The sequence below is a fragment of the Rhinopithecus roxellana genome, chromosome 13 (assembly GCF_007565055.1).
Source record: "Rhinopithecus roxellana isolate Shanxi Qingling chromosome 13, ASM756505v1, whole genome shotgun sequence".
NCBI classification, from domain to species: Eukaryota; Metazoa; Chordata; class Mammalia; order Primates; family Cercopithecidae; genus Rhinopithecus; species Rhinopithecus roxellana.
In genome coordinates, this window is record NC_044561.1 from 103,171,371 (window position 1) to 103,311,702 (window position 140,332).

At 48.8% G+C, this 140,332-nt stretch overlaps 4 protein-coding genes across 16 annotated transcripts; 1 reads left to right on the forward strand and 3 right to left on the reverse strand.

Annotated features, from left to right (window-relative positions):
- The first annotated feature begins 2,450 nt into the window (after window positions 1-2,450).
- TBC1D20 (TBC1 domain family member 20) lies at window positions 2,451-28,573 on the forward strand. Its single transcript, XM_010361286.2, has 8 exons — window positions 2,451-2,535; window positions 16,212-16,397; window positions 19,158-19,238; window positions 21,949-22,135; window positions 22,304-22,405; window positions 23,598-23,739; window positions 24,683-24,870; window positions 25,136-28,573. The coding sequence occupies exons 1-8, from the start codon at window positions 2,466-2,468 to the stop codon at window positions 25,389-25,391; spliced, it is 1,212 nt and encodes a 403-aa protein (XP_010359588.2). The 5' UTR covers window positions 2,451-2,465; the 3' UTR covers window positions 25,392-28,573.
- Window positions 28,574-32,967: 4,394 nt separating this feature from the next.
- On the reverse strand, window positions 32,968-53,513 carry RBCK1 (RANBP2-type and C3HC4-type zinc finger containing 1). 5 transcript variants are annotated; one of them, XM_030914111.1, is made up of 12 exons: window positions 53,079-53,513; window positions 51,832-52,028; window positions 43,925-44,018; window positions 43,618-43,816; window positions 42,391-42,512; window positions 42,114-42,287; window positions 40,768-40,928; window positions 39,557-39,668; window positions 36,499-36,678; window positions 35,412-35,510; window positions 34,907-35,050; window positions 32,968-33,645 (listed from the first exon to the last, which is right to left on the reverse strand). In XM_030914111.1, the coding sequence occupies exons 2-12, from the start codon at window positions 51,966-51,968 to the stop codon at window positions 33,565-33,567; spliced, it is 1,503 nt and encodes a 500-aa protein (XP_030769971.1). In that variant the 5' UTR covers window positions 51,969-52,028; window positions 53,079-53,513; the 3' UTR covers window positions 32,968-33,564. The 5 variants fall into 5 exon arrangements, with proteins under 5 accessions (XP_030769971.1, XP_010359586.1, XP_030769972.1 ...); XM_010361284.2 differs by having other exon boundaries at window positions 51,832-51,976; window positions 53,079-53,321; XM_030914112.1 differs by lacking the exon at window positions 51,832-52,028 and having other exon boundaries at window positions 53,079-53,321.
- Window positions 53,514-67,152: 13,639 nt separating this feature from the next.
- On the reverse strand, window positions 67,153-85,453 carry TRIB3 (tribbles pseudokinase 3). Of its 4 annotated transcripts, XM_010361283.2 has the most exons (5): window positions 85,177-85,453; window positions 80,508-80,632; window positions 78,583-78,873; window positions 73,809-74,101; window positions 67,153-68,513 (listed from the first exon to the last, which is right to left on the reverse strand). In XM_010361283.2, exons 3-5 carry the CDS (start codon window positions 78,871-78,873, stop codon window positions 68,021-68,023), a joined length of 1,077 nt encoding a protein of 358 aa, XP_010359585.1. In that variant the 5' UTR covers window positions 80,508-80,632; window positions 85,177-85,453; the 3' UTR covers window positions 67,153-68,020. The 4 variants fall into 4 exon arrangements, with proteins under 4 accessions (XP_010359585.1, XP_010359584.1, XP_030771441.1 ...); XM_010361282.2 differs by lacking the exon at window positions 80,508-80,632; XM_030915581.1 differs by lacking the exons at window positions 80,508-80,632; window positions 85,177-85,453 and adding an exon at window positions 83,575-83,670.
- A 25,886-nt stretch (window positions 85,454-111,339) lies between these two features.
- Window positions 111,340-119,362, reverse strand: NRSN2 (neurensin 2). 6 transcript variants are annotated; one of them, XM_030915114.1, is made up of 5 exons: window positions 119,335-119,356; window positions 118,959-119,037; window positions 117,097-117,211; window positions 116,627-116,843; window positions 111,340-113,008 (listed from the first exon to the last, which is right to left on the reverse strand). In XM_030915114.1, exons 4-5 carry the CDS (start codon window positions 116,813-116,815, stop codon window positions 112,583-112,585), a joined length of 615 nt encoding a protein of 204 aa, XP_030770974.1. In that variant the 5' UTR covers window positions 116,816-116,843; window positions 117,097-117,211; window positions 118,959-119,037; window positions 119,335-119,356; the 3' UTR covers window positions 111,340-112,582. The 6 variants fall into 6 exon arrangements, 5 of the variants coding, with proteins under 5 accessions (XP_030770974.1, XP_030770975.1, XP_030770973.1 ...); XM_030915115.1 differs by lacking the exon at window positions 118,959-119,037; XM_030915113.1 differs by lacking the exon at window positions 118,959-119,037 and having other exon boundaries at window positions 116,627-116,820; window positions 119,335-119,353.
- Window positions 119,363-140,332: the final 20,970 nt, after the last annotated feature.

Genomic DNA, 140,332 nt, shown 5'->3' on the forward strand with positions numbered 1-140,332 from the left:
GAAGAAAATGACTGTCATTTAGAGCTCCATGCTGATGGAGTGTAGTTAGGCAATGTGCTGCCCAGAAGGTAGAGTACCAGTCCAGAACAGGAGCTGAGTATCTCAACAGGCACACCTCTTCCTTCACCCTGCTGAGCACTTGACATTAGCTTGAGCATCTCTCCCTTTTCCCTGAGAACCAGCCACTTCCTTTCTTTTTAACACAGGGTGAGGGGGCCCAAGCTTCGCAATGACCACATAACTGTTTAGTCCTAGAGTTGTGGTGGTGGGAATGGGGTGGGGGTCACTGTTCAGTCACTACCAAAAACAAGAATCCAGCTGACTGGATGGCCAGCGTAGTAAACTGAGAAGGGAATAAATACCTCAAATTGCTTGAACAGGTTACTCTTAAATTGGAATCACTTAATTCTTCCTTCAATGGGCACTAAGTGTCTTTTAACCTCAATGATGATTTATTTCATTTCATTTCTTTTTTTTTTTTTTTTTGAGATGGAGTCTCACTCTGTCTCTTAGGCTGGAGTGCAGTGGCACAGTCTTGGCTCACTGAAACCTCTGCCTTCCAGGTTCAAGCAATTCTCCTTCCTCAGCCTCCCAGGTAGCTGGGATTACAGGCAAGCGCCACCATGCCCAGCTAATTTTTGTATTTTTAGTAGAGACGGGGTTTCACCATGTTGGCGAGGCTGGTCTTGAACTCCGGACCTCAAGTGATCTGTGGGCCTTGGCCTCCCAAAGTGCTGGGATTACAGGCATGAGCCATCGTGCCAGGTCTCAAAGATGACTTAGAACAAAGACTAGAAATGTTTTCAAACTTCTAGTGTTAATTTTGCATTAAGGCGTTTGTGTAAATGTGATACTTTAAATTCTTATAATGTTTAAGATAATTTCAAGAGCTTGGCACTGTGACTCATGCCTGTAATCCCAGAGCTTTGGGAGGCCAAGGCAGGAGGATCCCTTGAGGCCAGGAGTTTGAGACCAGCCTGGGCAACATAGCGAGATTCCCCACCCCCTCTATAAAAACTAAAAAAATTAGCCAGGCATGGTAGTCTTAGCTACTCAGGAGGCTGCAACAGGATGATAGCTTGAGCCCAGGAGCTTGAGGCTGCAGTGAGCTATGATCACTATTGCACTCCAGCCTGGGTGACAGAGTGAGACTCTCTCTCAAAAAAAAAAGAGATAATTTTGAGAATTCTAACAGATTATTCTTGTACTAATTACAAATATGTATTTGAATAATAGATTTAGACTTTTGATTTTAAGATGAAATCTCATTTGTATTGACACATTTAAAAGTACTCATGACTCAATATTCTTATAAATTTATTATATTTACAAAAATTACACAAGGACTTGAAAGGCTTTGCTAGACAGAAAACTGTGATACTTATAAAAGAAAAATGAATTAAATTTATAAATGCAGTTTCAAATGTTCAAAGATTTTAATTAGCTAAGTTTATTAATGGGACCAAATAAGTGATATAATTTACTAGATTTATGAATAAAACTGTAAAATTTGGCTGTGCGCGGTGGCTGCCTGTAATCCCAGCACTTTGGAAGGCTGAGGCGGGTGGATCACGAGGTCAGGAGTTTCATGGGTTGGAGGTCTCAGGATAATAAAGAACTGTTGTGGTTGGGGGTGGGAGGTGGAAGAGAGTCATCAAGCAACTGTAATTATGAGAACTTCAGCATAAACAGCTAGTACTAGAAATTCGGGAGTCCACAATCACTGTATCAGGGATATAAGTAAAGAAATGGATGTCCAACTGGAAAGAAAGGAATGTCACTGGAGACGAGAAGGAAATCAGACCTGGTAAGCCAGAGAGCTACTTTAGATGAGTGGCCACTATTTTGCACAACGTAAGCGGGGCACTGTTCACATGAACGTCTACGTGAATGGCGCTCCCAGGCCTTGTGCAGTGCATAACCTGCGGACCCGTATGAGATGAACCTGCTAGATCCCCAAGTACCCAAGAACTGATGACAGGAGTTCGTGTGGGGAGATGAGACAGGAGGTAAAAAAATAAAAATCCTTGGTAAGCAAAAATTGGTCATAATTGTGGAGTATTTACTATATGCTTGGTAATGTTCTAAACACTCTCAATAACCCTGTGAGTTCAATATTTTTATTATCATCTATACTATTTAACAGATAAAAGAAGCAAAGGAAATGACAGCTGGTCTTGAGTACACTCGCTTAAGAGCGCCACACTCTACACCGTAGAGCCTACAGCGCAGAGGAAACTAACTTCTCAGAGCGCTCACTGCGCTCCTTCCGCGGCCAGGCGTAGCGCAGGGTCACGTGCCGGCGCGGGGCGGGGCCAGCGGGGGGCCTTCGCGCCTGCGCGCCGCTGGCCGACCGAGCGGAGCCTGCCGATGCCGAGCGGGCGCTACGTCCCGCGGTCGGAGCCGCGTTTTCTCCCGGCTCCGCCACCAGCCGGGGCTCGGGTGGGGGCCCGGGCCCCCGGGGCATGGCCCTCCGGAGTGCGCAGGGCGACGGCCCCAACTCCAGCCACTGGGACGGCGGCGCGGAGAAGGCAGGTACGGAAGCCGACCAGGGCGCCGGGAGCGGCCTGCGAGGGCGGCCCAGGGGGCAGTGGCAGCTGGTGGCGGAGGCGGTGCCGGAGGGGCGCGGGCTGGCGACCCGGGGCTGCGGCGGGGTTCCGGGCGGCGGGAGAGGAAGAGGCGGAGGGCCCGGGGCACGTCTGATGGGGAGAGGGCCTGGAACTGGGGGGCTCGGGCGGGTGCCGAGCTGACCCGAGGGAGCCTGGCGGCAGAGTAGCGTCCCCAGGCAGTAGAGCGGGCGGGAGCTCCGAGCCCCGGCTTTCTTCCGTCTGGAGAGGACCGGGACTCCCCGAGCGTGGGCAGGCCCACCCTGTCCCAGGCTTCCGCCACGTCCGCAGACTCACGGAGCCGCCTCCCCGAGGGAAAGCAGCTCTCCCGAACTTCATTCACTGTCGCCGGCTTGATTGACGCGCTGTCCGCGTACCGCCGATTTAATTACCATACAATTCTCCCTTTAAGGTGCACAGTTCAGTGATTCTTAGCACAGTCACAAAGTTGTGCAGCCATCGCCGCTGTCTGATTCCGAAATGAAACCCTTACCCATTAGCAGGCACTCCCCATTCTCCAGTATTCACGAAGCCTGGCAACCACGAATCGACTTTCTGTCTTCTGCCACCTATTTTAATGTTGTTTAGTTGTGTAAAAGCGACCTGGCGCTACGGCTCGCGCCTGTAATCCCAGCGCTTTGAGAGGCCGTGGTTGGAGGATCGATTGAGGCCAGGATTTCGAGGTCAGGCTGGGAAACATAGCGAGGTCTCATCTCTACAAAAAGTTTTTTTTAAAAAGCCGGATGTGGAGGCTCGAGCCTGTGATCCCAACGACTCAGGAGGCTGAGGCGGGAGGATCGCTTGAACCCAGGACTTGGAGGCTACTCTATGATTTGCGCCACTGCACTCCAGCCTGGGTGACAGATGGAGACCCTATCTCAATAATGAGTAAATTATTGTATACAAAGCGATTCTATTTTTATACTCTTAGTTTGGACCATTTCTGTGAACTCATGTTTTTGTTGCACATTATGTTCTCAAATGTTTTTCAATAAATACATGACAGTTAAAATTATGAATGTACACCGTGAACCAAGTTAAATAATCTTTTTTCCTTGAGGAAGACTAAGGTGACTTTCCCCATTTCCAGTCCTCTGATGGATGGTACCCATAACAGAGCCAAACACGTTATTCAGCCCACGTATTTTGAGGAAGCTGCTGGTATTCATATTTTATTTTATATTTTATTTGGGCTCATTTTCTGTTTTTTCTCTTTTTCTCATGTTCTGATACTGAATGGAAGTGGAGCTCTGAACCCTTTGGCACCGTAACCCTTTCATTACTGGTGTTTGTGTGATGTCTGTCCTTATGGCATAATAGTCAATGCCCTAGGCAGCATGGGTCTCGTGACCTGTTGGCAGTGCAGCTGTGTGTCTGTTGCAAGACTTTACCGCCTCTAGTTTCCTTGATTTTGCTTCTCTGGATGAATGGGACAAATTTAAAAATGAGGTTTTTTGTTTTTGTTACTGTTTTGTTTTTTAATCATATCAGAGTATTGTTGGCAAAGTTCCTAGTGCTATCCGTCTTTTGTAGCATTTATGATCAGATTGGTTTACTCACTAGACTGTTTTTTTCCATTATAGGGGTGAAACATTCTTAAGTCTTTATAACCTGCTTTATGTTCCAGGTAGTTAACAGAATCTTTGCTAATTTGGATACTGTTTTGTAGAAACTACTAGTTAAGACCTCCAAAAACAGAGGCTACTTTGTTTTATTTTGTGTTTAATAGGACTCTTACCCAGACTGAAATAAGGTTTTCCTCTCCTGCTGTGGTCTTCTGGTAGAGACATGGAGTTAAAGCATTTTTTTTTTTTTTTTTTTTTTTTTTGAGAGATGGGATCTTGCTCTGTCACCTGGGCTGGAGTGCAGTGTCACAGTCAAAGCTCACTGTCACCTCCCAACTCCTGGACTTAAGCAATCCTCCCACCTCAGCCTCCTGAGTAGCTGGGACTACAGGCATGAATTTTTAAGTTAATTTCCAATGTCAATGTCAGGAGTTGTGGGTGGGTGTAGGGGGATGTCTGTCTCCCTCCCTCCACACAATACGTCCCCAACCCTCCATTGTTTTAAGACTATCCATTGCTTAATGTGAGCTTAACTTCAGTTTAAAGACTGTAAAGCTTTTATGATAATGCAAGCTTAAACCAAATAATCAGTATGGAATTTTGTACTCTCACACGAGATTCCATTATATAAATTAGTTGATCCAAGTTAATATTTGTTTTGGTGATATGAAAAAAATACATGAAAAAACTTGTAGAGGAGGCATGGATAGTGGTCATCTTTAGTTGTTATTTAGTGCTCTAATCCAGGTGACTTTGGACATGCCTGTTACTCTGAGGAGGCAGAAATCTTTACCTGGATTCTGTAGCCAGAGTTGGGAGAAATATAAGACAGTAGTGGGTTGTGTCATCTTTATCTGAACCATTAAGAACAACAGTTCAGGCCGGGCGCGGTGGCTCACGCCTGTAATCCCAGCACTTTGGGAGGCCGAGGCGGGCAGATCATGAGGTCAGGAGATCGAGACCATCCTCCTGGCTAACACGGTGAAACCTTGTCTCTACTAAAAATACAAGAAATTAGCCGGTGTGGTGTTGAGCGCCTGTAGTCCCAGCTACTCTGAGGCTGAGGCAGGAGAATGGTGTGAGCCCAGGAGGCGGAGCTTGCAGTGAGCCAGATCGTGCCACTGCACTCCAGCCTGGGAGGCAAAGCGAGACTCCGTCTCAAAAAAAAGAACAACAGTTCAGTTAAAGTGTCCCATTGTTAAAATTAGCATTTTAGGGAGTTGAGTCTGATCTCCCTCCCTGACTACAAGACCCTGTTGCAGTTATTTCTATACCTGTTGCTGTGGTACCCCTCAAATGAAGTCTGCTTTGCACTCTTTATCAATAAATAAATAAAAATAAGCATTCTAATGAAGAGTAGGCCAAAGTCATACCTATCTTCCTCTGTCGAATGAATTACTTTTCAGGCATCAGGGATTTATTTATAGCAGTCTTATATTTTGCAGCCAGCTGTAGGACAGTCATTTCGTTCCATCATGGTTATGATAGCCAAGACCTCTACTATAAAGGAATTTGGAAGGTTTCGGCTTTGGAATAATAGTGCAGTCTCTTGTAAATGGGGCAATAAAGAAATTGGAGAAGAAAGGATTGAGGGAGATTAGAATGGCATACATTCTACCTCTAGATGAAATGTGGGCTTTTATTCCAAGCCAGATATGGCATTCTCAAGTCCAGAAATGTGTGTCCTGCTCTAAATCTATAAAGTTTATCTTGAAATACAATACATAATAAGCATTTATTTTAATCTTTTCCTGAACATGCCAAGAATAGCTCTATGGTGTTTCTCTTTCGGAAATAAACAGGATGTCTGTGAATTTGTTTTTCAGTGGAGATGCTGCTAACCTCCCTCCTTGTGTCATCTAGCAGTTGATCTCACTCTGTAATTCATACATCTTTTGCTCACTTGAGTTTTCTGTTTCCTCTTCCCTTTTTATGTCACAATGAAAATCTATACATTTAGTTGGACTAAAGTATTTGTCAGAGTGGCACACGTGGGAGTGCTTTCTCCATTGGCCACTGACATTTAATCACTAGGGTGTGGGGTTGAGGAAGGTGGTGTTGGGGCCTGAAAAAAACAGCAGTCGAAATCCACACTGGGGCAGCATCCTACTCGGGAAACACCGGTAGTTTTACAAATAGGCCAAAGAGTCTGCAGATCTGTTTAGAGAGTTCTGCAGTGAGCATCATCTTAATAGTATGGGAAAAATAATGTCATTTACTGCAAGCCAGTTTTTTCCAGAGGAACAATAAACTAAATCACTTATTATATTCTGCATGTATTTGTTGCATTCCCACAGAGTGCCAAAAATTTTGAAATAGTAAGTAAATTTTGAAATGCAGTATTAAAAATAGAATTGGAGGCCAGGTATGGTGGCTCAACGCCTGTAATCCCAGCACTTTGGGAGATGGAGGTGGGTGGATCACTAGAATCCAGGAGTTCAAGATCAGCCTGGGCAACATTTTTTTTTCCTCTACCAAAAAAAAATACACACACACACACACACACACACACACACACACACACACACACAGTAGCTGGGCCAGATGGAGCCCGTCTGTGGTCCCAGCTACCTGGGAGGCTGAGGCAGGAGGATCACTTGAGCCCAGGAGGTCAAGGCTGCAGTGAGCCACGATCGTGTCACTGTACTCCAGCCTGGGTGACAGAGTAAGACCCTGCCTCAAAAAAAAAAAAAAAAAAAAAAAAAAAAAAAAAAAAAAAAATTGGAACAGAATCTTAAGAGAAATGAGTTATGGGAGGTATGATTTGAGGATTTGAGTTCAGAATTAAGTGACATTCTGGCAAATGGTTTGTCAAAACCTCATGGAAATTCAGTTGACTGCATAGTGTTTTTCCCCCCAAGATACAAGATTTCCTTTCCCCCAGTTTGCCAAATAACATTTAGAAAGAGAGGTGAGGTGGATGTATGTCTAAACAAACTGAAGAAAAATTATCATACTCTTAGCAAATAGGTTAACAAGATTTCTGAATGTCAGCTTCCCTCAAGCAGTATTCAGTATTGCCGCTCAAGTGCTGTCAATTTGTGATGTGTGGAAAGTGCAGGGGTACTCCCAAGTTAAAAAAAATTAAATATGTTAGATTTTTTTCTCTTTGTTGGAAATTAAATTCTTCTCAGGTTTTGCCTTCACCAATGTTATATAAAAAGTCTTCTCTGTTTCCTGCGTGTTTTTGACCCCTCTTGAAAACATATAGCCTGGTCTTCCAAAGGATGGCCCTCAGGCCCAAAGTAAAATCCCTCCCTGTGTTCCTCCTGAGTGCAGGATAAACCCAGACTCCTTTGCGGGATGAATCCAGCCCAGCCTCTTACTGCGGTGCTACCTGCTTCCGTTCTCTCCCTTTGCCTGGCACTTCAGCGTCTTAGAACTCTTTGTTTCCTGGACATGGTGTTTCTTTCATGTGACAAGGTCTTTGCATATAACTATTTTCTTCTGCCTGGGGTAGTTTTCCCTTAACACACTCTTCCCTTTGGCAAAATTTTCTTTAAGAAGGTACCAGAGCCCAGTGTGGTGGCTCACATCTGTAATCCTAGCACTTTGGGAGGTTGAGGCAGGAGGATTGCTTGAGCCTAGGAGTTCAAGATCAGTGAGACCCCACCTCTATAAAAAAATTTTTAAAATTAGGCATGGTGGCACAGAAGTCTGAGGTGGGAGGATCGCTCGAGCCCTAGAGGTTGAGGCTGCAATGAGCTGTGATTATGCCACTGTACTCCAGCCAGGGCAACAGAGTGAGACCCTGTCTAAATAAATAAATAAAAATTAAAAAGAAGGGCCAGATGCGGTGGCTCACACCTGTAATCCTAACACTTTGGGAGGTCGAGGTGGGTGGATTACCTGAGGTTGGGAGTTCGAGACCAACCTGACCAACATGGAGAAACCCCATCTCTACCAAAAATACAAAATTAGCCAGGTGTGGTGGCGCATGCCTGTAATCCCAGCTACTCGGGAGGCTGAGGCAGGAGAATCGCTTGAACCTGGGATGCGGAGGTTGCAGTGAGCCGAGATCACACCACTGCACTCCAGCCTGGGCAACAAGAGTGAAACTCCATCTCAAAAAAAAAAAAAAAGAAAAAATTGAAAAGAAGGATCCAGAATATGTTCTTGGTGAAGCCTTTCCTGACTGCTTTAGAAGTAGTCATTCTTGGCCGGGCACGGTAGCTCACTCCTGTAATCCCAGCACTTTGGGAGGCCGAGGCAGGCGGATCCCCTGAGGTCAGGATTTCGAGACCAGCCTGACCAACATGACAAAACCCCGTCTCTACTAAAAGTACAAAAAATTAGCCAGGCATGGTGGTGAATGCCTGTAATCCCAGCTACTCTGGAGGCCGAGGCAGGAAAATTGCTCGGACCCAGGAGGCGGAGGTTGCGGTGAACCGAGATTGTGCCACTGCACTCCAGCCTGGGCAACAAGAGCGTAACTCCATCTCAAAAAAAAAAAACAAAGAAATAGTCATTCTTTCCTCTGGATTTTCATAATCCCTCAGATTCTATTATATATAATAATTGTTTGTGTCCCTGCTGTAAGCCCTTCAAGGGCTGGGAGGGAGTAGTTCATCTTTTTTATACCCAGTACAGTGCTTACTTAGTACAAGTAGACACTCATTAAGTGACAGACTGAAGAATGCCTGGACAAATGGGCAGGCGGATGAATGGGTGGAAGGAGACACCTGAGTCAAGAGCTTGACACATCTCATGAACAATTGACTAGGTGCTATGCTGACAGAAGAAACTGGAGATTTTTGTTTGTTTTTGAGACAGAGCCTTACTCCGTCACCCAGGCTGGAGTGCAGTGGCACAATCATGCCTCACTACAACCCGCCTCTGCCTCTTAAGCAACTGGAATTACAGGTGCACGCTGTCACACCCAGCTATTTTTTGTAGAGACAAGGTTTTGCCATGTTGCGCAGGCTGGTTGCTCTCCAAATACTGGGGTCAAGCAATCCGACCACCTTGGCTTCCTAAAGTGCTGGGATTATAGGCATGAGCCCCGTCTCAACTAAAAACCATGCCGGCAGTGCTTTTTATTTTATTTTATTTTTATTTCTATTTTATTTATTTATTTTTTTGAGACAGAGTTTTGCTCTTGTTGCCGAGGCTGGAGTGCAATGGCACGATCTCAGCTCATTGTAACCTCCACCTCCTGGGTTCAAGCGATTCTCCTGCCTCAGCCTCCCAAGTAACTGGGATTACAGGCACCCGCCACTACACCTGGCTAATTTTGTATTTTTAGTAGAGACAGGGTTTTGCCATGTTGATCAGGCTCGTCTCGGAACACCTGACCTCAGGTGATCTGCCTGCCTCGACCTCCCAAAGTGCTAGGATTACAGGCATGAGCCACCAGCCTATTTTATTTTATTTTTTATTTATTTATTTTATGAGACAGAGTCTCACTCTGTTGCCCAGTCTGGAGTAGAGTGGCGCGATCGCGGCACACTGTAACCTCTGCCTCCTGGATTCAAGCGATTCTCCTGCCTCAGCCTCCTGAGTAGCTGGGACTATAAGCGTGCACCACCACACTTGGCTAATTTTTATATTTTTAGTAGAGACAGAGTTTCAACATGTTGGTCAGGCTGATCTGGATCTCCAGACCTCAGGTTATCTGCCCACCTCGGCCTCCCAAAGTACTGGGATTACAGGTGTGCCCAGAAGGGGTTTTATTTTTAATGATTTCTAGGTAGGGTAACCATTTAATTTGGCATCCAAACTGGGACATATTTGAAAGTACTGGGAGCAAAAAGGGTTTGCTGTGAACAATTTGCCAGTACTCTAGGTATAAACCAGGAAGATCTCAGACAAACGAGAACAAATGGTCACCCGACTAGGTTACCAGGAAACAGCAGTGAAGCCAGGAGGGCAGATTTACCGAGGTGAAAAGTCACTTGTATTATCTTTCTGTCTGCACCTCCAATTGCACATGACTCCAAACCAGTTAGTGCCTCTGTTTATGTGGTTTTTATGTTTCAGGTCTCATAGGTAGCTCACCTGTGACTTACTAGAACCAACTTTAATTTATGTTAATAATGGGCTGGATGTGATGGCTCATGCCTATAATCTCAGCACTTTGGGAGGCTGAGGCAGGCAGATCACTTGAGGTCAGGAGTTTAAGACCAGCCTGGCATGGTGAAACCCCATCTCTACTAAAACACAAAAAAATTAGCCAGGCGTGGTGGCAGCATGCGCCTACAATCCTGGCTACCTGGGAGGCTGAGGCCCGATAATCATTTGAACCCGAGAGACAGAGGTTCCAGTGAGCCAAGATTGCTCCACTGCACTCCAGCCTGGGATACAAAGCAAGACTCTGTTGCAAAAAAAATAAATTAATTAAAATAAAATAATAATAATAATGTACAGCTTTGTCATGGAAACAGTTTGTAGACTATAGTCTCAGACTAGAACATTGCTAGGGAAGCTGCTTAGTGTCCCTTCTAAAATCTAATGTACCTTCTGATGTTAGTCCTTTCTAAAATCTACCCTGCCTTCTGGTGATATCTTCCACTTCACATGAACTCTGGTGCCTTGCGTCTAATATATACTACATAAATGTTTTTGCATTAGTCTATTTACTGTCAAATGGAAGGGCCGTATCTCCTGGCCCTTCGTCTGTACCCTTCATCCCAGGCCCTGAATGTCCTTCCTTTCCTTTATGTGTATACATATTTAGTTTTATTGTACCAAGGCAACTCGTACTTTTTTTCCCCCCTTTTTTCTTATATAAGCAGGTGAATCCATGTTCTTTTTGCCTTTTTTTTTTTTTTTTTTTTTTTTTTTTGAGACAGAGTTTTGCTCTTGTCACCCATGCTGGAGTACAGTGGCATGATCTCGGCTCACTGCATTCCCCACCTCCCAGGTTTAAGCGATTCTCTTGCCTCAGCCTCCTGAGTAGCTGAGATTACAGGTGACTGCCACCATGCCCAGCTAATTTTTTTTTTTTGAGACAGAGTCTCGCTCTGTGCCCCAGGCTGGAGTGCAGTGGTGCAATCTTGGCTCACTGCAAGCTCCGCCTCCCAGGTTCACTCTGTTCTCCTGCCTCAGCCTCCCGAATAGCTGGGACTACAGGCGCCCGCCACCACGCCTGGCTAATTTTTTTGTATTTTTCTAGTAAAGATGAGGTTTCACCATGATAGCCAGGATGGTCTTGATCTCCTGACCTCATGATCCGCCCGCCTCGGCCTCCCAAAGTGCTGGGATTACAGGTGTGAGCCACTGCGCCTGGCCTAATTTTTGTATTTTTAATAGAGATGGTGTTTCACCATGTTGGCCAGGCTGGTCTCAAATCTCCTGACCTCAGTGATCCACCTGCCTCGGCCTCCTGAAGTGCTGGGATAGGCTGGGTGTGGTGGTTCACGCCTGTAATCCCAGTACTTTGGGAGGCTGAGACTTACAGGTCACCAAGTCAGAAGTTCGAGACTAGCCTGACCAACATGGTGAAACCCTGTCTCTACTAAAAATACAAAAAAGAAAAGAAAAAATTAGCCAGGCATGGTGGCGCACGCCTGTAATCCCAGCTACTCAGGAGGCTGAGGCAGGAGAATCACTTGAACCTGGGAGGTGGAGGTTGCAGTAAGCCGAGATTGTGTCTCTGCACTCCAGCCTGGGTGACAGGGCGAGACTCTGTCTCAAAAAAAAAAAAGGGGGGGGGGTAGGATTATAGGCATGAGCCACAGTCCCTGGCTGCTTTTGGTTTTTTTGTTTGTTTGTTTGAGACAGAATTTTGCTCTTGTTGCCTAGGCTAGAGTGCAGTGGCATATGTCATCGTCTGGGCTCACTGCAACCTCTGCCTCCCAGGTTCAAGCAATTCTCCTGTCTCAGCCTCCCGAGTAGCTGGGATTACAGGCATGTGCCACCATGCCCAGATAATTTTTTGTACTTCTAGTAGAGATGGGGTTTCTCCATGTTGTTCAGGCTGGCCTCCAACTGCCGACCTCAGGTGATCTGCCCGCCTCGGCCTCCCACGGTGCTGGGATTACAGGCGTGAGCCACTGCGCCTGGCCTGTTGTTGTTGTTGTTGTTTTGAAACGGAGTTTTGCTCTTGTTGCCCAGGCTGGAGTGCAATGGTGGGTTCTGCGATCTCAGCTCACTGCAACCTCTGTCCTCTGGGTTCAAGCAATTCTCCTACTTCAGCCTCCTGAGTAGCTGGGATTACCGGCCTGCGCCACCATGCCCGGCTAATTTTGTATTTTTAGTAGGGGTGGGGTCTCTCCGTGTTGGTCAGGCTGGTCTCGAACTCCTGATCTCAGGTGATCTGTCCGCCTCGGCCTCCCAAAGTGCTGGGATTACAGGCGTGAGCCACCGTGCCCGGCCTTGTTTTTGTTTTTAGAGACAGGTCACCAGGATACCTTCCTCCTTTTCCTGCCAAGCCCATTCTGCTGGAGTGGAAAAGTCCAGTGCCTTGATAATAGGGTCTTGCTCTGTCACCTAGGCTGAAGTGCAGCAGTGCTATCATAGCTCATTGCGGCCTTATGCTCCTGGGCTCAAGTGATCCTCTCGCCCCAGCCTCCTAAGTAGCTGGGACCACCATGCCTGGCTAACTTTTCGTACTTTTTGTAGAGACAGGGTCTCACTTTGTTGCCCAGGCTGTTCTCGATCTTGTGGGCTCAAGTGATTCTCACACTGCGGCCCTCCACAGCACTGGGATTACAGGCGTGAGCCATTGTACCTGGCTCCCTTAACTCATACACTTTTGTTTGTTTGTTTGTTTTTGAGATGGATCTCACTATGCTTCCCAGGCTGGAGCACAGTGGTGCGATCTTGGCTCACTCTAACCTCCGCCACTGGGGTTCAAGCAATTCTCCTGCCTCAGCCTCCTGAGTAGCTGGGATTACAGGCATGCGCCACCAGGCCAGGCTAATTTTTGTATTTTGATTAGAGATGGGGTTTTCACCATGTTGGTCAGGCTGGTCTCGAACGCCTGATTTCGTGATCCACCTGCCTCGGCCTCCCAAAGTGCTGGGATTACAGGTGTGAGCCACTGCACCTGGCCTTTTGCTCCTACACTTTTAACATGTAAAACTGAGCATCATCTTTCCAGTGAAACAAAAATAAAATTTAAAAATGAACAGGAACAAAATTACAATACAGAATTCAATTCCAAGTAAGATCCTACAGGTTATGCTGATTCTCCTAATCAAGTGGTGAGGCTTGAACCATCATTAAGAGAGAATTTATTGATTTACTGATTTATTTAAACTATATACATATGGTTGAGGCTGCAGTGAGCCATGATTGTGCCACTGCAGTCCATCTTGGGTGACTGAGCAAGATCCTGGTCTCAAGGCGTTGGACTTTTCCACTCCAGCAGAATAGGCTTTGCAGGAAAAGGAAGAAGGTATCCAGAAGCAATGGGAGACAAAAGTGAAGAAAAGGCAGATGTGATGGGTGCTGCTTTGGATTTAACTTAAGAGACCAAAGATAGGTGGGTCTGAAGCCGAGAGAATGTATTGATTGATTGATTGATTGAGACAAAGTCTTGCTCTGACGCTCAGGCTGAAGTGAAGTGACGCTATCTCGGCTCACTATAACCTCCACCTTGCGGGTTCAAGTGATTCTCCTGCCTCAGCCTCCGACTAGTTGGGACCACAGGCACCCGCCACCATGCCTGGCTATTTTTTTGTATTTTTAAAGTAGAGACAGGGTTTCACCATGTTGGCCAGGCTGGTCTCAAACTCCTGACCTCAGGCGATCTGCCTGCCTTGGCCCCGCAAAGTGCTGGGATTACAGACGTGAACCACTGTCCCCGGCCGAGAATTTATTTTAAAAAGGTTGTCTTGCACTGCAAGGATGTCCGTTAAACATCACAGTTAAGCATGTCAAGAGAGTTTTGCTCCCCTTCCTTTTTAAGGTACAGTTCTCAGGTTAGCTTGGCCCTGACCACTGTAGTGTCTGAGCTCTTGGTCATTATTGTCTGCATGCGCCTTTTTTGACAATTATAGTCTACTGCCTTGTGACATTTGGTGTTGTCTTGTGTAATGTTTCTTGTGTTTTTGACATATTTTCTCAATGGTACCGACAACCAGAAAGAACCGAAATACAGGCATCATCCGTTTAAACTTCAGCAAGTCGTCCCTAAAAGCAGACATTCTGTATGCAAACTCTCAGAGCCTTTTACTCCTTTATCCCCCCTGATCTTAGCCAAAAGGACAAAAAGCAATACTCTGTTATTTCACATAGAAAAATATGATAGAAATATGATAGAAAAAAATTGTGAAAACCACAAATTCCCAACCAATTTCCTTAAAAAGTTATTTGTTTATTTATTTATGTATTTATTTATTTATTTGAAGGCTAGTCAAGTAAAGCAGTGAGAGTGGAAAAGGAACAAAGAAATCTGATTGTGATGAATGAGTTGTAAACAGCACCACATGGGGGACCAGCCCTAAAAAGCAGTTTAAACATGGCAAAATGCCTATGAATAACAGACTATCGCATAAGGATGTAAGATGCTTAAAACATTACTTATTACGGTTTTTAAGAAACAGTTCCTTTGTATGCAGTGTCACAGCCTCTCACCCCACCAGCCACACTGGAAACCCAAGTACCCTTTGACACTTTGGTTTTGAAAACATCTCCGTGTTGGCCAGGCGTGGTGGCTCACGCCTGTAATCTCAGCACTTTGGGAGCCTGAGGCAGGTGGATCACTTGAGGTAAGGAGTTTGAGACCACCCTGGCCAACATGGTGAAACCCCGTCAAAAAAAAAAAAAAAAAAATTAGCTGAGCGTGGTGGTGCATGCCTGTAATCCCAGCTACTCGGGAGGCTGAGGCAGGAAAATCACTTGAACCTGGGACGGGGAGGTTGCAATGAGCTGAGATTGCACCACTACACTCCAGCCTGGGCGACAGAGTAAGACACCATCTCAAAAAAAAAAAATCTCTATGTGATTCTAATGTTTTTACCAGTTGTAGTAATGTGTAACAGGAGACCTTTTCATGTGGTTTTGTTTTCAATGTAATACTGAGTTTTGGTGACATGCATTTTTCCTATCTAAACAACAGGAAAAAATTGTTACAGTAAGAGATGTATATGCTCTGTGAAGTTTGGGAATTAAGAATGAACAGACATTATTTTATGAAAACATTGACACTAACTGCTAGATATGCCTGAGTTTACTGAACATTTACTGTAATTATAATTCCTTGCTTGTTACACAGTATATGTCCTTAGTGCTTTGCATATTACGTACTAATTAAATATCTGTAGGTTGATTTGTAAAATACGTGTTGTTTCAGAGTGAGGAGAGGAACTAAATTTTAGTAAGTGTCTACTGTGTACCATGGTAACTATCCTGACAAGAGGGTGTCAGTCCAGAGGCCCAGAGCAGGGAAGTCATCTGCCCAAGATTATGGATCAGATAAGTGGCAGACCCAGGATGTGAACCAAGATCTGTCTGATTTTAACACATCTTTTTTTTTTACTTATCTTTTTTTTTTTTTTTTTTTTTTGAGACAGAGTCTCACTCTGTCTCAGGCTGGAGTGGAATGGCACGATCTCGGCTCACTGCAACCTCCGCCTCCCAGGTTTAAGTGATTCTTCTGCCTTAGCCTCCTGAGCCACCACCATGCCCAGCTAATTTTTGTATTTTTAGTAGAGACGGGGGTTCACCATATTGACCAGGCTGGTCTCAAACTCCTGACCTTGTGATCCGCCTGCCTCGGCCTCCCAAAGTTCTGGGATTACAGGCGTGAGCCACCGCACCCAGCCGACACTGTCTCTTAAAAACAACAACTAATAATTATTTCCAGTCTGTGTCTATGATTTTTGGTTCAGACCTATAAAAAGAGACTCTCTTTTTAAAAATTGGCGATTTAAAATCTGTTTTATAATGGGCTCTCCAAGCCCTCCCCCATGAGGCCCAGTAGACTGGGCCTGAAATGATAGTGCATGTGGCTATGAGACTTTATGCCAGCAGGCAGTCTTAGAGCTCAGAGGAGATACTACCTGTACCTCGCATCAAAAAGGAGATTGAGTCCTAGGCAGAAAACGTGCACGTGCTGAATGGACGCCTAATTCTTCCCTATCCTTGTTTTCAGACTTTAACGCCAAAAGGAAAAAGAAAGTGGCAGAGATACACCAGGCTCTGAACAGTGATCCCACTGATGTGGCTGCCCTTAGACGCATGGCTATCAGTGAAGGAGGGCTCCTGACTGATGAGATCAGACGAAAAGTGTGGCCCAAGCTCCTCAATGTCAATGCCAATGACCCACCTCCTATATCAGGTAAGGGGAGTCGGGGAGGCTGTGAGGGGAGCGTATCTAGGAGACAGGGAGAAAAGAAGTCCAGGATCTTTAATTTTTATGGTCCTTTCAAACCAAGGGTATATGAATAAATCTAGAGTATTTTGGGAAATGCTTGGGCCCACTCTGAAAATAAGGCCAAACCGATAAGTAGAATTTAATTCAAAAGTGGGATGAGTTCTTTTTTTATTTGTTTTTATTTTACTTATTTATTTATTTTTAAGACGGAATCTCGCTCTGTTGCCCAGGCTGGAGTGCAATGGCACAATCTCAGCTTACTGCAACCTCTGCCCGCTGGGTTCAAGCAATTCTCCTGCCTCAGCCTTCCTAGTAGCTGGGATTACAGATGTGCGCTACCACCCCTGGCTAATTTTTGTATTTTAGGTAGAAACGGGGTTTTGCCATGTTGATCAGGCTCGAATTCCTGACCTCAAGTGATTCGCCTGCCTCGGCCTCCCAAAGTGCGGGGATTACAGGAGTGAGCTACCATGCCCAGCCAAGTTCTTTTTTTATTAGGGATTAAAATATTGCCTAGGCAAGTGAGTTTATTAAAAATGCGTATGCTTTATTCTACATACTTGCTTGGCAAGTGTCTTTTAAAAATGCATATTTTGGGCTGGGCGCCGTGGCTTATGCCTGTAATCCCAGCACTTTGGGAGGCCAAGGCGGGTGGATCTTGAGGTCAGAAGTTCAAGACCAGCCTGGTCAAGATGGTGAAACCCCGTCTCTACTGAAAAAAAAAAAAAAAAAAATTAGCCAGGTATGATGGTGGGTGCCTGTAATCCCAGCTACTCGGGAGGCTGAGCCAGAGAATTGCTTGAACCCAGGAGGTGGAGGTTGCAGCAAGCTAAGATTGCGCCACTGCCCTCCAGCCTGGGTGACAGAGCGAGACTCCGTCTCAAAAAAAAAAAAAAATGTGTATTTTGTGGCTGGGCAAGGTGGCTCACACCTGTAATTCCAGCACTGTTGGAGGCTGAGGCAGGAGGATCACTTGAGACTGGAAATTTGAAGCCAGCATGGGCAACATTGCAAAACCCTGTCTACAAAAAGTTAAAAGTTAGCCAGACATGGTGGTGTACCGCTGTAGTCTTAGTTGCTTGGGAGGCTGAGGCAGGATTATTTGAGCCCAGGAGTTTGAGGCCAGCCTGGGCAACATGGCAAGATCCCATCTCTAAAAGTAAAGTAAAATTAAACACAAAAACACCCTCTTTTGTCCAGGCACAGTGGCTCACGCCTGTAATTGTAGCATTTTGGGAGGCTGAGGCAAGTGAATCACTTGAGATTAGGAGTTTGAGACCAGCCTGGCCAACATGGTGAAACCCCATCTCTAGTAAAAATACAAAAATTAGCTGGGTGTGTTGGCGCATGCCTGTAATTCCAGCTGCTAGGGAAGCTGAGGCAGGCGAATCGCTTGAACCCGGGAGGTGGAAGTTGCAATGAGCCGAGATTGTGCCAGTGTACTCCAGCCTGGGCGACAGAGGGAGACACTCTCAAAAAAAAAGAAAACACCCTCTTTTTATTTGGAAATACTGAGATCCTTTGGAGTTGTATAATCCTGTAATTCTGTGAAAAGAGTTACCTAACTAATATGCAAGGCCTATGTAGTAAAAAGAGTTCCTTGGAATGCAGTTGAAAACAGTAAAGAAAAGTCCTGCAGAACAGTGAATCCACCCTGCTGGTCATTCACTCAGCTCACCTTGTAGCTTTCCTGCCATCATGGCAAAATGCCAAGTGCTGAGGATTCTTTCATTCAGTTGGCAAATATTAGTTGTGCTATGATTGTGTGCCAGGTACTGGAGATGATTGAAACAGGACTTCTGCCACCAAAAAGTTCACAGTGTCATGATGTCACCCAGTAGGTGTCGAGTTGCCACTTGTTACTATCCTTGGAATTGGCTGCTTCAGAGCAGTCAGCTTTTTGTTGGAAGGCTAAGGCAGTGCCATATTCACACCCTGAATCCTGAGATGATGTTCTTCTACCAGGTTCCAAACTTCCCTCATCTTCTTATACCATGAAGCCTGCATGTGAGGAAGTGTTGCCCAGCCTTACTAGCTTTTGATTTGGGTTGCGAGGGAAATGTACGCTTATTATACAGCACTTGGTTTGTTTGGGGAAAATGTACACTTGTTATATATATAACAGCTAGAGACTGCCTCCTTACTTTCACACTGTATTGGACTTACCAGCTGAACACAAGGACTGTCTCGTCTTTGCAACATCTTAGTTTTAGAATTGCTGGGTCAAGAGATGTTAGGTGGTTCTTTGTGTGAGTCTCAGTATACCTTTCTAAACAGCTTAGTGCTCCCACAATTTTATAGGTGTTAGGGTTTTTTTCAGTCATGTATTGTTCCCACATTCATGATTTTATTTGATCCTTGGAAGGGAATATCCTCATTTTGTAGCTGTGGACTTTGAAATTCAGAGCGGTTCCCAGTGATGCATAGTGGCCTTCTGCACAAGGCGCCTGTTCTCCTTACATCTTTGTTCTCCTTCTCACCCCATTGTATTACCTCCTGGGAAGTCTGTGCTCCCTTCTCTTAGGGTCATTGTGACTTGCAGGAAACATTATGTTTGGAACTAAACTAGGGATTCCCTGCCAAATGTTGTATCTTGAGTCATATCCTGCTCTTTGGGAGAAAGCTGACATGTGTCCTCTAGGCCTTTTGCGTCATCCTAGAATGTTTTGCTTCTGGTCTGGCTTCTCAGACATTCCTGCAGTAACGTTCCTTTTCCCTCAATAGGGAAGAACCTACGGCAGATGAGCAAGGACTACCAACAAGTGTTGCTGGACGTCCGGCGGTCGTTGCGGCGGTTTCCTCCTGGTGAGAAGCTCTCGCGGTCCTGCCACATTTGGAAAGACTGTATCTGTCCCAGGTCATACCATGTGACCTAGTATGCTGGACCCTGCCTCCTCAGGGACCTTCAGAACTCTCCTTTTGCTGAGTCATCCTTTTGTTGCCTGGTCACTTTCAGACCCCCACTGTGAAAGCCTGAACCAAAAATAATTTCTCCTGGCCTAGAGGTGGTGAATGAGAGAAGAGGTTTTGTTTTTCCTTGAAGCCACGAAAAGGAGTTAATAAGAATTGTTAGAGCTATCAGTCTGGTGTTTAAGAGCAGATTGGTGTGGAATTGGGCACCAACAAGAATGATTAATATCTTAATTAGGTTTAAAAATAATGGTATCTTGTGCATACATATGTAAGATTCCTTAGAGGGAAGAGAGGCCATTCCCTGTTTGTGTAAGAGTATATTCCTTAATTTGTTCAGCAGCGATAGATAAAAAATAAATAAACACAAAGAAAACAAAAAAAAGAATATATTCCTAAAATTACCTCTTCATTTCCGGAAGAAAGAAAAGAAGGACCATTGTCTCAGTTTTCACAGTGAAGGGAACTGGGCAACAAACGCCACATGGATGACCTATTTTTCTTCCTCTGGCATCTCCACCTTAGGTTGTGAAGAAAGAATTGCTAAAGGGAACAGAAGCCTCTGAGCTCACTGCCTCCCTCTTCTGGACTGTGCTGTGGCCTGGCTTTTGTTGTTGAAGTGGCTGCTTTCCTGCTGGCATTCCTGCTTCCTGGACAGACTTTTGCAATCCCCAGGTAGCAGTAGTCTGCCAGCGTGGTTTTGATAAAAGCACATGCCCACAGTCCATTCCCTTTTCGTAGCCTGCTGGTTTGGATGAGATCACACAGGACAGATGCCTCCCCCCCCCGCTTTTTTTTTTTTAAAGACAGAGTTTCACTCTTGTTGCCCTGGAGTGAAATGTGGCTGGAGTGCAGTGGCACTGTCTCAGCTCACTATAACCTCCGCCTCCCGGGTTCAAGCAGTTCTCCTGCATCAGCCTCCCAAGTAGCTGGGATAACAGGTGCCCACCACCTCGCCCAGCTAATTTTGTGTGTGTGTGTGTTTTTAATAGAGAGGGGGTTTCACCATGTTGGCCAGTCTGGTCTCGAACTCCTGACCTTAGGTGATCCACATACCTCGGCCTCCCACAGTGCTGGGATTAGAGGCGAGAGCCACTGTGCCTGGCCCCCATTTTTTCCTAGGTAGCCTGTTTTCCCTCTGAACCCTGTATTCCTCTTCCGTTGATGTAGTATCTATGATACTCTTTCTGTAGGCTGAACTTACCATGTGGCTTCATATTCTTTTTCCATTCATGGTCTTCTGGGCTTGACTCACTGCTCTTCTGCTGAAAATTCACACAGGGTTTAATTTTTACTCTCACTCCTTTCACTGCTTCACCTATCAGCAGCCCTGGGTTTGCTTCATTTCCTTATTTATCTTTTAGGGTATGCTTTCTATTTGAGAAGGGGTGGGGTAAATATAGGCAAGAGGTGAGCTTTGCTCTTACCTGCAATCCTTTGTCCAGTTTAGTTTGGGCCCTTACATTAGCTGCTTTCTCTGAGTATGTGTTTGTAACTAAAAGCTAATGGTGTAGGGAAGCTGTGCATGTGCCATTCTTCTAACGTGGCTCATGAGGCCAAGGCTTGGCATTTTTACTGCTGGCAGGACTAGCTCCGGACTCTGAAAGAACTCCCAAGACAGGCTTCCCTGTTTCCAGCTATAATACATCTTTGGATCAAGAGCATCGGTTTTTCCCATAACGTTTGCTTTGGTTTAAAGGGGAACATGCAACTTTAACATTTTTTTATTTTTATATAATTTCATACTTACTGAAAAGTTGTAAAAATAGGACAAAGAATTCCCCAGATACTTTTTACCCAGATTTTCTTTTGTTTTCACATTTTACTACATTTGCTTTTTTAGCTGCTTTCTCTCTTTCCTTCACTTTACACATAGACATACACTTTTTCTCTGAACTATTTAAGTTGCAAACATGACACCTTTTAACCCCTAAATGTTTCAGGATATATTTTCTAAATATAAGGCTCTCATATTCACAGTACACTGAGCAACATCAGTAACAACACTGAAAAATAGTTAACTAATCCACAGATTTTACTCACATTTCACCATTTCTTCGAGTCATGTGCTTCACTGGAAAAGGAAATAAAGATTTATGCGTTTCTCATGCTGTCATTATATCTCTTTAGCCATTTTTAATCTGGAACAGTTCCTTTGTACTGTATGAGAGGCCAGTTATTTTTGTGAAATTTCTCTTACTTTGGGTGTATTGGATATTTCTTCATCATGAGATGTAGGTCTGTGTGCTGTTGATAGGAATCCTGCAGACGTGATGCTGAGCTCTGTCAGTGCATCACATCGGGAGGCAGAGGCTTCTGCGGCTCCCATAGTTGAAATACTGCAGTTAAATACTGTGTCCCAGCAGTATGAACTGCAGCGACTTGGTTAAGGTGGTGTCTGCAGCTTCCCCCACTGGAGAGCTAGCGGCTGCCTTTTCCTGTATGCCAGGTGGTATCAACAGTGGATCCTGATATGCGTTGCCAAATTATTTGTAATTCATTTTCCTTTTTTCTCTGAAAATCCATTGCTGGCCTTCTTCGACCTCCTTGTTAACTAGGCTGCTTGGTATGTTCAAAGGCATCTCCTCTCTGTTCCTGTCCCCAGGCATGCCAGAAGAACAGAGAGAAGGGCTCCAGGAAGAACTGATTGACATCATCCTCCTCATCTTGGAGCGCAACCCTCAGCTGCACTACTACCAGGGCTACCATGACATTGTGGTCACATTTCTGCTGGTGGTAGGCGAGAGGCTGGCAACATCCCTGGTAGAAAAATTATCTACCCACCACCTCAGGTACCAGTACAGAAGAACATGAGAGGACAGGCATCACTCCTCAGCCGTCCTGGGGATAACTCATTGGCCCATTTTCTGGTCAACTTTTTTTAGGAGTTTGAGCCCTTGCCACCTCTAGCCCTGATCTAAGTGTTTGGTGACCAGGCTTATTGAATTGTCTCCTTCCAGGGATTTTATGGATCCAACAATGGACAACACCAAGCATATATTAAACTATCTGATGCCCATCATTGACCAGGTGAATCCAGAGCTCCATGACTTCATGCAGAGGTACATGTGTGTCCGCATTTGTGTGTGCATGCATACACACACCCACACCCTTCCTCACAAGCCGAGCGCAGGCTCCTCATTGTCTTGGGGGGATTTGTTAAGTTCTCCCAAGTTGTTCCAGTCACCAGCAATCTGGATAATTCTGTTCTTGGAGCAGTTTTTGGGGACTGTGCTCTTTGGGGGACATATCCCATCCCTTGAGTTTACATCTAGTGGGGAGAGGTGGATAAGGTATGTATGCCGAGGTAGATGTTGAGATGATTGCCACAAGAGAAACACGAAGTCCTGTGGGATCCAGCGGCGAGAAGGAGAAGGCCGACAATGGGTTGTTTTATTTCTCAAGTACCAAAGAGAAGAACTGGTTTTTTGCAAATCCCATGTGATGTTTTGTTTCTTCTCTGTTTAGTTGGAAATGTGTTCTTGGCCAATGCCTCTTTTTAAAAAAAATTTTAAAAGGTAATGGCTATGCCTTTTTTTCTTTGAGATGGAGTATTTGCTCGTTGCCCAGGCTGGAGTATAATGGCGTGATCTCAGTTCACCGCAACCTCTACCTTCCAGGTTCGAGCGATTCTCCTGCCCCAGTCTCCCAAGTAGCTGGGATTACAGGCATGTGCCACCACACCAGGCTAATTTTGTTTTTTTAATAGAGATGGGGTTTCTCCATGTTGGTCAGGCTGATCTCGAACTCCCAATCTCAGGTGATTTATCGCCCACCTCGGCCTCCCAAAATGCTGAGATTATAGGCGTGAGTCACCACGCCTGGCAGCTACATCTTAAGATATTTCATTTGTCTCATGTTGATTGAAAAATTAATGCGGTCATGTTTTCAGGCCTGGAAATATGTACCTGTGCCCCCCACAAGGGTAAGACTTACTCAGAAGGAGAATCATGGCGTAGTTCTCTGAAAACAACTGCTTCTCGTTCCTGTAGTTGACATTTGTTGGCCATTAGGAGAGCACCCAGTGAGATAAAGCAGCCAGGACCCTGTTGGGGTGTTAGTGTCATGGTACACCTTAAAGACTTTGTATTAAGTATTTTCTGAGGAGAAGATGCTGAATTCCTTGATAGCTGAATTTTCCAGAAATTCTATTCCTTAATGCTTCCTTCTCACCAGCACTGAGGACAAAGAAGGCCCAGAGAGAGGGAAGGGATGGCCCACAGGATCTGACACCTGGCTTTCCTTTGTTTTTAGTGCTGAGGTGGGGACCATCTTTGCCCTCAGCTGGCTCATCACCTGGTTTGGGCATGTCCTGTCTGACTTCAGGCACGTCGTGCGGTTATATGACTTCTTCCTGGCCTGCCACCCACTGATGCCCATTTACTTTGCAGCCGTGGTAGGTACAGGCCACGAGCCAGCAACTAGGTTCACCATCACCCATCCCACTGTGGTCATTTTCCCTGAAGGGAAACCTGGGGATTATGGAAAGATGCAAAAGACAGCACTTTTGAGGCTGGTGTGCCTGGACACCATTCTATGCAATATTAATGGGGGTGTCACAAAAAAAATAGTAAGTTGTGAAATGCTGGGTAAACAAAATCAGATTTTTTTGCTGCATGGCTCTTCTGAACCTTTAAAACGCTAATCTGCATTGTGAAGTGTCAGGGTTCCTATTGACATTGCCTGGAACATATATTCAGCTGATGAACACAATTGGGGAAGTAGTAGTACAAGCTGCCAACTCCAGATTTAAGAAAAGAAGAGATCTGCTGCCATGATAGACAAGGAAGTGGCTTGTGGTGGAGGGTGGGGGCTCCAGTTAGTAGAAGGGCCTGAGGGATGGGGTGGAGATGGGAGTTCAGGGAAGTCTTTCAGTGGCCACTGGTCCCTTGAGCATCTGGGTTTGTGGACCAAAAGTCAGAAGGAAGATGCTTAAAGGGAGCAAGACTGTTCTTTCTCCTGTTTTGAACCATGTCTTCTATGCTGGAGCTCCAGGAAACTCCCAGTAATTCTTCTCCTTTCTTCTAAAAGAATCTCCTTCATTTCTTTCAAGACTTAAAGGGACACCTGAGCAGCCCAGTGTGCCTGAAGGACTTAGATTGTAACTGGTCAGCCTTTCATGTCACGTGGTGGGAGTTCGGAGGAAGGGCCAGACAGTAGGAGTAGCACTGAGAGTATATATGTTATTACTTCCTTGATGGATACAAGAGTTTGCTGAACATTTGGGCTGAGTCCTGTCTGTAACCAGTTTAAATTCATCTCCAAGGATAATGGAATGCAGGCAGCCCAGGCCCCGTGTGTCTGGCCTCTGACCACAAGGCTTTACTACCTCCCCGCAGATTGTGTTGTATCGCGAGCAGGAAGTCCTGGACTGTGACTGTGACATGGCCTCGGTCCACCACCTGTTGTCCCAGATCCCTCAGGACTTGCCCTATGAGACACTGATCAGCAGAGCAGGGGACCTTTTTGTTCAGTTTCCCCCATCTGAACTTGCCCGGGAGGCCGCCGCCCAACAGCAAGCCGAGAGGTGAGCAAGGCTGGGACACTGGTTGAGTGGGGGTGGCTGTAAACGAGCAGAAGTGAGGGAAGGTTTGTGTCTGGTGGGACAGGATTGGGGCATGTTTCCAGAGATTGAGCTTAGGCCAGTGGAATCCCCACTGTAGACGTATGGGTCTTTATCAAGAAGAGCTTTCCCAGCCATGAAAGGCTCTGCCCGCAGCCTATGTGGTGTAGTTTTTCTTTTCTCCTCTTCTTTCATACCACTTCCTTCCTTCTGCCTCTTTCCCCTGCAGGACGGCAGCCTCTACCTTCAAAGACTTTGAGCTGGCATCAGCCCAGCAGAGGCCTGATATGGTGCTGCGGCAGCGGTTTCGGGGACTTCTGCGGCCTGAAGATCGAACAAAAGATGTCCTGACCAAACCAAGGACCAACCGCTTTGTGAAATTGGCAGTGATGGGGCTGACGGTGGCACTTGGAGCGGCCGCACTGGCTGTGGTGAAAAGTGCCCTGGAGTGGGCCCCTAAGTTTCAGCTGCAGCTGTTTCCTTGAAAGCCAGAGAAGACCTTCCTCTTACATCACATTAAGGTCTCACCCTTCCATGGAAGGATTGGGAGGGGTGGAATTTCCTTTATTAAAAGGGTTTCTGTCTAGAGTTTTCTATTCCTGCCACCCTGCCCTGCCTGTTCGTGTTTGCCTTTACTTCAGAGGCCAATAGGAGAGCCTACCTGACACAGAGGGCACTCGGGGGCCTGGCACAGAATCTTATGCCCCTCCCAGTGGGCCTTTGGATGGGCTCTCTGCCACCTCCCCTGGTGTTGGAGGAAGTGGGTTTCTGAAGCTTCCAGCTGCCTTTGCAACCTGCTGGGCCTGGGCTGCCCTAGTTACCCCGTAGAAAGTGAGCTGGAACCTGGGATGCCCTCTTCACTGCTCCTGGTCTGCCCGCATCCGATGAACACAGGAGGAGGGGGCTGCTGCTGAAGGAGTCAGGCTTGGGATTGAGAACAAGAGGCCAAAGGACTCGTCTGGGAGCATGATCGGCCCATCTTACTAGCAGCTCCATCAGCTGGTCAGAAATCAGAGACAGACGGGAACTAGGTTACTCGTTAAATCCTACCTATCTTCCGCCTAGAGATTGAATGGGCATTTCCAGTCAAGTGGGAAGGAATGCTCATTTTTAGGGCCTAGACCTAGACTAGTTTTGCCTGCCTTTTTTTTTTCTCCCTGTTTTCTTCTACAAGCCACAAAACATTGCTTATAAAAAGTACTTTTGTTACTATTTTTAGAATATATACACCCCATATGTAAATTACCCTCACTTTTAAAGTAATAATAGTTCCTTCACAGAAAAAAAAAATAGTTCTCTTCAGAAGGATGAGCTTCTAAGATCCTGAATTTTACTTTCTACTTGATTGTTTAACATTTCACTTTAGACAGAGTTGCTCTTTGCAAACAGCTTTCCACTTCCAAAGTGCCACTTTCTGACCAGTTTTTCTTCCTGTTTTCCTCAAATCATCCTACTCCCACATAGGCGCCCATTCACTACCTTGGCGTCGTTTTTTGGGTCTGATTTGTCTCATCAACTGGTCTCTCCCACCTGGTTGGAAATGTCATTGGAAACTTGCTGGCACCCAGAAAGGGACAAATGGAGCCTGAAGAGCTTGGCAGGAGCCTGGAACAGCCAACTTCCCTGCCCAAGCTTCTCCAAAGACTCTCCAGGCCTTAGGGAACAAGAGGCATCACTCAGTCCTTCCGGAACAGCTTCCCTCTAAGCAAAGCCAGGTTTGTTTTAGATTAACTCTGGCCTGAAAAAAAAAAGTGCCTTTTGCTGCTTTAAAGAATTGGGGTATATGGTATGAAGCAGCCATGTACTTGTATTTTCCTGGTCTTTCCTGGGCACTGATCTCTCTTGGCAGGTGTTTTCTTAAAGTGAACACACCAAAAGCACCGCACCCCACCATATCCAGACCCCCCGTCCTCCTTGCATGCCTATTGTGTGCAGGGTGGAGGGTGTCCCACATGCCAGGCAGCTGGGAGCCCTGTCCACTGAGTTACACTAAGCACTTTATTTTTATTTATTTTATTATTATTTTCTTTTTTCTGAGATGGAGTCTCTGTTGCCCAGGCTGTAGTGCAGTGGTGCAATCTCGGCTCACTGCACCCTCTGCCTCCCAGGTTCAAGCAGTTCTCCCTGCCTCAGCCTTCTGAGTAGCTGGGACTACAGGCACCTGCTACCATGCCTGGCTAATTTTTGTATTTTTAGTAGAGATGGGGGTTTCACCACATTGGCCAGGCTGGTCTCGAACTCCTGACCTCAGGTGATATACCCGTCTCGTTCTCCCAAAGTGCTGGGATTACAGGCGTGAGCCACCATGCCCGGCCACTACGCACTTTAAAACCAAAAAAAGCTCAAAGTGATGGATCATTGTCCATGGCAGGAGCCCCACCTTGGGGTGAGCCTAATGTAGATGGATTAATTTAGAAAGTGGTGTATTCATCAGAGCAAAGGAAATTATTCCAGAGGTGATGATGCGCCAGATATTCCCAGTGCTCTCCCACAGCAGGCTGGCCCTCTTGTCATCATTTCAGTGGGCGGCAGCAGCTGCCCCTCCTTCCACAAGCACTCAAACCTGTTTGTAAATACTGAAGGAATTGATGGGGTTGAGGAAAAGAGGTTCATGTGACCAGGGTCCCAAGGCCACAGCTTTTCAGATCCTAGGAAGCAAGTGGCATTTGCTTGAGTTGTGGCCTCGGAAGGAGAATGTTTATCTATTTCATAACTTTGCTGACACCAGGATTCTCCCTGTCATTGAGAAGAAAGCATTATCTAATTACCTTCAGGTGGTTTACTTATTCTGTAAAGAATATGTGTAAATATTTTGTACAGAGCCCTGTATCAAATAAACAGCCATATGTGGTTACTAATCACCTCTTCTGTCATTCTGTCCTTGCCCACCACTCACTGGGAATGGTCTCTGATCTGGATGCTCCCCACCTTCCATGTCAGGCCCAGAACTGTGTCGTGGCCTGTGGACTCGTGGTAGGCTTTGACTGGCTAGGAGACCTTGGGCAATACCTACAGTCCTGCTGTTTCTATTTCATCTGCAAGAAGTATGACCCACACACTCCAGCTGCTGCCCAAGGCACCGTGATATTTTATATGTGTGTGTGTGCGTAGATGTTTTTGTCCACAGTTCTGGTTCATCACTTCCATAGCCCTTTGTTGGGGCACTGCAGGCCTCAAAAACGGAATCTCTTTGTTTGTGACCTTATGCCCTCATTTCACTTGCTCAATGCCAGACTCTAATCTGACTGTAGCTCATAAGACCCTCATTCCAGAGAGGGTCCTGCCCCATACCCGGGAAGGAGGAATGCTGCACAGAGAGATCAAGAGCATCTAGACAGGACTTGCTGGCTTGAGACCTTATGCTTTTTGTCCAGTTTCTTCTCAACATGGTTGCCATGCTTCAGCCATGCCTATCCAATGATGTCTCCATAAAAGGCCCAGGAAGATAGGCTTTGGGGAGCTTCTGGAGAGCTGAACATGTGGAGGGAGGGAGGGGAATGAGAATTTGTCCATGTGCCTAGAGGATGGCACACCCCCACTCCATGAGGACAGAAGCTCCAGCATTTGCCCAGGACCCTTCCAGACCTCACCCAGTGTATATCTTCATCTGGCTGTTTACTTACTTGTATCCTTTCTAATAACATTTGTAATAAACCGGTAAACATAAGTTTCCCTGAGTTTTGTGAGCCACTCTGGCAAATCATCCCACCCAAAGAGGGTGGTCAGTCCGATGTGCAGAGGGGGCAGTCGCGTGGGACAGAGTCCTGAACCTGTGGATTCCATTTCCAGATACTAAAGGTACAGTCAGCACTGAATTGAATTGGAGGATACCCAGCTGGTGTAGGCTGCAGAATTGCTTGCTTGCTTGGTGTCGGGAGAAATCCCCAACACATTTGGCCACAGATGTCTCTTGGCGTTGAGAGAGCAGCGGAGGAAAACACAGTTTGAGTTCATGTTTTTTCCACTCTGGGTACTGTCACAGTTGACGCAACTGGTGCGGGTCTGGGGTGCTCTGGGCTACGTTTCACACCCTGGTCTGGGGATCCTAGGAGCTGGCATTTGTTTTTGGATCCTAACCAGAGCTTGATGTGCCGCTTCTCCTCCACATGGCCTTTCTGTCCACAGAGGAGCTGTTCAGCCTGCTCTTGCCAAGCTTTCCAACATCCTCCAGACACTGCCGGCGGCTGGGGAGCGCGAGCGAGCGCAGAGCAGTGCCCGGTACAGGGCCTCCACCCTGGGGACGGGGCCATCAGGGAGGCCCTGTTGTCTGTGTTGTTCGTTTTCCTTGGCCCAGAGGGGAGATGTGCAGGTTCCCAGGGCCAAGCCATGGCACTCGGCTCCTGCCACTGTGGGCCAGGGTCACGCTGCCCTTTGATCTGACAGTCGTGGGGTACACAGGGCTGCCCAGGGCACTGTGCTGCCTCTGCAAGCTCACACCAGAGCTGCACTCCAGGAACAATCTGTATCCTGCAGCAAATTCAGGGGCGCTTTCATAGAAGGTGAGGGTGGAATGTGAAGGATGAATAGAATTATGATAATTGGAGAACTGAAGGAAGGGTATGTGTGGGATACTAAGAAATATTTGGTCTTCCTCCTGGGTTCCTGACACGGGGCTCCAACAACCCTTGGAATTTCGTGAGTGGTGAGTGTCTTGGTATTCATAACCCCTTTCCAGCCCATTTGAGTTAATGCTAATGAAGTTGTTAGAGTAGGGCCTCTAGATTGCCTCAGGGTCGCTCCTGCACCAGAAAGACCAGGTGATTTCGAGGGTGGAAACTTTTGATCCCAAGCAGTGACTCCTGGGAGTCAGGCTGACTGAGGTGGAGCACTTTACAAACTTGAGATTCAGGGCTGGGCGTGCGGTGGCTCACGCCTATAATTCCAGCACTTTGAGAGGCCGAGGTGGGCAGATCACCTGAGGTCAGGAGTTCAAGACCAGCCTGGCCAACATGGTGAACCCCATCTCTATTAAAATACAAAAATTAAAAATTAGCCAGGCATGGTGGTGGGTGCCTGTAATCCCAGCTACTTGGGAGGCTGAGGCAGAAGAATTACTTGAACTTGGGAGGCGGAAGTTGCAGTGAGCCAAGACTGTACCACTGCACTCCCAGCTCTGGGAGACAGAGCAAGACTCCGTCTCAAACAAACAAACAACCCAAAACTTGAGATTCCAGTAGCTGCCAGTTGCTCCCATCCCTTACCCTGTTCATCTCGCATGTGGCTGTTCCTGCCCACACTGCATCCCTGAGGACACCACACCAGGAAGCATCCAGGCAGGGCGATCCTCAGTTGAGTCACTCTGGCAAATTATTGAACCTGAGGGGGTGGAGTCATGGGAACCCCTGAATGTGTAGTTGGCCAGGAAGTGTGGGTAGCCCTGACGTTGGTGTCAGACATCTGGAAAAGTGGTGTCAGAAAATACCACACAGTATGCAAGGCTGAGGGGAAACATCAGTGTAAAAATAACACTTGAGTCAACAATTTTAGGTGGTTTCCGGCCAGCAAAGCCCAAGAGGGCTCTGGTTTAGGGTCTGTGGAGGAAGGTGGCCCTGTCCGTGGAGCATCGGGGGCAGGCGGGGATGGCTATAGTGCTGTAGAGAGGAGTTAAGCCTGCCTTGAGGGTGATTTGAGGGTGAAGATAGGCCTTGACCTGAGCTGGGTTTGGAGGGAGAATTATTGGTGGCCTGATGGGGTCTTAGACTGAGGGTCAAGTGTGTCCCTTACTTCCTGGCTGGATGAGCATCTAAGTCACTGCCTCTTGGAGGCTCACGTCCGTAACAGTAAAGCGGGGATGGTTTTGTCCCTCCTGGAGGGCTTCCTGCAAGGGTGTTGGCGAAATGCATTTCTAGTTGTGAAGCTGTGCATTTTCGTGAGCAGTTATCAATCAACAAACACCTGTAGCCAGTCCTGCACTGGGCCCACGATCATCCAGGGATGAAGTGGTGACTGAAAGGAGGAACAGGCCAGAGGCTTCACCAGCCAAGAGGTGACGGGGCTGAGACCCAGCCTGGCTGTATCTTCCTCCCGCTGCCACTGTCCCCTCTGGTGTTCTGGTGGCCCCTGCTGCCAATTCCTGCTCCTCACGAGGGCCCCTGCTCCCTGTCTTTTCTCCAGACTTCCTCATGGTTGGCACTTGGGAGCATCAGGCTGCGGGCTCACCTCCAGCTGCCTGCATTTGAGCAGATTCCATGCCAGCCCCAGGCACTAGAAGACACCAGTGAGCGCCGGCATAGGCCATGGGGCCACCTCAGTGGCAGCTGCTCTTTATCTGAGCAATGGGCTTCCACTCACCTTCCCCTGCCCCTGTCCTGCCCCTGGGAAGAGAATGATCATTGTGTCACGCAAGTACATTTGGGACCTCCTGCTGCTTCCTCTAGATGGTTTGAGTCCAAAGCCCTGGGGTGTAGTTTTCATTCTGCTCTGGAGAGCTGGTGCTGGGCTCTCAAGGTCTGGGCCCCTGGCATGGGGTGAGCCTTGGGAAGTGGAGACCCCTCCACCTGGCCCTGCAGTAGAGGGTGCCCTGGGCCTGCTCGTCTTAGAGCTTTCACTCACAGGTGCAAGGAGTGTGGAGCTGAGGCAGGAACCAGAGTTGGCCCCGCACAGCTCGCTGCGCCTCCGCACCACTGCAGCATGGACGGGGCGGGTCAAGCAAAGCCACAGCCAGCACAGCCCTCTCTGACCGTCTCACCCTCACCTGTGATACACTGTGGGTAGAGACCCACTTCATTTTCCTCTTAAGAGAAAGAGGATGGTGCAAGGGCACTGGAAAGGCCTGGGCGTGAGTCCTGGGGCGGTCAGGACTGTGGCAAACTGGGAGGTATATACCACATGAAGAGACTTGACATCTCTGCGACTCCATTCCCCCCGTGTGGAAGTGAGGACCTGGCATTACCAAGCTTTGACATTTTCAAGAGAAGCCGGGCATCTAGATTTTAATGTGGTAAAAGATGTTGCCAATTTGAAAAGATTGGCAACCAATTTAAATTTCGAAAACATTAGGTGGACTGATTACAGCCGGCGGCACCACAAGAGAACAATCTCTGCTTTTGTCTGGTGCCCAGGCTCCTGAGAGACACTAGGCCAGGCCCTGGCAAGAGAGGGAAGAGTGGGTATGAGACAGCGTCTGCCCGAGTTGGTCCCATCCACGCGCCTGCAGCCTGGCTCTCCTCTGCTTTTTCTGTTTCCTCCCAGTTGGTGGTTCTGCCTGGGCCTTTCTGCCTCCAGGGCCGGGAAGGCTGCCTGAGTGCGCCCCTCATCCTCTGCAACAGTCGACTGCCCTGAGCCAATGCAGGTAGTGCCGGCAGGACCCAGTCCACTCACACTTTCTCGGACAGCTCTGCACACAGTGACTGGGGCCAGCTCTTGAGTCTTGGCATCCAACAGCAGGTGGCAGTGCCTTTCCAGAGACCAGAACAGGCCGTTCCCCACAACACTACAGGCCTTCAGCAGAAGAGGCGCCCTCCACTTGCTATGATGATGGTCACATCACAGCGTGGACAATAAATACCAGATCTCAAAAGGGGAAGGAGGGTGGGTCACAGAATGGAGGAAAAACTTAGAGAATGAACATCCCAGGACCATGTCTTAGTAACCTCTGACCAGCACAGAGTGGGTTCTAATAAATACTGCTGAATCGATACTTTGCCTTCTTTCTTGAGATGTGAAAATTAGGATGGACAACCTCACCCCTCAACTGCAGCAGCTTCATTCCTTCTTGAACTATCTACCTGCCAACCCTGGATGCCTGCTGAGAGGTCAAAAGGGAGCAGGAGTGGCAAGACTTCCCCTCCCGCCCCTAAGCCCATCCTTCTCTGCAGACGACATACTGCACACTCCGCCTGTCCTGGCTGACGGGGACCCAAGCGCATCCTGGTCCCCGAGGCTGGGCGTGGGGTCCACGTCTGGTAGAAAGGTCCCAGTGCTCAGTCACAGCCTCCTTCTACCATCGATGAACTGACAAGTCAACTTTCTGAGGCAGTTCCCAGAGACCTCGGGATCCTGCCTGTGTGTAGAGTCCCAGCCCAGGACATTCACTTCCTCTCAAGGACATCACACTCATCCTTTCCCGAAAAACCATTTTAATTATAATAGCTTACACACGCTGCAGAGAGGGAGACGCAGAATTGGACCTGAGGGACTGTGCTTTCAAAACTGTCCAGTCTCCTTCCTGGCTCTGAACAGGTTAGCAAGAATTCTAAGCGGCCCCGGGCCTCCAACCACAAAGGCAGAGAACAGTTAGCCCCAGAAAGCTGACAGGGGAAGGCAGGGAGGCTCAGAGTGCTTGGTATTCGAAAGATGAGTGTTGTGGTGGGCGGAGTATGGAGTCACACAGAGGCTCCACCCAGCAAGGCCTCTGGCCAGGGGCTGTGTTTAAGGCTGGGGTCAGGCAGAGGTGGGAGCTGCAGGGGAGAGAAGTTTGGCTGGCAAGCCCCAAGGGAAGGACAAACGCACTGGGGCAGATGTGACCACAGACAACAGCAGTGCAGGCAGGGCCCCTACAACGCTACAGCAAGCAATGCCGTCCACAAAGCTCAGGGACTTGGTCTCGGCACAAAAGCATCTCCCAGCCAGAAGTTGGAGCAAAAGCCCCAAGCCCAGCCCTGCCCCGTAACAGAATGTGGATGTGGGGCTGTGTCAGCATGGGGTCCCACCACTTGCTCAGTGGCAGTTCTGACAGCTTGGGTGGCAAGGAATCCCATTCACCCGGCAGCGGCAGCCCCCGCTGATGTCTCCTGGGCCCTAGAAGATGACAGGAAGAGAAGAGAATGTCAGGGCAGTACAGAGACTGCCCCCACAGCTGAGCACTCTCCCACCTGGGCCTTTGCCTCTGCAGGCCCTCCTGCAAGAATGGCCTTGTCGGCCTCAGCTACCTGATGGAGAGTTGCTGAAGCCTTTTCTGGGCTCCCACAGCACTCCGTCTACCCAAGCCTAGATCCAGGAACAGGCCAGGGGGAGGATCTGATCACTCTGCATATTCTAGACATGTCAGCATACTGGCAGCATGCAAGAGGGCAGTTTCCTCTGCCTCTACCTGTCTGAAAGTCTACCTGAACGTAACAACAGGCTCCCAATTCCAGAGCACACCCCTAATAATGACAGCTACCATTTGCAAGAGTGCTCACCAAATGACAGACTCTCTAAGCACTTCTCTTGCAATTTTTCCACTTGATTCTGACAACAAGCCTGAGATAAGCCCAGCTATCATCCCCATTTCACAGAGGAAATGGGGCTGAGAGAGGTGAGTGGCAGCCTAATCACATAGTCCGTATGTGCCACAGCCAGGGGCCAATCCACTTCCGACTCCAGATGGAACCTTTACTTGCTGCCCTCTAGGGCAAGGGTGGGGAAACCTTTTCTACAAAGGGCTGGTCATTTTGGGCTGGGCAGCCATATGGCCTCTGCCTCTGCAGTGTAAAAGCAACCACAGACAACATGTAAATGAACCAGCACGGCTGGGCTCCAAAGCACTTTACTTCTGGACACTGAAATGTGGATTTCATGTAATTTTCACATCACAAGATAGTCATCTTTTGGTATTTTTTCAACCATTTAAAGATGTAAAGGACATTCTTGTGGCCGGGCATGGTGGCTCATGCCTGTAATCCCAGCACTTTGGGAGGCTGAGGCAGGCGGATCACCTGCAGTCAGGAATTTGAGACCAGCCTGACCAACATGGAGAAACCCTGTCTCTACTAAAAATACAAAATCAGCCAGGCATGGTGGCGCATGCCTGTAATCCCATCTACTTGGGAGGCTGAGGCAGGAGAATCACTTGAACCTGAGAGGCAGAGGTTGCAGTGAGCTGAGACTGCACTATTGCACTCCAGCCTGGGCAACAAGAGCGAAACACCGTTTCAAAAGAAACAACATTCTTACCTCGGGAGCTGTACAAAGCCAGGTGCTGGGTTGGATATGGCCCATGGGCTGTAGTTTTCCAAGCCCTCCTCTAAGGCAAACCCACAAGGGCACCCTCTCCACACCACCACGAGCAAAGACTCACCCCGGGGCCCCAGCGTGGGCCCTTGGTGACCCAGCAGATCTCAGTGTGGCAGACGGTGCAGCGGATCCAGTCGCAGCCGTCCTTCTTCTGTACCACGATCTGGCACTGGGGGCAGCGCATGGCCTCGCCCTGCTGCAGCATCACCTGGAGCGGGACAGGCACTGGCCTTGGGGCGGGCCTGGGGCAGTCACCCAGCCTGGCTCCTCCCCATGGCAGGGAGAGGGTAGTGACCCTCTGGTGCTGTGGAGTCTCTCCTGTGCAGCTCCGCCAGGCCAGGCTCCGTCCAGCAAGCCCCTCTTCATTCCTGTGGTCTCCACCCTCCACCCAGACGCTCTTCCCAACATGACAACTTGGCCTAAGTCCCATCTCTGGATGGAAGTGACAGCCAGAAGGGAGATCAGAGCCTCCAGGGATGTGTGAGCACAGCCCTTGCTGAGAAGCCCCCAGCCCCCACCTGGATCCCAGAACTTAAAATCCCTAGGCCTCGGCCCTGTCCCAGACTCACCTTCAGCATCTCTGTCGTCTGCCAGGCCGCCACATCATTCTGAGCCCGCAGGGCCAGGTCCTCCTGGTACTCCTTGCAGTTCATCTGCTCGTGGATGGCCTGCAGCAGGTGAGGGACTCAAGGTGAGAAGGTTCCTCAGGGGGTTAAGAAGCTGGGAGAGGTGAGGCGCAGGGCAGGAGTCCACAGAGGCACCTAATGCCTCTAGGTGTAGTCACTGGCAGGACCTCACTTTGTAAAGCATAAGCCATTTTACAGAAGAGGATACTGGCACCAGGGAGGTGAAGTCAAGGTCATCACATATGCTAACAGCAAAATATACCTCAGCCTCCTGAGTAGCACAAGCTACTAGACATGCTGGTGCACCCAGCTTATTTAAGTTCTGATGGGCACGGAAATCCCTTACACCCCTAAGGTGAGACCCCGCATCCCTGCCAAGGCCCTGCCCGGGGTTACAGGCCCAATGACCCCAGACTGAGCTTGCTCAGGCTGAGTGTGAGACCAGGCTCCAGACGTGTTTACCGGCTCCTCACCTTTCACTTTTGAGATAAAGGGGCAGGGACAGGCCTGGGGAAAGGATCATGTAGGGCTGTCTGGGTTTGGGGTCAGCACTCAGTTCAGGACAGGGGCGGAGACGTGGCATAGGGCACAGGCCTTAGTCTGTGACAGGTTCAGTGAGAAGCCAGGGTCAGAGCTTAGTTCAGGGTCTGGGCTGAGTATGGGATCACCTTAAGTGACAAGTGCAGGGTCAGGTTTGGTCAGAAGCCGAGTCTATGGACTTGGATGGGGTCAGGGCTCAGTGTGGGACTGGGATTCAGTCTGTGACTGGGGTTGACTGGTTCCAGGTCAGGGCTCCATTGTGGACCAGGGCTGCCTAGGTCGGAGGCTCCATCTGGGGCCGGGTATGGGACTCCATCTGTGGGGCCAGGGCTTGGTTCAGGCTCGAGCCACACTCTCCCACTGACATGCAGCTCTAAGTCATGATTAGCAGGTCAGTGTCACAGCTCCCTTCCCAGGAGAACAAGCACTGCAGTATGGTAAGCTCCAGGCAAGAAGACAGTGACTAGGTGGGGTGAGTCCCTGGCCCCACCTTGCAGAGCAGGCAGTTGACATGGAAACACACAGGGCAGGTGAACTCGTTGACATCATCCTCAAAGAAACACCATCCCTTGCAATCTGGGGTCTTGCAATGGTAGCTGAAGGCACTGCGGTTTTCAGCAATGGAGACGCCCAGGTCTAGAAATCGCTGGTAATCCTCAGGGGTCAGGAGCTGCCAACAGACCACGTCCTTGTTGCTCAGGATTCAGAACACCTGACATATGACCCTTGATCACCACATACCTTCCAGAAATCCCCTAGCCTATAAACTCCAACCCAGGCCAGGCTTTTTTCTTCATGTGATCCTCATAGTATTGAAAAACTCCATTCAAAAAGTGGATTTTAGGCCAGGCGTGGTGGCTTACACCTGTAATCCCAGCACTTTGGGAGGTCAATCAAGGCAGGAGGATTCCTTGAGGCCAAGAGTTTAAGATCAGCCTGAGAAATAGAGTGAGACCTCATCTCTACAAAAAAATTAAAAAAAAAAAAAAAAAAAAAGGCAGGTGTGGTGCTCACACCTGTAGTCCCAGCTACTTGGGAGGCTGGGTTGTGAGGATCGCTTGAGCCCAGAAGGTCAAGACTGCAGTGAGCCATGACTGATGCACTGCACTCCAACCTGGGTGACAGAATGAAATCCTAGCTGGAAAAAAAAAAAAAAAAAAAAAGGAAAAGAAAAGTAAAAAGAAAGTGGGGGGAATTTCTAAAAGTTTTGGTGGTGGATGGTGGTAATGGTTGCACAACAATGTGAATGTACTTAATGCCACTGAACTGTACACTTAAAAACTGGTTAAAATTGTAAATGTTATGACTATTTTCTCACAATAAAGAAAATAACATAAATAATAAGCAATGTTGGGAAAGACATGATTAAACTAGTATCCTATAAAGAAAATGTGGTACATATACACAATGGAGTACTACTTGGCCATAAAAAAAGAATGCAATTCTGTCGTTTACAGCAACACGGAGGAACTGGAGGTCATTATGTTAAATGAAATACGCCAGGCACAGACAGACAAACATTACATGTTCTCACTTATTTGCAGGTGCTAAAAATCAAAACAACTGAACTATCAAAGACAGAATAAAAGGATGGTTATCAGAAGCAGAGAAGGGTAGTGGGGCGTGGGAAGGGAGTGGGGATGGTAAACTGGTATAAAAAAATAGAATAAGAACTGGTATTTGATAGCACAACAGACAGACTACAGTCGATAATTTAATTGTACATTTCATAATAACTAAGAAAGCATAATTGGACTGTCTATAACACAAAGGATAAATGCTTGAGGGGATGGATTCCCCATTCTCCATGATGTGATTATTACGCATTGCATGCCTGTATCAAAGTATTTCATGTACCCCAGAAATGTATACACCAACTATGTACCCTCAAAAATAAAAAATAAAAATTAAACAAACAGCTGACCCACCAGCGAGGCCCAGGTGAAATCAGCGGGGCCCTGCCCAGATCAGAAGAACCATCCGGATAGGTCCAACCCAAATTATAGTCATCCCTCAGTATCCAGAGAGAATTGGTTCCAAGATCCCTGCAGATACCCAAATCCAGGGATGCTCAGACTCCTTATATAAAAGGGCGCAGTATTTGCATACAACCTACCAACATCCTCCCATACACTTTAAATCATCTGTAGATTACTTATAATACCTAATATAACATAAATGTTATATAAACAGTTTATGCTATATTGTTTTTTAAATTTGGTTTTTATGGTAATTTTTTTGTTTTCTTAAGAATATGTTCTATCCACCGTTGTTGAATTCTCCAGTGTGGTACCCACAGATACAGACGGCCAACTCAACTTGCAGATTTATGAGCTAAATAAATGACTGTTGTTTTGAGCCTGCAGTGAGTTGTTACACAATAAGCGCTAACAACAACAAAGGCTTACCATGTGACAAGCACTACTCTAAATATACATATATTTTTTGAGACCGAGTTTTGCTCTGGTTGCCCAGGCTGGAGTGCAATCGCACAATCTCGGCTCACTGCAACCTCCACCTCCTGGGATCAAGCGATTCCCCTGCCTCAGCCTCTGGAGTAGCTGGGATTACAGGTATGTGCCACCACACCCAGCTAATTTTGTATTTTGTGGAGACGGGGTTTCTCCATGTTAGTAAGGCTGGTCTCGAATTCCCGACCTCAGGTGATCCACCCACCTCAGCCTCCCAAAGCACTGGGATTACAGGAATGAGCCACTGTGCCTGGCCACACTACTCTAAATTCTATACACTTATGCTCTGCCGTAATCTTTGCAATCCTAGAAATAGAAGCTGTAACTCTGACTCTAACAGAGATGAGATAGAGGCATAGAGAGGTTAAATATCTGACTTGTGGTCACACACCCAGGCCACCAGGCTCCAGAGTTCCCCGATTAATTTTTTTTTTCTTTTTTTGAGGCAAGGTCTCACTCTGTTGCCCAGGCTGGAGTGTAGTGGCACAATCACAGCTCACCGCAACCTTGACCTCCCAGGCTCAAGCAATCCTCCCACCTCAGCCCACTCACTCCTGACCCCCGCCCGAGTAGCTAGGACTACAGGCGCATGCCCCCGCGCCTGGCTATTTTTTGAATATTTTTTGGAGAGACAGGGTTTTGCCGTATTGCTCAGGCTGGTCTGGAGCTCATGGGTTCAAGCAATCTGCCCACCTTGGCCTCCCAAAGTGCTGGGAATACAGGTGTGAGCTGCCACACCCAGCCGAGTCCCTGACTCTTAACAACTCTGCTGTCTTTCCTTCAGAGACGTGGTTTCTTGACTAGCTACTCCCCTCAATTCTTTCTCTGCTTGGGGTCTCAGCACCCCACATAGACAAATCTCTTGAAAAATGTCTGGGGGGCCGAGGATGGATGATCGCTTAAGCCCAGGAGTTTGAGACCAGCTTGGACCACATAGCGAGACACCCATCTCCAAAAAAAAAAAGAAAAGAAAAGAAAAAGAAAGAAAAGATGCCTGCTGCCTGAGCCAGTCCCTACCTGCCTGCTCCAGGCCCAGTTCCTCAGGACTGGGGTATGTCTCCCACCCCGAGGCCTTACCGCCTTGATTTCCCTCTCCAGCAGCTTGCCCGAGCATGAGTAGGTGTTGTCAATGAAGGGGCAGGAGACCTCCGCCTCCTGGCTGTTGCGGATGGTGCCCTGCAGGCACTCCCTAGGGGAGGGAAGGGGAGAAGAGTTAGGATCATAGGAACCCCATCCACTGGGGACTCCACCCCTCACATGGCAAGGCCTGACCCCAGGGGCCTCACTCAGTCACCCCAGATGGGCTTCTCCTCAATATCCCCTTCCTTCCCATCCTCTCACCAACCCATCACCAAGGCCTCCACCCTGTCTCCATACTGCCACTCTAATTCTCTGGTCCAGGCCCCACATCCCCCGCCTGGGCGACTCCAGGAGCCTCCTCACTGGGCTCCCTGAATCCATCTGGCCCCTAAAGTCTATCTCAGAACAGCAGCCATGTCTCCCCAGTGACCCCCATCCCACCCAGAACAAATCCCAACTCCTCATCGCTGCTCACAGACCCAACACCTCTCTATCCTGCTCTTTGATTACCCCCTTCATCCCTCTGCTCCAGCCACCGAGAGACCTCCTCAGCCTCCTCCAACACGCCAGGCCCACACCTACAGCAGGCCTTCCAGTCCCTGCTCTGGAGCTACATCCTTGGAAGCTTCCAGACCACCCTTTCTAGGAAGGACTCCTGTTGTCTCTTAACATACTGTATGTAGCATTTGACACAATTCACAAGGACATCAACCAGTGATTATCCAATTCACATCAGCCTCTCTGCTGGAATGTAAGCTCCAGGAGGCAGGCACGGAGCCTGTCACCCAGGGACTGCTCCACAAGGGTCTGCTGTGGTGAGTGGGTCTGTGTTCCCCACATTCAGGGGTGGAAGGGCCATGACAGGAGACTCAGAAACTGGCAGATGCCCACAGCGAGGCTCAGAGCAGCATAGCTGCAGGAGCCTGGGCGGTGAAAGGTAGAGGGGAAGGGAGGCTCTGGAGTCTCCACCCATGCCTGCGTTCATGTCCAGGCTGCTTCTCTTATGAGCCATGTGGCCTTGGGTAAGCTGCTTGGCCTCTCTGTACCTCAGGTTCCTCATCTGCAAAATGGGGAGACGGAGCCTACCTCATAGGTTTTCGCGGGCGTCCAATGAGGTATCAGAGCACAGGGCCCCACCCACGTCCAGCCCTGCGTAATTGGTGGCTTTAATAAAGCTGCATTGCCGGGGGTGGGATTGGGGGCCGCACCTGCAGAAGGTGTGCAGACACTCACGCAGCACCACGGCCTCGCCGGGCGCCAGCACCGAGTAGCACACGGGGCACTCGGCGGGCTCGGTGTTCAGCACCAGGCTCCTCTGGTCCAGCTGGACGTGCTGCAGGTAGTTCCCCTCCTGCTGCTGCTGCTTCCGCTGGGCACACGGGGCGGGGCCACGGGGTGGGTCAGGGCCTCGGGGGCGGGTCAGACCACGAAGGGGGAAGGACCGGAGGGCGTGGTCAGGGCTGGGTCAGACCAGCAAGAGGCAAAGCTGGGAGCCAGTCGGGATCGGGGATCCGGGATGGGGGTGGGCAGGGGTGGTCAGGAGCAGGAAGGTTGGGAGGGGCGGGGCTGGGGAGAGGCCAGGCGGACCGTGGGGAAGCCAAGGGAGGGGATGCCGGCCAGGTAGCCAGGGAAGGCATCAGGAGAGGGAGCAGTGGCAGCAGGGAAAGGAAGTGGGCCAGGGTCTGAGTGGTGAGTCAGGTAGCAGGGCAGGGCCTGGGCCAGGGCTGGTGGAGCCAGCTCAAGGTCAGGGGTGGGGAAGTGACAAAGCCGGCGAGCAGAGCAAGGCTGAGACGAGAACAGGAGTGGGGTGGCCAGGGGCAGCACCGGGTCCAAGGGGAATGCAGGTGGCCAGGGGCAGCACCGGGTCCAAGGGGAATGCAGGTGGCCAGGGGCAGCACCGGGTCCAAGGGGAATGCAGGTGGCCAGGGGCAGCACCGGGTCCAAGGGGAATGCAGGTGGGCCAGGAGTGAGATCAGAATGGGGAGCACTTGGGGGTCAGTGTCTGTGTCATTAGTGTGTGTGTCACGATGGGGGCGGGGGAGGGCTAAGGCGCAAGACCGGGGTTGGGGATCATCCCCCTAGGGAGCAGTGAGGGGCCAGGCCAGGCTCTCAGGAAGTCAAGGGTGGGCCAAGCCCGAGAGGGATTAGGTCGGGAGTAGGAGAGTCCAGGGTGACGTCACAGCGAGGTGGAGTAGGATTAGGTCACAGGCAGGTGAGGGTGAGGTCCGAGCTGAGGTGTGGTCATGGCTAGGATGCTGGGGTCATAGCCAGCCATACTTGTGTGGTGTGTCAAAGCTAGGGATGGAGCCACAGCTCACGTGGGAGTGAGGCATGTGAACCTGGAGGTGCATCACAGCCAGGGAGTGGGTCTCAGCCACAGGGTGACCTTTGAGAGAGGGCAGGTCACAGCCAGGTGCAGGGTCACTGCCAGCAGCGTGGTTGGGAGGGGCAAGGCAGTAATGGGGAGGAGCGGCAATGCACAGGTGTCTCCCTTCCTGGCCTACACCTCCCCCGTGCGGTCTGCAGGTGTCTGTCCAGGGACTTCCGCACCCACCTGCTGGTACTGACGCAGCGCCTCCTCCTCGCCTGCCAGGCGCGCTCGCTCCTCCTCATCGGGCTGGTATGAGGCGGGGACCTGGTAGGCCTCTGGGCGTGCCCGGCAGCACATCTCACAGCCAGGCCGCGTGGGCTTGTTGATGAAGGTGCACCCGGGGCACTGCCAGCCCACCTGGGAGCAGAGCAGGCTGTGAGCCGGACTGGACAGGGTGGGGCAAGGGAGGGGCACAGAAGAGGATACTGAGGCCAGGGAGGTGTGGTCAGGGACAGCTTACCGGTGGGGGCTCGGGCACTGCATCTGGCTGCCCCCGTCTGGGTTCCTGGGGGACCCTGGGCTTTGGGGGGCCTGGTTCCAGAGGGCCCCGTGGCTGCAGCGTGAGGTCCTTGAAGCCCAGATCTGTGGAGAAGGGTTAAGGGGTGGTGGTTCCACGTGGCCCGCTTGGTCCACACCCATGGGTGTGGGTCTCCCTGAGCCAGCCAGGCAGACCCTCCCCCTATCCTCTCCCTCCTCCCTGGGGGCATCTCCAGCTTCCATTTGGCCAAATGAGCATCCTGGCTCCTCCAGGGTCAGGGTCCCTATTCCACCCACAAATGCTTCTACGTCCTCTGAGCTTCAAAATCTACCATAACACCTGCCTTTCTGTGCCTCCTGAAGGGTTCACCAAGAGGGACACAAGAGCACCGCTGAGGGTCCTGCCAAAACAGCAGCTCGCTCCATTCCGGAGGAAACATCAGCCCCCACCCCCGCCACAAAAAAGAAACTGGCCTAGACTCTTTGAAAGGGACTGAGACATGACAGCTGAATGCCAAGTCTTTGCTATAAATGATAATGGTGGGACAACTGGTAAAATCGGAGTAAGATCTGTAGATTGGATACCAGTACTGTATCAGTGTTAGTTTCCTGAGCTGGATTGTTATACCTAGTAATGTAAGAAAATGACCTTTCTTTTCAAGGGAATGCACACTGAATTATTTAGGGGAAAGAGACATCATGGCTGCAACTTACTCTCAAAACGGTTCAGAAAATAAAATAATTTTATATAGAAAGAGAATGATAAAAGAAAGCAAATATGGTAAAACCCACATGAAAGGCACACGGGAATTCTTTATATACTACTTTGTAAAATTTGGCAACTTTTCTGTAGGTCTGAAACATTTCACAAGTTAAAAATTAAGAATAAACACTAGTTATCATCACCGTCATACCCAGTTTATGATTTTAGCAAACTGGGCAGCAGATAGGAGTAACCTTGCCCAAGGTCACACAGCTGGGAATGCCAGAGCCTGGATGGAATCCACCCCTCCCCATGCCAGCTGTTGTCATGATGGGTCCCTGAAATGCTCCCTCCCATGTGTCTTCGGTCCTCTCTTCCCCACTTGGATAGGGTCCTCTGGGTGAGTCCCTGACTAAAAACCCAGGGGCTCTGCCCCTGCTTGCCCTACACTCTCAAGTGAGTCCAGGGCCCCCGCTGGGTCCCACGGTGCTCGGGGCAGAGCCTCACCTTCCAGCATCCGCAGCTGCCGCTCTCGCTGCAGCTCCTGAGGGTTGAGGGAGGTGTTGCGGGCTGACAGCAGATAGAGGTAGGCACTGTCCCCATTCTGCCGTACCCCATGGGAGTGCAGGGTCTCCTGGTCTCGTGCCAGCCGCTGCCCAATCACCCACTGCTGCAAGACTGGTGGGAAGCCATAGTCCAGAAAAACCTGGTGGGGGTACCGAGAGAGTGGGAAGGCAGGGCCAGAGGAGAGAGAGGAAGCAGGAGCGAAAGGGAGAGCCTCCACCCCAGTGTCACCCTCAGCCTCCTCACTCACCATGTCTTTGAGGGATGCCACTGTCATATCAGGGCGCACTGTGAGCCAGATGGTGACGGTGTGCATCTGAGCATCCTCGACGCTCACCCACAGCCTGCGAAGAACAGCAGGGGCTCAGCATGGGCGCTGGCCAGGGGTCCAGCCTCAGCCACCAGCTACAGACATGTACGTATTTGCACACAGGCGTATGGCCATGCACACACACACACAACCCCCAGTCTGGGGTAGACCCCACCCATGCTTCCTCCTTTATTAGAACCCACCAGTTAGGCCCCTCCAATGGCTCCACGCTACTCTTAGAATCAACTCATGGCAGCACACGAGGGCCTCCATGATCTGGCGCCTCCCTGACCTCTCCAACCTCTTCTATCTTCTCTCCCCTGCTCCTTAGTCAAACCACCAAAAGTTGTTGTTTACTATATGCTAAGACTATTCAATGCACTGAATGTGTATTAACTCATTTAATCCTCTCAACGAACCCATCAGGCAGGTACTGCTATATCCCTGTTTTACAGATAAAAATGTGAGGCACAGATAGGTTACAGTGACTCTGCCAAACTAAGCAACTAATAACTGTTAGAGGCAGGATTCATTTGTATGTATTGATTTACTTTTCAGACACAGGCTCTCTTCCTGTGGCCCAGGCTGGAGTGCAGTAGTGCTACCTTGGCTCACTGCAGCGTCAACCTCCTGGGCTCAAGGGATCTTCCCATCTCAGCCTCCTAAGTAGCTGGGACCACAGGCTCATGACCCCATGCCTGGCTAATTTTTTAAGTTTTTGTACAGACAGGGTCTCACTATGTTGCCAAAGCTGGTCTCGAACTCTTAGCCTCAAGTGATCCTCCTGCCTTGGCCTCCTGAAGTGGGATTACAGGAGTAAGCCACTGTGTTCAGCCAGAGGCAGGATTTAAATCCACATGGTATTATTCCAGAGAAAGTGGTTTTAACTTTCTCGAGGATCCTCCAACATTTTTGAAAAATCAAAAGCATGAGAAGATGAAAAAACAGAACTGACCCCAAAGCAAACAGAGCTCATTTAGGGTATGGAACAATAAGCAACAGTAAAGTCTAAGTAGTACCTTCAGAGAGATTTGGGAAAACATTGCATTCAGAAAGCAAGAAAAGGCATGAAGTAACCAAAAAATGAGAGTCCTGCACATTAAAAGTGACTGCTGAATCCCAGCACTTTGGGAGGCTGAGGTGGGTGGATCACAAGGTCAGGAGATCAAGACCATCCTGGTTAACACGGTGAAACCCTGTTTCTACTAAAAATACAACAACAAAAAAAAATTAGCTGGGCGCTGTGGTGGGCGCCTGTAGTCCTAGCTACTCGGGAGACTGAGGCAGGAGAATGGCATGAACCCGGGAGGCGGAGGTTGCAGTGAGCCGAGATTGCACCACTGCACTCCAGCCTGGGCAACAGAGTGAAACTCTTTCTTAAAAAAAAAAAAAGGAAAAAAAAAAGTGACTGTTGACTACCTGAACCTTTATCTCTAACTACCAGTTACAGGAAAAATGGGAGATAGTAAATGACACCATGATAGTCTGGATATTTGTCCCTGCCCAAATCTTATCTTGAACTGTAACCCTCAGTGTTGAAGTGAGGCCTGGTGGGGGACGTTTGGGTCATAGGCACAGCTCCCTCACAGCCTGGTGCCGCTCTCACCATAGTGACTTCTCACCACAGTGAGTCCTCCTGAGATCTGGTTGTTGTAAAGTGTAGCACCTCCCCCGCAACTCTCTCTCTTTCTCCCTCTCTCACCATGTGAAGTGCCTGCTCCCGCTTCAGTAAAAGCTCACTGAGGCCTCCTCAAAAGCCAAGCAAATGTTGGGACCATGCTTCCTATGCAACCTGCAGAACTGAGTCAATTAAACCTCTTTTCCTTTTTTTTTTCTGAGACGGAGTTTTGCTCTGTCGCCCAGGCTGGAGTGCAGTGGTGCAATCTTGGCTCACTGCAAACTCCACTTCCCAGGTTCACGCCATTCTCCTGCCTCAGCCTCCTGAGTGGCTAGGACTACAGGCACCCGCCGCCATGCCCAGCTAATTTCTGTATTTTTAGTAGAGACGGGTTTCACCGTGTTAGCCAGGATGGTCTCCATCTCCTGACCTCGTGATCCGCCCACCTCAGCCTCCCAAAGTGCTGGGATTACAGGCGTGAACCACCGCGCCTGGCCAAACCTCTTTTCTTTATAAATTACCCAGTCTCAGATATTTCTTCGTAACAATGCTAGAGTGGCCTAATACATACCATGACGAGGTAATGGATAGATCCAGAATATGGGGAAAATTCTAGAGGTCAAAAGACCAGGTTTCCTAAAAAAACTAGTGGCATAAAAATAGAGAAGAATAAAAGAGACTTAAGACATATTAAGAAATGTTATGTGTACCTCTTGTTTGGCTCTTGATTTGAAGAAAACAAACTGTAAAAAGCACTAATGAAATAGGAAAATTTGAATATAAACAGTGCATTAGGGGATTTTAAGGAATTCTTACTCCTTTTCTAAGGTGTGATGATAGTATTGAGGGTTTTTTGTTTGTTTGTTTTTGTTTCTGTTTTTTTTGAGACAGGGTTTTGCGTCTGTCACCCAGGCTGGAGTGTAGTGGCATGATCTTGGCTCACTGCAGCTTCAATCTCCTGGACTGCGGTGACCCTCCCACTTCAGCCTCCCTGGTAGCTGGGACTAGAGGGGCGCATCACCATGCCCAGCTAATGTTTTGTACAGATAAGGTTTCACTATGTTGCCCAGGCTGGTTCTGAACTCCTGGATTCAAGCAATCCACCTGCCTCAGCCTCCCAAAGTGCTAGGATTACAAGCATGATCCACGGTGCCCGGCCAAGTCCTAACTTTTTGAAGACACATACTAAAGATTTAAGGATAAAATAACATCTGAAATTTGTTTAAAAGTAGTCCAGAAAATGTTCTTAAAATTCTTCAGGTAAACAATTTGAATACCCAGTCGACTATCAATGAATTGAGAGAGCAAAATACAGAATTTTTTTTTTTTTGAGGAGTCTTGCTCTGTCGCCCAGGTTGGAGTGCAGTGGCGCAATCTCCGCTCACTGCAAGCTCCGCCTCCCGGGTTCACGCCATTCTCCTGCCTCAGCCTCTCCAGTAGCTGGGACTATAGGCGCCCGCCACTGCGCCCAGCTAATTTTTTGTATTTTTAGGAGAGACGGGGTTTCACCATGTTAGCCAGGATGGTCTCGATCTCCTGACCTCATGATCCGCCCGCCTCAGCCTCCCAAAGTGCTGGGATTACAGGCGTTAGCCACCGCGTCCGGCCTAGAAATTTTTAAACATGCAAAAACTAAAAATTTACCACATTTTCCACATGAAAAGTTCTTGAGAAACAAAAATAGATGAGTCTGATACAGGAGAATAGAAGAAAAGTAAAACATGAAAAGGACTGGATCTTAACCCCAAAATGTTCTTCCAGCAATAAGGGTTTTGAAACATAAAAGTGCATATAGTTTCGACTGCACTAGTTATTCTATAGTGAATATTTCCATAATCAAAATACTATAAATTCTTTCTAGTAGTATTGCACTTTTAGAATCAACCTAGAGGCAAAGCATAAAAGCCTTAATTACATTAGAAAACAAAATTTTTAAAAGCTATAATCTTAACACTATCAACAAAAAAATACAGCTGGAGCTCTCTCATTCAATGTCACATCAAGATCGCTGGTGAACAGCAGAGAATCACAAAAACAGCTGCAGTCAAAGCTTAAACACTTAATTTTAACTTACATGCTATAAATGCATATTCACTGGCCAGTCTCTAGGTGTACAGCCAACGGCTTTTCTCTCTTTCTTTCTTTGAGACAGGGTTTCACCTTGTCACTCAGGCATGATCACGGCTCACTGCAACCTCAACCACCTGAGGTCTAATAATCCTCTGGCCTCAGCCTCTCAAGTAGCTGGGACTACAGGTATGTGCCACCCAACCTGGCTAATTTTTTCATTTTTTGTAGAGACAAGTTCTCACTATGTTGCCCAGGCTGGTCTTAAACTCCTGAGATCAAGTCATTCTCCTGCCTGAGACTCCCAAAGTGCTGAGCCACCATGCCCAGCATGAGTTTATACCTGCTGACTGGAGTTTCCCATGGATTTTTCTTTTTTTTTTTTTTGTATGAATCACATCCATAATCATGATCTATATATTTCTAGTAGTGGCTTCTTTAAAGTGAGCAAGAACTTAGACACACTCCTGAAGCATCAGAGCACAGAGCCCTTCTGGATTTTTACTGTATTTCCTTACTACTGTCTCACCCAAAAGTGTTAATCTGTGTGTGTGTGTGTGTGTGTGTATGTGTCTGTGTGATTTGTCTGTTGTCTTTTTAAAGCAATCAGCTTATTTTCACAGAAACAACTCTTTCAGTGCTCATGTTTTATTAATTAATGTAACAGCTAAGTAAACTATGTTATTACCAATAACACATACAACAGGTATCATTTGCTAGGAAGCATCGGGTCCATCGATGAGAACCCAACAGCAGGTCTGAGAGGTGCTGGTTGCCCACAGCCTCTCAAAACTCAGGTTCTGATCCAGCAAGTCTGAGGTGGGACCTGAGATTCCCCCCATGTTGTGGTCCAGGGGCCACACTTTAATAGCAAGATGGTGGCTGACATTGTACATTTTACAGAGGAAACGCCAGTGCCAGTTAGTTAATTCAGGGCATCAAGTAGAAGTCAACCGGGAAAATGTCCACAATGATACTTCAACAAAAAAAGTCATGAAAAGCAAAGGTGGAAGATGAGTATGTTAACTTCCTCATTTTTCATAGCAAGGAGTACACAGGTACTGTCTCAATCAACCATTTCAAGAAGTAGATATACCAATATTTTGTTTAAAATCAAGTGGCCAATGATCTACAGATTCAATGAAATCCCTACCAAAATCCCATTTTTTTTTTCTTTTTCGCAGAACCAGACAAGCTGATCCTAAAATTTATATGGAAATTCAAGACACTTGCAATAACCAAAACAATACTGAAAAAGAACAAAAGCTGGAGAACTTCCATTTCCTGATTTCAAATACTATGAAGTTACAGTAATCAGAACAGTGTGGTACTGGCATAAGGGCAGATATATATTATAGTTCAATGGTATAGAAATGAGAGTCCAGAAATAAGCACTTATATTTATGGTCAATTAATTTTCAAAAAGGGTTAAGATGATTAAACGGGAAAATAGTCTTTTTAACAAATAGTGTCGGCACAACTCAATATCCACATGCAAAAGAATGAAGTTGGACCCTTATCTCACACCATATATAAAAATTAAATCAAAATGGACCAAAGACCTAAATGCAAGAGCTAAAACCATAAAATATTTAGGAGAAAATATAGAGGTAAATCTTCATTACCTTGGATGAGGCAATGATTTCTTAGATATGACACCAAAAGCACAAACAACAAAATAAAACATAGACTACCTGGACATCATCTAAATTTAAAACTTTTGTGCTTCAAAGGACACCATCAACAAAGTGAGAAGACAACCCACAGAATGAGAGAATTTTTGCAAATCATGCAGCTGATAAGGCACTTTTATCTCAAATGAATAAAGTACTCCTACAACTCAATAATAAAAACATAAACCCAGCTGGGTGTGGTGGCTCATGCCTGTAATCCCAGCACTTTGGGAGGCCAAGGTGGGTGGATCACCTGAGGTCAGGAGTTCAAGACCAGCCTGGCCAACACAATGAGACTCTATCTCTACTAAAAATACAAAAATTAGCTGGTGTGGTGGTGGGCACCTGTAATCCAGCTACTCGGAAGGCTGGGGCAGGAGAATCATTTGAACCTGGGAGGCGGAGGTTGCAGTGAGCTGAGATGTCTCCTCCATTGCACTCCCCTGGGCAATACAGTGAGACTCCATCTCAAAAAAAAAAAAAAGATAAACCCAATTTTAAAATGGGCAAAAGACCTGAATAGGCAAACCTCCAAAGAAAATATGCAAATGGCAAATAAGCACATGAAGATGCTCAACATCATTTGTCATCAAATGGTTAGGAAATTGCAAATTAAAACCACAATGAGATACCTCTTCAAATTTACTAGGATGACTATAATAAAATAGATAAATAACAAGTGTTAGAGAGGATGTGGAGAAACTAGAACCCTCGTATATGCTGGTGGGAATGTAAAACGGTGTAGCCACTTTGGAAAACTGTCTGTCATGTCTTTAAAAGGTTAAACATAGAGTTACTGTATGACCCAGCAGTTCCACTCCTAGTATGTACCCAAGAGAAATGAAAACATGTCCACACGGCAGCATTGTTTATAATAGCCAAAAAATAGAAACACCCAAATGTCCATCAACTGATTTAATGAGTAATGATAATGAGGTATGTTGATACAATAGATTATTATTTGGCAATAAAAAGGAATGAGGTTCTGGCTGGGCATGGTGGCTCACACCTGTAATCCCAGCACTTTGAGAGGCTGAGGTGGGAAGACTGCTTGGGCCAGAAGTTCAAGACCAGCCTAGGCAACACAGCAAGACCTTATCTCTTAAAAAATTAGCTGGGTATGATGGTACACGCCAGTAGTCCCAGCTACCTGGGAGGCCAAGGCAGGAGGACTGCTTGAACCCAGGAAGTTGAGGCTGTAGTGAGAGATGATGGCACCACTGCACTTCAACTTGGACAACAGAGTGAGACCCCATGTCAAAAAAAGGGGAATGAAGTTGTTATACATGCTACAACATGGATGAATCTAGAAAACATGATCCTAAGTGAAAGAAGCCAGACACAAAAGGCCACATGTTGTATGATTCAACTTATATGAAATTCCAGAGAAGGGAGATCCCTAGAGATAAAAAGTAGATTAGTGGTTGCCTAAGGTTGGGGAGTTAGGGAAAAGGTAGAGAGATGGAGACTGACTGCTAATGAGTACCAGGTTTCTTTACAGGATGATGAAAATGTTCTAAAATTGATTGTGGTAATGGTTGCACAACTTGAATATACTAAAAGCCATTGAACTGTATACTTTAAATGGTTGAACTGTATGGATAAATAAATAAATCTGTTTTAAGAAAAATCAAATGGGACCTACCATGAGAACTGAAAATCAGAAACCATAAAACTATTGCCTTACTATCCAGTAATGAAAAAGCAGTCAAAAAAGAACCATAGACACTAATGTTTATTGAGTGCATAACACACACCAGGCACTGTGCAAAGTGTTTCAGCATTGAGTTTAAGTCTCCTGGAGCAGAGACTGACAGTATCCATTCTCTTCCCTTCCCTTACCAAGCAAACCCCTGAATTCTAGTTGAATATCCTGGCTATACAGTCTTCCCTCAAGTTGAACTGTAGCTGTGCAAATCAGTTCTGGTCCATAGGAATTAATGGAAGAAGTGTGTACAAGTTTTGAGCTATGCTCTTTAGAGGAATGTGGAAGGGTGCCTTTCTTCCCTTCCTCCTGTGATGTGATGGCTGGATGGAGCTGGAATGGCCATTTTGCACCATGAGGAGTCTGGGAATGAAGGGCAGAACAGTGAGAGAAGCAACATGAGCCTCTGAGGACTGTGGGGAGCAGAATCCCCCTCTCTGGACTCCCTGCCATAAATTTGTTTACGTCACTGTTCCATTTTCTTCTGTTGTGTAAGGACTAACATACAGTACACCTCCTAACAACCCTATGAGATAGCTACTGTTACAGTCATCGTAATACAGTACACCCCCTAACAACCATATGTTATGGTCTGATTTTTAAAATGAGGACACACTGAGAGGTGAAGTGACCTGTCCTATATTTCACAGTTGATTAATGACGTAACAAGGGTTAGAAGCCAGGCCTCCTGAAGCCAGAACCTGCCATTAGGAAGAACTGTTTTACAGGCAAGAATGTCCTGTCCTGCTGTCCCTAGGGTTCAGGCCAGCCATGCACTCCTCACCTGATGTCCTGCGTTGGGGAGACCTCAGGCTTCAGTTGCACATTCAGGGGCACCCGTTGCTCTGCCAGCCAGATGGCACACTTCATTGCCACCTGTTCATCCCCGCCCGCCACTGCTCGGGTGAGGCTCAGGGCCATTTCCTCTGCTGAAAGCCAGTACAGCAGGAGCCAGTTAGCACAGGGTTTTATTTTCAGGAGCTGGGCGTAATGGGGTAGGAAAGGAGACGATCCTTGGTGTGTGCTGCTTTCTCTGTCTTCCTGGTGAACTCCTACATATCCTTCAGCACCCAGACTAAAAGTCCCTTTCTCTGGGAGGGTTTCTTTGATATTCCCCACTCCTCCTCACTCTAGGCTCATTTGGTTCTGTTTGTCCTTCATATTTCCAGGGTCCCTCATACTTCTATTCATTTATCCAATAAGCAGTTATTGAGTTCCTACTGTGTGCCACCCACTGTCCCAGGAACTGGAATCCGACAGAGATTTATAAACAGGGTCCCTCTCCTTATGGATCTCCCTGCCCAGTGGGGAGACAATGAACAAGTTTAACAAGAAAAAAAAAAAAAGTCAGATTGTGATCCTTGCTGGCAGGGAAATAAACAGGTTAAGGAGACCAGGGGAGGCCTCTGGGAGGGAGTAACACTGAAGATGAGACCTGAAGGAGGAGAAGCTGCACGTGTCAAGCCCCGGTGGGGAAGAGTGGTCCAGGTGGAAGGAAGAGTAAGGGCCTTGGCCAAGAAATGGTTGGATGAGAACCGAAAAAAGCCAGTGGGGCTCCAGTAGAGTGAGCATGGCGGGGTAACTGAGGAGAGATGTCCTGTGGGCCACCCAGGGGCACTGGGTTTTGTTTGTAGAACACAGAGGGGCATGGGAAGGTTTCCAGCAAGGCAGTGACTGACTTCCGTTCTACAACCCTAGGTGCAGGGGGCAAGAGAAGAGGCAAGGACCCCTGCTATTCAGGTCAACTGAGATCTGTATCCCACCAGCTCAGGAGGTCTCCAAGTTCAATGCCCTGTGTCCTCTGCGAGTCCCCAAGCCCCATCTCAGCACAGAGCTGGCCCAAGGAGTTCTCAGGGCCCCAAGATGGCTCTGGAAGCTAGCAGGTACTAAAGGAGGAAACTGATGGGGAGGGGGGCAGAGGGAGGGCAGGCTAGAGCCCCCTCTCCAAGGTCCTTCCAGGCAGGCAAGGCCAGGTCCTGCGGGGCCCACTTCCCACCGGAAGTTCCCCAGCCACCTCCAGCCTCTGCCCACCTTTCTTGGTCTTCTCGTCCATCTGGCGTGGCTGCGCCCATCCCCCTGCGGGGGACCGTGCCTCCTGGGAAATGCTACCTCCGGGTCGCCTGGGAGAGGCGGGAGACCAGGAGCAACTCAGCCAGGCCGTGTGGCCTCCGGCGCGGCCCAAGTTCTGTCTGTGCCTCGCTGTCCCCGCGGCAATCGGGAAGCATCACACTGCCCGGTGACCAGGCCGGGATCCCGAGTGGGGCGGTGAGAGGGCAGCGGGCGCCGAGACAAGTCCGCACTGGGTGCAAGAGGAAACGGGACCAGCCGACGTGGGAAGAAGCGGGGAAAGGACGCCCGGACACCGCCCAGCCGGGTCGTTCCAAGTCCCAGAGGACCCCCACTTGCGGGAGCACTCTTGGCGTCCTGGGTTTCAACGCAAAGCCCTCTCTCCTCCCGGGAGGCCCCAGTTCTTCGCAAGACGAGCGGCTTCGGCGGAAGAGAAAGTGAAAGTGGCGGCCCCGGAAGTGGGGCGGGACTGGGAGGGGGCCCGGAAAAATTGTCGCCTCATCCGGGACCTCCACTGCCCGGCCACCCAGCGGCGGCGGACGGCGAGCGAGGGGTCCCAGCGCTCCCGGCGCTCCTGTTTGGGGCGACCCCACCCCGTCCTCCGGGGCTGACCGCGGACCCCCGGACCCCCGCCGGGCTCACCGTGCGGGCTGCGCGGCGGAGCAGCGGGAGGAGGCGGGACCGAGAGGCGGGGTGGGCGGGGCGCGGGGCCCGGGGCCGGGGGCCGGGGGCCGGGGGCAGTAGCAGGAACCTGAGCAGGAGCTGGAGCCTGGGCTGGAAGGCGGCTAGATCCACAGCGTCGAGCTGCCGGGGACGGGTTAGGAGCGCCCCCTGCGAGCCCGGCGCCTACTCACCCAAGTCTCAGGCATACCGCGGGGCAGGCCCGGTCTTCGGCTTCGTTTGCAAATGAATAAACGAAGGCTCTGTTTGTTGATGACCTGTCCAAGGCCACTCAGCCGAGGTTTGAATCCAGGCCTGGCAGGCTCAGGAACCCGCCCTTACCCAGGTCCGACGCTGCCTCTCAGCGGTCACCGTCTGTCTTTTCGTTGAGCTATTGGTGAAGTTTGCATTCGCCTGCTTTAATTTTTCTCCCGCTCCTCGTCCCATCGATCAGCAGATCCTGTGGGCTCCACTTGCAGACTCTCATCCCTCACCTCCTCCGGCCCCATCCCGCTCCAGCTCCATCAGTGCTCCATCATCTCAGGGGTCCTGAATCTCTTCCTGGGCCTCCTTGCTTCTCTTTTTGCCCTCTTCTGTCCATTTCCACCCAGCTGCCGGAGAGTCCTGTTAAATGTAAATCAAACTCAGGCCACTCCCCGACTCAAGTACTCCCATCTCACTTAAAGCAACAGCCGAGATCTTCCCCAGGGCTTGCAAACTGCCTCCAGATCTCTGTCTTCGTAGCTGACTACCCTGCCCTTGCCTCACTCCACTCAAGTCCCGTTGACCTGCTGGTCCTGGAGTAAGTCAGACACACTCTCGCCTTAGGGCCTTTGCACCTGCCATAACCCAAACGTCTGCATGACTCACTCCTTCCCTTTATTTTGGTCTTTACCCAAAAATCTTCCCTAGCTACTCCATCTGAAATTTCACAGACACACATGTATCCAGCATTTCACATCCGCCTTCCTGGCTTCATTTTTTTTTCTTCCCAGTATCTATTACTGTCTAACGGAGCATATTTTACTTATTTATGTTTTTCTGGGTCTGTTTTCCTCTCCTAGAGGGCAGTTTGTTTGTTTTGCTCACTCCTGTGTTCCTGGTGTCTAGCACAGTTCCAAACACGTAATGGAGGCTCCATATGTTGAATGAAGGAATGAACCTGATCTTCATCTGGGATAATTTTTCTTTCTTTTTTTCTTTCCTTTTTTTTTTGAGAAAAGAGTCTCGCTCTGTCGCCCAGGCCGGAGTGCAGTGGCGCGATCTCAGCTTACTGCAAGCTCCGCCTCCCGGGTTCACGCCATTCTCCTGCCTCAGCCTCCCGAGTAGCTGGGACTACGGGCGCCCGCCACCAGGTCCGGCTAATTTTTTGTATTTTTAGTAGAGACGAGATTTCACCGTGTTAGCCAGGATGGTCTCGATCTCCTGACCTCGTGATCCACCTGGCTCGGCCTCCCAAAGTGCTGGGATTACAGGCATGAGCCACCGCGCCCGGCCCATCTGTGATAATTTTTCTTTTGCCTGAAACGCATCTCCTAAGACAATGTTTTTCAACCTTGGCTCTACATTTGAATGGCCTGGGGCAAGCTTTTTTTTTTTTTTTTTTTTGAGACGGAGTTTCACTCGTGTTGCTCAGGCTGGAGTGCAGTGGCGTAATCATGGCTCACTACAGCCTCCAACTCCTGGGCTCAGCTTCCCGAGTAGCTGCAACCACGGGCACGTGCCACCACACTTGGCTAATTTTTGTAGAGACAGGGTTTGGTCATTTTCCCCAGGCTGGTCTTGAACTCGTGGGCTCAAGAGATCTGCCCACCTCGGCCTCCCAAAATGCTGGGAAATGGTTGCTGTTGAGACATCATCACCTGTCAATCTAACTGCTGTTCTTTTTATAAACAACTTCATTGAGATATAATTTATATGCCATAAAATCCACCCACTTAAAATATACAATTTAATAGTTTTTAGTAACATTTACAGAATTGTGCACCCATCACCACAATCAAATTTTAGAACATTTTTGGCTGGGCATGGTGGCTCACACCTGCAATCCCAGCACTTTGGGAGGCTGAGGCGGGAGGATCACTTGAGGTCAGGAGTTTGAGACCAGCCTGGCCAACATGCTGAAACCCTGTCTCTACTAAAAATGCAAAAATTAGCCATAGCTACTGCGGAGCCTGAGGCATGAGAATTGCTTGAACCCGGGAGGCGGAGGTTGCAGTGAGCTGAGATCGCACCATTGTACTCCAGCCTGCATGATAAAGTGAGATTCCATGAGAGAAAGAAAGAAAAGAAAGAAGAAAGAAGGAAGGAAGGAAGGAAGGAAGGAAGGAAGGAAGGAAGGAAGGAAGGAAGGAAGGAAGGAAGGAAGGAAGGAAGGAAGGAAGGAAGGAAGGAAGGAAGGAAGGAAGAAGAAGAAAGAAAGAAAGAAAGAAAGAAAGAAAGAGAAAGAAAGAGGAAGGAGGAAGGAGGAAGGAAGGAAGGAAGGAAGGAAGGGAAGGGAAGGAAGGAAGGAAGGGGAAAGGAAAGGAAAGGAAAGGAAGGGAGGGAAGGGAAGGAAGGGAAGAAGGCAGGAAGGAAAGAAGGAAGGAAGGGAAGAAGGAAGGAAAGAAGGAAGGAAGGAAAGAAGGAAGGAAGGAAGGGAGAGAGAGAGAGTAAGAAAAGAGGGAGGGAAGGAGGGAGGGAAAGAGAAAGAAAGAGAGAGAAAGAAAGAAAATTTTTATCACCCCAAAATAGACCTGTACTCATTAGCAGACATTCACTCTTCCCCATCCTCCAACTGACAGCACTAATATACTTTATATCTCTATAGACTTTCCTCTTCTTGATATTTTATAGAAATTAGATCTTACTCATGGGCCACAGTGGCTCGTGCCAGTAATCCCAGCACTTGGGGAGGCCAAGCCAGGTGGATCGCTTGAGCCCAGGAATTCAAGACCAGCCTGGGCAACATGGTGAAACTCCATCTCTACAAAAAATACAAAAATTAGCCGAGTGTGATGGTGTGCACCTGTAGAGCAGTGATCACCCCACTGCACTGCAGCCTGGGTGACAGAGTGAGACCCTGTCTCAAAAAGAAAATTAGGCTTTGACAATATGTGAACCTTTGTGACTGGCTTCTTTCACTTGGCATAACATTGGGGTTTTTCTTGACATAATGTTTTTGAGGTTTATCCATGTGGTAGTAATGGGTATTTTTTGTTTTTTGTTGCTGTTTGGGGATTTTTTAAATTTGTTTTGTTTTTTGTTATTAGAATCTCTGATTCTTTTCCTCTGAGTGCTTTTAAGAATTTTTTTTGGCCGGGCGCGGTGGCTCAAGCCTGTAATCCCAGCACTTTGGGAGGCCGAGACGGGCGGATCACGAGGTCAGGAGATCGAGACCATCCTGGCTAACACGGTGAAACCCCGTCTCTACTAAAAATACAAAAAACTAGCCGGGCGTGGTGGCGGGCGCCTGTAGTCCCAGCTACTCGGGAGGCTGAGGCAGGAGAATGGCGGGAACCCGGGAGATGGAGCTTGCAGTGAGCCGAGATTGCGCCACTGCACTCCAGCCTGGGCAACAGAGCCAGACTCCGTCTCAAAAAAAAAAAAAAAAAAAAAAAAAAAGAATTTTTTTTTAAATATTTGTGGGTTTTTTTGCATTTTTACTATGATGCGTCTATGTGTGAAATTTATGGAGTTTCTTGAATTTGTGATTGGTGTCTGATTTCTGTCTCACTAATTCCCTCTTTAGCCATGCCTAATTTGCTGTTTAGCCCATCTTTTAAATTTAATTTTTGTGTATCTGTGTGTGTGTGACAGAGTTTCACTCTTATTGCCCAGGCTGAAGTGCAAATGGCACGATCTTGGCTCACTGCAACCTCCGCCTCCTGATTCTCTTGCCTCAGCCTCCTGAGTAGCTGGGATTACAGTCGTCTGCCACCACTCCTGGCTAATTTTTTGTATTTTTGGTAGAGACTGGGTTTCACCATGTTGGCCAGGCTGGTCTTGAACTCCTGACCTCAGGTGATCCATGCGCCTCGGCCCCGCAAAGGGCTGGGATTACAGGCATGAGCCACCACACCTGGCCAACATTTTGTTTTGTAATCTGCATCTGATAATACTGATATGCAAACTCTGGGCATATTTGTTTCTGTCCATTTTCACTCCTATTGTCTTGTTTTCTCCTAATGACCCTGATGATTTATTATGGTCATGTACCATCAGCCCTGAGTTACCTGCACATACTTATATTGGGGGCAGCTATATTGTTTCAGGTTTTCTGGTCTCAGCCTTGGCCCTTCAGGGGAAGAGCTGGCATTCAACTTGAACGCCCTTCACCTCAGTGAGTCGACTCTAATCATTCAAACTTGGGTTCCAATCTCAGTGCTACAGTTCACTATCTCTGTGACCCTGGACAAAGATTCCCCCATCTGGGCCTCAGTTTCTTTCTCTGTACAATGGTGATTATAATGGCTCCTCCCACATAGGCTGTTGTGAGAATCTGTACAAGTTATTAATTATTGATACATAGCAAATTTCCCAAAATTAACAGCTTAAAACAGCAATAAACATGTATGCTATTACACAGTTTCTGTGGGTTAGGAGCTGAGGAGCAGCTACATAGATGGTTCTGACTCAGGGTCTCTCATGAAGTTGTAGTTAAGATGTCAGCTGGGGCTGCAGTCATCTGAAGGCTTGACTGGGGCTGGAGGATCGACTCAAGAAAGCTCTCTCATGTGCCTGGGTGGTGCTGGTTATTTGCAGAATGCCTACGTTCCTCACCACGTATACGTTTCCACAGGGGTAATTGAGTGTACTCACAACATGGCAGCTGGCTCTTCCCAGAGCAGATGATCCAGAAAAGCAAAGCAGAAACCATAACATATTTTCTGACCTAATCTTAAAAGTCATACTTTCTCATTTCACAATATCCTATTAATTACACCGGTCAGCCCAGCTCAGGATAGGGCGGAACTGTTCAAAGGCGTGAATACCAGCTAGTGAAGGCCACTGGGGGCCATTTGGCTGTCACATATGAAGTGAGATGATGTAGGTAAAGCACTGAGAGCCATGTCTGGGATGTGCTATGTGTTCATCCCAATCAGTGTCCTGGCTTTGCTCTAGGCAGTTGGAATCTGTACAGGAACAACTTTTATTCAATCATTCCACAAACATTTATTGAGCACCCCTGTGTACCAGGCACTGTTCTAGGAACTGGGGGAACAGTTATAAACAAGACATAGTCCCTGGCCTTGTGAAACTCAAAAAAACATAAAATACACTGCCTGGTGGTGCTCAGCGCTATGAAGAACCATAAAGCCAGGTAAGGGAAGAGAGAACAATGAGGAAATGAGGCCTGGGTGTCTTTCTCCATGGTTCTGGTATAACTGTAATGGTGGCTTAGATTCTGACCTCTGCTAAAGCCCTCCCTCCCCTGTGAGTGCATCCTGGCATCACAGGCATGTAAAATTTATACCCATTTTACATCTAGGCTAAAATCAAACTGGTCCAGAGAAGAGCTGAAATAAGATTTGAGTCCCCAAGGAGTCCGAATTTCTTCAAATACAGAGGTTCTCCAACTTGGAGGCCCAGCAGCATCACCCAGGAAGCTTGTTAAGATGCAGGAGCCCAGATGTTCTGACTCTCTAGGTTGGGGGAGGGTCCAGGGATCTGCATTTTAAACAAGCACCCCAGGGATGGATGCAGGAGATCAACCAATCACATTTGAGAAATGTTCTGGTTGTGGGTAGTTGTCATGCCTGTAAACCCAGTGCTTTGGGAGGCCAAGGCAGGAGGATCATTTAAGGCCAGGCACTCAAGACCAGCCTGGGCAACATAGTGAGGCCCCTGTCTCTACAAAACAAATGTTTTAAAAATTAGCCAGGTGTGGTGGCACTCAACTTGTGCTCCCAGCTACTCAGGAAGCTGAGGTGGGGGGATAGCTTGAGCCCAGGTGTTCAAGGCTGCAGCGAGCCATGATCATACCACTGTACTCCAGCCTGGGTGGCAGAGTGAGACCCTGTCTTTTTTTTTTTTTTTTTTTTTGAGATGGAGTTTCACTCTTGTCACCCAAGCTGGAGTGCAATGGTGCGATCTTGGCTTATTGCAACCTCTGCCTCCCGACCCTGTCTTTTTTAAAAAAAGACACCCTGTTCTGAGGGCTTAGTGGCCAGGCAGGGCTCTAGGTCCAGCCTCAAGTGATGGATAGGGCTTAGCCATGCAGAAAGAAGAGGAACAGCTGGAGATCTAGAGACACCAAGCAATTTACCCAGGGGCATACAACCTGTAGGGACAGTTTTAGGTGCACATCATCTTATTTGATCAAATATATCTCATGTTGTACAGTAGTTCCCCACTCCCACCCCCATGATCTGTGGTTTTGCTTTCTGCAATTTCAGTTACCTGCAGCCAACCACGTGATGAAATCTCATGCCATCCTGCACTATTCCACCTAGGATGTGAATCATCCCTTTTCCACTGTATCCGTATTGTAGACGTTATCCACCGTTAATCATCAACATCATCTGCTCCTGACATCCAACCATGGTCATTGTCACGGCTTCATGATCCTGGATCTCCCAAAGGAGATGATTCTCCTTCTGACGTATCGTCAGGTCAGTAGTAGCCTAATGCTAGATCACAATGCCCATGTCATTCATTTACCATCATCTCATCATGTAGGCATTTTATTATCTCCCATCATCACAAGAAGGGTGAGTACAGAGCAATAGGACATTTTGAGGGAGAGACCACATTCACATAACTTTTATTACAACATACTGTTATAACTGTTCTATTTATTGTTAACTCTTTTTTTTTTTTTTTTTTTTTTTTTTGAGACGGAGTCTTGCTCTGCCGCCCAGGCTAGAGTGCAGTGGCCAGATCTCAGCTCACTGCAAGCTCCGCCTCCCGGGTTCACGCCATTCTCCTGTCTCAGCCTCCCGAGTAGCTGGAACTACAGGCGCCCACCTCGTCGCCCGGCTAGTTTTTTGTATTTTTTAGTAGAGACGGGGTTTCACCGTATTAGCCAGGATGGTCTCGATCTCCTGACCTCATGATCCGCCCGTCTCGGCCTCCCAAAGTGCTGGGATTACAGGCTTGAGCCACCGCACCCGGCCTTTTTTTTTTTTTTTTTTTTGAGGTGAAGTCTCACTCTGTTGCCAAGCTAGAGTGCAGTGGCCTGATCTCGGCTCACTGCAAACTCCACCTCCTGGGTTCAGGTGATTCTCCTGCCTCAGCCTCCCAAGTAGCTGGGATTACAGGCATGTGCCACCACGCCCAGCTAATTTTTGTATTTTTAGTAGAGACGGAGTTTCACCATGTTGGTCAGGATGGTCTCGATCTCTTGACCTCGTGAGCCGCCCACCTCAGCCTCCCAAAGTGCTGGGATTACAGGCGTGAGCCACTGTGCCCGGCTGTTGTTAACTTTTAATTTGTAAGAGTTTAATTTACAAATTAAATTTTATCATAGGTATGTGTATATAGTAAAAAACATGGTATATACAGAATTCTATACTATCTGTGGTTTCAGGCATCCACTGGGGGTCTTGGAATGTATCCCCCCTGGATAAGTGGGACCATTGTACGTTGAAAAACAAGACCACACATTATTTTCAGCTCCTCCCATCAAGAGAAGGAATCTATTTGCCTACATCCTGAATTTGACATGAAATTTGACACGCTATTTGATATGCTTTGATGCTAGTGCAGCTTGAATACTGGAATTTGTCCTCTCTTGTTGCTTTCTGAAACTCTGAGACCACCATAGGAAGGAGTGGGCTATGCCTATTGCAGGATGAGGCCGTGTGGAGCAGAGAAGAGTCTTGCTGGCAAGGTAGACATTTGAGCTGCTTGCTGCCTGCAGCTGCAGGAGTGACCCAGCAGAATTCAGCCCAAATTGTCAACCTACAGGATCATAAGCTACTGTTTGGGGTTTGTAATGCAGCAGACTGACATGGCCTTGTTACTGGTGGAGAATCTTCTTCCTCCCTTCATAGGGGCAAATTTTCCTTAGTCATGGTAATTAACACTATCTACCAGACAAACTCCAAATCTGAAAGACTTAACACAAGAAGCTTTATTCCTCACTCAGTGAAATCCAAGGTGGATCTGGTGGTTCTCCTCCAGCTTGTAGCTAAGGGAACTCATAGCCGCAAGGTGGCTGTGGCAGGGGAAGAGAGGGATGAGGCTCACCAGCTCTCCATTGCTTCAGCCTGCCACTCCTACACACACCCCATTGGTCAGAACAAGTCATGTGACTGTAACGGAGGCTAGAAAATGTAGGGGTGCTGCTGAAATATTGAGATGCCTGTCTTTGCCACAACGAACTTCCACAAATATACTTAGCTGTGTCATTTGTATGGTTATCTGTTTAACATCTCTTTCCTCTATTAGACTGCGAATCCTTGAGGGCAGGAGTACATCTGTCTTGCATGGCACCTGGCCTATAGTAGGCATTCAGCAATGTTGTTGACTTGCTAAATGAGTGAATAATCTGGCAGGTCACAATAGGATCTTTTGTGTTCAGCCCCCCGTGGCAGACATTCCTCAAGTAATTTTCTAATAGTTCTTCCCTTTCAGTAATATACATGTACTAATTTGATAATGTAAAACTCTTATACAATGATGATTAAATGAAGACAAGTAGAACATGAAAGTCCTCACTAATTAGGGTCAGGGGTGTGGTGACATCCATTATTTGATAAGAGTGAATATTACATTTTATTATTATTTTGAGACAGAGTCTTGCTCTGTCGCTCAGGCTGGAGTGCGGTGGTGCAATCTTGGCTCACTGCAATCTCTGCTTCCTGGGTTCAAGTGATTCTCCTACCTCAGCTTCCCAAGTAGCTGGGATTATAGGCACACACCAACATGCCTGGCTATTTTTTATATTTTTAGTAGAGATGGGGTTTCACCATGTTGGCCAGGGTGGTCTTGAACTCCTGACCTCAAGTGATCTGTTGGCCTCAGCCTCCTAAAGTGCTGGGATTACAGGCATGAGCCACTGCTCTGGGCCGATATTGCATTTTTAATGGGCAGTTTTCATGTGGCTGCATCTGTGCATGTTGCGGGAAGTCAGGGACCCTGAATGGAGGGACCAGCTGAAGCTATGGCAGAAGAACATAAATTGTGAAGATTTCATGGACATTTATCACTTCCCCAATCAATACTCTTGTGATTTCCTATGCCTGTCTTTACTTTAATCTCTTAATCCTGTCATCTTCGTAAGCTGAGGATGTATGTCTCCTCAGGACCCTGTGATGATTGCATTAACTGCACAAATTGTTTAAACAATATGAAATCTGGGCACCTTGAAAAAAGAACAGGGTAACAGCGATGTTCAGGGAACAAGGGAGATAACCATTAGGTCTGGCTGCCTGAGAGCCGGGCGGAACAGAGCCATATTTCTCTTCTTTCAAAAGTAAATAGGAGAAATATCGCTGAGTTCTTTTTCTTAGCAAGGACAGCCCTGAGAAAGAATGTGTTCCTAGCGGGAGGTCTCTGGGAATGTCTGTCTTTTACGGTTGTAGATAAGGGGTGAAATAAGCCCAGTCTCCTGTAGCGCCCCAGGCTTATTAGGACGAGGAAATTCCCACCTAATAAATTTTGGTCAGACCGGTTGTCTGCTCTCAAACCCTGTCTCCTGATAAGATTTCATCAATGACAATGCGTGCCCAAAACTTCATTAGCAATTTTAATTTTGCCCCGGTCCTGTGACCTTGCCCTGCCTCCATTTGCCTTGTGATATTTTATTCCCTTGTGAAGCATGTAATCTCTGTGACCCATACCCTATTCGTACACTCCCTCCCCTTTTGAAAATCGGTACTAAAAACTTACTGGTTTTGCGGCTTGGGGGGCATCATGGAACCCCCGATACCCAGCTTTAAAATTTCTCTCTTTTGTACTCTTTCCCTTTATTTCTCAGACTAGCCAACACTTAGGGAAATAGAAAACAACCTACATGAAATAACATTATTGGGGGCGGGTTCCCCTGATATCTGGCACGCCAATGTGGTTTTTTCTTTTTCCCAAGTGCATGTGGGAACCCGATTCCCTTTGGTAGGTGCAGAGAAACGCCATCGGTTTGGTCCACTGAGACACTTGTTCGACTCCCTGACGACTGGTGAGTAGTCTCTGGGTCACGCGGAGTCTAAACATCATGCTTATCTCTGCTATATTAAACTCCTGTTAAAACAGGGTGGTGTCCAAGTAACCATGGAAAATATGGTCACTCTATTCAAGGCAGTGGAAAAATACCATCCTTGGTTTCCTGAAAAAGGAACCTTAGATGTAGAACTATGGGATCCTGTTGGTGCAACATTCTGGGAACTGGTCTCCACAGGGAATTATGTTCCCATCACAGGGGTGATTGGGCCTTGGTATGTGCCGTCCTGATGACATACCAATCCCATGACCCCCGACAGTTACCACAGTTTTCTGAATCTGACGACCCTCCACCTCTTCCTCAACCTCCCTCTCCCGCGTGGCCTTCGTTATCTGATCAGCCTCTCCCTTTAGCTACTCCTCCCCCACCTGATGATGTTGAGAATTTGATGTCTAACTCCAGTGACTCTGGATTGTGGTCACCCCCTGATGATCTTATTTCTTTTCACGAAGAGCCGGTACTTGTAGCTCCCGCGCCCTGACTCACACAGCCCAGGACCATATATATGCTAATTCTTCTCTCTTCAAACCTCCAGAGTCACCTAATGGCTCCAGGACCAAACTACAATTTACCTATAATTCTTCAGGCCCTCCCCCGTCCACTTCAGCCCCTCACCCTCCTGTAGTTTCGGTTCCTCAACCAGTCACTTTGCCATCCACTCAGCCTGCTTCTCTGTACCCTTCTTCACACATGGACGCCAGTAATCACCAGTAGACTTCTGCTCCTTCTGCTCCCCCGGTATCTGCAGGCTTGTCAAAAGTTCCTGCTTCAAGGCAAAACCAGAGGAGTCTTTTTCTATGTTGTGGGGTCTTGGATGAGTCTTCTGCTCTCTCTAAAGCTCATTTGTCTTTTTTTTTTTTTTTTTTGAGACGGAGTCTCGCTCTGTCACCCAGGCTGGAGTGCAGTGGCCGGACCTCAGCTCACTGCAAGCTCCGCCTCCTGGGTTTACGCCGTTCTCCTGCCTCAGCCTCCGAAGTAGCTGGGACTACAGGCGCCCGCCACCTCGCCCGGCTAGTTTTTTGTATTTTTAGTAGAGACGGGGTTTCACCATGTTAGCCAGGATGGTCTCGATCTCCTGACCTCGTGATCCACCCGTCTCGGCCTCCCAAAGTGCTGGGATTACAGGCTTGAGCCACCGCGCCCGGCCAAGCTCATTTGTCTTATCTGTAAAATGACAGGAGCATCTACCTCACTGGATTGTCTTGAGGAGTAAATGAGTCTCTTTGTGCAATGGAGTAAAGTGTTGGCATGGTACATGCCCTTGGCAGCCCTCCCATTCCCCTTGCTCCATTGGTAGGTATCAGGCCAACACTCAGCTTGGAGGGAGCTGAGACAGGGTCTGTTGGAAGCTGGGAGGGGCAAGATAGAGGTCAGGGGCTGCCCCATGAGACCCTAAACACAGCTAGGCCCTGTTCTGGGAAATGCTGGGTGCACAGAGATGAGACTGACTTGTCCCTGTCTGCATCAGTTAGCTTTTGCTGTAAAACATAATAGCCTAAACTTAGTGACTTAAAATCACAATGATTGGCCTGGTGTGGTGGCTCATGCCTGTAATCCCAGCACTTTGGGAGGCCGAGGTGGGCGGATCACCTGAGGTCAGGAGTTGGAGACCAGCCTGGCCAACATGGGGAAACCCTCGTCTCTACTAAAAATATAAAAATTAGCCGGGTGTAGTGGCGTGTGCCTGTAATCCCAGCTACCCGGGAGGCTGAGGCAGAAGAATCGTTTGAAAATCTGAGAGGCAGAGGTTGCAGAGAGCCAAGATCACGCCACTGCACTCCAGCCTGGGTAACAGAGTGGAGACTCTGTCTCAAAAAACAAAACAAAACAAACAAACAAACAAAAAACAATGATTTTATTTAGCTCAATTAGCTAATGACCTTGCGGGTCACTGGGCAATTCTAGTATGGGCCAGCCTGGGTCAGATGATCCAGGGTGGCGGCTCTCGAGTATCTGCAGTTAGCAGGCTGTTGGCTGGGCCTCCGCACTTCTGCACATTATTTTCCCTACCATCTCCTCCCTCTTTGAACCTGGTTTTGCTCAGGAATCACTCCCCCTCCATATGAGGCACGAGCTCCACCTACAGCTCGAGGAGTGCCATGGTTAGTGTAAGCATGTGCCCCACGAAAGTAAGCTGGTGATTGGTCAGAAACAGCAAGTGATGCAATTCTGACCAATGAGAAGTGTGGGAAAGTCAGTCAGCAGCGCTTCTGGGAAAGTTTCCTCCATCCCAAGAAAGAGATGTGGGAGCAACTTTTTTTTTTTTTTTTGAGACAGAGTCTCGCTTTATTGCCCAGGTTGGAGTGCAGTGGCGCGATCTCGGCTCACTGCAACGTCCACCTCCTGGGTTCAAGTGATTCTCCTGCCTCAGCCTCCCCAGTAGCTGGGACTAAAGGCGCACACCACCACGCCCAGCTAATTTTTGTGTTTTTAGTAGAGATGGGGTTTCACCATGTTGGTCAGGCTGGTCTCAAATTCCTGACCTCGTGATCTGCCCACCTTGGCCTCCCACAGTGCTGGGATTACAGGCGTAAGCCACCACGCCCAGCCAGGAGTAACTTTTATTGTGGGCTTATTGCACCAGGCGCTGCTTGTTCTAATTGCTTTACACAAAATAAGTCATTCAGTTCTCATAAGTTAGGTACTATCATTGTCCCCCATTTTACAGATGAAGAATCTGAGGCACAGAGTGGTTAAGAAACTTGCCAAGGGTCAAATGGTTATTGAGTGCTGGAGCCAGGATTTAATTCTGGGCAGCCTAACTCCAGAGTTCTGAGTTCTCAGGTATTACAGTGACCCCTGGCTTCTTCCTCTGGTCATGGACCTCTTTAATGTGCTGTAGCCATTGGGCCAGCAGTCTCAAGGGACAATCCAGCCAAGAGACAAAGGGAGCCTGGAGAGCCGGGGTCCCTGCCCACAGCTTTGGGAGTTGAATGGACCAGCACTGAAGCTCACCCTATCTGCTGACTTATTGCTTTCTGTGAAACATATTTCCATCTTGTTGAAGCCATTTTGACTCAGAAAGTACCGTAATAGAGACACTGCTGCTGCCAGAAGAAACAGAGGGAGTGCAGGAAGACCCGCTGGGCTCCAGGTAATCTGTTCTCACAAACCACTCAGCCCAGGTTGAGACACAACTCTATAGCCTTTCACCATCGGGGTCAGTTTTGAAGGCAGGGAAAATTGGTAAGAGATGGTTGGAAAGGATGGAAGAAATCGCCTAGAAAAATAAAATTATTTTATAATTCTCCTTTATTAGGCACAGGCAAAAATACATACTCACAGTATCCAAAACCTAGAGTATGAACCTGGGATTGTGGACCCCAAGTGTCCCCAGAACAGTCCCACCTGGGACTTTCCAGGTGGCCACAGGACAGACCCTGCCTAATCCTGTCCCTCAACCTTGGTGGTCAGGTTAGAAGCCCCATGGTTGACAGGCCTGAACCCTCATTCCAGAACGTTCTTGAGTTAGACAAGAACTAGCCTCATAGTTTGGATTCTTATCTCTGGCCCAAATCCCAGGCTTAGGCCTGGAAGGAGAATCTCTTAATCAAGAGGACAGAGATGCTGGGAACACGGGTCCCAGGGTGAGCTGGGCTTGGGTCCTGAGTTGCAGGGGAGAGGCCTGGAGCCTTTGGCACAGGGATACCTCCCCTTCTCTGAAAAGGTACAAGATACAAAGGCAGCTGGTTTGTTTGTGAAAGGGATTGTCCTTGGACAGAGGTGCCTGAGCACCAGCATCAGTGGAGGCCAACACTGGTACAAAGTGTACCCAGTGTAGACAATGACCTATGGTCATGGGAAAGTGCTGTCAGCTCAAGAATGCCAGTTTGTCATCTCTGTGAGTAGGGAGTATCGACCCCTTTGCTCACTGCTGTATTCTCAGCACCTAGAACAGGTCTTGGCACTTGATAAGCACCCAAGCAGGAATTGCATATGTGTGAAACAAAGCAGATATGTACACAGCACTCTCCACACAGACTTCTGCCTTTCTCCCTTCTGGAAGGCACTGAAGGTTTGGCTCAGTTCAGAGGCAGGAGAAGGCTTGGAGCCACCCCAAACTCAATCCACTGTTGGCAGCTGAGCATGTAGTAGGGTGGCCCTAGCCATACAGAACCATTTCTCTGTCTCCCTCCTCTTCCCTGGCTTCATCTGGTCCTGGTCCATCAGGGACCACCTGGTCAGCCTCCCAGAGATGGGATCTGGTTGGGGCTGAGGGGATGGGGTCCTCTTGCAGCCAGGGGTGCAGGAGGATGCCTGTGGCTGTGAGCCGCTCAGCTGGCTCCCGACGAAGGAGGCAGCGAACCAGACAGCGGGCAGGGGCTGAGAGGCCTGCAGGCAAGGCATAGGCCCCGCGGCGGATCTTGCCAAAGAGCAGGACGGGTTCCGAGTCCTGGAAGGGGTAGTGGCCTGCCAGCATGGTGAAGAGCGCCACGCCCAGGCTCCAGACATCTGCTGCCTTGCCCGAGTATGATGCCCGTGAGCTGAGTATCTCAGGTCCCACGTAGGCTGGGCACACATGCTTGTCCCACAGGGAATCATCCGGCCCAGTCAGCACACAGGCATCCTCCAGGTTCTCTAGCACCAGCTTCTTCCTGGGACATGGGGAGACACAGAAGGGCCAGGTCCTACCCAGAACCCCCATGCCACCACCCCATACTGTCACCCTAGTGGTACCCACTTTCCAAGTACCTGCTGGCCTTTGACAGTCCTGTGATGTCTGATCCTGTTTTACAGATAACCAAGCCCAGGCTCAGAGAGGTTAAGTCATTTAAGGCCACAGAGCAATTAAATTTAAACGAAAAATTCTGAAAGAAACACATTTTTCAACAGTCCCTTGGGGAGGGGGCTGATGGGGCTGAGAGGGTTAAGCCTCTCTTAAACCAGATACAAACTTAGGGTCCAGGCAGGTAATAAAATGAGAGAAACAGGAAGTGTGCCAGACATCTCAGCACAAGCCCTGCCTAAAAAGGGTACCACTAACAACGCAGTCTAGGGTTTATCGAGTTTCTGCTGTGTTCCTGGCCCTTGGCCCAGCTCATTACCTGGCTTATCTCATTCTATCCAGGCTACAACCTGCAAGGAGGACACCATTTTACAGCTCTAGAGCATTGGCCTGGGATGGGAACCCCGGCTGGCAGATACCCAGAGCCAGTGCTGTGACCTGCTCTCGTAGTTCCCAAGATGGCCCCACGTTCCCATTCTTTTCCCGAAGAGAAGCCAGGAATTGTATTTTAATGAAAAAGTCCCCATTTAAAAAATATTGGCAACCAGTTTCTATAAAAAACACAAACAGGTAAGCAGGGCAAAAAGAAAGTGTGTGTAAGGCTGGGCGCGGTGGCTCATGCCTATAATCCTAGCACTTTGGGAGGTCGAGGCAGGGGGAGAGCTTGAGTTCAGAAGTTCAAGACCAGCCTGGGCAACACGGTGAAAACTTATCTTTACAAAAAATATAAAAATTAGCAGGCATAATGATTCGCACCTGTAGTCCCAGCTACTTGGGAGGCTAAGGCAGGAGAATATCGCTTGAGCCCAAGAGGCGGAGGTTGCAGTGAGCTGAGATCATGCCACTGCACTCTGGCCTTGGCGACAGAGTGAGACCCTATCTCAAAGAGCAAAAAAAAAAAGTTTGTCCTGCCATTTGCAATTTTTACTTTAAACAACTCCCACGGAGCACTCTAAAATGACTTTAATAGTAATCATTCTATTACCACTGCTATTAGTTTCTTCTTTATGGCCCTACTTCCACTATTTCCTGGGTATCCAGTGGCATTTCACAAATATTGACCAATCCTATGAATCACAGTATTGGGGGACAAGGAGTGTCAGCATTATTAGCCCATTTTACAGATGAAGAAACAAAGACTCAAGCAGGTGAAGTCATTTGCTAAGGGCCAAAAAGCAGGTAAGAAGCAGAACCCAGGATTTAAACACAGGTCTATCTAACTCACGGTCCCTCTTCTACCAATGACTCTCATGTGATTTTTCTTTTTTTTTTTGAGATGGAGTCTCGCTCTGTCCCCCAGGCTGGAGTGCAGTGGTGCAATCTCGGCTCACTGCAAGCTCCGCCTCCCAAGTTCATGCCATTCTCCCGCCTCAGCCTCCCAAGAAGCTGGGACCACAGGCGCCTGCCACCACGCCCAGCTAATTTTTTTTTTTTTTTTGTATTTTTAGTAGAGACGGGGTTTCACCGTGTTAGCCAGGATGGTCTCCATCTCCTGACCTTGTGATCTGCCCGCCTTGGCCTCCCAAAGTGTTGGGATTACAGGCATGAGCCACCACGCCTGGCCCCTTCTTTTTTTTCTTTAGAGACAGAGTCTCACTCTGTCACCCAGGCTGTAGTGCAGTGGTGCAATCCTAGCTCACTGCAGCCTGGAACTTCTGGGCTCAAGCGATCCTCCTGCCTCAGCCTCCCAAGTAACTGGGATCACAGGTGTGCATCACCACACCTGGCTAATTTTTCTAAATTTTGTTGTACAGATGGGGTCTTGCTATGTTGCCTAGGCTGGCCTCGAACTCCTGGGTTCAAGCAATCCTCCTACTTTGGCCTCGCGAAGCACTGGAATTACAGGTGTGAGCCATCAAGTGACTTCTTGAAAAGAGCAGGAAGCACGCTCTCTCCTCCAGTAGGTCTGGGGTAGTTGTATCTCACCTAAGCTTAAAATGTGTTTGAAGTTATGTACTAGCTTAAAAATAATTATAGGCCGGGCGCGGTGGCTCAAGCCTGTAATCCCAGCACTTTGGGAGGCCGAGGCGGGCGGATCACGAGGTCAGGAGATCGAGACCATCCTGGCTAACACGGTGAAACCCCGTCTCTACTAAAAAGTACAAAAAACTAGTCGGGCGAGGTGGCGGGCGCCTGTAGTCCCAGCTACTTGGGAGGCTGAGGCAGGAGAATGGCGTGAACCCGGGAGGCGGAGCTTGCAGTGAGCTGAGATCCGGCCACTGCACTCCAGCTTGGGCGACAGAGCGAGACTCCGTCTCAAAAAAAAAAAAAAAAAAAAAAAAAAAATATATATATATATATATATATATTTTACTTCTTTAAAAAAGGCATGCTTATTTTAATATAAAATGTAGAAGGAAACATTAACAGCAAATCAGCCTTAGGGGCCGGGCGCAGTGGCCCATGGCTATAATCCCAGCACTTTGGGAGGCCGAGGCAGGTGGATCACTTGAGGAGTTGGAGACAAGCCTGGCCAACATGGCAAAACCCCATTTCTACTAAAAATACAAAAATTAGCCAAGCGTGGTGGTGTGTGCCTGTAATCCCGGCCACTCAAGAGGCTGAGACACGAGAATCACTTGAACCCAGGAGGTGGAGGTTGCAGTGAGCCGAGATCATGCCACTGCACTCCAACCTGGGCAACAGAGCGAAACTCTGTCTCAGAAAAAAGAAAATAAAAGAAAAAGAAAATCAGACTTAGGCAAACACACAATAATAACTGCTATAGGCATTATAGATGGCTGCTAAAATTAGTGGGTGAAAGTTGAGGAAAAACAGGATATTTATATGCTTAGCTTACCTCCCCACAAGGTATCTGTCAATTACAAAGGGTAAATTAGGAACTTTACAGTAGAGAAACCTGGCAGGTCCTACTCTAACCAAGTGATCAAGGTTACAACACAGTGATGACTATCAACTCAAGCATCTCCTGATACAATGTGGAGAGGGGCCTATCGATTTTGTGTTGTTCTTGCCAAAAATATGTAACTGCAGTCTAACTATGAGAAAACATCAATCAAATCCAAATTGAGGGACATACAAAGTAACTGATCAGTACTCTTCAAAAATCTCAAAGTTATGGCCGGGAGCGTTGGCTCACGCCTATAATCCCAGCATTTTGGGAGGCCGAGGCAGGCAGATTGCTTGAGCTCAGGAGTCCGAGACCAGCCCAGGCAACATAGCAAGACCCCATCTCAATTAGCCAGGCGGGGTGGCACACACCTGTAGAACTAGCTACTCAGGAGGCTGAGGTGGGAGGATCACTTGAGCCCAGGAGATCGAGGCTGCAGTGAGCTGTGATCACACCACTGCACTCCAGCCTGGGTGACAGAGTGAGACCCTGTTTCAAAAAAAAAGTGTCAAGGTCATGGGTCGTCAAAGATAGGCAAAGACTGAGGAACTGTCTCAGATTGGAAGAGACCAAGGAAACGACTGACGACTAAATCAGGATCCTCACTGGATCCTGCACAGCAACGGGTGTGAGTGGGAAACTCAGGAAGTTGGAATAAATCTGTGCTTAGTTAATAGTACTCTACCAAGGTTGATTTCTTAGTTTGGGTAATTGTACCATAGCTATGTCAGGTGTTAACATTGGAGGACACTGGTTAAAGGATATATAGAAACTCTTTGAACTATTTTTGTAGGTTTTCTAAAAGTCTAAAATTATTTCAAGATGAAAAGTTTTTAAAAATGCAATGGGGTCACACTCCTTTCTCCACAGAAAACTCCTGCGTAACTGGCAGCTTAGTGCTCTCCCTGACATATCTTGACTGCCCCCAGGAGTCTGGAGAGAGAACAGGAGGCGAGTCTCTCTGCCCTTCTCCCCAGAATTATCTTTTAAAATTTTTTCTTAGCATCTAGGTCAGGTACAGTAGCTCACACCTGTAATCCCAGCACTTTGGGAGGCTGAGGCAGGCGGATCACCCAAGGTCAAGAGTTCGAAACCAGCTTGGCCAACATGGCAAAACCCTGTTTCTACTAAACAGAGAAAAAAATTAGCTGGGCATGGTGGCACATGCCTGTAGTCCCAGCTATTCGGGAGGCTGAGGCAGGAGTATCACTTGAACCTGGGCAGCAGAGGTTGCAGTGAGCCAAGATCGCACCATTGCATTCCAGCCTGGGCGACAGAGTGAGATTCTGTCTCAATTAAAAAAAAAAAAAAAAAATTATTAGCATCCCAACCTAGAGAAGGAAGATTATCTTTTAACCAAAAAGTGCTAATTCTCAGTTTCACAGAAAAAGTGCCCGTGTGGGGAACCTCAGACCGTTTTGGCTGTGGTCTTGGAATCCTGAAAACACCCTAACAATCCAGCCCTTTTCCCTACCAATGGAGAAACTGAGGCTTGGAGACACTAGGTCACCCAAAGTCAGCTGGTAAGCCCAGCCAGGCCCCCTGCCTCTCAAGCTCAGATTGAATTAAGACCCAGGCTCTGGAGTCAGATCTGGGTTCAAATCCCAGCTCTACTATTTATTTTGCTGTGGAATCTTGGGCAAGTCACTTGAGTTCTCTGGGCCTCAGTTTCCTTAATCATATGGGAATAATAATAGCACCTGCCTCATGTTTGTAAGGATGGAAGACCTCACTAGATAACATGGCGATGCTTTCATCACTGTCAGCTGCTATGACTTTCACATCTCAGTGCTCCATCCCAGCCATCCAAAGGGGCTCCCAAGAGGACTGAGTCAACTCTTTTGTTGTTGTTGTTGTTGTTGTTGTTTTTTTTGAGATGGCATCTCACTCTGTTGCCCAGGATGGAGTGCAGTGGCATGATCTTGGCTCACTGCAACATCTGTCTCCCAGGTTCAAGCAATTCTCCTGCCTCAGCCCTCCGAGTAGCTAGGATTACAGGTGTGCACCACCACACTCGGCTAAGTTTTGTATTTTTAGTAGAGACGGACTTTCACCATGTTTGCCAGGCTGGTCGTGAGCTCCTGACGTCAAGTGATCCACCCACCTCGGCCTCCCAAAGTGCTGGGATTAAAGACATGAGCCACTGCACCTGGCCTGAGTCAACTCTTCTCAGGGAACTAGACAGGGGCTGCTAGTTATTCCAACCTCTCCACTTCTTGCCTAAGTTACTTTGCCTTCCTGGGCCTCGGTTTCTCTCCATCATGGCCCACCCCCTGGGTGTGTCTGTGGCTGGGGCTCTGCAACCACACTCACCTCTCACGGTCAGTGAAGACAAAGCGACACAGCTTGAGATCACGCAGGACCAGACCGTGCCGGTGACAGTGTGCCAGGGCGGTGGCCATCTGGCGGAAGAGCGCAGCAGCCTCAGGCTCAGGGATGCGGCGGCAGCTTCGCACCAGGCTGTGCATGTCCCCGTGGGTCCGAGTGAAAAAGGCATAGAGGAGCTGGGTACCAGCCAGGACCTCAGTGGGCTGAGCCACATGCTTGTGCGGGGGCAGCCGTGCGTAGGGCTCCAGCACGGCCAGGGCCTCGTGGATGGGGTACACCTGTGGGCAGAGACTGGTGTGAGCACAGCTGGGGACTCCCGGGAGCTGAGGCTGGCATTGCAAACAGTCACAGCTGACCTAGCTGTGCTACCGTGTGCTAGGCATTGCACTAAGCGCTTCACTTCCCGAGTCATTCAGCCCTGACCCCACCCTGTAAGTAGGATGACTCACTCCATTTCACAGTTAAGGAAGCTGAGAGGCCACACAGCCAGCAAGCAGCACAGCTGGGATTTGAACCTATGCACTCCATTGTCTGTGCTTTTTTGTTTTTTGAGACAGAGTCTGGCTCTGTCACCCAGGCTGGAGCGCAGTGGCGCAATCTCAGCTCACTGCAAACTCCGCCTCCAGGAGTCAAGTGATTCTCCTGCTTCAGCCTCCCGTGTAGCTGGGATTATAGGCATGTGCCACCGCACCCAGCTAATTTTTGTATTTTTAGTAGAGATGGGGTTTCACCATGTTGGCTAAGCTGGTCTCAAACTCCTGACCTCAGGTGATACTCCTGACCTCAGGTGATCCTCCCGCCTCAGCCTTCCAAAAGGCTGGGATTACAGGTGTGAGCCACCTTACCCGGCCTTTTGTCTGTGCTCTTAACTGCTATGCTATATGGCCTCAAACATCAGATAAATGAAGAGTAACAGGTCACCCAAACAGAAAAATAACCCTCAAAGCAGGAGGAATCCAGAAGGGCAGATGATGCAGAAGGCACCTGATGCTCATCACCGTCACAGCGCCTGTCCTCTAGGCTTGACTGTCCACCCACTCTTTCACTCATTCAGTATGCTGGCCCTGGGCCTGTGTGGGCCAGCCACGTGTCCAGCTGGACTGACAGCCATGGGCTCTGCTCTCCGGTGCCCACTGGGAGGCCATGCAAACATGCCCAGAAACTAAATATTGACAAATGCTGATAAGCATTGCAAAGGAACCAAGAAAGATGCTGGAATAGAGGTGGCTTTTTTTGTTTGTTTTTTTGTTTTTTGAGATGGAGTTTCGCTCTTGTTGCCCAGGCTGGAGTGCAGTGGTGTGATCTCAGCTCACTGCAACCTCCACCTCCCGGGTTCAAGAGATTCTCCTGCCTCAGCCTCCCGAGTAGCTGGGATTACAGGCACCCACTACCATGCCTGGCTAATTTTTTGTATTTTTAATAGAGACAGGGTTTTACCATGTTAGCCAGATAGTCTCAAACTCCTGACTTCAGATGATCTGCCTGCCTCGGCCTGAGCTGGCGTGAGCCATTGTGCCTGGCCTGGAATAGATTATTTTGGAAGGGGGCACCCATTTTAGAAAATACAGCTCAGAGGCGGGGCACAGTGGCTCACGCCTGTAATCCCAGCACTTTGGGAGGCCGAGGCGGGCGGATCACGAGGTCAGGAGATCGAGACCATCCTGGCTAACATGGTGAAACCCCGTCTCTACTAAAAATACAAAAAATTAGCCAGGCGTGGTGGTGGGTGCCTGTAGTCCCAGCTACTTGGGAGGCTGAGGCAGGAGAATGGTGTGAACCCGGGAGATGGAGCTTGCAGTGAGCCAAGATTGCGCCATTGCACTCCAGCCTGGGTGACACAGCGAGACTCCATCTCAAAAAAAAAAAAAAAAAAAGAAAGAAAGTATGGTTCAGGAGGGACTGTAGGAAAGTGATCTGAATGATTCAGAGATGCTCATGGAATAAGCTTTCTGAGTAGGGGCACAGACAGTGCAAAGGCCCTGAGGCTGGACACAGCTTGGCCTGCTCTAGAAACCCAACCAAAGATCAGTGTAGCCAGAAAGGGATGGGGAGGGAAAAAGGACATGTGATGAGGGTGGCGAGCTTGATGGGAAATGTGCTAGGCGTCTGTGGGCATTACAGCAAAACTTCACCCTAGCCCTGAAAGGTATGTCCCATTTTACCAATGATAAGACTGGGTTCAGAAAAGGAAGGTGACTTACTAGAAGCCAGGTAGCTAATTGGTGGCAGAACAAGTATACTCACTTTGGTTTGTCTGACTTTAAATCCTTTGCATGTTATGTTGACTATGCCACAAAGAAAAATAAATAAGAAACATACATATTTAATCTATGATTAAAAAAAGTTAAAGTACCTGACTTTAAAAACCAGTTGGGGCTGGGCGCGGTGGCTCACGCCTGTAATCGCAGCTATTTGGAAGGCTGAGGCAGGAGAATCACTTGAACCTGGGAGGTGGAGGTTGCAGTGAGTGAGCCAGGATCATGCCATTGCACTCCAGCCTGGGCAACAGAGTGAGACTCCATCTCAAAAACACACCAACAAAAACAAGTTGGGGTGACATGGGGGAAATAACCCCAAAACAGAGATGATGATTATTTTTAGTTGCGGCGAGCCCATTCCCGCTCCCGTGCACTCGCACTTACTGCCTGGATGCTCTTCCACTAGACCCGCAAGGCTGACTCCTTCCATTTGTTCAAGTCACTGCTCAAATGTCACCCCTCAGAGAGGTCTTCCTGGACCTCCCTTGCTAAAATCACCTGCCCTCCTGCCCTCCTTGTCCTCTGATCTCTCGGTTCCCAGCTTTATTTTTCTCCATAGTGCTTGTGATTACCTGACACATTTTATTTATTTATTTATCTTTTGAGACGGAGTCATGCTCTGTCGCCCAGACTGGAGTACAGTGGCGCAATCTAGGCTCACTGCGACCTCCACCTCCCGAGTTCAAGTGATTCTCCTGCCTCAGCCTTACAAGTAGCTGTGATTACAGGCACTTGCCACCATGCCTGGCTAATTTTTGTATTTTTAGTAGTGATGGGGGTTTCACCATATTGGCCAGGCTGGTCTTGAACTCTGGACCTCGTGATCTACCTGGCTCAGCCTCCCAAAGTGCTGGGATTACAGGCGTGAACCACTGCGCCCAGTCACCTGACACATATTTAACTTACTCACTTGTTTATTGTCTGTATCTCCCACTAGAATGTCAGCTTGATGAAAACAGAACTTTGTTTTTTAACCACAGCATGGTACATGGCAAATACAGGTGCTCAATGAAATTGTGTTGAATTAATGAATAAGGTGATGATTTACAAAGACAGGATTTTGATCTTTCTACACACTGACCAGAAAAGCTGAGGAAGTGTGGAAATGACTGTTCAGCACCCGTGGTGCACACTGGCATGGGGGTGAGTATGTTCCAGTGGATTTTCCCAAATGTTTCTGGAGAATCGGGGCCCTGTGAACGCAGGACGCTTCTGTCCTGGGCCTGCTTGGGTTATTCCTCTCATCATGGACTCACCTCCCCAGGGAGAATGGAAAAGAACCTGTGATGCTGCAGGAGGGGGACCCAGAGTTCTGGGCTCCTTAGGGCACCTGGTAAGAGCACTGGAGATCTGTGCACAAGAGCCCACGTGAAGCTAGGAGCTGGACCCTGTCTGGATCTACCCCGCTGCTCACTGCATCTCCATCAACAGAGCAAAGCTCTGCTGCTGCTCCCAGGAGGAGGAGGCTTAAGTCCTTCCACCTCTCTGTGTATTCCCAAGGGACCCAGGCCCCCGCTACTCTCCCTTGGGTGTCCAGGTCCCCCTTATCTTCCTTATGCTTGCCTGCCAGGGCAGCCTGCCCTGATTGTGTCTGAAATGCTTATCCTAGCACAGGCACAGGACTCTCTGGGCTCAGCCTCCTGGGCCCAATCCCAGCTCTGATACCACCTGGCTCTGTCATGTGGCAAGTAACCATGGCTTTCTGAGTCTCAGTGTCCTCTCTATCTGTAAAATGGGCACAATGACAGTAACCACCTCATTCATTGTGTGAAGATTAAGAGATTGTGCACACTAAACAATCAACATAGTACCTGGTGCACAGTGAATACCTATTGTTACACTTTTTATTCTCATCTCTGTCCTCTTGGACTGTCACTTGCCAGTGTCCTGCATGGGCTGACCCTCAGGGACCTTGATCCTGTCCATTTCCTGGTTTCGGCCAGGAATCTTCAGACTTTTCTACCCCTTACGTTACCCCAGGAGCCAGGCCCAGTGCTATGTGACTTCACGTATGGCCCTTCCCCTGTCTTCATCTCAGTCTTCCTATCTGTAAAATGGCCACAGGTTAGGCTCAATCACCTCCGGGGTCCCAGGAGTTTTGATGTCTACCATGCCCTACCCTTCTCTTGAGCAAACATCTTCAGTAACTCTGCACAGCCCAGTGGAGGCCCCTTGTTAACACCTTCATGACCAGCGCTGCCAACCCTCATCTCCTGCCCCTTTCTGCACACCCTCTCCACTCTGGCCACAGATAAGTCCTTTTCATTCTCTAAAGTACTATCCCCTCACTTTTCTAGGCCTTTGAACAGCTGTTCCCCCTGCCTGCAACTCCCACCTCCCACTTCTATCTAGTATCAGTCCAGCAGGGGCTCACTGGATGCTTCCCCACTAAACACAAGAATGAATGAACATAAGGACCCCTCTGTACCCTGGCAATCCTTTGGAGGCCTCCTTTCCAGGCCTCCTGTGATGCTGGGGGACAGTGGCCCATGGGCACGTACCTTGCAGGTATACTCAGTGCCTGTAGGGCAGTGCAGGGCCCGGTAGGCCCGCCCGCCCTCCTCGGGCTCCAGGAGGACATAGGGCCCAAGACGGGAGATAGTGGCCACAACAGTTGCACGATCTGGAGCAGGAGGTGGGCTCAGGGGCAACAGGCAGGGGGGCAGCCTGGGCTGGGGCCCACGTCGAGCTCGTTTCTGGACGGGATGCTCAGTGTCTAAGTTGTCATCCAACTCCAACTGCTTCTTCCTGGACAGGGAACCTGCAGGAGTAGCCAGAGGGGTGGCTCGCATCTAGCAAAAAGGGGAGAAAAGCAGTAAAGTGAGACTGCTTGGTGATCCTCCTTTCCCCTGCTGTATCCTCCTACATACACGGCCCAACATTTGTAGGGGGTGATCTGGCAGCGTGTGTTAAAATGACAAAGTCACATACCCTTAACTGGGTGACCCACCTCTGGGAATTTATCCTCCAGTTAAACTTCTTACCAAAAAATTAAATATAGTAAAGGCTGTTCATCAGAGCCTTGTGTCCAATAGCAAAAGCAGGAAATATCCCAAATGTCAGGCAGTAGAAAGCTAGTTAAAACTTCATGGTACAGCCATGTAGCAGAATACCTACACAGCCCTGAAAAAGGACAAGGAAGCTCTCTATATATTGATGTGCACTGATCTCCAAGATGTATTAAGAAAGACAAACACAGAATTATGCATTATAGAATACTTTCATGGTGGTTTTTTTTTTCCCCCCCAAGAGATGTTGTTGCCCAGGCTGGTCTCAAACTCATGGCCTCAAGTGAACCTCCCACCTCAGCTTCCTAAGTAGCCGGGACTCTAGGAGTGAACCACCACACCTGGCTATGCATTTATGTTAAAAAAAGAATATATATAAATACATTATATTATGTATATATGTATATATATTTTTGAATATATATAATCTCTGTCTCTGGAAGGATGCACAAGATTAGGAGGAGACTCTTACTATCACAGTTCACTTGCAGCCTTGACCTCACCATTCAGGTGATCCTCCCATCTCAGCCTCCCAAGTAGCTGGGAATACAGGTATGCACTATAATGCCTGGCTAATTTTTTTATTCTTTGTAGAGACAGGGTCTCCCTATGCTGCCCAGGTTGGTCTCACCTGAGCTCAAGCAATCCTCCTGCCTCAGTCTCCCAAAGTGTTAGGATTACAGATGTGAGTCACCATGTTTGGCCGACTTTTATAGTTTTGAATTTGAGCCACGTAAATGTATTTCCTGGCTAGGCGCAGTGGCTCACACCTGTAATCCCAACACTTTGGGAGGCCGAGGTGGGCGGATCTTGAGGCTGGGAGTTCAAGACCAGCCTGGCCAACATGGTGAAACCCTGTCTCTACTAAAAAATACAAAAATTAGGCCGGGTGCAGTGGTTTATGCCTGTAATCCCAGGTAGCAGCACGTGACCAAGGCAACGCCAAAGTACAGCCCACGGCAGCACTTTGGGAGGCTGAGGCAGTGGTCAGGAGTTCGAGACCAACCTGCAAACATGGTGAAACCCCATCTCTACTAAAAATGCAAAAATTAGCCAGGCGTGGTGGTGTGGGCCTGTAATCCCAGCTACTTGGGAGGCTGAGACAGGAGAATCACTTGAACCTGGGAGGTGGAGGTTGCAGTGAGCTGAGATCGCACCACTGCCTGGTGCACTCCAGCCTGGCCGACAGAGCAAGACTCCGTCACGGGGGAAAAAAAATTAGCCAGGTGTGCTGACGCGCACCTGTAATCCAAGCTACTCGGAAGGCTGAGGCAGGAGAATCGCTTGAACCCAGGAGGCAGAGGTTGCAGTGAGCCGAAATTGTGCCACTACACTCCAGCCTGGGTGATAGAGTAAGAATCTGTCTCAAAAATAAAAGTATTTCCGAATCAGAAATTTACATTTAAGAAAATAAATACCTGCTTGAAAACCCAGCTTGTTCGTAAAAATTCAAGTAAAGAAGATCAACTAATCTCGTAATCCATGGCTCTAGTACATTCACAGATGAGAGATATGATCTTGTTCACTCACTTAACACTGGGTGCTAGGGAAGAGAAGTGGGTTAGACAGCATTCTTGCCATCAGGATCTTCCAGTCAATTTGGAGGGCAGATGAGTAATCATAAAATCATATCCCAGACTAGGTGCAGTGGCCCATACCTGTAATCCTAGCACTTTGGAAGGCCATGGTGGGAAGACTGCTTGAACCCAAAAATTCAAGACTAGGTGCAGTGGCCCACACCTGTAATCCTAGCACTTTGGAAGGCCATGGTGGGAAGACTGCTTGAACCCAAAAATTTAACACCAGCTTGGGCAACATAGTGAGACCCTGTCTCTATCAAAAAAAATTTTTTTAATTAGCTGGGTGTGGTGGTGGATGCCTATAGTCCCAGCTACTTGGGAGGCTGAGGTGGTAAGATTGCTTGAGCCTGGGAGGTTGAGGCTGCAGTGAACCATGTTTGTGCCACTGCACTCCAGCCTGGGTGACAGAGTGAGACTCTGTCTCAAAAAAAAAAAATCACGTACAGTGTGATCAGCCCTATTATACAGAGAAGCGTGGGCCTCTAGGAACCCAGAGAGGCCTCTCTCCTGGGCTGGTGGATCAAAAGAGGACTTCCTAGAAGAGGTGATATCTACACTGAGACCGGAAAGTGAGGCAGAGTTAGCCAGGTGACATAGAGAGTCATATTGCGGTTCAGTGGTTCTCCAACTTGAGCAAGCATTGAGATCACCTGGAGGCCTGTTTCGACTTTGGCCCTACTCCCAAAGTAGCTCATTCAGAAGGTCTGAATCTGCATTTCCATCCAGTTCCCAGGTGAAGTTGATGCCACAGTCCAGTAACCCCTGTTCTGGGGTGATGGAAGAGGCAAAAGAACGTGCTGCATGTTCCCCAACAACATGTTGGAGAATGAGCGTGACTGCAAAAAAAAAAAAAAAGTGAAAAGTTAAAAAAGAAAAAAAATAGGTGGGGCGCAGTGGCTCACACCTGTAATCCCAGCACTTTGGGAGGCCGAGGCAGGCGGATCACAAGGTCAGGAGATAGAGACCATCTTGGCCAATATGGTGAAACCCCATCTCTACTAAAAATACAAAAATTAGCTGGGCATGGTGGCACATGCCTATAATCCCAGCTACTCAGGAGGCTGAGGTAGGAGAATCACTTGAGCCCGGGAGGCAGAAGTTGTAGTGAGCTGAGATCTCGCCACAGCACTCCAGCCTGGTGACAGAGCAAGACTGTCTCAAAAAAAGAAAAAAAAAAAGAAAAGAAAGAAATGTCTATTTCATTTTAGCTATTAAGTGGCTGTTTCTATATTACAGCTGAGCCTAATCCTAATTAACACACAATAGGATTTGGAATTATCCAAAGGCAGTGGGGAGCCACTGAAGGATTTTCAGCAGGGGAACATCATGCCTTTAGGGTGGATTTGAAAGTACTAGACAGGCAGTGAGACTAGCTGGGAGTTCTGCACAAGCAGGAGTCCAGGCAGGAAAAGGTGACCTGGACTAGGGGGGTTACTAGATGGAGACATGAAGTTAAGGGCTCATAGGAGGAGGATCAAGAGGACTCAGTGGCAGACTGGATGGACTGGACTGATTGGTTATGGGGGTTGACGGAGAGGGTGGAATTGAGGTGAGGTCCAGCTTTTGGCTCCTGCAATGAGAAGAGATGATGGCTACATGTCCTGAGCTGGGGGAGAAGCCCTTATTTTGGGGACTATGGAAGAAAAATGTTAAGTTTAATTTCAGACCTGTTATGTCCTGGCAGTATCATGAAAAGTGGGTTTATTCTGTGGAACAGTGGCAGTGTAGCCACCAACAATGAAGACAGTGCTAGTGGGGAAATAAAAGGTGCAACCTTCGAGGAGTGCATTTTGACAATATCAAAATGAAAAACAGGCTAGGTGCAGTGCTTCATGCCTGTAATCCCAGCACTTTGGGAGGCTGAGGCAGGAAGATCGCTTGAGCCCAGGAGTTTAAGACCAGCCTAGGCAACATAGTGAGACTCTGTCCCTAAGAAAAAAAAAAAATTATCTAGTCATAATGGCACACACCTGTAGTCCCAGCCATGCAGGAAGTTGAAGGAGGGGAATCACTTGACCCCAGAAGGTAAAGGCTTCAGGTCAGGCACTCTAGCCTGGGTGACAAAGTGAGAATGTCTCAAAAAAACAAACAAACAAAAAAATGAAAAGTGTGTGAGTTTTGATTCAGCAATTAATCCCATTGCTAGAATTTATCCTGTAGAGGTGTGTCTGTGTAAGCATGAAAATACAAAGATATACTGCAGCCCTTGTGACAGAAATAATTTGCTGTCTATAATTACAGGGCTGGTTACATAAATTATACTTCATCCACACAACGGAAAAATTTGCAGCCATTTAAAAGGTTGAGGGTGCTGTTTATAGCCTAATTGAAAGGATCTCCAGAGTGAACTGTTAAGTGAAAAGAAAGCCACCATCCACGCAGCTGTGTGACTGTGTGTGGGGTGGCTGAAGGAGAGGGCAGTAGGGCATGTCAGGGCAGGAAGGTTCTCTCTAGAACCCATCTGCCCACCCACTTAAACTCCATTCGAAGGATGTGCATGCCCAGGTCTGAGCACTGGTGCGAGAGGGACCTCAGCCTGGTTAAAGACCTTCCCAACAGTTCAAGGCAGGATGAACAGGGAAACATGAGTCAGTTACCAGACAGAGGCCCATCTCTCCAAGTAGGCGGCTCCCAAATGGAAGAGCTGCCTTGGAAGGGAAGGCCTCCCCACATGAATGAAAGGTCATGACTTTGGCTTGGTAAGAATGCAGTAAGGAGTGGCTTAGTCAGATATTCCTGGGTTCTAATCCTGTCTCAGACCCTTTCTAGCTGGGGGGTACCCCTGGTCAAGTTCCTCAAGCTTTCTGAGCCTCAGTTCCTGTAAAGTGGGAACAGGATGCAAAGTTTACAGGTTTTTAGTGATGATGAAATGAAAAAACAAATGAAGCATTTAGAGCTTATGGACCTGTTGCAGGGTAGGTGTCAGGAAATGGTCACTATTAGCACTCATCCTGTTGTTCTTCACAGCAAGATGCTTAAGTACCATCCTTGGGAGTCTTAGAAAGCTCCCCAGGTTCGAGGCTGGGATGACACTCCTTACATCTCAAGGCTGTTCTGGGTCCGGCAGGATGCTACCTGGCCATGCACATGCTTTGTGCCCTGTGCAGCAGGAAACTGCCTGGAGTCCCTCTGGCCTGTGCCACATCAGTACTCCAGGCTGCCTTGGCCCCAGTCATCCCTCAGAGCCTGTTGGGGCCTGGGATAAGCTCCACCCAGATGGGGACAGATGGGGTAACTGAGTCTATAAATCTTGGGCAAGACATTTTGCAGACCACACTGCAGAATAGAATCTGTGCTGTGGAATGAAAGCAGCCCCTAATATCTACCTCTTGCTGTTCCCTGCCATACTCGGGACCCAGGGAAATGAGGGCGGGTTACATCAGGCGCGCGCGCGCGCGCGCACACACACACACACATACAAACACACACCCAGGGTTGACAGGTGTACACACAACCCTGAGACACTGTGTCTAAGCCAGCCAGCGACAACACATCCAGGGCAGACAGACATTAAGTGACACACCCTTGCCCTCCACGGGTAAGGGTTAGCGCACACACACACACACACACACACAGCCCTCCCAGCTATCACACCCATGGTCTACACAAGCAAAGCCGGCCCCACCCCGCCCCGCCCCCCGCAGCCAGGCCCCTTCAGTGGGAGCGAAAGCGAAAGGCGGCGGTGTCCCAGTCAGAAGTTTCAGCGGAAATTGAAGGGCAGCCCTGGGACAGGAGGGGGTGAGGCAGAGGGAAAGAGGGGGCTGTCGTCCCCCGCCCTCCCTGGTCTGCAGGCACAGCACACACCGCAAACACACGCGCACCTTCCACCTGCAAACCCGGAGCCACGCAGCGGGGAGAACCAACGGCGCTGCCCGGCCGGGGATCCAACGCTGCGCCTTCGCTCCCACTCGCTCGGCTCCCGCACCACTCGCTCGGTTCGCGGCCCGCTCCCAGGGCACCCCAGCCCTGTCCCGGCCGTGTCCCCTGCACCACCAACCCCTGCCACCAAGTGCCCAGGCCTCCAAACAGTTCTCACCATCCCCGGAGACACAGGTCCCCGGGACCCACCCTCACCCATAACTCTCCCCTACGGGTTCACGAGGACCCCCGCAGATCCCCCGCAGATCCTCCGACACCCCCACAAAGAGTCTTCCAGTGCCTCCCACAAGCCCCTCACCTCACCACACGACTCCCCTGTCCCACACTCACGCAAAACAGACCCTCGCACACCCTCCTCTGGGGTGACAGCCGGACACCTCTGTCCCTGGCTTTCCCAGCCCAACTCCGGCGAGCCCACGCCCTGCGGGGCCGCGTCACCTGAAGCCCGGGGGGAGCACTAGGCCCAGGGTGTCCCCCGAAGGCAGGGTCTGTTAAAAGGTGTGTGTGTGTGTGCGCGCGCGCGCGTGTAACACGCAGACGCCCAGAGCCTCCCGGCGCCCCTTCCCCGGCCGCCCGCTCCAACCCCCCAGGCTCCGGGCGAGTCCACAGTCCGCACCCCGCGGAGTACCTTGTCCTGCCGTCCCGCGTGGGTCCTGGCGCCGCCGGTGCTCAGAGCCTCCAGGGCACCAGCAGGTGGGCCGGCCCGCTCCGCTGCTGCCGAGCTCGGGATCCCGGTCCAGCTCCAACCCGGCCCGGTCCTAGCAGCGGACGTGTGCGGACCCGCCCCCACTTCCGCCGCGAGTCTCGTGCGCGCCCGGCTCCTGGCCTGGGTGATGTAAACCTGAGCTAATCAGCCGCCGTCTGATGCCCTCAGGCCCAGGATTGCACCATTCCCCGCGCCCCGCCTCTCCGGGTCGCCACCAGGGCGCGCTCCGCCAGGGTCTCTCTCCTCCGCATCCGCTGCACCTGGGGACCCCGCCCTCGCTGGCCCACTAGGGGTGTCTGGTCTCAGTGCAGACACTAGCCACGGACTCTCCCTATCACCTTGGAAAAAAACATTTGCTTTTCTGAGCCTTACTTTCCCCACCTATGAAATGGGAAGAACATTCCTCCTTCTCGGGATGGTGCTCAAAAGAGCAAACAGTGACTGTTGTCCGGGTGCTTCCCCTTTTGTGAAGCACATTCCCAGCACCGCCTTATAAAACCTTTAGGAGAAGTGGACATCTGGCCATCTCCATTCTCCCCCTTCTACTGAGAGCCAGCCTGAGGCCCAGCTATGGGCAAGTGGTCCAGAAGCTTCAGGAAGGCCTATGGACCTAAGAGCTGGCTCTGGGCTCAAAAGAACCACTGTGGCACCCTGGGGAGGCCTAAGGTCTGGTGAGCTTCCCCGCGTTCCTTTGCTAGAGGCAGTGCGGTGTAGTGGCGAAGAGCCCCTAGAGCCAGCTGGCCTAAGAATGCACTCCACCTCCCCTCCAACCCACAGTGCTACCCCAGAAAAACTACCTAAAACCCTGCCTCAATTTCCTTTTCCCTGAAATGGGCTCATAATTGCTCTCACTTCATAAAGTTATTGTGAGGATTAAATAATGTATTATGTGTAAGACGCTTAGAACAGTGTGTGGCACATTGCAGATGCTCAATGAGTGTAGACAATGGAGACAGAGAGGGAAAGAGGCCTTTAATATGCTTGCACCCTAGGCCTGGGAGGGCTTGGTGCGACTTCCTTTGGGGGTGAAACACCCCTCTGCGTCCCAGGGGTCCAGCACCTTTATTTATTTATTTATTTATTTTTTTGAGGCGGAGTCTCGCTGTCTCCCAGGCTGGAGTCCAGTGACCGGATCTCGGCTCACTGCAAGCTCCGCCTCCCGGGTTTACGCCATTCTCCTGCCTCAGCCTCCCCAGTAGCTGGGACTACAGGCGCCGCCACCACGCCCGGCTAGTTTTTTGTATTTTTTAGTAGAGACGGGGTTTCACCGTGTTAGCCAGGATGGTCTCGATCTCCTGACCTCGTGATCCGCCCGTCTCGGCCTCCCAAAGTGCTGGGATTACAGGCTTGAGCCACCGCGCCCGGCAAGCACCTTTCTTAGAAATCCTTTTTGATCTGAATTCACCAGTGTCAAAAAATAACTCCTCAGCTGGGCGAGCTGGCTCATGTCTGTAATCCTAGCACTTTGAGAGGCCAAGACGGGAGGATTGCTTGAGGCCAGGAGTTTAAGAACAGCCGGGGCGACATAGTGAGTCCCTGTCTTTACAAAGAGAAAAAAATAGTGGGCATGGTGGTGCGAGCTTACGGTCCCAGCTACTTGGTAAGCTGAGGTAGGAGGATTACTTGAGCCCAGGAGTTCAGGTTACAGTGAAACATGATTGTGCCACTGCAGTCCAGCTTGGGTGACAGAGTGAGATCCTGTGTCATAAATAAATAAATAAATAACTCCTCTAGAGGCTGGATGTGGTGGCTCACACCTGTAATCCCAGCACTTTGGGAGGCTGAGGCAGGCGGATCATGAGGTCAGGAGATCAAGACCATCCTGGCTAACACAGTGAAACCCATCTCTACTAAAAGTACAAAAATTTACTAAAAATACAAAAAACATGCCTGTAGTCCCAGCTACTCGGGAGGCTGAAGCAGGAGAATCACTTGAACCTGGGAGGTGGGAATTGCAATGAGCTGAGACCGTGCCATTGCACTCCAGCCTGGGCGACAGAGTGAGACTCCGACTCAAAAATAAAATAAATAAAATAAAATAAAATAAAATAACTCCTCTAGGCAGAGGCTGGATGGGAGGCAGGGTGGAGTCGTATTTGTTTTCCTGTTTCCAAATTCCTGGAGACCAGCTCACCTGTGTCCCAGAGACTTCGGGGCATACCAGGGCATTCTGGGATCTCATTTAACCCTGGCGACTCCCCTCCTGGGGAGGGGTGAATAAACTCATCTTCTATCCTGGGACACCGAAACGGTTAGGAAGATCCCACAGCTGTAAGGGGTGAAGAAAGGTGGGAGGGCTGTTTCCTGAGCACCCCTCTGAAGGTGTGCTGGGTTTGCTTGTACATTCCCAACTAACGTTGTTTTGTGCTGTGTCAGCCCCTGTTCTAAATGCTGGGGACTCAGCAGTGACCAGACTGATCCACCCCTGCCCTTACAAATCTTACAGATCAATGGAGAAATAGACCATTATCAGGAAAATAAATTAAAACCATGATCATTTAAAATAGATCGCATCATGCATTTTCTTGAATAAGATAGAAAAGATTTGTTCTCTGTCATTTTCTTTTTTTTTTTTTTTTTTTTTTTTTTTTTTTTTTTTTTTGAGACGGAGTCTCGCTCTGTCGCCCGGCTGGAGTGCAGTGGCCGGATCTCAGGTCACTGCAAGCTCGCCTCCCGGTTTACGCCATTCTCCTGCCTCAGCCTCCCAAGTAGCTGGGACTACAGCGCCGCCACCTCGCCCGGCTAGTTTTTGTATTTTTTAGTAGAGACGGGGTTTCCCATGTAGCCAGATGTCTCGATCTCCTGACCTCAGAAAGCTGATGTTTAAACTAAAAGCTGAGGGAAGAGAAAGGGTGAAGTGTGCAAAGATGTGAAAGGGAGACACAGAAAAACAGTAAGTCACCTCCATTCTGCAGACAAGAAGAGTTAAGGTTAAGGGACCTACCCAAGACCACCCACCTGGTTGTATAAGACTGATTTCAGGCTGGGCACGGTGGCTCACGCCTGTAATCCCAACACTTTGGGAGGCCGAGGCAGGCGGATCACCTGAGGTCAGGAGATCGAGACCAGCCTGGCTAATGTGAAACCCTGTTTCTGCTAAGAATACAAAAATTTAGCCAGGATTACGGGTACAGGCATGTACCCGTAATCCCAGCTACTCGGGAGGCTGAGACAGGAAAATCGCTTGAATCCGGGAGGTGGAGGTTGCAGTGAGCCGAGATTGTGCCACTGCATTCCAACTTGAGCAATAAGAGTGAAACGCCATCTCAAAAAAAAAAAAGACTGATTTCAGATTTGAACTTGGGGCAGCTGACTCCAGTGCCCATGCCATCCTGGGATATTTCACAAGCTTTGTATTCCTGCAGCCTCCACATGGATCTATGGGTATGGTGACAGGATCAGCACCCTGGGTACGGTCCCCAAATTTTGGTGCCTTGTCACAGCTAGGGTTGTCAAATCCCAATTCTCTAGACCTTTCTGTGTTCCAGTAGAAATATAATGTTGGCCGGGCACGGTGGCTCACGCCTGTAATCCCAGCACTTTGGGAGGCCGAGGCAGGTGGATCACTTGAGCTCAGCAGCTCCAGACCATCCTTGACCAACATGGTGAAACCCTGTCTCTACTAAAAATACAAAAATTCGCCAGGCATGCTGGCACACACCTGTAATCCCAGCTACTCGGGATGTTGAGGCAGGAGAATCACTTGAGCCCGGAAGGTGGAGGTTGCAATAAGCTGAGATCATGACCTGCACTCTGACCTGGGCGACAGAGGGAGACTCCATCTCAAATAAATAAATAAATAAATAAATAAATAAATAAATAAAATTAAAATATTCAATAAAATAAAAAAATTCTCAGTCACACTAGCCACATTAGCCATACTTGAAGTGCTCAATAACCACATGTGGCAAATGGCTACTGCTATGGTTTAAATGTGTCCCCCAAATGTCATGTGCTGGAAACTTAATCCCCAATGTGGCAGTATTGAGTGGTTGGGATATTTAAGAAGTGATTGGATCAAAAGCCTCTGCCCTCATGAATGGACTAACCCACTCGTGGATTAATGGACTTGTGGGTCATCACAGGAGGAGAGTTGGTGGCTTTATAAGAAGAGGAAGAGAGACCAAAGCATAGCATGTCAGCACGCCCAGTCCCCTCGCCATGCTATACCCTGTGTCACCTCCAGACACTTCAGAGAGTCCCCGCCAGGAATAAGGCCCTCACCAGAAGTGCCCCCTCGGTCTTGGACTTCCCATCCTCCAGAGCTGTAAGGAATAAATTCCTTTTCTTTCAAAATTGTTCAGTTTCAGGCATTCTGTTATAAGCAACAGAAAACAGACTAAAACCACTACCATACTGAGCAGTACGACCCTGTACCAAGAATTCCTAACACACGGTCCAGGGGTGCAGCAGAGGCGAAGAGTCTAGTAGGCTGGAGTTTGACTCCTAGATCTATACCGTAAACACCAAATAGCCTCAAGCCTTGGTTTCTGCATCTATAAAATGGAATTAATTATACCTCCTTTGCATTGCAGTCATAAGGATTAAATGAATTGAGGCTGCCTCATGTCATAGTTGTACCACATTTCTTGGGTTCAAAACCACATGTATTTTGAGCAAGTTACTTCAGCTCTTTGTACTTCAGTTTCCCCATCTGTAAAATGGGGATAACAATAGTTTCTACCTCACTGGTTTGCATGAGAATTAAATGACAATATTTGTGAAGTGCCTGGAATATAAATGCTATACAATCATTTGTTCAGAAGCGAGAAAAAAAATGGTGACCAGCCCCCCCCAAAATTAAATGCAGAAATGTACTCTTTTCTGGAGAGAGAGTCAGGCTTTTATGAATTTCTTTCTCCAGGCTCAGAACATCTTTCTACTCAGGTTTCTGAGCCCAGAAGGCTGCTTTTCTCTTTATTATAGTTTTTTTTTTTTTTTGAGACAGTGTCTTGCTGTGCCGCCCAGGCTGGAAGGAAGTGGCATGTGATCTTGGCTCACTGCAATCTCCGCCTCTTGGTTCAAGCATTTCTCCTGCCTCAGCTCCCTAAGTAGCTGGCATTAACGGTGTGCACTACCACATCCCACTAATGTTTTTGTATTTTTGGTAGAGACGGGGTTTCACCAAGTTGGCCACGCTGGTCTCGAACTCCTGACCTTAAATGATCCACCCACCTCGGCCTCCTAAAGTGCTGGGATTATAGGTGTGAGCCACTGCGCCCAGCCTCTTTCCTGCAGTTCTGATGAGTTCCGTCTCTGACCCCCAGCACTGGGATGAGAAGTTCAGAGGGCTGTGCTCTGAGGAAGGAAAGGATGTGGGGCCCACAGCAATGACATGAGCCATGCCTGATTCCTTCCCTTCCACGTGGGTGTCCCTAATGACTGCCATATGCCTAAAATTCCACCATAGGTGGCCTTGAAACTTTGCATCTTCATACATTTCCCCCACAAAAGTGAGATGATGCCTTAGAACTTCTGGTTGTGTTCCAGGTCTGACTGAAGCCACTGAGCCTGTGAGATTGTGGACCAGTCACCTCCCTTTGGGCGGCCTCAAATTTCTTATCCGTAAAATAAGAAGAGAAAGTTGGAGTAGGTCAGTGTTTTCTGAAATATACTATGTACAACAATGGCTGAGTGCCAGAGGGTTTTAGGGTCTCCAGATTCTGTACGAAATAACATTGAATCATAATTGTGATACACTTATACCCTTTCAATTCTCTTCATGTTTCTCCAAGGACTCGGGGAGAAAGTCTCATTTAACAACTTCTTTTTTTTTTTTTTTTTTTTTGAGATGGAGTCTGGCTCTATTGCCAGGATGGAGTGCAGTGGTGTCTCGGCTCACTGCAGTCTTCGCTTCCCAGGTTCAAGCGATTCTCTTACCTCAGCCTCCTGAGTAGCTGGGAATAAAATTCCAGCGTGCAACACCACACCCAGCTAATTTTTGTATTTTTACTAGAGACGGAGTTTCACCATGTTGGCCAGGATGGTCTTGATCTCCTGACCACGTGACCCTCCCACCTTGGCCTCCAAAAGTGCTGGGATTACAGGCATGAGCCATTGCGCCCGGCCAACAGCTTCTATGGTTTTTTTTTTGAGACGGAGTCTTGCTCTTGCTCTGTCACCCAAGGTGGAGTGCAGTGGTGTGATCTCAGCTCACTGCAACCTCCGACTCCCGGGTTCAAGCGATTCTTCTGCCTCAGCCTCCCAAGTAGCTGGGATTACAGGCATGTGCCACCACGCCTGGCTAATTTTTTTTTTTTTTTTTTGTATTTTTAGTAGAGACGGGGTTTCACTGTGTTAGCCAGGATGATTTTGATCTCCTGACCTTGTGATCTACCCGCCTCGGCCTCCCAAAGTGCTGGGATTACAGGCATGAGCCACCACACCTAACAGCTTCTATGTTTTTAGCACCTCTCTTGTTAAGAATGAGAGAGCAGAGTTTAGCTTGGAGCTTTCAGCAAGAAACAGGATTTAGCTGGAATGAAATAACCTTGGTCTGCTTTTTTTTGTATTTAATTTTATGCTTACCTCTTCTTTATGGCAAATCATAGTAGTTTTCTATTTGAGGTCAGTGATTTAAAATTTCCATGTTAAATAAATTTATATAAGTTTTTAAAAATGAGGTGGTTGCAGCCGAGTGCAGTGGCCCATGCCTGTAATCCCAGCACTTTGGGAGGCAGAGGCGAGTGGATCACCGGAGGTCAGGAGTTTGAGACCAGCCTGGTCAACATGGCAGAAGCCCATCTCCACTAAAAATACAAAAATTAGCCGGATAGGGTGGCATGCAGCTGTAGTCCCAGCTACTTGGGAGGCTGAGGCATGAGAATCGCTTGAACCCGGGAGGCAGAGATTGTAATGAGTCGAGATCACACCACTGCACTTCAGCCTGGATGACACAGCAAGACTCTGTATTAAAAAATGATAATAATAAAAATAAATAAATAAAAGATGAGCTGGTTGGAAGGAAAACATTATGGAACTAATATAAAAAATAAGTACATGGATTCAGACCAATCAACTAGGGGAAGACAGTGGGTGATTCAAGAATGGCAACTCCAGGCCTATGATCCTCTCTGGGAGCCCTTATCTAGGAGACTAGGCACCTTCCTTTCTAGAGGCCCCTGGGGGCTTTGCAGAAATCCCTCACCATCCAGATCATGCTAGGCTGGGCCTAAGGAGAGACAGGAAGGCCAGCCCGGTGGTTGCCCCAGGGGCGGCCTGGGATTCTTCCTGAGAAAGTCCCTTCTCATGCCGGTGGGTGGAACATGGCCCTGTGTGGGGACCTCCCTTATGTCATCTTGTGTCATCCTCAAACTTCCCCCATGAAGCTGCTGTTTTTATCCCTGGAGACAGATGAGGAAACTGGGGCTTAGAGCAGTGACATCACTAGTTTAAGGAGGGAGGGGACAATGGGATTCAGAGCCAGTTGGCCTGGCTCAAAATCCGTATGGTCTCTTGTCCACTGTCTTGGACAAAGTCACTTAGCTACTCTGAGACCCACAGCCGTATCTATAAAGTGGGATTGATGACAGTGTTTTCCTGTAGGGTTATTGAACTGCTTATTGTCATTGGGATTTTCTGTTCTTTCTCTCTCTCTCTCTCTTCTCTCTTTCTCTCTTTCTTTCTTTCTTAGAAGGTCTCGCTCTGTTGCCCAGGCTGGAGCGTGGTAGGGTGATCATGACTCACTGTAGCCTCAACCTCCCAGGCTCAAGCGGTCTTCCCACCTCAGCTTCCTGTGTAGTTGGGATATGGGCACGAGCTACCATGCCTGGCCTGGGAACTGTTATTGGATTAAATGGAGGGTAAATGGGCTAATACAGGTTAAGTTCACCGCTTAGGAGTGTTCCTAGCACATGGTAAGCACTGGAGGGTGAGTGGCTATTATTATTTCCAAGGCCCCAGGGCTGCTGCACCTCCTCCCCCAGCAGACACACCCTGTGAGAGCTGAGGATAAAGGGGGAGGTGGGGACACACTTCCTGAGAGTGGCCCATGTGGAGCCTAGGCTGTGCCTTCCAGTGCTTCCTCAGGTCAGCCTCACCACACAGCCCTGTAAGCTAAGGATGCATTTACGCCCACTTTGCACTTGAGCAAATCCGGTGTTAAAGAGTGAAAGTAACCTCCCCAGCATTACACAGCAAGCCAGTGGGGTTTTTTGAGACAGAGTCTCACTCTCACCCAGGAGTGCAGTGGCGTGATCTCAGCTCACTGCAACCTCCGCCTCCTGGGTTCAAGAGATTTTCACGCTTCAGCCTCCTGAGTAGCTGGGATTACAGGCGTGCACCACCATGCCTGGCTAATTTTTGTATTTTTAGTAGAGACGGGGTTTTACCATGTTGGCCAGGCTGGTCTCAAACTCCTGACCGCAAGTGATCTGCCTGCCTCAGCCTCCCAAAGTGTTGGGATTACAGGTGTGAGCCACTGCTCCCGGCCTGGGATTTAAACCCAAGTCTGTGTGGTTTCAAAGTCCACGTCTTTCCACCATTTCAGGAGCCTCAACAAGATTGACGGGAGGTTCCTGGGGAAGTCCTGTGCCCTCCTCAAGGGTGAAGGGCTCTCTCCCTCTGTGTGGTGGAAAGAGCTAGATCGTAGTCATGGGCTGAAGACAGCTGGTCTGGTTCTGACCCTGCCTCTGACCTTGGGCAACTACAGGTCTCTTCCTGAGCTCAGGCATATAATTGCTGCTTTGAGTGTATAAAGGGTTAGGATCTCCGAACTTCCAGGGATCCTGATTCTCTTTCTTGCCTCTCAGTTGGAGGAGGAGGGAGCCCCAGATCTGCCAGCTCCCAATGCTGGACTCATTGCTGAGTCACCTGACCTTCCTTCCTTCCTTCCTTCCTTCCTTCCTTCCTTCCTTCCTTCCTTCCTGCCTTCCTTTTGTCTGCAGGTCCTGAAGCCATCAGAGGCCAGAGAAGGAAGGGGATTATGTGTGTTCAGTCTGGATAACTGCTCAGCCCTTGCCTTTCTGAGAAAAGCTTGGGGGGTGGGGGTGGAGCCCTGAAGCACTCAGCCAGTTGCATCAGAAAACCTTGCGCAAGACGCCCTCCTGGGTCAAACACCCTGTCCCATAGTCCCCACCCCTACCCTGTCCCCTGGGGTGCCAGAGTGAGGACTGTTTGGCCTTGTGAGGGACACTGAGCCAGGCCAGGCTGTCAGGGAGTGATGGAGGAAGTTGAGGGATGGAGGAAGGCTTTGGTGCCAGTGCTGAGAGGGCTTAGGCTGCCTGGATGATGGAACTTGAGCTGGAAGTTGCTTCTCAGGGCATTTAGATCCAACTCATTCACCTGGCTCCCCTCCGGAAGAAGAGGAGACAAGGCCAGTGCCCTGGACACTGACTGAGCCCAGATCCTTGACTCTGGTCCTAGGGTGAACCCTATTGCCTGAATTTGCACTTCAACTGCACTCTGGCCTGAAACCTTGAATGTAGTCTGAGCCGTGATCGCTAAGCCCTGAGCCCTAGCCACAGCTAACCCTGACCCAGGCCCCAAACTGAACACTGTCTTGGTCGTTCACTGGCAGCCACCTTTTCCCCACATGATCCATAAAGTGAATTTAAATTCTAACTCCTGATTCAGTTATAACCCTGGAGACAGATTTAGCTCTAATCCATCATGTGTGACCCCAGGCCCCAGATAAACCCCAACTCTAGCCCCAGATACCCTGGACATAGATTCTCTCTCTAGTCTCAACAGGGCAGTACTCAGGCACAGGCATCAAGAGCTTGGCACCTGCTCCCCTCCCCTCTGGCCTGCTCCCCACGCCTCCCCAGGTCGAGGAAGGCTGAAGGGTTGGGTTGAACATGAGGCAGCCCCTGACCAGCCTGACTGTTACTCAGCAGGGTCGGGGCTGGAGGTGGAGTCAGGCAGGACCACTGGGGATAGGCCAGGTAGGTGCTGAGTCAGGGCAGGGAGAGAGGGGACAGTCTCTGAGAGCAGAGCTGGTCTGGTAATGTGGGATGTGCAAGTGGTCCGAAAGGCCCTTTAAGGCAAGTAGCCCCAATCCTATCCATCCCCATCTACCCATTTATTGTCCATTTTTCCATCACTTATCCATATTATTCTCTCCCAGAGCATCCTGTTCTTTTCCACCAGAACACTTACTATAATTGGAATTATGCATGCATTTGTTATTTGCTTAGTGTCTGCCTCCCCCACTGAACTACAAGCTCCCTTAGGATAGGCACCTTGCCTGTGTGGCTCACCAGTGTCTCTAGCACCTCATACAGTGCCTGGCACACGGCAAGTGGTCAGTAAATAGTAGCTGGAGGGATTAAATCCCTCCACCCATCTATTCATTCCTTTTCCATCTATGAATTATTCTTTCATAACACATCCCCACCATCTAGCCATTCGAATTTCTCGCTGTTCTTTCATCTACACTCCATTCGACAAGCATCCATCCACTCACCTACATAGCTTTCCCATATCAATCCATGCTATTTATACATTCATCTGTTTCTTCGACAAATATTTACTGAGTACCTACTACTTGCCAGACAACATTCCAAAGGCTGGCGATACTACAGTGAAAATAACAGACAAAAGTGGTGCTTACATCCCATTAGAAGGAAATGTGCAGCCAGGCACAATGGCTCACACCTGCAATCCCAGTACTTTGGGAGGCTGAGGCGGGAGGATCACTTGAGCCCAGGAGTTTGAGACTAGCTTAGGCAACATGGTGAAACCTCATCTCTACAAAAAAATACAAATATTAGCCAGGCATGGTGGTGAGTGCCTGTAGTCCCACCTACTCAGGAGGCAGAGGTGGGAGGACGGCTTGAGCCACGTAGGCCAAGATTTCAGTGAGCTGAGATCACGCTGCTGCACTCAACACTGGGCAAGAGAGTGAGACCCTGTCTCAAAAAAAAAAAAAAAAAAAAGAAAAGAAAAAAGAAAGAAACATGCAAGAAATAATTATCATAATAAGTACATTATAGCATATTTTAGAGGGTGATGAATACAAGGGAAAAAAGGAGTAAGTACAGAGGATGAGGACTGTTGGGTGGGCGGACAGTGGCTGTACTGAGTGGAGTGTTCCAGTAGATGCCCTGAGACTATCTGAAGGGCAAATTGTTCAGGAAGAGGAACAGCTCATGCAAAAGCTCCGTGGGGAAGCCGACTAGCTGAATGGTGTGCCATCAGAGAAGGTCAATGTGGCTGGAGTGCAGCAAGTGACAGGGGGCCAGTGGCAGATGAGATCAGAGAGGTAAAGGGAGTTCAGATTATCTGGAGATTTGGAGGCCTTTGAAAGGATGCTGGGGAGTCATGGGGAGGCAGGGGAGGGTTTAAGGAGAGGAGGGAAATGATCTCACCTACTTTTTTTTTTTTTTTGAGATGGAGTCTCGCTCCCATCATGCAGGCTGGAGTACAGTGGTGCGATCTAGGCTCACTGCAGCCTCCACCTCCTGGGTTCAAGCAATCCTTCGTCCTCAGCCTCCTGAGTAGCTGGGATTACAGACATGCACCACTATGCTTGGCTAATTTTTGTATTTTTAGTAGAGACGGGGTTTCATCGTGTTGGACAGGCTGGTCTCGAACTCCTGACCTCAGGTGATCCACCAATCTCAGCCTCCCAAAGTGCTAAGATTACAGGAGTGAGCCACCATGCCCAGCCTTTTTTTTTTCTTAAGTAGAGACAGGGTCTTGCCACATTGCCCAGATGAGTCTCAAACTCCTGCACCTGAGTGATCCTCCTTCCTCGGCCTCCCAAAGCACTAGGATTACAGGCATGAGCTACCATGCCCAGCCTTGACTTACTTTTAAAATAAAATCATTTAGGGATTTGTACTTGGAATAGACTGAATGAGGCAAGGACAGGAAGACAAGGGAGCAGATGTTGCAATAATTCTGTTAAACTCCAGTGGCTCAGAGCAGGGCAGTGGCTGTGCTAGGGGTGAGATGTGATTGGGTTCTGGGTGTATTTTTTTTTTTTTTTTTGGGACAGAGTTCTTGTTGCCCAGGCTGGAGTGCAATGGCACAATCTCGGCTCACTGCAACCTCCATCTCCCAGGTTCAACTGATTCTCCTGCCTTAGCCTCCTAAGTTGCTGAGGTTACAGGCATGCACCACCACGCCCGGCTAATTTTTTTTATTTAGTAGACAAGGAGTTTTACCATGTTGGTCAGGCTAGTCTCAAACTCCTGACCTCAAGTGATCCACCCACCTCGGCCTCCCAAAGTGCTGGGATTACAGGCGTGTGCCACCACGCCTGGCCCGGATTCTGGGTGTATTTTAAAGGTGGAGTCAACAGGATTGCTGATGGTCTAGATGTGGAGTGTGAGGGAAAAGAAGGTATCAAGGTGCTGCCAAGGTTTCTTGGCCTAAACAGTGACAGGTATGGAACTGCCATCAAATGAGATGGAGCGAGGTGTTTGGGGGAAGTCCAGGTTCAGCTTTGGTTCTGTGGAGTCTGTGATGGCTTTTAGACATCCTCGAGGAGACATCAGGTAGGTATTTGAATGTATGGGCTGGAGTTCAGGGGAGAGGTATGGGCTGAGGATACAGTGTTGGGAGTCATAGACGTCAGACTGGATGAGAGCTCCAGGGACCAAGTCCTGACTGCTCTAACAGGAATGGGAGAAGCAGGGAGCCTGAGAAGGAGGAAAGCCAGCAGAGAGTGGAGGCCTGGCCACCAAGTGAAGAGAAGTACATCAAGGGGCAGGGAGTGGTCAGCTGTGTCAAACTGCTGATCGGTTAAGAAGATGAAGAATGAGCCGGGCGCAGTGGCTCACACCTGTAATCCCAGCACTTTTGGAGGCCAAGGCAGGTGGATCACGAGGTCAAGACATTGAGACCATCCTGGCCAACATGGTGAAACACCATCTCTACTGAAAATACAAAAATTAACTGGGCTTGGTGGTTTGTGCCTGAAGTCCCAGCTACTCGGGAGGCTGAGGCAGGAGAATCACTTGAACCCAGGAGGCAGAGGTTGCAGTGAACCAAGATCGTGCCACTGTACTCCAGTCTGGGTGACAGAGCAAGACTCCGTCTCAAAGAAAAAAAAAAAAAAAAAGATGAAGAATGAGAACTGAGCACTGGATTTAGCAATGTGGTGAAATTGATGAGAGCAGTTTCAGTTGGGGAAGTGACAGGTAGAAGCATGATTGGAACGGACTTAAGAGACAAGAGGCCCTGGTGTGGTGGTTCACACCTGCAGTCCCAGCACTTTGGGAGGCTGAGGTGGATGGATCACTTGAGCCTGGGAGTTCAAAACCACCCTGGGCAACATGGCAAAACCTAGTCTCTACAAAAAATACAAAAATTAGCCAGGCGTGGTAGTGCACACCTGTAGTCCCAGCTACTCGGGAGGCTGAGGTGGGAAGATCGTTTGAGCCCAGGAGGTTGAGGCTGCAGTGAGCCATGATCACGCCATTGCACTCCAGCCTGGGTGAGAGAGCAGATCCTGTCTCAGAGGGAGAGAGATAAGAGAAATTAAAAACAGCGAGGGTAGACAATTTTCTCCAAGACCTTTTCTGCAAAGGGGAGACAAAATAGGGTGGTAGCTGTGGAGAGGGCTTAGGATTGAGTAAAGGCTGTTGTCTTGAAGACCCACACCATGAATCTATTCAATCACCATGTGCCTGTACCTGACCATCCTTACCATGCATCTGACCCACCATCCGTTCCTCATCTGTAAGCTGAGTCTGTCCAGAACTCCTATAGGGTTCCAACTCCCATGCCAGACACTGCAGTGGGGCATGGAGGGCAAGAAATGGACAAACCCAGACTCTGGTCCAGAGTAGGTAACTCAGTTTAGGTGAACTGAATGAATTACAGAGCAAGAAGACACTGTGCCTGCCCCTCCAGCAGGAGAAACAGAATGTCAGTGCTGGAGAGCATTGTCTAGTACAAGCCAGGGGTGTGGGTGTCTTGCCTGAGGTCACACTTAGGGTCAGTGATGGAATCAGGACTCACACCCAGGCCTGCTGTCTTGGGAGACAGATTATCTTTTCCAGGGAGAGTTCCCTGGGGACAGAACTTAGCTGAGGGCAAGAAGTGTGTAGGAGTATGTGGCACTTTTGAGCAGACTTTTTTTTTTTTTTGAGACAGAGTTTCACTTCTGTTGCCCAGGCTGGAGTGTAATGGCGCGATCTCGGCTCACTGCAACCTCCACCTCCCAAGTTCAAGCGATTCTTCTGCCTCAGCCTCCTGAGTAGCTGGGATTATAGGCATACGCCACCACGCCCGGCTAATTATTTTGTATTTTTAGTAGAGACGGGGTTTCTCCATGTTGGTCAGGCTGGTCTCGATTTCCCGACCTCAGGTTATCCACCTGCCTCGGCCTCCCGAAGTGCTGAGATTATAGGCGTGAGCCACCGCCTGGGGAGCAGATTTTTAAGTATTTTATTTTATTCAATATTAATTATTAATTGCATTATATTAATTATATTAATATTTTATTTAAATATTTTAGCTCAAAATTCAAAGGCACAGAAGGGTAATACTTGAGAAGTCTCCCTCCCATTCCTATCCCCATCTCCTAGTTCGTCTTCTTGGGGTCAAGCCTTTTTCTTGTGTTTCCTTCAGGACATAAAATATGACTATTCATTGTCACTTTTTTACTCAGACGGGAGCACACTCCATGTCCTTCAGATTGCCTTTTTCCTTCCTATTTAACAATTTATCTTGGGGACTCTTCCATATCAGAAAGTTCAGAAAGACCTGCCTGGTTAGTTTTTACAGCTTGGTCCTATTCCATGGTTAGGAATGTACTGGTTTATTTAAACCATCCCTTGTCAATGAGCATTTAATTATTTCCAGTCTTTTGCTATAACAAAAAATGCTGCAATGTTCATACATGGGGTTGTAGAGAGAAGTTCTGAGCTAATTTCCTTTAATTAGCTAGAATCTTTAATTACCTAGAATCTTTCTTTCTTTCCTTCTTTCTTTCCTTCTTTCTTTCCTTCTTTCTTTCCTTCTTTCTTTCTTTTTCATTTCTTTTTTTTTTTGGGGGGGGGGGACAGTTTCGCTCTTGTTGCCTAGGCTGGAGTGCAATGGCGCGATCTCAGCTCACTGCAACCTTGGCCTGGGAGGCAGGGATTACAGGCGTGAGCCACCACTTGCCTAAAAGAAGAGTTTCTAGGCACAGTCAAATATTTGTGCATTTGCACTTTTAATAGAGATCTCTGGCTCCTCCTCTATAGAGATTGTTATCAATCTACCTCCTGCCAGCAAAGGATGTGAGTACCTGTTTCCCAGAACTACAACAGCACTGGGTGTTACCAAAATTTTTGATTCTTACCAAACTGATTTAGAAAAATGTAATCCCAGCACTCTGGGAGACTGAGGTGGGTGGATCACCTGAGGTCAGGAGTTTGAGACCAGCCTGGCCAACATGGCGAAACCCCGTCTCTACTAATAAAAAAAAATTGGCCGGGCACGGTGGCTCAAGCCTGTAATCCCAGCACTTTGGGAGGCCGAGACGGGCGGATCACAAGGTCAGGAGATCGAGACCATCCTGGCTAACCCGGTGAAACCCCGTCTCTACTAAAAAATACAAAAAACTAGCCGGGCGAGGTGGTGGGCGCCTGTAGTCCCAGCTACTCGGGAGGCTGAGGCAGGAGAATGGCGTAAACCCGGGAGGCGGAGCTTGCAGTGAGCGGAGATCCAGCCACTGCACTCCAGCCTGGGTGACAGAGCAAGACTCCGTCTCAAAAAAAAAAAAAAAAAAAAAAAAAAAAAAAAATTAACTGGGCATGATGGCAAATGCCTGTAATCCCAGCTACTCGGGAGGCTGAGGCGGGAGAATCGCTTGAACCTGGCAGGCGGAGGTTGCAGTGAGCCGAGATCGCGCCATTGCACTCCAGCCTGGGCGACAAGAGCAAAACTCCATCTCAAAAAAAAAAAAAAAAAAAAATCTTCCTGCAGCTTTCATAGGTATTTCTCTTATTCTAGTGGATGAAACTTTCCACATTTTACAGCCACAAAGGCAGATGTGGAAGAGGAGCTGCCTCACAGTCGGCACCACCCAGGCTGCCCTGGTGGGCAATGAGTGTCCCATCTCTGAGGTGAAGCCGGGGAGGTGAGAGGAAACAGGGCATGTCGGCTGAGTGGGGGCTGTGGTGAGTGTGGAGGCCCTGCACTTCTGAGAACTGTCTTCACTCCCTCTGCTTCTCTGTCCTCGGCGCTCCCTCACTTCCCCAGAGGGGATATCCCCAGTGGCTCTATCATCTCCCCCCATCTCTGTACCCCCACAGGTCACCCGAGTCCCCCCTCACCTCCTTACTAAGCCATTTCTCTCTTTCTTCCATTTAATCTTTCTTTGGCTCAGAGCTTCTGGAAGGCTGGAGTAAGGTAACATCTGGCCCTCCTACTTGGCCCCACAAGATACTAGAGAAAAATGTTAGCGTCTTAGACTATCATGGCTGGTCTGGCCCTTAGTTGTGTGTCAGCATGCAGAGTGTGTGTGCACATGCATGTGCATGTGTGCCAATGTGCACACATTGCTGTGTATGGCAGGGATGCACGTCTCTGAGGCTGCCTGGAATGAAGGACAAAATGCCTGGATTCTGAAACCAGAACAGACCTGCGAGGCTTGCTGAGTCATCCAGGACAGACCTACCAGGCTTGCTGAGTCATCCACAACAGACCTGCCAGGCTTGCTGAATTATCCTCCAGCTATGCTCCCTTTCTCCTAGTCCTCGAACCTACCAAGTTCTTCTGCCCCAGGGCCTTTGCCCTTGCTGCGCCATCTGCCTGGAACTTTTCCAATATCTTTCCAGGCTCTTCCTTCTTCTTCAGGTCTCAGATCAAATATCTGCTCCTCAGAGAGGCCCTCCCTGACCACTCATCAAGCATCATGCCCCATCTAATCCCTACAGTTTATCTTTAATCCATAACTCTTCATTATTTTATTCATAGCACTTGTGAAGGTTTGAAGTTATCCTATTTATGTATTAAATTATCTTTTTTTTTTTTTTTTTTGAGACTGAGTCTCACTCTGTCACCCAGGCTGGGGTGCAGTGGCTCAATCTCCACTCACTACAACTTTCACCTTCTGGGTTCAAGTAATTCTTGTGCCTCAGCCTCCCGAGTAGCTGGGATTACAAGTGCCCGCCTCCACACCTGGCTAATTTTCGTATTTTTTCAGTAGAGACAGGGGTTTCACCATGTTGATCAGGCTGGTCTCAAACTCCTGACCTCAAGTGATCTGCCTGTCTTGGCTTCCCAAACTGTTAGGATTACAGGCGTGAGCCACTGTGCCCAGCCAAATTGTCTTTTGTCTGTCCCTTCTTCCCCATTAGAATGTAAGAACCTTGAGGGCAAAGATGCTGCATCCCCACGTCTAGCACAGAGCCCGGCACCTACCAGTTGTTCAGTGAATGTTTGTCAAATGAATGAAGGAATGTAAAGTGCTCAGTGCAATGCCCGACATAATAAAAAATCAAAATTGCTGGCTCTTGTTGTTATATAAATGTTGGTGACTATTATTGCTATTTATGAGGACTACACGTCACTCAGCAATTCTTAGAGCAGGTAGTTATTGGAGTCCTGTATAATGGAGTGTCACGGGAGAAATGGGGATATAAGAGTCAGCGGATACTGCTGAGGAATAGACAGTATAGCTGGGAAGGCAGGAACTCAGGAAAGAAAATCATGATGTGTTGAGGTCATGATGCGTTAGGTTATTCTAACAAGACTGGGAGTGAGTATAATTACCCTGTTTTCAGATTAGAAACCGAGGCTCAGAGAGGGTGACAAGCCTAAGGTCACCCAGCATGTCTCCAAAGCACTTAGCTCAGTGTCTGGGAAAACTCAGTGGCCAATGTGTCATGTGCACATCTGTCTGGACCGCCCTGGGGCATCTCCAGCACTTGTGTGTACCTGAGCACACTCCATGCACATGGGCACAGGGCAGTGGGCTTTGGGTGTGTGAGTTTCTCAAAACTCTGGGGCTCCTGGTGGAGAGGTCCATGCTGAGGAGCACTAGGGTCTGGGAGGCCTTTACCCCTGGGGTCCAGGGTCTGGGCTGAGAAGGCCTTTGTCCTGTGACTGGAAGAAGAAGCTTTTGCGTGGGTGTCAGGCATGATGTGGGGCAGGCCCAGCTGGCACACAACAGGGGCAGGGTGAGGCCTGAGAGGGTGAAGAATGAGGATGCACTGTGCTAGTGGGGGCATCTGCATTGGGCAACCCCTGTCTGTGCCGGCGCACACATGTGTACACACGGACACACACAGGCACACAAGTACACACACACGTCTCTCATAGCCTCTTGCTCCCCCAGGCATGCTGACAACCCCTGCTCACACTGGCTGAGTCACTCTGCATGTCAAGGGCCCTCCCATTTCCCCAGCCTGACTGGTGTCATTCAAGCTCTTAATGTGGCAATGACTGGGCTGTGTCCATCTTGCTCACCAGACATCCACAGAGACCCGTCCAGGGCCAGCACAGAGTGAGCACTCAGATTTGTGTAAAAAATAAATTCACAGCAAGGTGGCTCACGCCTGTAATCTCAGCACTTCAGAGGCTGAGGTGGGCAGCCATTTGAGTTTGGGCAAACCACTTCACTTCTCTGAGCTTTATCTTTTCTAACATTTTTTTTTTTTTTTTTTTGAGACAGAGTTTCATTCTGTCACCCAGGCTGGAGTGCAATGGCGTGATCTCGGCTCACTGCAACCTCCACCTCCTGGATTCAAGTGATTCTCCTGCCTCAGCCTCCTGAGTAAGCTGGGATTACAGGTGTGAGCCACCACACCCAGCTAATTTTTGTATTATTTTCAGTAGAGACAAGGTTTTACCATGTTGGCCAGGCTGTCCTCCTGACCTCAGGTGATCCGCCTGCCTCAGCCTCCCAAACTGCTGGGATTACAGGCGTGAGCCACAGCGCCTGGCTGCTTTATCTTTCCTTACCTAGAGTAGGTGCTCAGTAAATGTAGCTGCTAAAAAATTCAGTAGCATAGTGAGTGCAAATGCAGTGTGTCAGTGTCTGCAGACCTCCTCCTCATCATTTACATGCCCATTGGTGTGTACATGAATGCATGTTGGTGTGCATCCAGGGATGTAATGTGCTATTCAAGAACCTGGGTGGGTCCCTCAATTTACATTTCACTGCATGTGTCTGTGAAGTCTTCAGAGCCGGTTTTTTCCTCAACAAATGCACATTATTCCTGGTGTGGTGTTGTGGAGGATTTTCTGAGCACTTATCATAGACAGGAATTGGTGTGTATCTGAATAGACACGTGTGTGCTTGCCTGTGTCTGTGTGGACCTGTGTGAGGGGTTATGAGTATGACCTCCAACCTGATTAGTTCATTTGTAGAATCTGTGGGGTCATTTCTGCATCCGGGGTATTCTGGACTTGGATTACTTGGGTTCAAATTTCAACTCCACTAGCTATGCCATCTCAGACAGGATGCTTAAATACTCAGTACTGTTTGCTTTTCTGTGAATTGGAGATAATGGTAACCATCTTATGGTGGTATGAAGACTGCAAGACCTGATGTATGTGATGGACTGAGTACAGAGCCTGGCATGGACAAGCACTTGTCTCTCACTGCCCCCGTGCCTGCCCCTGTGATAGGATATTACTTTGTTCTTCTATTACAGTACTTACCCAGGTATATTGCCATTTGCTGTCCACAGGACTGTCCTTTCCACTAGACTGTGAGTCCCTGGAGGACTGGACCCTGCCTGAGCCCTCCATCATTATAGATTATGTATTGCCTGCTAGTTCTGAACCTCTGTCTTCTCTCTTTCATAATAACAGCTGGCATTTAGGGCCCATGTCTACGTGCCAGGTGTGTGTTAAGTGCATTAAGTCTTCAAACAATCTCAAGGGATTGGTATCCTTGTTCCCATTTTGGAGACAAAAAAACCCCTGACATTCAGAGAGGTTAAGAAATTGCCCAGGTTCACACAGTGGCTTGAACACTGGCAGACAGATTCACTCTCAGCCTGCACTAGGTATAAGCTGTGGGAGGAGACTGTGGGGGCAGGAATGTTGCTGAACAGAAAGAACGCCTGCCTGCCTTCCGGACTGCCCCAGCAGGCTCTCTCTCACTCCACCCCCATGAATCCCTCCCCCATCTATATGACTGTCACTGTTTTTGGCCGGGTGCAGTGGCACACGCCTCTAATCCCAGCACTTCGGGAGGCCGAGGCAGGCAGATCACCTGAGGTCAGGAGTTTGAGATTAACCATGACCAACATGGAGAAGCCCTGTGTCTACTAAAAATACAAAATTAGCCGGGGGAGGGGGGGAATGGTGGTGCATGCCTGTAATCCGAGATACTCCGGAGGCTGAGGCAGGAGAATCGTTTGAACCTAGGAGGCAGAAATTGTGGTGAGCCAAGATTGCACATTGCACTCCAGCCTGGGTAACAAGAGTGAAACTCTGTCTTAGGAAAAAAAAAAAAATCACTGTTTCTCTCTCTTACCCTGGGGCATCTCAGCCCCCTGCCCTGGCACAGTGTTCCCAGGGACAAGGCAGTGGCCCCAGGTCACTCCTTCTTTGGTCCAGTTGTGGGTGAGTTAGAGACACTTCTCTGAGCTAACCTAGTCCCCTGGATCAGTAGGGATGGAGAGGGCATGCTGGACTCAGCAGGAGGGAGGGAGTCTCCAGGGTGGTGTGGGGGTTGGTTGCTCAGAATCTTGGATAGAAGAGGGGTGGAGTAGAAGGTGGACCTCACTGGTCAGCCTCCTCTCCTTCCCAGATCTTCCCACCTCAGAGAGGAGAGGGAATGGTCCTTTCTTAGGTCCTTTTTGGGGTGTGTTAAACCAGATCCCTGTTACTCCATCTTGACCACAGTAATTTTTTTTTTTTTTTTTTTTTTTGAGACAATGTCTCGCTCTGTTGCCCAGGCTGGAGTGCAGTGGCACAATCTCAGCTCACTGCAAGCTCTGCCTCCTGGGTTCAAGAGATTTTGCTGCCTCAGCTACTCGAGTAGCTGGAATTACAGGTGACTGCCACCATGCCCGGCTGATTTTTGCATTTTTAGTAGAGACAGGGTTTCACCATGTTGGCCAGGCTGGTCTCGAACTTCTGACCGCAAGTAATCTGCCCTTATCAGCCTCCCAAAGTGCTGGGATTACAGGCGTAAGCCACCGCACCTGTATTTTTTGTATTACACCGCACCAGCAATTGTATTTTTTGCTCTCTATTTTGAAGTAATTGTAGATTTATCGAAGAGTTACATGGACAGCACAGGGGTATCCTTCAGCCATGTCTCCTTAGTCTCCTCCAACCTGAGAGCGTTTCTTGTCCTTTCCTTGTCTTTTGTGACCTGGACACCTTTGAAGAGTGCTGGTCAGATCTTTCGTAGAATGAGTCTTCTCATGATTAGGCTGAAGTTACGGATTTGGGGGAAGAATACCACCCAGGCAAAGCGCCCTTCTCACCACATCATTTCAGAGGCTGTGATATCAACAAGACTTTCGACTAGCGGTGCCAGCCTTCATTTGGTTAAGGAGGTGTCTGACCGATTTTTCCACTGTGAAGTCACTGTTTTTGCTTTCCCACATTCTACTTGTTAGAAGCAAGTTGCTGAGCCCAGCCCACACTCAAGAGGAGAAAAATTAAACTCCATTTCCTAGATGGCAGAGCATCAAATAACTTGTATGCATATGTTAAAAACGCCATACTAATTAATACATATTTGGAGGTAGATACTTTGAGTCTGTGCAAATATCTTGTTTCAAGACTGGTGGGGTAGTATGTGCCTGTAGTAACAGCTACTGGGGAGCATGAGGTGGGAGGATCCCATTGAGCCCAGGAGTTCCAGACCAGCCTGGACAACGTAGTAAGATCCTGTTTCTAAAAAAAAAACCTTGTTTCTCCTTAAAGTTTCACACACTCATTTTATTGTTCACTGCTAGATGTTGCCTGCAGCAATTATTATTCTGGTGTTCTAATGATGATTTTCAATTTCTCTCAATCCTTCTACATTTACTAATTGGAATTCTTTTGTAAGAAGACTTGTCCTGGCCGGGTGTGGTGGCTCACGCCTGTAATCCCAGCACTTTGGGAGGCCGAGGCAGGTGGATCACCTGAGGTTAGGAGTTTGAGATCAGCCTGACCAACATGGAGAAACCCCGTCTCCATTAAAGATACAAAATTAGCCAGGCATGGTGGTGCATGCCTATAATCTCAGCTACTCGGGAGGCTGAGGCAGGAGAATTGCTTGAACCCAGGAGATGGAGGTTGCGGTGAGCTGAGATCGTGCCATTGCACTCCAGCCTGGGCAACAAGAGTGAAACTCTGTCTCCAAAAAAAAAAAGAAGTGTCCTTTCCCCGCAATTTTTTTTTTTTTTAAGAGAGATAGGGTTTTGCTTTGTTACTCAGTATGCAGGCTAAAGTGCAGTGGTGTGATCCTCCTGCCTCAGCCTCCCAAATATTAATAGCTGAGACTACAGGCATGTGCCACCATGCCCAGCTAATTTTTAATTTTTTGTAGAGATGGGGCCTTGCTATGTTGCCCTATGTTGCCCAGGCTGGTCTTGATCTCCTGGCCTGAAGTGATCCTCCTGCCTTGGCCTCCCAAAGCACTGGGATGACAGGTGTGAGTCACTGCACTCAGCCTTACCATATTTTATTAACTAGTCCCCTACCGTGAGCATTTATGTTGTTTCCAAATGTTTTCATTACAAATAATACTATAGTGTTCCAACATGTAGAGTTGAACCTATAGATCCACCTGCATAAGACAGAGAAATCAAAGGGCATATGTATTTTCTATTTTGATATTGTCAAACTGCCTGCACCATTTATTCCCCGTGTTAGCTTCCCTTATTTTTTTGAGACAGAGTCTCGCTCTGTCCCCCAAGCTGGAGTGCAATGGCGTGATCTCAGCCCACTGCAACCTCCACCTCCTGAGTTCGAGTGTCATGCCTCAGCCTCTCGAGTAGCTGGGATTACAGGCATATGCCACCATGACTGGGTAATTTTTGTACTTTTAGTAGAGATAGGGTTTCACCATATTGCCCAGGCTGGTCTCCAACTCCTGACCTCAGGTGATCTGCCCACGTTGGCCTCCCAAAGTGCTGGGATTATAGGTGTGAGCCACTCCACCTGGCCGGCATGGTTGCATTTTTTTGTTTTTTTGAGATGGAGTTTCGCTCTTGTTGCCCAGGCTGGAGTGCAATGGTGCCATCTCAGCTCACCACAATCTCTGCCTCCCGTGTTCAAGCGATTCTCCTGCCTCAGCCTCCCGAGTAGCTGGGATTACAGGCATGTGCCACCATGCCCGGGTAATTTTGTATTTTTAGTAGAGATGGGGTTTCTCCATGTTGGTCAGGCGGGTCTCCATGCCCGACCTCAGGTGATCCACCTGCCTCAGCCTCCCAAAGTGTTGGGATTACAGGCTTGAGCCACCGTGCCTGACGTGGTTGCAATTCTAAATAGGCTGCTCAGGGATGGCCTCACTGAGAAGGTGATGTTTGAGCAATGACTTGAAGGAATTGCCCATGTGGTCAACTGGGGAGGAGCACCCCAGCAGAGGGAACAGTGAGGCAAAGGCCCTGAGTCAAGATCCTGGCTAGAGAGGACGCAGGAACCTGGAGAGCGATGGGAGTTGGGGTTACAGAAGAAGGTGCGGGGGGAATGGAAATCAGCAAATTGTGTAAGGCCTTGGAGGCCACAGGGAGGGTTTTGGCTATTCTGAGTAAGGTGGGAGCCATGGAAAGGTTTGGAGTGGAGGAGGAACATGATCTAACTTATGTTCTAACAAGATCTGTCTGGCCTCTGTGTAGCAATTAGGCTTGGGGAGTCAAGGCTTGGGGTAGGGTGGAGTTCAAACCTCAGAAGCCAGGAGACCGGGGGAAGCTGGTACTATGATCCAGATGGGAGGCGATGGTGGCTCAGACCATGGAGTCAGCCATGGGGATGTTGAAATGTAGTTGGGTAGAAGATATATTTCCAAGGTTGAGTTGACAGCACTTGCTGATGGAATGGATTCAGGGTGTGAGGAAAGAGAGGAGGTTTTGGCTGGAGCAGCCAGAAGGATGGGGCCGCTACTCTCTAAGATGTGGGTAGCATAGTAGAGGCAAGTTTTGTCGGGGAGGGGTAATAAAGAGAACAGTTTGAGATAGTTGAGTTTAAATTCAACATACAGGTGAATGCAGATGGAAACGCAAGCCTGGAGTTTAGGAAAAACTAGGTTTGAGAATAATAGCCGCCACCTCAGAGGTTGTCATCTTGGTTAAATGAATTCCTGAATTCTGTAAGGCACTAAGAACAAGGCCCAGCCTCTGGTGAGTGCCAGAAGGGGTTAATTACTCTTCCAGGCCTGGAAAAGATCTCATGTTTGACCTCAGCCCCCTCTCCCACACCCTGGCCCTCACATTCCTTTCAGAACTAGGGGGAGTGAGTTCTCAAGGTGGCTGAGAAATCTCCTTCCCACCCAAAGACAGGAGCTCTGCACTCAGGCAATAGGCCAATCAGGCTAAGCTTTTTTTTTGCAATAGGCCAATCAGGCTAAGCTTTTTTTTTTTTTTTTTTTTTTGAGACGGAGTTTCACTCTGTCGCCCAGGCTGGAGTGCAATGGTGAGATCTCGACTCACTGCAACCTCCGCCACCCGGGTTCAAGCAATTCTCCTGTCTCAGTCTCCCGAGTAGCTGGGATTACAGTTGTGCACCACCACGTCCAGCTAATTGTAACTACTAAAAAGTAGCTACATGGTTTTACCATTTTGGCCAGTCTGGTCTTGAACTCCTGACCTCAGATGATTCACCCACTTCAGCCTCCTAAAGTGCTGGGATTACAGGTGTGAGCCACCTCGCCTGGCCCAGCCACCACTCCCGGCCCTTGGCTGAGCATTTTTTTTTTTTTTTTTTTTTTGAGACGGAGTCTCGCCCTGTCGCCCAAGCTGGAGTGCAGTGGCCGGATCTCAGCTCACTGCAAGCTCCGCCTCCCGGGTTTACGCCATTCTCCTGCCTCAGCCTCCCGAGTAGCTGGGACTATAGGCGCCCGCCACCTCGCCCGGCTGGATTTTTGTATTTTTCAGTAGAGACGGGGTTTCACCGTGTTCGCCAGGATGTTCTCAATCTCCTGACCTCGTGATCTGCCCGTCTCGGCCTCCCAAAGTGCTGGGATTACAGGCTTAAGCCACCGCGCCCGGCCCCTTGGCTGAGCATTTAAATCCACTGCAGGACTTGGGTGGAGCTGGAGGCCATGATCCTAAGTGAAGTAACTCAGGAACGGAAATCCAGATACAGTAGGTTCTCACTTATATAAGTGGAAGCTAAGCTATGAGGATGCATAGGCATACAGAGTGATATAATGAACTTTGGGAACTGAGTCCGGGGAGGTTGGGAGGGGATGAGGGATAAAAGACTGCCTATTGGGTACAGTGTACACTGCTCCGGTGATGGGTGCACTAAAATCTCAGAATCACTATGGAACTCATTCATGTAACCAAAACCCACTTGGGCCTCAAAGGCTACTGAAATAAAAAGAATTAAAAATAAAAATAAAAAGTAAATCCACCACAGGGAAGCCTTAGGCAAAGGACTCACCTCTCTGATCATCAGTTACCGCATCTGTAAAATGAAGACAATAAGGACGGGTACGGTGGCTCACCCTGTAATCCCAGCACTTTGGGAGGCTGAGGCAGGCGGATCATTTGAGGTCAGGAGTTCAAGACCAGCCTGGCCAACGTGGTGAAACCCTGTCTCCACTAAAAATACAAAAATTAGCCAGGTCTGGTGGCGTGTGCCTGTAATACCAGCTACTTGGGAGGCTGAAGCAGGAGAATCTCTTGAACCCGGGAGGCAGAGGTTGCAGTGAGCCGAGATCTCTCCACTGCATTCCAGCCTGGGCCACAGAGCAAGACATCTCAAAAAGAAAAAAAAAAAAAAAGCCGGGCGCGGTGGCTCACACCTGTAATCCCAGCACTTTGGGAGGCCGAGGCGGGTGGATCATGAGGTCAAGAGATTGAGACCATCCTGGCTAACACGGTGAAACCCCCGTCTCTACTTAAAAAAAAAAAAAAAAAAAAAAAAAAAAGAAGAAGAAGGAGACCAGTTATTTTCTCAACAGATTATTCTGAGGAGCAAATGAGAAATAATGGGTCGTGCCCAGCACACAGTAGGTGCTCTTAAGAGTCTGTCTTTCTCCTCCCCACACCCCAGTGGCCAGGGAGAAAGGAAACAAAGTCAGTATCCATCCCAACTGTTTATTGAAAGGGAAGGCGGGATGGAAGGGGTGCAGGATGAGGAGGGGGCGTGAGGCACAAGGACAGTAGGGTGTGCCCTGGTGGGGGCGGCCTGAGGATCCCCCAGGAGGCCTTCAGGCTGGTGGAGACTGAAGGTAAGTTAGGGAGGGGAGTGGGCGAGAGCCTTGAGTACTGCTTTCCAGCCGTATCGGAGCTCCCTCTAGTGGTACAGAAGAGAGATGACGCCTCCGGCTGGCGAGGGAGGGGCTGGTGCCTCTGAGAGGGCACATTTATTATCAGGCTCACGGCCAAGGCTTGTGGGCTTGGTTTCTAGATAGGTGGACTTTGAGGGGCAAAGACAACCCGCTATTCCTGCCCCCTACCCCCGGCTCTTAGAGGCCATTTAAATCCGTATCCAAAGAATATCCAGAACCACCTGGGAACATCAGGCCTCTGGCTAGTCTTTCTGGGCCAAACCTGTCCTCCACCCTGAGGACACTCAGGGAACCAGGAAGGTGTGGGGCTGGCTCTGCCCCACCTGTAGCACAAGAGCTGGACCAGGAGGAGGCTGAAGATGTGTTTCTAGTTCCTGCATGCTGCTTTGTTGTGTGACCTTGGACACTGTCACCTCCAGCCTCCTTCACCCACCTCACCTATCAACTGGGGCTAGTAATTGCCTATGGTGGGTGGGCTGGGGGGCTCTGATGCCAAAATGCAGGTAGAAGACACACTGTGAGAGGCATACATCTTCATACATCCTGCAGGGAAAGTCCAAGTGAGCATCTGGGACCCATTCGAGCTGAATGACCCCCACCCCTTCATCTGTGTCTATGGAGGGCAGTGCGTGTCCTCAGCCTGGCAAGAAGAGGAATCCGATCCAAAGCCCTCATGGCAGAGAGGCAGGAGCTGATCGTTTGAAAGGGCAAGGGGCTTGCCCAAGGTCATGCAGAGGAAGGAGTGGGGACGGGCTGAAGGAGATGTTTTCTGCCCCTAAGGGCCTTGGGAAGAGGGTGTGGGTAGGAAGTTTTGGGAAGACTTGAGGAAGGTTGGCATCTTGGAAGAGCTGGGGCCCCAACCTTGGGGAGGGAGCACTGGGATTTGAGCGCCAGACTTGACCTGGATTTGGGCTCTAAAAGGACCCTGCTAAAAGGGAGAAGTCGGGGAAACACTGAGAAGGGGTTGTGGTGAGAAGGGGGAAGGATCCAGGACCCACATCTGGCTCCTCCTTAGACCATGTGGGCAGCTCAGGAGTCCCTCTTGGGCTGGATAGTCTGCACAGAAGATTGCCCAAAGGGGCTGGCGGGTGGCGAGAACCATGGCTGGCCACTGGCATTGCGGAAGATGGGGGACAGCTGCTGCTCTGGCTCATCCCCGAAGACCTCCACGTGGCTGTCAGCTTCGGGGTCCAAGGGCTCTGCCTTGGTGTCCTGGCTCAGCCAGCCTGTCATGGCCCAGAAGAGGCAGATGGCGAGCAGAACCCCAGCCGCCACACAGAGCGCTATGCCTGCCAGGCGACAGGTGCCCAGGGCCTGGTTGTAGTCGGCTGCCCGCTGATCCAACACCAGGAACTCACCCTCACCGATGCCCTCCAGCTTGGGGGGCACTGCATAGCCAGTGGTCAGAGCCGCCACACCCAGCAGCAGAAGCAGGGTCCCCGAGGACAGGCTGATCTGGGGAGAAGCAGACAGACCAGGAAGCAGTCAGGGTCAGCCAGGGGCCTCTGACCAAGGGATCTCCTTGGATCCTCACCAGACTTAAGGGTGACCACTCTATCCATCCTTAGGAGATTGGAATCACAGAGCACACTGCTAGGGTCTAACTGAAAGGAGGCATAAACTGTCATGTTCTATTTGGAATCCTGAGGCCTCTTAATTTCCTGCCCAGCTCCCACCTAGCAGTGGGTTTTTCCGGCCAACCCTGCATTTCCCTCCATCCCAATTCATCTCCTTGTGCTTTCTACCTTCCCTGTCTCTACTAGGTTAACTCCTATGCACCATTAGATCTCATCTCAAACCTCACCTCCTCAGGGAGGAGATCCCTGGACTGAGTTGGGTCCCTTGCTTTACTCTGGGCAGACTCTGTGCCTATTCATTCTTCAATACACTTATCATTGAACACACTTGGACATGTATTTTGGTTGCCATGTAAGTGATGTCTGCCTCTCCCGCAGTACTGAGAGCCCCATGAGAGCAGAGACTGTGCCTGTTTTGGCTCACTAGGAGTCTTCTGTGCCTAGCACGTGCTGGTACAGAGCAAAGGCTGAATAAATGTTTGCTGAATGACTAAATAAACCACAGCTAAAAGAGTTCCTCAAGGACAGGGACCTCGTGTCTTAAATTCTGTGTTCCCAAGAGCCTAGCACAGTACCTGGCAATAAGATGCTTAAAAATTTTAAATACACACTAACCTTTCCTTGGAAGTCTTCCTTGATCATTTCCTCTCCTCGTGTTCTCTCTTTTTTTTTTTTTTTTTTTTTTTTTTGAGACGGAGTCTCGCTCGGTCGCCCAGGCTGGACTGCAGTGGCCAGATCTCAGCTCACTGCAAGCTCCGCCTCCCGGGTTTTTTACGCCATTCTCCTGCCTCAGCCTCCTGAGTAGCTGGGACTACAGGCAGCCGCCACCTCACCCGGCTAGTTTTTTATATATATTTTTTTAGTAGAGACGGGGTTTCACCATGTTAGCCAGGATGGTCTCGATCTCCTGACCTTGTGATCCGCCCGTCTCGGCCTCCCAAAGTGCTGGGATTACAGGCTTGAGCCACCGCGCCCGGCCTCTCCTCGTGTTCTCTACAGACCTGACCTGAAGTTATGTAAGTTGGTCTCTCTGCACAAGTTGGCACTTTACCTCCTCACTAGAGTGAAGTCCTTTGAAAGCAGAAGGAGGGACCCTCTGCCTCAGTCTCCCGAGAGTATTTAGCAAAGAGCTATGCCCATAGCAGGGACTCAGCACATTGCCACCTCTGCACCTTGACCCATTGGTGCACCCTGGCTGACTAGTCTCCTTGGCTGTTACAGACATCAATTCTTCACATTTTTTTGCTGCCCTGGCAAGGTACTCCAGTCTACCACTGGGAAACCACAGTAAGATTTAAGTGAGTTGAATCTCACTTCCTACCAGTCAGCACAGTCCATCTCTTAACCATAGTAATTAGTTCAAGGCTGGCAAGTGACCCAATGAGAGCCAATGCAATGCTTGTCGGGACTTCTGGAAATGAAAAGCATTGTTTCTTATAAATGGTGTTTTAAATTTCTGGCTATTCTGAATCTTTTACCTCTCCATATAAACTATAGAGTCAGTTTGTTGATGTCCACAAAATAACTTGCTGGGGTTTTGATTGGCATTGCATTGAATCAAAGATCAGGTTGAGAAGAACTAACATCTTGACAATATTGACTATTCCAATCCACGGACATGAACTATTTCTCCATTTATTTAGTTATTTGATATCTTTTGAGTTTTGTAGTTCTTTTCATATTGCAGATATTTTGTTAGATTTACACCTAAGTATTTCTCTCTTTTTTGGTGCTAAGGTAAATGGTAATAAGTTTTTAATGTCTTGCTATTTTGCTTTCTCTCTTCCTTTTTTCTCTCTTTTCTTTTTTTTTTTCTTAACAGAGTCTCACTCTGTTGCCCAGGCTGGAGTGCAGTGGCACAATCATGGCTCACTGCAGCCTCTACCTCCTGGGTGCAAGCAATCCTCCTGGCTCAGCCTCTTGAGTAGTTGGCATCACAGGCCTGCGCCACTACATCCAGCTAATTTTTTATTTTTAGTAGAGATGAAGTCTCACTATGTTGCCCAGGCTGATCTTGAATTCCTGGGCTGCTTGCAATCCTCCCGCCTCAGCCTCTCAAAGTGCTGGGATTATAGGTGTGAGCTAGTACCCCTGGCCATTTTTCTTTTTCTTTTTTGAGACAGAATTTCACTCTTGTTGCGCAGGCTGGAGTGCAATGGCACAATCTCTGCTCACTGCAACCGCTGTCTCCTGGGTTCTAGTGAATCTCCTGCCTCAGCCTCCAGAGTAGCTGGGATTACAGGCGCCCATCACCACCCAGCTAATTTTTGCATTTCTAGTAGAGATGAGGTTTCACCACGCTGGCTAGGCTGGTCTCGAACTCCTGACCTCAGGTGATCCACCCACCTTGGCCTCCCAAAGTGATGGGATTATAGGCTATTTTCTTTTCTGAAGGAAATACCACAGGACATGCTGACTTCCCTTAGATGGTGTGGAGTGAAGATCTGAGGGTCCACACAGTAGTGGCCATTTGGGGAACATGGGAGAGTCTGAAGCTAACAGGCTACCAGGGTGGGGGCACCATGAGGAGGCTGAAGACTAAGAAAACTTGCAAAGTCCGTGGTATAAAGGGTTGAACTACTGGATCAAACTTTGCCTGAAAGTATGCAACCTTGGGTCTCTTCTAAAAACTGAGCAACGTTTTCCCATCTTCTTTTTTTTTTTTTTTTTTTTTTTGAGACAGAGTCTTGCTCTGTCACCCAGTTGGAGTGCAATGGTGTGATCTTGGCTCACTGCAACCTCTGCCTCCTGGGTTCAAGTGATTCTCCTGCCTCAGCTTCCAAAGTAACTGGGATTACAGGCGCCTGCCACCATACCCAGCTCATTTTTCTTTTCTTTTTTTTTTTTTAGAGGGAGTTTTGCTCTGTCGCCCAGGCTGGAGTGCAATGGCTAGATCTCAGCTCATTGCAACTTCCGCCGTCCGGTTTCAAGCGATTCTCCTGCCTCAGCCTCCTGAGTAGCTGGGATTACAGGCACCCGCCACCGTGCCTGGCTAATTTTTGTATTTTTAGTAGAGACGGGGTTTCACCATGTTGGCCAGGCTGGTCTCGAACTCATGACCTCGAGATTCGCCAGCCTCAGCCTCCCAAAGTGCTGGGATTACAGGCGTGAGCTACTGCACCCAGCCCATTTTTGTATTTTTAGTAGAGACAGGGTTTTGCTATGTTGACAGGGCTGCTGTTGAACTCTAGACCTCAGGTGATCTGCCCACCTCAGCCTCCCAAAGTACTGAGATTACAGGCATGAGCCATTGCACCTGTAATTATTTACATACAATAAATATGTAAATAATTATGTAAATAATTTGCATGTAAATACAAATACAATGAAGGCTCCCTTCATTATTTAAACCCATTTGAATTGGATTTTCTGTTGCTTGAATGTGCAAGACTCCTAACTACTAGGCTATCTCTTCTTTTTTCCTCTGGGCCTCAAATTCAGCCTCATTTCCTCCATCAAGGCAGAGGAATCACAGGAGTTGCTCATCTGGCCTTACCTTCCAACACAGTGAGGGCCAGGGCCGGCGGGAGCACAGGACCGGAGGTCCCTCAGGGTCATCGCTGAGAGCAGTGCCTGCACAGTCCTCATAGAAGAGGTGCAGGTAGGAGCGGACCCCATACCACTTGCCATCCTCCACGTTGGGGCCGCGGCTGCAGCTGCAGAAACGATTGCAGCTCGGCATCATGGATCCTTGTGGAGCAGGTAAGGTGCAGCTGACAGAGGGAGGGATTAGTGGGAGCTGCTCATGGTGACCTTCATAAGTCCCCCCAAATCTTTATGCCCCACCCGCTTCTCCTCCCACTTGAGACACCCTACACTCATAGCACAGTCTGGCCTTTTGGAATCCCAGCCTGTCCTTCCCGAAGCACAACGCGAATGAGCCAATGCACTGAAGGGCTTAGCCCAGTGCCTGGCAACTGGAGGCGTCAATAAATGTGCATGTTTACCCTGGAGGCCACCCAGTACCTGGGACTGTGGGCTCTGGAGCCTAACCACTTGGACTGGAGTCGTGGACACACTGCTTCCTGGATGTGTGACCTTAGATAAGTGCTTCCACCTTTCTGAGTCTCAGTTTCCTCATCTGTAAAACAGACCTAATAATCATACTTGTTTCATACAGTTATTGTGTCTGATGCTGAGAAATGGTAGCTGTTGTGATTAGTACTGTACTTTTTTTGTTATTACTTCCATCTTGAACTTTTTAGGCTCCACGTCTGGAGTGAGAGCACCTCATCCTCCACTCTCCTTCAGACCGCCTCCTGGCGGGTAATTGTCATGGCTGACATTTGGGCTGGAGTTCCCAAGCTGCAAGGCTGTAAAATGTCCTCCCCAGGACTGCCCCCGAAAGCCTCCAGATTCCAGTGAATTTTGACTCCACAGGAAGTGAAAGTCAGGGGCCCTCAGGATTAGAGGCTTTTAGGCTTAAGGGCTGTTAGATTTCCAGATAAATCTATCAAATAACCCCTCCCTCTTTTTTCACAAAAGTGGACACAGATCTTGGGAATGGAAGGTACTTGTGTATCCATATACAGGTTTGGCCCAAACCAAAGCCAGGAGGTGCTGGGGGAGGACTGGGCTTCTACCCCAGTCTCCATGATGGCCCTCAGCCTTAATTAGCAGCATCCTACAAAATGAAACAATGTGCTTGTTCCAAAGGGTAAGATAAAGGTCCTGACAGTCCCTCTCACTTCCAATCAGATGTGGTCCTCAAATCCCTGCATAGAGAAACTCACCGAAACAGCTCAGAGAAACACGCAGACACATGCTCACAAAGCATACTGAGACATAACTAGATAGGTACGACATACACACACACACACACACACACACACACACACACACACACACACACACACACCACGGTTGGAGGTTCTGCTTGGAGCACACGGCACACAAGATTGCTGTCAAGAAAGCCTGTCCATAAATAGTGGCTTTACACCCTCCTCACTTACAATTCAGGGAAAAGAAGAGCGGGGAAGAAAAGGAGGAAAAACAACAACAATAACAGCAGCCATGACAGAGAAAGGGAAAAGGCAGACACTAAAAGCGACAGACCCTCGGAGGAGGGCGAGAGGTCTGGAGAGGAGGGCTCACCGGAGGAGGTGGGCGGGGCGGGCTGTGAGGAGGGGTGCGGCCAGCGCTGTACCCTCCCCGAGGCGCTGGGGAGGTCCAGGTGGGGAGAATAAATGGGGCCTGGGGGACTGTAGGAGCCTCAGTGCGGAGACCATTATTAAAGACCGCAGGTGAGGAGGTGTGGAGGGGGCTTCGGGACTGTTGGCCTGGGTCGACTCCTCCCCTCCAATTCACCGCTTCCCCTACTCCAAATAGATGTAATCACTCAGTCCTGCTGGTACTGGAGAAGGAAGGTGACCTTGACGGTGCCTCCCCCTCGGCCTGGCCCCTCCCCCTCACGTTTTAGGGTTGCAGGGAGTAGGTCTAGCTGGCGGGGGGCGGGGCGCAGGTAACCGGGACGAGCGTTGCCATGGGAACCGCTAGGGAGGTGTCCCTAGCCGGGAGCCAGGAGGAGCTTGGTGGGAAGGGAGCGGGAAGAGGAGGGGGCTGCGTTGTCCGCCATGGGGAGACGGCGGCGGAGGGAGGAGGCGAGGGGTGGGAGGCATAGGCAAAGGTGACAGGAGCCAGGGGCCGAAGATGGATGGAATCTGTTGCCTCTGCACGGCCTCATTCAGTTCTCCTTCCCAGACCCTCAGACTCGCCCACTACAGCGTCCAGCGCTGCCCAGGCGGGGGAGAAGGGCGTCCTCCCGAAGGGGGAGGAGTGGGGGGTGTTGGTCGGGGAAATCAGGCCATTTCCCCCCTCCCCTTCTCCACCTGCACCCGCACCACTCTTTCTGACAGGACCATCGATCCCCTGGTCCACACTAACTGCGTCCTTTTCCCTAGAGAGAAACTGAGGCAGAGACGGGTAGGAATGGGTTTTTGGTTTGAAGTGTTGGTGGGGTTGGGGGGTGTCCTTTGAAGTCTCTGCCCAGCCTATCAACCCTGAGGTGTCCAGGGGCGATGGAGCTGGTGCTATCTCTGCCCCCTGCTACTTCCCTGGGATCCCCACCTCCCAAACCCTAGGCTCAGGCGCAGCGGTCCCGTCCCAGGCGGGACACAGCCTGGGCTGAGGATGCAGGCAGAGCGCGGGGATTCTCCAGGGGATGGGGCTGGGGTCTGGTCGGGCGTAGAGCAGGGCTAAGCTCACCTCTCTGCCTGCAGTCTCCGCCGAGCAAGCGGGAGCCGGAGCGGGAGCCTAGCAAAAGCGGGTTCGGTTCGCGCCTGCGCCGCAGTTCGGGGCGGGGGTGACATAGGGGCGGGGGAGGGGGGCGCCGGCCCATCTCAGGGACTGGTTCTGCAGATAGCGGCCCGCTGCAGCTCCTCCAGCTCCTGTCCCCTTGCAGAGTTCCCTTCTCGCTCCGACACCCCAGGTCCCTCACAGAGACCCCTCGGACTCCCTGGGTCCCAACCCCTAATGCAGTCCCTCAAACTCCTTACCGAAGCTCCCATCACTCCCGCAGTTCCCCACCCCTTTCATGGAAGACCCATCCCCTCACTGAGCCTTCATCTCCTCGCTGTACCGTCAGTCCCTTCTCTAGGTCTCCATACCCCTTATGGAGCCCCCACCCCAGTATATAAACCGGCATCTCCTCGCCGAGCCCCTGCCCTCTTCACAGGTTCCCAACTCTCTCTGGGCTCCACTTGCCTTGGGAGCCCCTAATCTCTCTGAAGTCCTCACTTCTCACTCTGTCCCCATCCTTTCTTTCTCTTTTCCTGTTTGAGTCCCTACCCCTCCCTGGTACAGGATCAGCCCTTGTACCTTGAGAAGGGAGTTTGGGTGGAGGACTAGGGGCTAGCCCCAGTTCTGCCCTGGGCAATGTGTGCCCACTGCCCATCTCCCTGGAGAGCCAGCCTGTGCCAGTCAGTTGCATCTACTTCACGCCCTGTCATGAGCTGTCAGCTTTGGTTTTGCCCCACATTTGCTGTGTGATCTTGGCAAAGTCATTGTGCCCCTCCAACCATCATCAGGCACCCTTGCACAAACATGCCTTCGTGTCTTGAGCATCCATTCTGTTTCTCCTTGTGCTAGGGGCTGGGGACACACAGATGAATGAGCTCTGCAAGATAGGGCCACATCTTCCTTTTTAGCTTTTCTTTTTCTTTTTAAAAAAATTTTTTAAATCTGTTGCCCAGGTTGGAGTGCAGTGGCATGATCACAGCTCACTGCAGCCTTGATATCCCAAGGCTCAGGTGATCCTCCCACCTCAGTCACCTGAGGAGTTGGGACTACAGGCTTGCACCATCACGCCCAGCTAATTTTTTTGTATTTTTAGTAGAGACAGGGTTTCACCATGATGCCCAAGCTGGTCTTGAACTCCTGAGCTCAAGTGATCCACCTGCCTCAGCCTCCCAAAGTGCTGGGATTATAAGCATGAGACACCACGTCTGGTCAAGGCCACATATTTCTTGTTCATGTTGTATCTGTGAGCCTCCCATAGTGCTTGGCACTGAGTAGGCAGCCCAGTAAATATTTAGTGAACACAGTCTAATAATAGTAGCAAACATATTATGCTCATTATGTGCAAAGTGTTTAAGCGCTTTGTATGTTCTATTTAATACTTATTCATTTAAGAGTGTGTGTGTGTGTGTATGTGTGTGTGTGTGTGTGTGGTGGGTGGAACTCTTGCAGCTCAAAACTAAAGGCCCCAAATGGTGACAGGAGATGGCATTGGAGAGGCAGGCAGAAGTGAGACCTCGTGGGGCCTCATAAGCCAAGGTAAGGAGTTTGAGCTTCAACCCAAGGGTAGTGGGGAGCCATGGAAGGGTTATAAAGAGGGGTGGGATGTGATCTGACTTTCATTCTGAAAAGACATCTGGCTGCTGTCAGGAGAACAGTATGTTGAGCACAAGAGTGATAGCAAGAGATCAGTGAAGAGATCAGAGATGACAGCATCTTGGCCTGGTGCAGAGAAATGAAGAGATTCAAGAGATGTTAGACTGTAAAATGAACTACAGGAATAGCAACAGATTGGAGACAACCTGTGGTGGGTTTAAAATACAGCTACCAATTCTTTCGCATTCCTCTATAGAGAGGTGGGATCCTTGTACCCTCTCTGAATCTTGGGTGAGCTGATGACTGCTTCAACCAATGGAGTATGGTGGAAGTAACGCTCTGACTTCCAAGGCCAGGACATAAAAGGACGCACAACTTCTGCTAGAACTCTAGCTTTTGGAGCCCTGAGGCACCATGCCTACCTAGGGCTCCATGTCTACCCAGAGGCTGCCATGCTGTGAGGATGCCAAGACCATCAGGAGAGGCCACTTGAAGGCACCATAGTCCCAGCTAAGCTTAGCATTGAGTCATCCCAGTTCAAGCACAAGAGAAGTGAGTGAAGAAGAACCAGAAGAGGCAGGGCATGGTGGCTCACACCTGTAATCCCAGCATTTTGGGAGGCCAAGGCGGATGGATCACCTGAGTTCAGGAGTTCGAGACCAGCCTGGCCAACATGGTGAAACCCCATCTCTACTAAAAATACTAAAATAGCCAGGCGTGGTGGCATGCACCTGTCATCCCAGCTACTAGGGAGGGTGAGGCAGGAGAATCGCTTGAACCCAGAGATTGCAGTGAGCTGACATCGTGCCATTGCACTCCAGCCTGGGCAACAAGAGCAAAACTCCGTCTAAAAAAAAGAAGAAGAAGAACCAGATGATTCCAGTGGTCAGTCACTGAATCAGCTTCAGCCTTCAAATCTTCCTAGCTGAAGCCTCAAACATTGCAGAGTAGAAACAAGCTGGCCCCATTGTGCCCTGCCTGAATTCCTGACACACAGAACCCACAAGGATAATCAAGTGGTGGTTGTGTTATACCACTAGGTTTGGGGGTTTTGTTCTGTGCTAACGGATAACTGGAACACAACTTAAATATCCATCAATGGAAGACAAGTTATATACATTATATCTCTGTGGAATACTATGCACTCATTAAAAAGAAGAAATTAGTGCTGTAGTTATTTATATTAATCAAACTTCAAGAGAAGAAAAATGCAGTGTTCTGAAAAGTCTTGATAGTATGCCTCCATTTGAAATTCTCAAAAAGATGGCACATATAGAGAACTTCTGGGAAAATAGACAAGAAAGAGGTAACAGTAGATGCCTTGGGGGAGGGTAACTGTAGTTTGCTTTTTTTTTTTTTTTTTGAGATGGAATCTTGCTCTGTCACCAGGCTGGAGTGCAGTGGCCGGATCTCAGCTCACTGCAAGCTCCCCCTCCCGGGTTTACGCCACTCTCCTGGCTCAGCCTCTCGAGTAGCTGGGACTACAGGCGCCCGCCACCTCACCCGGCTAGTTTTTTGTATTTTTTAGTAGAGACGGGGTTTCACCATGTTGGCCAGGATGGTCTCTATCTTCTGACCTCATAAGCTGCCTGCCTCGGTCTCCCAAAGTGCTGGGATTACAGGCATGAGCCACTGCGCCCGGCCGAAATTCACTTTTTACTATATACGTCTATGTTAGTTATCTATTGACTTTGTAAAAATTTAGGTGAGAAATAATGAAGGATTGGAGTGGGCAGGAGAAATGGAAAGGAGGGTGCGGGTCTGAACAATGTCCATAAAGTTAAGTTGGCAGAACTTCTTGGTTACTAAGAAGTAAGGTAAGTGAGAGGGATTGAGAGGGAGAGAGAGAGAGAGAGAGAGAGAGAGAGGATAGAGGCCCAGTGTTCTGTTTATAGGTCAGGTGGGTGATGCTCCCATTAACAGAGATGTAAAATAGATGAAGGAAAGCCAAGCTGTGGAGAAGTTGATGCCCTTAGCTTTTGGCAGAGCTGAATGGCACTGTACAGGACATACTGGCCGAGAGTCAGGGGCAAGGTCTTGGCCTTAGATACAGCATAGGGAATTGTTCTCACTGCAAATGGCAGTTTTAAACTTGAACTGGCTTTAAGCAAAGGGAATATAAAGGCTCACATAATTGAGAAGTCAAGGGACACTGGCTTTAGGCATGGCTGTATCCAGATGCTCAGGATCTTTCTCTTTTATTTCTTGGCTCTTCCCTCATCTGTGTTGGCTTCAGTGTCAGAAGATTTTCCCTATATGGTGGCAAAATGGCCACAGACTTTAAATTTAACTGCTGGGAAAAGAATCTCTCTCTCCCTATAGTCCCAGGAAAAGCCCTGATATTGATTCCCTTCGCCCCAGTTGGGTAATATGTCATTTACTGAACCCACTGGAGTATCTCTGATTGGCTGGTTACTTGCTCACCCTTTGGGTGGCTGGCAGTGGTTAACCCAGAGAAACCTCTTGGACTGACAGCCTGCTTGAAGAGGTTCCCTAAAGGGAAATTGAAATACTGTTACTGTAAGCAAGGGCAATGGGGCCAGGCGCAGTGGTTCATGCCTGTAATCCCAGCACTTTGGGAGGCTGAGGCAGGCGGATCACGAGGTCAGGAATTTGAGACCAGCCTTACCAACATGGTGAAACTCTGTCTCTACAAAAAATACAAAAATCAGCCAGGGGTGGTGGCATGCGCCTGTAGTCCTAGCTACTCAGGAGGCTGAGGCAGGAGAATCACTTGAACCCGGGAGGTGGAGGTTGCAGTGAGCCAAGATCGTGCCACTGCACTCCAGCCTGGGTGATAGAGTGAGACTCTGTCTCAAAAAAAAAAAAAAAAAAAAAAAAAAGAAAAGAAAAGAAAGAGCAGTGGATGTAGAGCTGGCAAGAACAATGACATTGAGATGAAGTGTGCTCAGGTCAGAGCTCCGAGGAAGCCCTCTGCTGCAGGCTGAATGTTTGTATTTCCCTCAAATTCATATGCTGAAGTCCCAAGGTGATGGTATTTGGAAGTGGGCCTTTGGGAGGGATTACAGCCCTGATAAGAGGAGACTCGAGAGCTTGCTTCTTCTCTTCTCTGTGCCATGTGGGGCTACAATAGGATGGCCGTTATATACACAAGTAAGGCCCTTGGCTGCCAGCAGAATGGAATTTGCCAGCACCTTGATCTAAGACTCTTCACTCTGCAGACCTGAGGAATAAATGTGTGTTGTCAAGCCACCCACTCCATGTTAAGCTGTTATAGTAGCCCAAGCAGATTAAGATGCCTGTTTGACTGTCTATGGCTGCATAACACACCACTCCAAAGACAATTATTTTATCATCTTTCACAGTTTCTGTGGGTCAGGAGTTTGGGAAGGGCTCATCTGGGTGGTTCTGCCTTGGTGTCTCTTTTGTGATTACAGTGGAAGCCGGAGCAGTGGGGAGCTGGAGCAGCTGGGAGCTGGCCAAGCATCTCTCTCTTCATATAGCCTCAAGGCCTCTTCCTGTGGTCTCTCTGTGTGAGCAAGTTGGGCTTCCTCACAGCATGGCACCTCAGAGTGTTGACACCTCTTACACTCTGTAGCTCAGGACTCCCATGAGTCAGGCCACATTGCCCTTATGACCCAGCCTCACAAGTCACCATAGAATCATTTGTACTGTAGTCTGAGTCGCTAAGTTTGGCTCAGATTCAAGGGGAAGAAACACAGACTCTGCCACTCAGTGGGAGGAGTCTCAAATAATTTATAGACACTGTTGGGCACCATGGCTCAAGTCTGTAATCCTAGCACTTTGGGAGGCCAAGACGGGAGGATTGCTTGAGCCCAGGAGCTCAAGACCAGCTTGGTCAACATAGGGAGACCCTATCTCTTTAAAAAACTTAAAAGTTAAAAAAAATTGGCTGAGCATGGTGGCATGCGTCTGATCGCACCACTATACTCCAGCTCGGGCAACAAAGTGAGACTGTATCTCAAAAAAAAAAGTTATGGACATGTTTTAAAACTGCCATACTACATTTGAAGAGGTCAGAGGAGGAGAAAGAACCACAGAAGCATCTAGAGAGATGGTGGGTGGTGGTGGCTGGGGGCAAGAATCTGGGATGTGTGTATGTGTGTGTTGGAGTGGGGGTGCATTGTGTCATAGAAACCAAAGCAACACATTTCCAAGAAGGGCCTGTTCAGCCTTGCCAAGTGCATAAGAGACACATAGCAGGACAACAGGACTTAGATTTGGCAACAAGGAGGCCAGTGGGAATCTTGGCCAGAGAATTTAGGGTGTGATAGGGGAGGTAGCCAGATCACAGTAGGTTGAGAGGTGATGTGGGAGGCAAAAAAGTGAGGAGGCAGGGGCACTTTGTGGAGTGGTTGGGAGAAGGGGTGTGTGTGTATGTGTGCCTGTGTATGTGCATGTGTGTGTGTGTGAAGTGCAAAGAGCCCCACACCATGGACAGAAGGGGAGGGGGACCCTGATATCAGAGCAGGGATAGATGAAATTCTGGGGTGGTGGGAAAAGATGAAGTCAAATATACAGGGGGATGGGCTGGCCCTGACTAGCAAAGGAGGGACCCCGTATCCTCTGAGAGCCTGGGGAGGAGAGGAGGGGTCCACCAAGAACAGCCACAATGTAGTGTCTGTAAGTTGAACTCTGGAGTCCAGCAGATCTACATTTGAATCTTGGTTCCACCACTTACTGCTTACATGATTTGAACACTCTGTGCCTCAGTTTCCCTGACTGTAAAATGAAGATAATTTAAGTACTTGCCTCTCAGAGGAGTTGAAAGAGTGAAATGAGATGTGCATATAAGACACTTATCCAAAGTACCTGGAACAAAATTAGAAGTCAGCAAATTATGATTATTGTTACTGTTATTCTTATATTAGTTTATAGGTGAGTAGGATGGGAAGGTGAGAGACATGACACCTGATAAACTGTCTAGTTTTGAGAAAAACAAAATGGATTATCTATTAAGAAATAGGAAAATTTTTCCAGGCATGGTGGCTCACACCTGTGATCCCAGCACTTTGAGAGGCCGAGGTGGGTGGATCACTTGGGGTGAGGAGTTTGAGACCAGCCTGGCCAACAAGGTGAAACTCTGTCTCTACTAAAAATACAAAAATTAGCCGGACATGGTGGTGCATGCCTGTAATCCCAGCTACTCTTGAGGCTGAGGCAGTAGAATCACTTGAAGCAGAGGTTGCAGTGAGCCAAGATCATGCCACTGCACTCCAGCCTGGGTGACAGAGAGAGACTCTGTGGAAGGAAGGACGAGAGGGAGGGAGGGAGGGAGGGAGGGAGGGAGGGAGGAAGGAAGGAAGGAGAAAATTTTAGGTCAGCAAAGGCTTAAAAAGCATGGTAAGGCAGATACAAAAGGCCACATGTGGTATGATTCCATTTATGTGAAATATTCAGAATTAGCAAATCCATAGAGTCAGAAAACAGATAAGTGGTTGCCAGGGTCTGGGGAAAGGGAGGAATGAGGAGTTCTTACTTAATGAGCTTCCTTTTTGGGTGATGAAATTATTTTGGAGCTAGATAGTCATGATGATTGAACAACATCGTGAATGTTATAAATGTTATAAATGTAATAAATATCACTAACAGTAAATTTTATTATGTGTATTCTACTACAATTTTAAAAAATGAATAGTGAAGATTTGGAACAACCAACAATAATATGATGTTAGCTAGGCATGGTGGCACATGCCTCTAGTCCCAGCTACTCATGAGGCTGAGGCAGGAGGATCACTGGAACCCCGGAGGTCAAGACTGCAGTGAGCCGTAATTGTAGCACTGAACTCTAGTCTGGGCAACAGAGCAGGAGCCTGTCTCAAAAAATAAGTAAATAGGGCCGGGTACAGTGGCTCACGCCTATAATCCTAGCACTTTGTGAGGCTGAGGCAGGTGGACTGCCTGAGCTCAGGAGTTTGAGACCAGCCTGGGCAACGTGGTGAAATCCCATCTCTACTGAAAAGAAAAAAAAAAAATAGCCGGAGTGGCAGAGCCTACTCGCTCGGGAGGCTGAGGCAGGAGAATTGCTTGAACCCAGGAGGCGGAGGTTGCAGTGATCCAAGATTGTGCCACTCCAGCCTGAGTATACTTACAGTTATTTCTTGATTATATGTTAAACAAGGGGTGGATTATTCATGAGTTTTCTGGGAAAGGGGTGGAAATTTCCCAGAATGGAGGGTTCCTCCCCGTTTTAGACCAGAGGGTAACTTCCCTATGTTGCCATGGCATTTGTAAACTGTCATGGTGCTGGTGGGAGTGTCTTTTAGCATGCTAATGCATTATAATTTGCATATAATCAACAGTGAGGATGACCCAGAGTCACTTTTATTGCCATCTTGGTTTTGATGGGCTTTTTTTTTTTTTAACTGTATCTTGTTTCATCAGCAGAATCTTTGCGACCTGTATCTTGTGCCGACATCCTATCTCATCCTGTGACTAAGAATGCTAACCTTCTGGAAATGCAACCCAGTAGGTCTTAGCCTTATTTTACCCCACCCCTATTCAAGATGGAGTCGCTCTGGTTTGAATGCCTCTGACACAAGGGCAGTTTTCCGCAATAGAATACGGTAGAAGTCATGCTGTGCCAGTTCTTCCTCTTCCCACCTCTTGGAACACTCACTTGTGAGATGTTCCCTCTAGGACCCAGTCCCCATGCCAAAGAAGCCCAAGCCACATGGAGGAGCTCCAGAAGATAGCCCCAGGCAACCTCCAGCCCACAGCTGGCACCAGCTACTGTACTGGACAGCATCATGTGAGTGAGTCTTGGATATTCCAGCCCATATGAGCGCCCTCAGATAACATCATGACTACAAGAACGGTTCCACTGAATCTCAAAAACCCACAGAATATTGGCAGACACTAAAGTGGTTTGTTTTTGCAGCAACAGACATCTGAAACCAATCCTTACTGTGGTCTATGCATCCTTAGAGGATCTACTGCCTTCTCCTCCCAACCTTACTCTTTGCTCTCATCTTCCTCTACTCCCTCACTCCAGCCACACTGGTCTCCTGGCTATTCCTTGAATGAACAAAGATATTGGGCAAAGTCCTACCTCCAGGCTCCAGAACCTCTGCACTTTTTGTTTCTGTGCTTTTATTGCTTTTTCTCTTGATATCTGCATGGCTAGCTTCCTGCTTTATTCTCTGCTCATGTGTCACCTTATCAAAGAGGGTTTATTTAAACCCTGTGGTAGAGACATAGACTGCTCGCTAAATTTCCATGTGCTTCACCAGTCCCCTTGGAGTTAGGCAAAGCCCTGTGGTTACTTCTGGCAAATGAACTATGAGCAGAGTGATGCATGTCACTTCTGGGCCAAAGAATTTGTTCCAGTTGCTACTGCTGCCTAACAAACCACCCTAAAACTTAGTGATTTGAAACTACAACAATCATTATTTTACTAACAAATCTGTAATTTGGGCAATTCTCAGCAAGAAGGCTCAAATCTGTTCCACTTGGCAATAGCTGGGTTGCTAAACAGGGGACTGGACAGATTTACTTCCAAGGTGGCTTGTCCACCTGGCTGGCAAGTTGGTGATGGCTGTTGTTGGGGCTCAGGTGGGGCTCAGGACCGGGGCCTCAGTTTTCCATATGGTACTCTACACAGTATATTAAGCTTCCTCATAGCCTGGTGGCTGGATCCCCAGAATGAGTATCCCAAGAAAGAGGACGTAAACGCTGCAAGATTCCTAAGGCCAGAGCTTAGAAACTGCTCCAATATCACTCCCACTCTATTCTACTTGTCATAAGGCCACATCCAAGGGGAGGAGACTCCTACCTCTCAGTAGCAGAAATGTCAAATAATTAGGGGGCTATGTTTCAAAACTGCTACAGCATTGAAGAGCTGATCCATGACCCTCCATTTTCTTTTCTCCTGCCATAACAACTGTGGAGACTGCATGTAGACATGGTGGACCAGAAGATGGAAGCAGACTGGACTGCTGAGCCATTGCGTGAGGACAGCTGCTCTGGAAAGTCACAGTATCAGAATCTGTTTAAAGGAAATAAGCCTTCGTTGTGTTAATCCACTGGTATTTCAGAGTTCATTTGTTACTATGTCAAAATGCAGCCTATCCTCATTGATAAAGAAATTGGTACCAGAAGTAGGGTGCTTATGTCATCAAAACCAAAATGTGCAGCAGTGACTCAGTGGTTGTGGCAGCCAGCAGGGAAGCTGGTAATCCTTGTCATACAAAAGCAAAACATTTGGTAAAACTTTTACTGCAGTAACTTGGAAAGCAGACTCTATGGGCACCTTTGGCTGCATTTGTCAAAATATTCAAGAGAAAGATAAGCTCAGAAATGAACTGGCTGACCTACAAGTAGAAATAAAAGGGAAGCAAGTTCAGAAATGTAGGTCCTTGCAGAAGTGGAAAAGTCTGACATTTCTGGATCCCAAGTAGAAAGAGATGAGCTTTAAAAAGGTGCTAAGCATACTAAAATTAGCAATTCATTAAAATGCTTCAGGGCAAAGACTAAGTGAAGAGTGTGGCCTTCCCAGCAATTTTTTAAAAATGCTTTTCTTTTTTTTTGAGACGGAGTTTTGCTCCTGTTGCGCAGGCTGGAGTGCAATGGCACAATCTTGGCTCACGGCAACCTCCGCCTCCCGGGTTCAAGCGATTCTCCTGCCTCAGCCTCCTGAGTAGCTGGGATTACAGGCATATGCCACCATGCCTGGCTAATTTTGTATTTTTAGTAGAGATGGAGTTTCTCCATGTTGGTCATGCTGGTCTCAAACTCCTGACCTCAGGTGATCTGCCCACCTCAGCCTCCCAAAGTGCTGGGATTACAGGTGTGAGCCACCACGCCCTGCCAAAAATTTCTTTTTTATCAATTAAAGTACTTCAAGGCTAGAATCAGCTAAAGTACAAGATTGCATTTTTTAAAGGCTTTGAGTGAAAAATGCCTGTAAAAACTCTCAGAGCCAAGGTCACATTAGAGGTGCAACTCTGCCACCTGTTATTCTTGCTAATTGCCGTTACATTGAGAGTGACAGTTTTGGGATAGGAACCAAAGGAAAAAAGCAGACTTAAGAACAATGTATTGAAAAGTATTGTGGGTATGGTTTTAGTACCATTAACTGCAGTCAACTGGATAAGAAACCTAAGTTTTTTTTTTGAGATGGAGTTTTGCTCTTGTTGCCCAGGCTAGAGTGCAATGGCATAATCTCGGCTCATTGCAACCTCCACCTTCTGGGTTCAAGCGATTCTCCTGCCTCAGCCTCCCAAGTAGCTGGGATTACAGGAATGTGCTACCAAGCCCGGCTAATTTTTTTGTATTTAGTACAGGTGGGGTTTCACCCTGTTGGTCAGGCTGGTGTCGAACTCCTAACCTCAGGTGATCTGCCCGCCTCAGCCTCCCAAAGTGCTGGAATTACAGGATGAGCCACTGCGCCTGGCCAGAAACCTAAGTTTTTAAGAGAATTGTACTGCCAAAGAAATCACAAACCTGGGCTACAAAGCCTAAGAGGTTGGGTGCCTGTAATCCTAGCAGTTTGGGAGGCTGGGGGCGGGTGGATTGCTTGAGCCCAGGAATTCAAGACTAGCCTGGCCAACAAGGCAAAACTCTGTCTCTACAAAATACGCAAAAATTAGCTGGATGTGGTGGTGTGTGCCTGTAGTCCCAGCTCCTTGGGAGGCTGAGGTGGGAGGTTCACCGGAGCCCAAGGAGGTTGAGGCTGCAGTGAACTGTGATTGCACCACTGTACTCCAGCCTGGGCAACAACAACAAGAAAAAGCCTGTGACTGTTTGGGTCTTAAAATGATCCTAGTCACTTCATGCCCATTAGGATGGCTACCATAAAACAAAACAGAATGACAAGTTTTGGCAAGGATGTGGGGAAACTGGAACCCTGTGAATGGTTGATAACAGTGAAAAATGGTGCAGATGCTGTGGAAAACAGCATAGTGATTCCTTGAAAAAGTAAAAATAGAATTACCACATGGTCCAGCAATTTTGCTTCTAGGTACATACCCCAAAGAACTGAGGTCAGGCGCGGTGACTCACTCCTGTAATCCCAGCACTTTGGGAGGCAGAGAACTCCTGAAGTCAGGAGTTCGAGGCCAGCCTGACAAACATGGCAAAACCTCATCTCTACTAAAAATACACACACACACACACACACACACACACACACACTAACCAGGTGCGGTTGTGTGCACCTGTAATCCCAGCTACTCGGGAGACGGAGGCAGGAGAATCACTCGGACCCAGGAAGTGGGGGTTGCAGTGAGCAGAGATTGCGCCACTGCACTCCAGCCTGGGCAACAGAGTGAGACTGTCTCAGAGAAAAAAGAGAAAAAAAAGAACTGAAAGCAGTGTATCTTGAAGAGACATTTCCAAACCCATTTTCATAGCAACATTATTCTCAATAGCCTGCAGGTGGAAGCAACCCAAGTGTCTATCAGCAGATGAAAGGATAAGCAAGATGTGATACACACATGCAGTAGAATATTACTCCGCTTTAGAAAGGGAGGACATTCTGATACATGCTACACCATGGATGAACCTTGAGGACACGATGCAAAGTGAAATAGAACAGTCACGAAAAGCAAACACTGTATGATTCTGCTTATATGAGACATCTACCATAGTCAAATTCATACATATAGAAAGCAGAATGTGGTTGCTAGGAGCTAGGGGGAGTGGGGAATGGAGAGTTAATGCGTAGTGGGCCCAGAACTTCAGTTTCGCAGGATGAAGAGTTCTCAAGATGGATGATGGTGATGGTTGCACAACAATGTGACTATACTTAATATCAAAAGAGCTGTACACCTAAAGATGGTTAAGACGGTAAATATTATGCTATCTGTATTTTACCACTATATATATATATACACATATATATATGGGGGGGGGAGAGAGAGAGAGAGAGAGAGAGAGAGAGAGAGAGAGAGAGATTCGCTCTTGTTGCCTGGGCTGGAGTGCAATGGCACGATCTCAGCTCACTGCAACCTCCAACTCCCAGGTTCAAGCGATTCTCCTGCCTCAGCCTCCCGAGTAGCTGGGATTACAGGCACACGCCACCACGCCTGGCTAGTTTTGTATTTTTAGCAGAGATGGTGTTTCTCCATGTTGTTCAGGCTGGTCTCGATCTCCCGACCTCAGGTGATCCACCCATCTTGGCCTCCCAAAGTGCTGGGATTACAGACATGACCCACCATGCCCAGCCCTCACAATATTTTTTCAATGATCTTAGGGTCCCCGACAGTTTACAGGCAGGGAGTGAACTGAAAAAGCTGCATACCTCCCAAGGTACTTTTGGGCCTTTTTGCTTCCAGTGGATTTCTTGCTCTTTCCTGCTCTGCAGAGCTGACCCCTGGAAGTTACTCAGCCTCCTTTGTCAGCTGGCCTCTAGCTGAGGTCACACAAAGTGAGGCACCCACAGGAAGTTAGGGGGAGAAACGGGGAAGCCAGCCTTTTTCTTCCCAACCTTCTCTGACTTCCCTAGCCCATCTTGACTGATACAACCCCCCCATCTAAAATAGTAGCCCCTCCTTATACTTTGTCCCCTTCACTGCATGACATCATTATGTGCATTTATCTGTTTATTCATTATATGTTTCCATTTACTAGAGTATAAGCTCTGTGAGGGAAGGGACTATGTCTGCTTTTCACTGATGAATCCGCAGTCCTTAAGACAGTGCCTGGAACATAGTAGGTGCTCAGTAAAGGTTTATTGCAAAAGTGAATAAATTTAGTAATCGAACCAAACACATACAAGAGAAGAGGGAAGTGCTCATTTCAGCAGCACATATACTAAAATCAGAACAATACAGAGGGCTGGGCACAGTGGCTCATGCCTGTAATCCCAGCACTTTGGGAGGCCGATGCTGGCGGATCACTTGAGGTCAGGAGTCTGAGACCAGCCTGACCAACAAGGCAAAAACCCGTCTCTACCAAAAAATACAAAAAATTAGCCCGGTGTGGTGGTGTTCACCTGTAATCCCAGCTACTTTGGTGGCTGAGGCAAGAAGAATTGTTTGAACTTGGGAGGTGGAAGTTGCAGTGAGCTGAGACTGTGCCACTGTACTCCGGCCTAGGTGACAGAGTGAGACTCTGTCTCAAAAAATAAAAAAGAACACGCTGGGCACAGTGGCTCATGCCTGTAATCCCAGAGGTTGGGAGATCAAGGTCAGCCTGGCTAACATAGTGACACCCCGTGTCTACTAAAAATACAAAATTAGCTGGGTGTGGTGGCAGGCGCCTGTAATCCCAGCTACTTGGGAGGCTGAGGCAGGAGAACTGCTTGTACCAGGAAGGCGGAGGTTGCAGTGAGCCGGGATTGTGCCATTGCACTCCAGCCTGGGCAACAGAGTGAGACTAGGTCTCAAAAAAAAAAAGAAGAAGAAGAAGAAGAAGAAGAAAGAAGAAGAAGAAGAAGAAGAAAGAAAGAAGAAGAAAGAAGAAGAAAGAAGAAAGAAGAGGAAGAAGAAGAAGAAGAGGAGGAGGAGGAGGAGGAGGAGGAGGAGGAACTTTGAGGTGCATATGACAGGTAATCACAGTCTGAAATGAAAGCCAGAGAGGTCAACGACCTTCTCCAAGTCACAAAGCAAATCCTCCACTGACCTGAAACCCAGGTCTCTGTGTATTCTGGGTTGTATCCAGCTCTACACAGAGACCCTTGGCCTCAGGTTTTCTGGAGGAGAAAGAGCAAAACTTGACATTTAGTTAAAAGGAAACCCTGAAAACAGCTGAGGGTGAGAAACTGGGTTGCTAAGAAACCCCCAAGGATGGGGGAGATGGTTGGCATCCATTGCTAGGCAACCTAGAAGAAGCTAGACAGGCAGGTTTGGCTACAGACACCTTTCTCCCTCCTTTTCATAGACTCCTAGAATGCCAGGCTAGACATGATCTTAAGAGACAGATATCTAAGTCTGGGTGTTGTGGCTCACACCTGCAATCCCAGCACTTTGAGAGGCCGAGGCAGGTGGATCACTTGAGGTCAGAAGTTCAAGACCAGCCTGGCTAATACGGTGAAACCCTGTACCTACTGAAAATACACAAAAATTACCTGGGCATGGTGGTGCATGCCTGTAATCCCAGCTACTCGGGAGGCTGAGGCAGAAAAATCACTTGAACCTGGGAGGCACAGGTTGCAGTGAGCCGAGATCACGGCACTGCACTCCAGCCTGGGTGACAGAGTGAAACTCGGTCTCAAAAAAAGCAAAAACAAAACAAAACAAAGCAAAAAGAGATTTCTAGTCCAACCACCTAATCACACAGATGGGGAAACTGAGGCCTCGAAAGGCAAGGTGATTAGCCTAAAGTCCCTCTAATTCCTCCACATGAACAAAGATTAAATAGCATGGGTGAGGCAGGAAGCATTGTCACTGGAGAGTGGCCTTGCATAGCTGGGGCAGTTTGAGGAAAAATCTATGAAAGATAAAGTGACCAAAGATAAATCTATAAAAGAGCGAGGGAGTCAACTGCAAAATGCCTCGAATTTCAAGTTAAGAACTTGAGAGTTTATCTTGAGGGTAATAAGGGGCCATTGAAAGGTTTACAGCAATGGTCAGGTTTGTGTTTTCAAAAGACCCCAGGTGGGCATGGTGGCTCACACCTGTAATCCCAGCACTTTGGGAGGATGAGGCAGGCGGGTCATATGAGGTAAGGAGTTCAAGACCAGCCTGACCAACATGGTAAAACTCCGTCTCTACTAAAAATACAAACATTAGCCAGGTGTGGTGGCATGTGCCTGTAATCCCAGCTACTCGGGAGGCTGAGGCAGGAGAATCGCTTGAACCCAGGGGACGGAGATTGCAGTGAGCCGAGATTGTGCCATTGCACTCCAGCCTGGGCAATAGAGCAAGATGCAGTCTCAAAAAAAAGAAGACCCCTTGGAGGCCAGGCACAGTGGCTCACACCTGTAATCTCAGCACTTTAGGAGGCCAAGGCAGGAGGATCTCTGAAAGCCAGGAGTTTGTGACCAGCCTGGGCAACATAGCAAGACCCCATGTTTACCATAAAAAAAAAGACTCCTTGACCCCTTGGGCTGCGGTGTGGAGACTCAGGATAAAGTCCAAATACCTTCAAGGTCCTTCTCACTCTTGCCCGTCACCCTTCTCTCTCCACACCGTCCCCGCAAGCTGGTTAGCTTCTGTGTCAGCCACTCTTACCAGGTCTTCCCATGTACTGTTGCTGGCATCTGTAAAGTCCTTTCCTTCACCTCACTCTGCCTTTATCCTATTGTTTCAATTATTACTTCATAGCAAACTGCCCCAAAACCTAATAGTGTGGACTACTGCCATCTCATTATGTTCATGGACTCTGTGGGTCAGGAATTCAGACAGGATATAGAAGGGATGGCTTGTCTCTGCTCTGTGATGGCTGGGCCTCTGCTGGGAAGGCTGTCCAACAGCTGGGAGTGACTTGAATTATGAGGGGCTGGAATCAGCTGGAGGCTTCTCCACTCATAAGTCTGGTGCCTGGGCTTAGCTGTCAATTGGAGCACCTACCTACATACGGTCTTCCCACGTGGCCTGGGCTGCTTCACCACATGGCAGTCATGGCTGTTGGCCTTTCAACATGGCGGTTCAGCACGACTTAGCCTTGGAAATCCTGCAGCATCATGTCTGCTGTGTCCTGTTGGTTACAAGTGGATCATGAAGGCCAACCCAGATTCAAAGGGAAGGTAGTTTAAAGGAGGAATGTCAAAGAACGTGTAGCCATGTTCTAAGGTCATCACATCCTACTGAGGTTTCAGGCCACAGCTTAAACATCACCTCCTCCAGGGAATGACCTGACCACGCCCCGCTCCATGTCTGGGTTAAGTGTCTCCTCAGTGTGTTCTCCCAGACTCACTGTCCATCGCCAGCAAAGCATTTCCATTCCTGGATTTATGTGTCTCCTCAGACCTGTGAGCTCACTGAGGACAAATCACATTTTTCACTCTTGTATGCCCAGCACCTAGCACGCAGCCTGGTCAAGGCAGACCTTCCCCACCCTGCTCCCCCCCTTTTTTTACAGGCAGGGTCTAACTCTGTCACCCAAGCTGGAGTGTAGTGGCGTGACCATGGCTCACTGCAGCCTTGAACTCCTGGGCACAAGGAATCTTCCCGGCTCAGCCTCCTGAGTAGCTGGGACTACAGGCTCAGGCCACTGTGCCTGGCTAATTTTTTAAATTATATTTTTTAGAGGCAGGGTCTTGTTTTATTGCCCAGGCTGGTCTCAAACTCCTGGCTTCAAGCGATCCTCCCACCTTGGCCTCCCATAGTGCTGGGATTATGGGCATGAGCCACCGTGCCCAGCCCAGACCCTTAATAATGTTTGTTGAATGGGTGAGTGAATGTGCTAAGGCAAGGAGTCCAATCCAGAGTCATTCCTTCCTTAAGAAGCTTACATAAAAATTGGAGAGAGGGAGACAAAAAATAAAAACCTCACGTGATAAATGCCAGATAGTGATAAATGCTATTAAGAAAAATAAAGCAAAGTAACAGGATAGTTTATGGAGGATGTTACTTTATATGGATGGTCAGGGAGGACACTGTGAGGTACTCCCTGTGCCTACTCCAGGGCACTTTGAGGTAGTACCCTGGGAGCTGAGACCTGAAGAAAGTAAGACACGTGGCTATCTGGAGGAAGGGTATTTTTTGTTTGTTTTTCGAGACGAAGTCTCGCTTTGTCTTGCCCAGGCTGCAGTGCAGTGATGCGATCTCAGCTCACTGCAGCCTCTGCCTCCTGGATTCAAGCGATTCTCCTGTCTCAGCCTGCCGAGTAACTGGGACTGCAGGCATGTGCCACCACGCCCAGCTAATTTTGTGTTTTTAGTAGAGATGGGGTTTCGCCATGTTGGCCAGGCTGGTCTCGAACTCCTGATTTCAGGTGATCCACCCACCTGAACCTCCCAAAATGCTGGGATTACAAGCGTGAGCCAAAGCACCCAGCCAGAGGAAGGGTTTTTTTTTTTTTTTTTTTTTTTTTTTTTTTTTTTTTGAGACGAAGTCTTGCTCTGTCACCCAGGCTGGAGTGCTGTGGCCTGATCTCAGCTCACTGCAAGCTCCGCCTCCTGGGTTCACGCCATTCTCCTGCCTCAGCCTCCCGGGTAGCTGGGACTACAGGCGCCGCCACCTCGCCCGGCTAGTTTTTTGTAGTTTTTTTTTTTAGTAGAGACGGGGTTTCACCGTGTTAGCCAGGATGGTCTCGATCTCCTGACCTCGTGATCCGCCCGTCTCGGCCTCCCAAAGTGCTGGGATTACAGGCTTGAGCCACCGCGCCCGGCCTGGAAGGGTATTTTAAGCAGAGGGAAAAGCATGTGCAAAAGCCTTCAGGCGGAAGTGTGATTGGCACTTTTGAGGAACAGCAAGGAGACCAGTGTGACTGAGCATGTGAGAAACAGAAAAAGTAGTAGCAGATGAGGCCCAGGCTGAGCCACAGGCCACTTCTCGTGGGGCTTTGGAGGCCATGCTGAGGACTCTGGCTTCTACTGAATGAGAGTATTTGGAGAGTTTTGAACACAGGCAGGGTGTGCTGGGATTTACGGTTTAACCAGATCACTCTGGCTGCTGTGTGGACAATAAGACTATGAGTGGGGCAAAGGAAAACGCAAGAAGCCCTTCGTATGCCCTTATATCCTGGACCCAGAGGCCATAGATGATGTGAGAAGTGACCAGACACAGGGCATATTTTGAAGGTAGAGCCAAAAGGGTATAAGGGAGATGGTGTTGGGAGGAAAAGAGGCATCGAGGATAACTGAGAGGTTTTAGCCTTTCATTTCACACCAGCTGTGAAGATGTGATGTGTGGAAGCAGGCTTGGGAGTCCTGTGGAAACAAGAGTTCATTTTTTGGCATGTCAAGTTTGAGGTGCCAATTAGATATACCAGTGGAGATGACAAGAAGGCAGCTAGTCTAGCCATGTCTGGGATGGAGATGTAGACCTGAGAATCCTCAGCTATGATACTTCAGTGTCCCAAGTAGCTGAGACTACAGGTGTGCACCACCATGCCCGGCTAACTAAAAAAAAAAAAAAATTTAGTAGAGATGAGGTCTTGCTATGTTGGTTAGGTTGGTCTCGAACTTCTGAACTCAAGAAATCCTCCCACCCTGGCCTCCCGAAGTGCTGGGATTATAGGTTTTGATAAGCAGAATTCTAAGATGGCCCCCAAGATTCCCAGTCTCTGGTGTAGCTGCCTTAGACAGCCTCCTCCCTTTGAGTGTCAGCAAGTCTAGTATGATGGCTGTCACTCTTACAAGGCTACAATATACTGCAAAGGTGAAGGAATTTTTTGCACATATAAAGATCCCACATTAGTTGATGTCTAATCAAAAAGGAGATATTCCTGGGTGACTCTGACCTAATTAGGGAAGCTTTTCTCTTTTTTTTTTGGGGGGGGGGGACAGAGTCTCACTCTGTCACCCAGGCTGAAGTGCAGTGACTTGGTCGTGGCTCATTGCAGCCTCCGCCTCCCAGGTTCAAGTGATTCTCCTGCCTCAGCCTCCCAAGTAGCTGGGATTACAGGTGATTGCCACCACGCCAGGCTAATTTTGGTATTTTTACTAGAGACGGGGTTTCACCATTTGGCCAGGCTGGTCTGGAACTGCTGACCTCAGGTGATCCACCCACCTCGGCCTCCCGAAGTGCTGGGATTACAGGTGTGAACACACCGTGCCCGGCCAGGGGAAGCTTTTAAAAGAGAACTTAAACCTTCCCTGAGCCAAGTGACTCCAAGCAGCAGAAAAATTCTCCGCTGGCCTTGACAAAATAAGTTGCAATATTGTGAGAAAGCTGGGGAGGCCCTGTGGGGGCCTTGTGGCAAGAAACTGTGAGCAGCTTGTAGTAATCAGGAGTGGCACTGACAGCCAGCAATAGAACAGGGATCTCTGTCCTATAAGCACAAGGAACTGAATTCTGTCCACTACCATGAGAATTTGGAAAAGGCTGCTGAGCTCCAGGAAGGAATGCAGGCCACCAGCTCCCCAGCTGCTGCCTTGTGAGATCCTGAGCAGAGACCCAGCTAAGGCATGCTGGACTCCTGACCCATGGAGACTGGAATAACAAATGCATGTTGTTTTACACTGCTAAGCTGGTGGCAATTTGTTGTGCAGCAATAGATGAGAAACAATACATCAGCGTATGGTGTTCTGAAAGCCTTGGAAGCAGGGTGGCTCACACCACCCAGGCAAGGGGCATGACCCAGCAATGAGTCAATAGGACTGCATGAATGGAGTGAGACTGGAGTGCAGGTCAGTTGCTTGGCCCTGACTCCCACCTCCCAACTGCACAGAACTTTGGTTCTATTCCTCTTAGCCACTAGGTGGCCCCAGAGACCCCATAAGGAGTTGTCTCCCCAACCTTTCAGGTCGGCATCTGAAATGGAAGGAAACAAAGTATGGTCCCTCTTCTAGTCCTATTACCGACTCCCTCATTCGGCCCACAAAGGGGAAGAGGCTTGCCCAAGGTCCCAGGGTCCCACAGCTCTCTAGCATTATCTCCAGTCAGGCATTTTATGGTGCATCCCATTCCAGCCTATTCTTTAAGACAAACTCAGATGATGACCTCCCTCCTACCTGCTTTTACCAGGGGAGGGACTGGCAGTGAGAATGGTATCAGCAGGGGGCCCTGGAGGGCCTGTGGGCTGAGGCTGGAGTCTCTAATTGACGTGACTGGTGTACAGACTAGGAAAGTGTGCAGCCCCTAGGTTGGTGTTGATGGCGTTGGTGAAGACTCTTAACACTGGGATACATCCAACAGGCCTAGCTGCAGTTGCTGGGCCACTGACCCAATTCCCTTCGTCCAGTCCCTTGAACCCTCTGTTGTAGACTGAGTTTCTCTAGAAACAGACAATGAGACTGAGTTTGGGTTGCAAGATGTTTATTAGGAATAAGCACCTGTGAAAAGAAGAGGAAGCAGGCCTGGGCATAGGAAGTCAAACTGTGCTGCAGGCCTGACGAAGCCCTGGTTGTTCTGGGCCTGCTGGGAGTACTGCCTGTGTCTGTCCCATGTTGGATTAAAACGACCAGGTGTGGCCGGGCGCGGTGGCTCAAGCCTGTAATCCCAGAACTTTGGGAGGCCGAGACGGGCGGATCACGAGATCAGGAGATCGAGACCATCCTGGCTAACACTGTGAAACTCCGTCTCTACTAAAAAATACAAAAAAACTAGCCGGGCGAGGTGGCGGGCGCCTGTAGTCCCAGCTACTCGGGAGGCTGAGGCAGGAGAATGGCGTAAACCCGGGAGGCGGAGCTTGCAGTGAGCTGAGATCCGGCCACTGCACTCCAGCCCGGGCGACAGAGCGAGACTCTGTCTCAAAAAAAAAAAAAAAAACCAGGTGTTTATACCATGCCTCACTCAGACACCAGATACAGGCTGTCCCAGGAAGGGCGTGGTCTCAGGTGAAGTGGCTCTCTGCAGCTGTGGCCACCCTGATGGCACTTCCCATAGCTGGGGAAGTACTC

What these genes read in the sequence shown, in the direction of transcription:
- TBC1D20 (XM_010361286.2), top strand. Translation starts at nt 2,466, where the DNA reads ATGGCCCTCCGGAGTGCGCAGGGCGACGGCCCCAACTCCAGCCACTGG. An exon ending in TGACCCACCTCCTATATCAG is followed by an intron (nt 16,398 to 19,157) that starts GTAAGGGGAGTC and finishes TTCCCTCAATAG; the next exon opens with GGAAGAACCTACGGCAGATG. An exon ending in CTCCATGACTTCATGCAGAG is followed by an intron (nt 22,406 to 23,597) that starts GTACATGTGTGT and finishes CTTTGTTTTTAG; the next exon opens with TGCTGAGGTGGGGACCATCT.
- RBCK1 (XM_010361284.2), bottom strand. Translation starts at nt 53,100, where the DNA reads ATGGACGAGAAGACCAAGAAAG. An exon ending in GGACGAGAAGACCAAGAAAG is followed by an intron (nt 51,977 to 53,078) that starts GTGGGCAGAGGC and finishes ACTGGCTTTCAG; the next exon opens with CAGAGGAAATGGCCCTGAGC. An exon ending in TCAACTGCCTGCTCTGCAAG is followed by an intron (nt 35,511 to 36,498) that starts GTGGGGCCAGGG and finishes CACCTGCTGCAG; the next exon opens with GCCATCCACGAGCAGATGAA.
- TRIB3 (XM_030915581.1), bottom strand. Translation starts at nt 83,655, where the DNA reads ATGGTACTTAAGCATCTTGCTGTGAAGAACAACAGGATGAGTGCTAAT. An exon ending in TGACACCTACCCTGCAACAG is followed by an intron (nt 78,874 to 83,574) that starts GTCCATAAGCTC and finishes CCTTTTTGCTAG; the next exon opens with ATGCGAGCCACCCCTCTGGC. An exon ending in GCACTGAGTATACCTGCAAG is followed by an intron (nt 74,102 to 78,582) that starts GTACGTGCCCAT and finishes CTCTGCCCACAG; the next exon opens with GTGTACCCCATCCACGAGGC.
- NRSN2 (XM_030915115.1), bottom strand. Translation starts at nt 116,815, where the DNA reads ATGATGCCGAGCTGCAATCGTTTCTGCAGCTGCAGCCGCGGCCCCAAC. An exon ending in GGCCCTCACTGTGTTGGAAG is followed by an intron (nt 113,009 to 116,626) that starts GTAAGGCCAGAT and finishes GCTTCTCCCCAG; the next exon opens with ATCAGCCTGTCCTCGGGGAC.